At 41.2% G+C, this 144,179-nt stretch overlaps 3 protein-coding genes and 1 long non-coding RNA gene across 7 annotated transcripts; 2 read left to right on the forward strand and 2 right to left on the reverse strand.

The window, feature by feature from the left end:
- Positions 1-6,011: 6,011 nt before the first annotated feature.
- Positions 6,012-71,523, reverse strand: LOC104912220 (uncharacterized). 4 transcript variants are annotated; one of them, XR_014884978.1, is made up of 7 exons: positions 71,115-71,523; positions 27,532-27,639; positions 26,188-26,880; positions 24,685-24,837; positions 24,165-24,364; positions 10,907-11,486; positions 6,015-9,120 (listed from the first exon to the last, which is right to left on the reverse strand). It is a non-coding gene; the product is annotated as an uncharacterized LOC104912220 (long non-coding RNA). The 4 variants fall into 4 exon arrangements; XR_014884980.1 differs by lacking the exon at positions 10,907-11,486 and having other exon boundaries at positions 6,012-9,120; XR_014884977.1 differs by having other exon boundaries at positions 6,014-11,486.
- Positions 71,524-71,611: 88 nt separating this feature from the next.
- Positions 71,612-74,366, forward strand: LOC100548247 (protein EOLA1-like). The gene is made up of 2 exons (XM_003208490.5): positions 71,612-72,028; positions 73,920-74,366. The coding sequence occupies exons 1-2, from the start codon at positions 71,764-71,766 to the stop codon at positions 74,135-74,137; spliced, it is 483 nt and encodes a 160-aa protein (XP_003208538.2). The 5' UTR covers positions 71,612-71,763; the 3' UTR covers positions 74,138-74,366.
- A 2,994-nt stretch (positions 74,367-77,360) lies between these two features.
- On the reverse strand, positions 77,361-87,244 carry TMEM185A (transmembrane protein 185A). The gene is made up of 7 exons (XM_085230601.1): positions 87,045-87,244; positions 85,368-85,544; positions 83,776-83,983; positions 80,890-80,973; positions 79,760-79,936; positions 79,293-79,416; positions 77,361-78,295 (listed from the first exon to the last, which is right to left on the reverse strand). The coding sequence occupies exons 1-7, from the start codon at positions 87,080-87,082 to the stop codon at positions 78,051-78,053; spliced, it is 1,053 nt and encodes a 350-aa protein (XP_085086727.1). The 5' UTR covers positions 87,083-87,244; the 3' UTR covers positions 77,361-78,050.
- Positions 87,245-105,050: 17,806 nt separating this feature from the next.
- IDS (iduronate 2-sulfatase) lies at positions 105,051-113,558 on the forward strand. The gene is made up of 9 exons (XM_085230662.1): positions 105,051-105,210; positions 106,518-106,654; positions 107,070-107,247; positions 108,027-108,115; positions 109,359-109,559; positions 110,163-110,333; positions 110,473-110,599; positions 112,053-112,226; positions 112,894-113,558. Exons 1-9 carry the CDS (start codon positions 105,093-105,095, stop codon positions 113,394-113,396), a joined length of 1,698 nt encoding a protein of 565 aa, XP_085086788.1. The 5' UTR covers positions 105,051-105,092; the 3' UTR covers positions 113,397-113,558.
- The last annotated feature ends 30,621 nt before the right edge of the window (positions 113,559-144,179 follow it).

Below are 144,179 nucleotides of genomic sequence, written 5' to 3' on the forward strand. Positions count from 1 at the left end.
GCTTATATTAAGAAGAAAATGAAAAACTAAAAATAGAGATAACACTGTTAACTAAAGGATTTGATAAAACACAGCGATCTCCCTAAAAGAACCTCATGATACACTGATTCTTTAATTCACTTTGAGAAAAATAAAACTCACAGTTGACAAAAATTAGATAACATGATACAGCTCATCTACAAGTGATTTACCCTTTGAATTCTGCCCTTCTGGCAGTTTTACTTGTGGTTTTAGAATCAAATGCTTTCTTAGGTCACTGAACTGGTTTTGGAAAAGGACTGTACTTTTATTCCTCATTTACATGTCTTACACACCTACTTATTTACCTGGTAAAGAACAGGAAGGTTTCACATAGTTTGGGAAATCCGATAACATTCTGATTAGGAACTTCACCTGAAGTTGAGAAGAGACCAAAAGAAACACTGTGAAGGCTTCCCAAGAGGAGAAAAAAGTATTTTTTAATCTGTAAACCTCCAGAAACAGGAAACCATAGGCTGAGAAGGTCAGAGAGGCATGGTGTGGTGGGCAGACAGGGTTGGGGAGGAGAGGGACTTGGCACACCTGCGCCTACAAGCACCTGTAAGCACTGAGCTGAGCACATCCACTTCTCCTGCTAAACCAAACAGGGGTTGTGCTTAAATCCCCTCCTCAAAGTGTGTTGATTTTATTGCTTATGTTTGTGACTGTACAGCTAAAACAAGTTCATCAGCTGAAGGATGGGAAAAAGAGACAATGGATCTCTTTAAGTGTCCTGCCACACTAATACCAGTCCTGGAAATGAAGGGAAGGTGTTCTGAAAGGCCCCACTGTAAAAATGGAGTCAGATAGGAAACCTGTGCCAGAAGCATGGCAGACTGGTGACTGGAGCCTACCCAGGGATGCTGGGGAGGTTCACAGGCGTGCAGTCAGTGTATCTGCAGATCCAGTTACAAGCTCATAAATGTTGAACTTTAGGAATGTTACCAGAGCTGTGAAACAGACCTTACCAGTAGTGCTGCGTGGGTACACACACACCAAACAGCTGCCCAGACGTGGGCTATTAGCAGCACTTCCAAAGAGCTGCTTGGTGTCGCCAGGATGAACTGATTAATTCGAGCACCTCCACACTCCTCTGGTTATAAATCTTTCATGAAGTTCAAATCCCACAGCAAAGTATGGATCTGAGCAAACCCAGATTGTCAGGCAGTTCTAGAATGTTTGAACTATGATCTAAATTAATTGGTTTTACACTGCAAGTTGCACAATTACTTCATAATATGTAATCATCTGGCATCCATACGATTTGCTTGACAGAACTGATAATTTTCCAGCAGAAAGAAAACCAAGAAAAAGAAGAAAACATCAATTTTGGAAATGAATATCAAGGAGCCACTGCAGCACTCAGTCTGCCTGCACGGCATCCTACCTGCACAGCTCCCAACCTGCACAGCTCTATACCTATATCACTCCATACGTGCACAGCACTATGCCTGCACAGCTCCCCCACCTTCACAGACCCCTTTACCTGCTCAGCTCCTTACCTGCACAGCACCACACACGTTTTCTGTGTGGTTTTCACACACGGAGCTTTGTAGCCAAATCTACAGCTGTCCGGATGCAGGCTCAGCCAAATTCAGCCCCAAACAACTTCATGAAAAGAGTCATAGGTAATGCTTGTGCACAGCACGGATGGTTTCGAGATGTTTGATACTGAAATTTCACATATGCCCTTCATTCTGAAATAATTAGTGATTATAATTTTGTCCCAGGCTGTGCACTCTTTACTCAGACCCCACACAGAACCCATGACTACACCATCTGCAAATGCATTTGAACAAGGAAGTTTTGGGCATCTGCCAGAAAGAGGAAATTCAGCAGGAAAAAAAAAAAAAAAAAGACATTTACTCAAAGAGGATGAAAATTTGCCTGGTAGCAAAAATAAGCCTAACCTGACCATCACACTGTGAAAAGGTGTTGTAATGCATGTGGGTTGTTTGTCAGCTCTGACACCAAGTGAGCATCCTGCTGTTTGTGTGAGCAGGACAGCATCTCTGCCAAAAAACAAAAGGACCTTCGAAAATACCAAACCAAGTTGCCCAGAAGTGCATTTTTATTTTTTTGGTGAGAAGAATAAATGATTTAGATAATTAGAAAAATAGTGTTAAGAGGCTCTGTCCTGGAAGTTGCGGAGAGAAAGCTAAATTTCATTTCTTTTATTGCTATCTCTGATTGTTTCACCTGCCTTTAATTGCTCCTATGTATCTGCAGCAGTACTGACTGGTGAGTGTCTCATACATAGGCTTTATATATTTTTTCCAGAGAAGGGAAACAGAGGCCTAAAGCTATGATTTTGTCTTCATGTCTGTGTGCAACATATCTCAAGGACAGAGCACTGGACTGTAAACAAAAGGGACAGCTGTAAGGTCATGAACATTCCTGGAAGCCTGCTATTCACAGATACAATGCGGAAAGAATATGGAAATCAGAGAGAGTTTTAGCAATATTCATTCTGTGCTGTTTTACATGTTTCTAAGAACTCAAGCTATTTCAGATTCTATTAGATCTTTTGTGTTGTATCATTTAATGTATTACAAAGCAGCTTTAGCTAACAGGGAAGAGGTGGGGGAGAAGCACAAATCTCATGGCACCGCATAATGCAACCTTCTTGAGTCAAAATGTTTTTGTCGTTATTGGAACAAAACAAAATAGCCCTATCTAAAAGAGGAGTTTCAAGGCTAACGATAAAGCACCACATGGAGACTACTGAGAAGTTATGAACGGGAAAGAGAGAAGAAACATCATCTGTTTGTTTTCTAGGATTTTAGCCATACAGTCTTTTGTTCTGCTTCTGGACTGCCTTTACACTGACCCACTCATTCTCTAAATAAATAAATATGAATCAGTCTGCACAGCCTAGTATTAACAAAGTTCCATGATTTTGGAAAAGAGCAGAAGCTCTGTGCATTTTTTTTCCTACAGGATAATATTTTCAAGACATGTTTTTCCCTGTGCATTGTGCTTACACAGACTTTCTGGTGGTGCTCCACTAGAAAAATGTCTGCATGTGCAGTTCTAAAAAGTCTTCCAGAGATGTAAATCATTAAAGACACGGGGACTCAAAACCATGTAGACACAGTGAAAAGCAAAATCCCTGTTGGCTGCTGTTCATGACTGAGTTGTGTTGCTTTCTCCTTACCCTCATTAAAGGCTGCACAGGAAAATCATTCTCTGTGGTCCCTTTTCTGTATCAGGTGTTCAGCATTCTTCTCCATCCCTTTTGGAACTCTGCTAATCTACCAAAGCACAGAGGCAATGCAAATGGATCTACTTGCAAAACAGCTCCTGTTTTATTTGCTTACTTTGCTAAGCACCATTGCCACAGAGGACTTGGATTTGCCATGGAGAGCTGCCTTCATGTCCTGCCCAGCACAGTGCTGTGATGGAGCAGAGGTATCCTTCTCTCAAACTCACTCCTAAAACAGTGCCTCAGAATGGCACTAAGAGCACTGCTGTGGCATGGGAAAGCTGTCAGTATTTATTCTGATCATAATCCTGGCAGTGGTTAATGTGGTTAATAAATTCACCTGAATTCTTCACTAGAATTCTTCATTTCCCATGTTTGGTTTTGAAGTGCTCCCATCCACTTTGCAGAAGTTGCTGTCTGTGGAAGAGAATGATCCCAGTAGATCCCAGGAATCCTGTGCTGTACCTATTGACTGGCATTTGGAAATATCCTTACGATCATTAGATGAAAACAATTAAAAAGTTATAAATGTCTAAAAAGAACTGGGATGTATTGGCAAGCAATGGCTCTTAGAATTCACACGTTTTCTTGTTGAGTCAATAGAAAAGGATTTTCTCTGCTGATACAACACTGCTGCTGAAATTGATGCAAAATCTGGAATGCATTATGCCTACGTTTGCTTACATTTTTTTTATCACAAAGATAGTTAAATAGACTGCGTGGTTTATTTATTTATAATTGCATGGCTTTGATGCTTCTGATGCCTAGGAGATCCTAAATCCAGCTAGTTTCTTTCCACTGAACAGCCCCAGCACCTGCATGCCGATGCATGTACCTGAGCAGTATGGAGCTGGGGCTGCCACCACTCACCCTGCTGCCTGCACGGAGTTGAGCAGTCTTCTCGGCATGTACTCCTGGTCAGAATGTATACTACAAGCACTCGTTGAAACTCCCTTATGCTAAAATTCTCTCACGCTACAGCTGTGGCATTTCCACTTGCTGCAGCAGAGCAATTCCAGTTTGCAACTACAGAAGAACCGGACCCTTTTGAGGACTAGTGGGATGAGAGGGAATGGCCTCAAGTTGTGCCAGTGGAACTTCAGGTTGGATATTAGGAAAAATGTATTCTCGGAAAGAGTGGTCAGGTGCTGGAGCAGTCTGCCCAGGGAGAGGGGAAGTCACAGTCACTGGAGGTGCCCAAGAAACGTGTAGATGTTGTACTGAGGGACAATGGTTTAGTGGGAAATATTGATGGGAGGTGGACGTTTGGACTGGATGATGTTGGAGGTCTTTTCCAAGTGATTCTATGAGTGTAAAATTTCTAATGAAATTCACATCAAACTGGAATCATGAAGTGCCGTATCACTGTGTGGGCTGCCGGAGGAACAAAAGGGGTTTCTGTAACACATGCTGAAAACTGAAACTATCATTAGCAGTGATGTTCTGATTGTGAGGCGTTTCTCAGTGACAACTTTCACAGAGACCAGGAGCAGTGCTGAATGTGGGGCTTCTGTAAGCACTGTGCTGAGCTCTGGAGACTGTTCCTCAGGGCTCTGCTCACACCTCAGAGGAACGCAGAGCAGAGGGATGTGATCTCGTGCTTTCCTATTGCAGCATCTATCCTGAAAAAAGAGCTGAGGGACACAAGTCCGTGTATATGTGTATATGTGTTTGCATTTCTTTCCCATGTAAAGGTACGTATGCATCCGGATCACTCAAAACAAAAGCAAAGTCATGTCTAGAACTAAAAAAACCAAGTGTTAAATATTTCAGAGTAAAATCTCGCTGGGGTTTTAGGAACGAAGGAGTACTGCAGGTAATTTAAATTGCAGCTTGAAAGGAATTATCCTCCAGGAGATTCTTGCCATCGAAGCAGTTTCTTTCTTAAAAATCATTTTGTCTTTAATAATCTCTAAAAATCATGTACCTGCAAACATGAAAAAGACTGCTTTAGTGAAGAACTCCACGCACACTGCTCTGCTTCTTAATACTGCAAATGGGAAAAAGTGTGTTGTTTTGAATTAGAACAGAAATAATGCAAACGTGTAAGGCCTGTTGTCAATCTGAACAACAGACGGCTGCCTTAAAATCATCGAGCAACTCTTATTAATAAGGTCTTCCATAAAACAAATTCCTCCACTTGTATTAAGTCTTTATCAATTTGAGTACACTCCACTTCCCATATGTATAGGTCTTTCCAATTGCCAAGTGGAAGAGAAAATATTATTAAAAATGGGTGTAAAACCATAGAAAGACCGGCAAATTTCACAGCAGCTGCAAAATAACTTAATCTTGAGCTCTTATTAAAGTAAACCACAAGCAGCTTCGGACACCCTTGGGCTGAGAACCTCCAGTACCACATGTGCTCCATGAGAGCAGTGCTGTGGCACAGGCTGTGGCACTCCTTTATCTGTTTCTATGTATTTGCTACAGGCGCACATCAGAACAACATCTGATGAATAGAAATCTGCATTCCCTCCAGCAGTGCCAGGTTGGTGCCCCGCAGCTGGGACACGGAGCTTTCCCACCCAGAAGTGAAGTTCCATGCAAAAGCACCTGCACAGACCACCAGCTGCACCTCTCTGTTAATCAGGTGCAGAGCTGTTGTCTCATACAAACAAACTGATTTTAGCTCCAGGACGGCATATTGGTTAATTTGGAATCTCAATGCAGGTTTTTTCAGCAAATCTTCTCTATCTATCAGCAGGAAAAAAATGCACGCATGCTCCACATGTGACTTTCCACTCACATTTTCAGTTTAATAAAAATAGAATCCCTAAGTGTTTGAATGTACAGTTCCCACTTTGTTTCTAAATTTGGGACTTTACTTTAAATTATTGCTGGAAGCATCCCTCACTAAAGGAGACTGGAAGGAAAAGGACAATGTCTGACTGCAAAGTCGTGATTGTGGAGGAGTTTCCTTTTACTTGATGCTCTGCAGAAAGCTGCTTTGTGGCATTGCAGAATGCCGTGATTTGTTGCCTGCTACTGCAAGGTGAAAGAAAACCTCATCATCTGATCACCACTGTATCTTTACAAGCCCTGAAGATAAAGTATGGAAAATCTATAACCTCAATGTTATGTCTGTTGCTGCTGCACTCTTTATTAATCAATCAATGCCTCTCCACAGAGCTGTTTCAGCCTCCTCCTACGGCAGTAAGACCTGTAATCAGCTCGACAAAAACAGTTCAGAGATGCATCCTTTGTGCTTCTGTGTAATTTACATATACTAAAAAAACACCCAGCACGCTATTCATAACATGTTGCGGAGTACAGAACGCACCATATTAGAGTGCTATAATCACAGCCATTATTCAAATAGGTTAAAATGCTTTTTACATTCTAGAGTAAATTTCACTGTGAAGACCGAATGGATTAGATCGTTGTTTCCCCATTTCCTTCATAAGTAAGGCACAATTGTTAAACAGCCCCTTGCCCTTCCTGCATGTGTACGTGGGACGAGTGCGCTGTAGTGCAAATGACTGCCCCAGCACTCTGTGAACACGTGTACCTGCTACACAGAAACCTTCCAGCTGACTTTTAATAACGAAAAAGAACTTGCCGTATTTTCTGAAATTGAACAGCAGACATCAGTGGAGCAAAAAGCATTTCCTGCTGCATCGATAGGAGCTTTCGCTGCTGCCATTATCACACCGTTTCAGGCACTGCATTATCCCATGGCACGTATTGATTTGCTCGGCTTTCCCTCAGCACAGTTCTCCAGTGGCCTGGCTCACCTGCGTTTAGTCCAATCATTTTCACCCCCTACTGTTTTAATTCAGATTTAAGTGTTAGAATTGCAGCTATTGACTATAAATAGGATTTGGCTTTGGTCTTTTGTAGGTAAATCATCCGGAGGGAAGGGGCAAGGAGCCTTCATTTTGCCAGCTCATCTGTCCCTCAAGAAGGCCAGCCCCACGCTGCAGCGCCTGCAGCTCCCAGCTCACCAGCACTTTGGGGCAGGCTCTCAAAGAAAGTCATCTGTTAAGTACTCAAGCGAAGATTTATTTATAAAACCGTCGATGGGAGGTCAGTGAGGTGGATACAAAGGGTAAGGGCACCAGTGAGGAGGTCATGTCCCAGGCACTCTACTTGCATTCAGTGCAGGGCCGCGGCTCACGGTGGGCTGGGCTGCACAGTGCTCTGGAAACAGCAGCAGCAGCAGCTAGCTTGGTTGCAGGTGTGTTGTCTGATCCTTATAGAATCATCATGAACCAACAAAATGTTACTCTTAGTAACGCGTTTTATGCTTACATAAGCTCTTCTGAAAACGTCAGCATGGTAAGAAATTATTTCTGTCCCATAAACAACTCAGTCCAGCTCTGTTAAAGAATGTGATAGTACCTCAGTTACTGAGGGATCATGTTAACATATTATAGAAGAGGTACATTTTATGCAAAAACTATAATATGAAAATATGTTATGGTCATGCACGATGATCTCTGTAGACGGCCTTTGGTTAGGCTTTTTGATAATGGTAAAACCCAGGATTTCTCCAAAGAGAGGTCTCAGTTTTATACAGATACCTGGTTCCTGTCAGTTTCTACTTTCAGCTCATTAGAACACACCTTGATTAAGAAAAAAGCAAAAAAAATCTAGAACAGTACCAAAGTGACTGCAAGAGTAGAGAGAGGTTCTCTGTCTGTCATCTATCACACCTATCATGATAGTATCTAAGAAGATGTTAAATGAATTTGGATGGTTAGAGGATGATTCTCAATGACTGATTTTTCCTTTGAGAAATTCACAACAGAGCACATTCTTATCTTGAATATGAATTCTTAGGAACCATCATTGGCTACATCATTGGTACTTCCATTTCCATTTCTCCATCTTGAGAATGATGCTGTTAACTAGGTTAGTTCAAATCAAGAATAAAGGCATGAGTCACAAAGCTAGAGTTTAGTCCTCCAGAAACTTCACTTGCCTGCATCACTTATTAGCCAGAAAACAGTGTTGTTGCAGATTTTTTAAACTTCTTTCTTATTCCAAATGCTACCTGTCAGTGTTATGATCTTTTTGATTTTGGGGATGCAGACTATTTGAAGGCACACTGTAGACAGAACTCTTCCACCCAAGAAGGGTCAGAAATTCATAAAGTGAGCAAACAGGGAGAACATCGTCTCTACATCAGTGCTGAACATCCCTTTGTTATTTTAAGGTCTTAATCTCAGTCCTGACCTGAATAGAGCAGAATTTTGTGAAATCCAGCTCTCTGTTTTGCAGTCTGAGTTCATATTTACTGATGCAAATCAGTATCCAAGCTCTGATTCAACTTCATTTCAACTTCATCTATATCCCTGTTATCTTGACAATACATCTTGGGCTGTATAAGGGGAAGTGTGGCAATAAGACTTTCCCTGAGGGTGAGCTATATTGGATGTAACATGCTCCATATATTTGCATTCAGCAGCATGGCATGAAACACACGACTGTATTAGCAAATCTCATTGGACAAGTCTGGAAACCACAACAGATGCTGGCAATCACAGAGACAGTGTTGAAGCTCAGCTCACAAATTATCCTCACCCTCTGTGCTGTTATGTTGCATTCTGACAGGGGACTGACCTTTAACGTGCTTCTTTGGACAGACACAGTCAAAAGATCTTTTCTGTTTGTCTGCTGTCAAATAAATGGTTTTTAATGTTTGTGCAAGATTTTAACAAAGATATCTTTAACTACGTAGTCCCAATTTTATTGGAATCCTGGTTAATTTTGAACAAATACTTTGATAGCAGATTAAAATAGTCAGTTCTGCAAGAGGGAAGTGTTCAGGCGGGTGGTGTGGAGTACATCGATGTCCCTTCTGTCTCCTGCCAGGCAGAACTAGGACTTCCTCTGCTTGGATAAAGGTTCTCAAACACTCACAAGATCAGTTCTCCGTAGGTGCAAAACATCTGCCAGAAGGAATGGAGAGAATGAGAAAATCGTCTTGATGCTGTGTGAAGGACAGCTAACTGCTTCCACAGCAAACACTGATGACAGAAGGCAAACATGCATCAGAAATATGAACAGTGGGTGATTTAGGAATTAAATACACATTGCCTCTCTCAGTTACGTGACTAACAAAGCAGCCTATACTGCAGAAAATAGAGCATGCTGCAGACTGCGCTCAGTCCCCAGGAAGTTAGCTGGGAATTTTATATTTAAAATCTATTATTATGTTCTTCTGCAAAGTATCAGTATGTTTGTGCAGCCAGTCTCGGGTCAATGTGACTACATACTGGGACATGGCACCACAGGTGTGCCTCCTCCCTGCTTTTACTTATTAATTTGAAATGGTAGTACACGTCTGCAGGGTTATATGACATCTACAGCCGGAGTGCTGACTGGTCAGCTAGCACCTGCTGCCAGCCGCTGTTGGTGCTCACTTTTTGTCTTGCTCATTTTTCCATTCTTCTCTCTCTGCCTCCTTGAACTCTCCCTTTCTTCCTCACTCCCTCCCTAGCCCTCACCTCTTCTCTTTCTCTCTCTATCAGGAGCAAATGCTAAGAGAATTTATATACAGCAGCTTGTCACATGGCAGACATCTATTTTTCACTTGTCAAATTGGCCAAAACTGAAGCAAAAGCACGTTAGTATGGTGATCAGAACACACATACACTCTGGGTCAAACCTTCTCCAAAAGATGGGTGCAACAGACATGCATGGAAGTTATTTATTTAAAAACAAATATTCAGCTGTGGATGCATGCTCGTTAAGGATTAAGCAAAACCAAACAAACCAATTAGAACAAGCCAAATGATGGGTGGTTTCCAAGCATGTTGGAAAATCAATAACCACATAACAATGTCTCTCCTTTTTAACAAATCTGTCTGTAAAAAGAAAACTGAAAGCTGCTAATCCTTTATCCTTCACTAAGAAGCTAAAAATTTACACGTGCTGCCTGTTTGAACAGGACCTACCATGCTTAATATATTCTGGGTTATATATTTAATGGGCAGCCATTCCCCAAGGTGAAAATTTACATTAAGAGGCAGACACTAAGCCAAACAAACTTTCACTCCTGTGGTTAAGTAGTAATAGTAGTAGTGATCTTTCCTTGCATACAATACATGTAGGTGTATTTTATCTCCAGTGAAACATCAGTATGCAATGCAATAGTGCCAAAGAAGCCAAATGACACTCCTCTCCATCTGATGCACAATGCTTCCTCTTCCATTATTGATTCTTCCACATAAGTGGTCTGTATAGAGCATAACATGCTGTTTAGATTTTGCTCTACAATGCTGGAGGCAGAGTGAAACCTGTAAGCACGAGGTTCCCAGCTGCATAAGCAATCATACCCCTCTTACTGCCCGATACAAGAATGAAACAGCTGTATTAGCCTTGGCAGAAAATTATTTCAGACACAACTGCATTTGATTTATGTAGGGGAACCACAGACATTGAGGTAGACAAGAATTTCTAGAAGCCAGGATGGTCAGACACACTTATCTTTGGCTGCTGTTATGAGCAGCCGGAGTAATGGATGATGAAGCAGCAGCAGCATGGGACTGGATGCACTCCCCCATTGTCACACAGCACAGTAACTTCATTTAAGGGAAGGCAGTTATTTTTTCCCTCTTCTACCAAAGGCGCAGAGATCAGTTAAGGCATTTTCTCAGTGATGAAGAAATCAAGAGAGATTTTTGTATTTTGAGATACACAAATAAGAAACATAATGACTTCAGCTTCACTGACCGAGGTCTGGATGGCTGAGACAGTCTGGAGCTTTTCAAGGACCCCACGCTCTCTGTGTTTTGCTGTCCCCTTTCCTTGGAACCCCTCTGCAGCTGCTCTGCTGTCTGTCCCCACTGTTGTACAACCAGCTCTGAGAGACACAGCACACTCATTGCAGAGGAGGCTAATAAATCCACGAAGCCAAACTTTCTAGTGCGTCTCGCCATCTCTTCACGTTTTATGAATGCTTTCAGCCTACAGTTCTCTTTGATATTACCAACGGCTCCAGGAACACAGGGAAACAAAGGATTAAACTTGAAGAACTTTCCTTATATAAAAAAGCATTTAAGACTGATCATCTAACGATGAAAGTGATGGTATTTACTCTCTTATATGACTGTAGACAGAAGCTAAAATGATACAGTGCCATTTTTAGGCTACAATTTTGTGAACTCTGTAAAGGCTATAAAATCAACAGACATAGAAATCTTTGAAAACGAAACATGCTGAAAAGAGATATGTTCAAAGCTCAAATATTCTATCAGTGCAGAGGCTCCACTTCCATTGCATGCCGCTTCCATCCACTGAAACTCTTCTATATCTGAAAACAAAATTGAGTTATAATAGTTAGTATTTGGGGGGGGTGGGGGGTGTGGGGGAGGGAAGGAGGGAGGAAGGAAGAGAAAAAGAAAACAAAGCAAATTTCAAAAGAGATTTTAATTCTTCTTTTTGGAGGACTAAAGTAAATCAGAGATAAATCCCAGAAATTAATCAACCATAATAAACCACCACTGAGTGGGCAAAAGCACTTGGGAGCCTCAGCTGCACTCAGAGCATATATGGGACTCGATGGATGAGTAAGCCTGTCCCACAAGACAACTCCTTTGTTCCCTCACACAAAGCACACTATGCAGGATTCAGGACTGGGTTCCAGTATTTTAAAAGTGGTAAACTGTGTGAAATGCCTGGAATGCCATGCTGGGATAGGGGGTCCTGCTGTGCCTGGCCCTGCAGTCTGCAGTGTGGCTGTAACAGCATTCATTTGCAGGAACAAGGCATTTTAAGGCTGAACAAGTGCAGTATGGTTTGAGAGTCTCAAGTAGAAAGCATTACATAACTGCACTGGATTTGATGATGAGGAAGACAAAGCTTGAAGAATTCTTTCAGTTGTTTAAACTATTGGCAAGAACTATTTTTAAAAACCATGTTGTTGAATTTAAACATACACTGGGAGGGGGGAAACTTTGGGGCTAAAGTTTCTAATTCCTTTTTGATTATTTGTTTTTATCAATTCACTTGCAAGAATGAGAGAGCAATAGAATCGTGTGCCAAGAGCAGTCATGCCATATTGTAGAGGTGTGTGAACCCCACCAGTTTACAAGCTGCAAAAGCTTCCATTCAGAGAGGAAGGCAACCTGCCACACGTTGCAAAAGCAATCCATTTTGATAAAATGCATGCCTTTGTGAATCGTAAGCAGACTTTCTACAAAACTGTCTCTCTTTTCTCCAGATTCCCTGCAGACGTGTGCAATTTTCACTGCCTGTCAGTTTATCAAAAAGACCAGAGCATCAAATTTCAGCTCTGGATTGTCAGGTCTGATCCCTATTTCCTTTCAAATTCCAAAATACTGACACATTGATTGGAGTTCATAGTGTCAGACAACAGCACTTAAGAGACATTTTTGCTAAAATATAGCTTCTGATCTATCTTTTATGTTGGTTTTTTGTGTGTGTGTGTGTTTTTTTTCCCCCCCCTCCTGCAGCCTCAAGAGCATTGATCTGGGACAGATTTCTATATGATTTTCACAAAGTAGCAGGCAATTCACTCAAACAAAACAGTTCTTTTGTGTAACCTTTTAAAAGGGGGCCCATCAAAGGGGACTGACCCAGCTTGTTTGGTTTGCCCAGCCATCCCCCTCACCCTGCCATGAATTGCCCATCCCTTCAAGTTCCCAGATGCCAGCAAGGAAATCTAAAATGAGATCGCGGCTACAGAGCACTCAATGCATTGCAAAGTTGTGGCATATTAGCATCATGCAAAAGTTGGGACTTTGGGGCAGGAAACATTTGTGTACATACACATACTGTGATAATGCTGGGCGTTATCTGCTAAATCTCTTTAGTGAATACATCATCACAGTGGATCTACACTTTCAGCTGTTATCTCAGATTATTTTGAATCACAGACTCCTCTTTAACTTACTCATCTCTGAGCTCCTGCCTCATCAACAACTCATCCTGCCTCCTCAACAACTGTCCTCTTTCCTTGCAGACTGTCAGATTGTGTTGGAAGCTGCACATGCCTGTATTTCAGAGGTAGCAACAGTGTTAGGGGGGGAATGCAGAAGTTGTATTAATTGTGTAACGGTAGATTTTGAAGCACTCCAATTCATAAGCATGTACATTGTGATGTAGTATAAATGGTTAATTTGATTCTCTCTCAAGTGTGGAAGTCAGAGAATGCTGTAATATTTCTGCAGTTGCACACTGTGCTCACTTCTCCTTTTGGAAAAGTGTAATGTACTTATTTTTTAAACATTCTCACTCTCTCCCTCAGCAGACTGAGCCATGTGTGTAGCATCCAGCTGTGACCCAGAGTGGAAGACTTGCTGCTACCTTGCCCTTCAGGAGACACACTCTGAATCCTGCATACTTAAGGCAAGCATCCCTTAAGGGGAGCTTCTTTACAAACAGCATACAACTGTGTTTTTTAAAAGTGTGTGTGTATGTGTTTATATGCACATACAACAATATTGGTAGAATAAGCACTTGTTCATCAGATGGCCACTGAGGGAGCAGAAGGGGGAACTGTCGCCAAATCTCTGCTCACAGCTTGGCTCTTCATTGCAAAGACAAAAACTCAAGGCTACTTTTGAGCAGTTGCACAGAGGAAGAGATGAAGAAAGGAGAAACACTGCCTGCACTGACTGAATGAACACCTAATGGACTTTTAAAAAAAAAATAATTAAAGGGACGAGGAGTAAGAGTAAATGGGAAATTTTGCAGTGATGGGAAGTCAACCAGGTGCTTCAAAAGAAGAAGTAATAGCTAGTATAATACAACATATATCAGCTAAATTCCTGATAGTAAAGCAAAAACAGATATACCAATTTATGTACATGCTAGCCACCTCCTTCAAGAAAGTAGCATGAAAGTTCTATGAATTTTCTTATGTTTACTCCTAAAGCTTCTCATATCTGAGCAGTGAAAAGTCCTCACTCTTTCTTGCCTCTACATGTTCTGCACCATCCTTGTAGTTCATTCTCTATTTGCATTAACCTCAGAGAGCTTCAAAACATAAAAGTAATTTTTAAACTGGTACTATGAGAACAGTCTATGGGAAAAAAAAAGAAATAAGAACAAACAAGCAAACACATCCTTTGTAACCGGTAAAATTGCAAGTCTCCAAAGCAGAAACACCTTTGTCAGCCATCTGAATGAAGAAAAATATTCCACGTGCAGTTCTAATGCACCATGCAGTTATGGGAGCAGATAAGCAATAAACTGAAGAGGAGGCTAAGAAATCACTGCTCCAGCAACTTGCAGAGACTGTGGGACCCAGGGCTGTGCACAAGGGCACCACATTCTGAAGCACAAACTGACCTATATTTCCAGCAGGAGCTGAGGCTGCCATTTGCTCATCTTACTGAAGGAGATGTCTGTCTTCAGGCTTCTATATGATACTGGCTATAGAACAGTCAAATAACAATGAAATCACAAGAAGTTAATATCTAACTATGTGCATATACGAAGCCTTTCTTTTTAATAAACCGTATATTGTATATCACAGAGTCAAAGAATGGTTTGGGTTGGAAGGAACCTCAAGGATCATTGTTTATACGGCATAAACACACATACAGCTACAGCCACGTTAACTAGCTGAAAAAAAAGCTCTGTTTTTCACTTTCAGGCATGAGGGAAGTTGTGAAAGCTATCACAGACAGAACAAGGAACAAATCCCTTGCACTTTTTTCCATGCTCTTTGTTGTAAAGCTTCTAAAATACCGTGATTGTGTTTGAATATGGAATGGGAAAACAGATGACAATACAGGATGTGTGATCTCTGTCACTCTGTTCTCGCTTTATTTCTGAGCACTGTTTTTACTTCAGTAAATCAGCTGGTAAGCACTTTCCCCAAAAGGTAAAATACATTTGGCTAAATGAAGGATTTCCTATGAAGTCTGCAAACCATTACTTTTAATCCATTAGCAACTGAATTCCACAGCAAGATCAGGGTAGAAGCCTTGCTTCCGAATCAGAATTAATTAGTTACTTAATACCAAAAGTAAATCAAGACACAGAGAAGTTGAGTGACTTGGTAAGGGTCATTAAATAGCACAACAGCAGAGGCAATAAAGGAGACAGCCTGGCCTTTGGCTCACTCCTGTTCCCACTGCAACACACGGGGCCCAGTCTTCACTTCGTGTGGTCCTGTCCTGTACAAATGGAATCTGGTAGCTGATACTTAGAAGACTTCTTACTGCAATTAACTGGCACTGGTATTTCAGCCGTGAGAGGATTTCACCATTTATCTTTCACAGAACAAATTAGCATTTGTAATTATCCACACTCTAGAAATTCCAAATAAAAATTCATTTCTGAAAATCTGAAACATTCCTAACAGGAGGCAGGCAGCATGAGGTGAACCTTCACAGTTTCTTAACTCCCAGTATCAGGTCTCTAGAACCAGAAACTTGCTTGGAGTTCAAAATCTCTCAGGCTACAAGTTCAGTTTTATTTCTGCCAGCCGCAGAAAAATCTTGTATATGGAGGTGTATGAGTACACATCCATGAGTTGGGATGTGAGCCCTTTAAAAAGCATAAACCAGCTGGGCATGAGGTGGCTGAGGAGTTAGGTGCCTTTACTTTTGGGGAGAAAGAGCACCGTGGACTGCGCAGAAAAGAAAGCATGGAGTAAAACTACATCCTGAACTTTGCTGCCCTCACCACAGTGAGACCGAGCTCTTCCTTGCTTCACCAGCTGTCCTGAAGTGCTCTGTACATCCAGGCCTCCTCTGTCACCCATAAAGCACTTACATGGCAAAGTGCTGGACTCGGTGCCAGCTGGCAGATCCATTTGTTCTCCTGCAACTCTCCTCCAGTGCAGAGAAATCATATTTCAATTGCTTTCCAATCATATTGTTGGTAAAGGCTACCACAGTTTCAATTGGATTAAGATTTTGCTTATGCAACATTGAAAGTAGAGCAGGATCAAACAAACCCGTAACACAGGCTTCTGTTTACTAGAAAAGTAAGACTTGCTAGCAGAAGAGCAGCAGTAATGCTATGTCAGCTGTCCATCTGAACCAACCGCTATTTGGCAGCAGTGCCTTACAGAAAATGGCCAGTGAGCAGGGAACTGGGCACAATGCCATCCAAACAGATGGGCGGGGGTCTCAGGCAGCCAAGAGACTGTGTATGTGTGTCAAGTGAAGGTACTTAGGGCAGGACTCCCAGCTGGCAATACCCACATGGCCATCCATTCTAAGCTCGCACTTCAACAAAGAAACACGCCATTGTTAATCCAGCTCAGGGCTGGATTAACTCAGAAGGAAAAAGAGCATCTTCCAGAACCACTGAGGATGCAGGAGGGCAGGGTGCCAGGGCCAGGGAAAGGTTTCTCCTCCTCTGCCTTTCACTGCAATGCCATCATGGACAACTGATCCATCAGCAAGTGAATCCCACAGCAGCAGGGTAAAACCTCATTCTGAGGACCAGAGAGCATAGAAAATACAGAATTATTGTCTTCAAATGATGAAAACGTTACTTTTTTTTAGCTTGCATACACAATTAAGGTTACTCTTACCATCTCCCGTAGTTAAGTAGTAAATATCTGAAGCACCAGTTATTGCCCCTTTTTCTGGCATAACTTTGGTTATACAATACTGTGAATAACTGCTAAGCATAATGTGCTACAGGCATTCCTCATAAAACGTTCAGTTTTCTGGGTCCCTGTATGGAATTCCTATGAGATATTCCAAGTCAGAGGTGTGGAACAAAATTTAAATTCATGTGAAAACCCAAATTACAATAAAAATGAACGTTTTTGGACCAATTTTAACCTAATTCAAGCTCCAAGTAAATCATGAAACAGTCAACGGCACTGCACAGGGGTAAGTGAGGACAGAATGTCTATCTTTAGTAACTAAAGTACCGAAGTGATTAATTACCTTTAATTTGGTGTTAGCATGTTTGTTAGCCCACTGAAAAGAATACCACAGATAACCAGATATTTGTCTTTCCACGCACAGAACAAACTCATAGCCAGGAATAGTCATACTTAGATAATAACATTTAATACTTCTAGGTCACTTGAGATTTTAAGCAATTTTTATCACACTTCTCAAAGGCGAAAGGTATTATCATCACATCACATATAACCACCACCACAAACAGCTTTAAGGGCTTGCTTACTTTGGATGAAAGAAGTGGCAATGGTTTCGGAATGACAAGGAAGTTTCTGGCTCCTAATTTTGTAGCCAAACCACTATACCTTAGCAAAGCTTTCAGGGGCAAAAGGATTAATTTTGTGATTGCTAGAATTGTAGCTCATGTAATTTGTGCTATAGAAGAAACAACCTGAAAGTTTAGAAACTGGAAGATTTGATTCACAGGGGCATTTGTAGGGTTTGGAACAATGGGCTTCGGGGTCAGAGAGACTGGATGCTATAGAGGATGGAAAGGAAGCAGAGCAGAAGAGGTGAGTGCACGGCCTCTTCAGGTCTTCGTAGGCTTTCGGGTATGTGAAACATACACAGCTTTGCAACAAAGGTTGTCGGGAGTGGGTTTGAGATTGAGTGCAAGTATATTGAATGTCTTTAATATCAATTGTCTTCATGGGATTATGCTGTATTTTGTATTATTCTCTTCCATATGGGATTATGCAAATCATGATGTTCATGTTCTCACTAGTACTAGTAATCATCACTTTCACACAGAGTTCCCCAACGTTTCTCTGAGGTTTTGTTGCATGCTCTCAGGAAAGAAGAACACGCTTCAAAAATAAATGATATTCCACTCTTCCATCTAATCACCAAAAATCATCCTAAATTTGATATGTTGGCTTTTCACTGACGCATTTTTTGTGAACAACAGTTCCAGTCCAGCACAGTGGGAGCTAGACTTCTGTGCTTTGCTTGTGTATTTCAGTAGCTATATCTACATACCGATGATTAGTTAACATTTTCAACAGTATGCCACAGGAATATCTCTAGCACATCTGCATTGTTTCACCAATGCCAGTCATGCTGCAGAAGCAGTCTTCAGACAAAACAGTAAGCCAGAAGGAGCGGAATGCCTTTATGCAAGGACCATCCCACCCTCTTAAAATGTGGATTGATGAGCTGGGGAATACAGGCTGCTTTTGGATTTGCCTGTCTATAAGTGGCTCTGTGTGTAGAACATAACATAAGGTTTGTGAAGCTCTCAAAAATTAGAAAAGCATGTTGCTCTGTATCTAATTTCTATGTAAAATTAATGAAAATAAAGCAATGCACTTCCCATGCATAATGAATAATCATGCCAAACCATATCAACTTTTTCAGACTTTTCCTCTAGAGGGCTTTTAAATGAGGTCAACAGCAACCGTATCTTTTCATTTGATCTAAGAGTGAGCAGCACAGAGTAACAGAGCTTGTCCATGCAAAGCACAGTAACAAGCTCTTCTTGATTTTCATGATGAAAAGTAGAATACTAAATGCCACTCTTGTATTAGTACCAGATATGGATTTTGCAGGCTCTCTTTTAGACATAAGACAGGAATGTAAGTAGAGACACACAGTAATCATTAACAATGCTGAAAAGATCAATGCTAGCTAAGCACGAGAATGACAACCCCATATGTCAGGTGCAGCAGGACCAGCAGCACGTGCCTCCAGAGGAGACTCTCATTGTACAGAGCAGTTTCAAAGAATTGGGTAAATGCTCCCATTTTACATTAGCAGCTGATAATTAGCATGCTGCTGTAACAGAGTGCAGCACTAGCTCAGCCACAGTATGAGGACAGCCGCTCATGTTTTGGACAGCTGGGAAGTCAGGGTGCCCTCCCACAGCTGAACGGAGCCCCGCTCTGCACTTGGGGAGCTGCTGTGCCCGGACACTTCTGTGGGTTCATTGTAGGTGCTTTATTAGCAGATGTAACCTTAGTAAGAATCAATCTCCTACACCACTGAGGCTAGAATTGAAAGACATCTTCACTTACAAATGTTCTCAATAATGACTTATCATATATTATTATTACTATTTGTATTATTAATATTTAAATTATGATTAAATAATTTTTCAGTAAAACTCACAACATCTAATTTTTATCAAAAGAATAGTGCACCGGACCTTGCCAGACACATTTAAACTCCTTTCTAATGGAGCACTTGCAATATAGCTAGATGAAATGGGTGGCATAGGAAAGGAAGCACCATTGTCATTTTTCCTCCCTCCCTCCCTCCCTCCCTCCCTCCTTCCCTCCCTTCCTTCCTTTCTTCCTTCCTTCCTTCCTTCTTCCTTCCTTCCTTCCTTCCTTCCTTCCTTCCTTCCTTCCTTCCTTCCTTCCTCCCTCTTCCTTTTCTCCTTCCTTTCTCTTTCTCTTTCTCTTTCTCTTTCTCTTTCTCTTTCTCTTTCTCTTTCTCTTTCTCTTTCTCTTTCTCTTTCTCTTTCTCTTTCTCTTTCTCTTTCTCTTTCTCTTTCTCTTTCTCTTTCTCTTTCTCTTTCTCTTTCTCTCTGGGAACGGCTTTTGTTCATTTTTTATTATCATTATCAGCAGTTAAAATGCTTCCCTTTTCAAGATCATTACTACTTTACAAGGACGTTCTAGTTCTGTAGTCAGGAAGCTTTTCAATTTAAACTGGCAACTAACATGACTTTTCATCAACCAGTACATTACAGCCAAATTAAAAATAAAATGCCTACATTTCTCAACTTCCTTTTTGTGTTCTATGAAGAGACATCTTTGGGATATTTCTCCAAAGCATCCCCTTGCAAACAGAGAGACATGATCCTACATCCAGGCCATCAAAAGTTGCAAACACTGATACAGCTGCTTGCCCCTGAACATAAAGTACCCATAAATCATAAATCACTTCACAGTTACCTCTTATCAAAGATTAATCTCCATTTTAAATGGTATTAAAAAGAAAGAAGCAGCATTTCTCCCCCTGCAATGCTGGGCCATGGCCCCACAGACCTTGTTAGACTTCATTTTTCACATTTGCTCACATAATTCAAAACTTGCTAAAAAGAAACGTTTACTGCGGTTGAAACTCGAGCACTTGTTCAAATTAGAAGAAAAACTAATAAATACAAGCAGGAAATAAAACTACCTCAGCCCATGACACATTGGGCTTTTCCAGGCAGAAGACACACAGCCATGATGGCAGATCCCAACACTGCCATGGTGCTCCTCAAATGATTATTCCACAGTTCTAATACTTGATTCCATCGTTTACTTTATGTATGTTTTTAAGACAGAAGTTAGTAACTAGTGATCCATCTGTAGCAACAGTGACACTAAACAGGCAGAAAAGAATTTGGAAGGAGAAAAAAGAGAATCTGAAATTCCTGGAGAAAAAGCTGCAACTGTGCAAACTGTTCACAAGCTCAGTATGTCTGGATGGAATTTGGGAAATTCGGATTAAGCTCTCAAAGTGAGCAGAACCCACTGGGAAGGTGGAATGGCCAGGCTAAGTGATCACTAATTTGGACTCTCCAAGGTAATTTACGTTATAGCAATTAAAGTTGAGATTCCCTTGCTATTCTATTTATGAACACTATTAACCTATGACCTTTCTCTTAAGTTTACATCCAACTGTTTTCAATTTTTTTTCCTGAGCAAAAGGAAAGCAGTTGCTGAGGAAGTTATTTCTCATAATAATTAATTGTATTTGGAGCCTGAGAGGTGAATACGTACTTTAAGACTATCTGGCTGTCGTGTTGTGCTGTGTAATTATATTAGAGATATGTCTTTGGGATCCTTCAGCTGAGCTGTTGCTAATACCCTTGGTTTTATTTGTATTGATTTTGCTTTAAGTGCAAAGGTGCCAGATGTTCTTCATTTAGTTGAATATAAAAAGATGAGCAAAATCCTGCTGCAAACTTTAGTGGTGCCAACAGAGAACATGCTTTGACCCTACATTAATATTTGGCTTTTGTTAAGTCAATTTTAATGACATTTCAATATGCAAATGCAATAATAACTCTTATGCTATGGATAAGCACACTCTAAAGGCAAGCAGGAAAAGCGGAGCAGTGTGGCATCTGCCTCTCTGAACACATCTCCTCTTGTGTCTTATTCAACCAGTCGTTAACAAGTTCATTCTGATCCACAGCTGAATGACTGGAAGAAAGGCTGTTGTTTCTTATACCTAGTCTGGAAAATCAGGTTTTAACAACTATATTGCACACTGTTATTCAGAGGGTGCTGGTTTCAGGGAACAGAGAGTTAATGCTGGCAGCAATTATCCATTTCCAGGATGCTCATCATGTGTAATATGATGGCTTAAGAACACAAAGTAGCATAAGTAGCACAGTGAATAGTGCAGGGAAAAAATATTCCCAAAGAAAGGAGTTAAACTGGGAATCCTCTGCTTCGGGGAGCTGAAAGTGTGCAACACAGATGCTAATTTCTGGAAGAAGAGGCAGGTGCTAGGCTCAATGAAGAGCACAATCCTTTCACAACTGGGGGAAACACTGCGCCAAGAATTAATGAGTGTGCTGGCCACCAGGGAATAAAATAACACTGTAAACTTCAGTAAACAACAAAGCTCCATGATTGGACTTAATAAACTGGGCTGTCGAAATATACTGCCCCTTTGTGGGACCAGCCATGGAGAACACACATGCTTTGCAGCAGGTATCAATATAGTTGTGTCTGTGGATGAATACAGAAATACATGCAACTTGTAAGAATAGCAGAGAGAGATGAGCACACTGCTGGAGCCATTGCCTTGCTGTTGTGAGATGTACGACAGAATGTCTTATCTTTGGCTCCTGAATGATATTCATGCAGATATCTCATGGATTATTTTCAGAAATAACTTACTATGAGATTTCTACATAAAACAAAGATCTAGTACAAGAAGCCAACCCTCCTTCAAGTTTATATTTTCCCCCGAGCACCTGGATTTGCTTTTCCAAATTTACATCACTAAAAATAAACCGCATGATCATTTGTACCGTTGTTACAAAGACATGACCATCTGCCACCTCAAGATACCTACGTGAGATTGGCAGTTTTCTGGGACAACAATATACTCCTATCACTTTTGGTGTCACATGGGATAGACAACAGCAGCTTAGCCACCAGCATTTCTGAGACAAAAAGTATTGTGCACCTATTGCTTTAATGCGCCCTATATGTTTGGCTCCTCCAAATTGCAAGTAAGTTCATAGTCAGTGCATTAGGTATTTTAAAAAAAGTGTAAAACTTTGTTTAATGAAACTTATCTACAGTTTCAAATTATGATTAAAGCACTTTCATTTGATTAGTGTGCATAGATCATATGTCATATATGTGGTCATCTATCTGTTGCTCTCTCCTAACAAAGGGTTTATTTTCACAGAGGATAAATTTCTTAAGAGTGAATGATGCTCAGGAGAAGATATAGAGAAGATTTGTGTCCTGAAGCAAAACTGAGGTATGAAGTCAAAGTGTTCTTATGTAAGATCTGAAGCGGCAGCCTCTGAAGAGGAACGCTTAGGGTATGTGCTCAGAGACCTGAGACACTGCACTTCTGATGCACTCAGCAACAAGCTACTTCCTAGGCTAATCTTTTCCCTCCACTGAAGCACGAAGCGTTGCTGTTAGCAGAAGAACAGCTACCATCTCCAGGGCATGACTTGAAACGCAGATCTTCAGATTTCAAATAATTCTTGCTCTTTCTCTCACGCAAATTCATTACAGAATGTATTGAACTAAAAACTACGTAACTGTTTAAGTTTTGTACTTGTGTATTAGTTTGAGATATATTCAAGCAAAACCCAGAATGGTATAAAACATGACTTCTAACTTTTCAGGGTTTTATTAATTCTAACAAACTAATTCAGTGTTCTCATGAAATTTATGTAAAATATATAGAAAACAAATCCAAAGTGCAAGTTATTACACTTTATAATGTTGTATAAACAATGAACTCTTGATTATAAAATAGATATAAATGTGTAAAGGCACTGGGTAAAAGCACCGATCTGTAAATTACCAACTGGCTTAGTTGCCAGTTTGCCAAAGAGTGGTAGCAGTGGTAATTATGACATTCCACTTGACAGAAAACTGTGGCTTGTTTTGTTCACCTCTGGCCAGAGGAGTAGTCCCAGAAGTTCTTTTCCAGCCACAGGAGATTCCACTGGTCTCCAGCAGAGACAAATCTCAGCTCTCGCTGTCCCACCTCTGACAGTGTTGGCAGAGCTCAAGCTCACTTCTTCCTCTCCTTCTCTCCTTCTTCCTTCTTGACTAGGAGAAGTAGTACATAGAATATGCGTGTAGGCATAGCATATCCTATCAATGTACAGCAAATGTATAGTATATATATACTATCTAGTATATAGTATCAAAGTATAGCATGTAGTGCATATGCATAACATGCGTAATCAACAAATAAAATATCCTTTCATGGCCTGCTATGACATTGTAACCATGTCAGTGAATGAGGGGAGAGCGAGAGCCACTGATGCCACTTATCAGGACTTCAGTGAGGTGTTTGATATTGTCCCCCACAACATCCTTCTCTCCAAGCTGGAAAGATATGGATTTGATGGGTGGACTGTTCAGTGGATGAGGAACAAGGTTGTGGGATCGTACCCAGAGAGTGGCGGTCCATGGCTCAATGTCCAGATGGAGATTGGTGACCGTGGTGTCTCTCAAGGGTCCCTTTAAAACTTTCATCAGTGACATCGACAGTGCAATCAAGTGTGCCTTCAGCAAGTTTGCAGGTGACAAACACCAGGATGTACAGCACCATCAACATGCTTGAGGGACAAGATGTCTTCCAGAGAGACCCAGACAGGCTGAGCCGTGAGCCCAGGAGAACCTTATAAGGTTCAACAAAGCCAGGTGCAAGGTTTGGCACCTGGGTCATGGCAACCCTCACTACCAGGGCAAGCTGGGGGATGTAAGGATGGAGCACAGCCCTGCTGAAAAGGACCTGGGGTGCCGGTGGATGGCTGCTGGAATGAGGCAGCACTGTGCCCTCGCAGCCCAGAAAGCCAACCGGATCCTGGGAGCATCCAAAGCAGCACAGCCAGCAGGGCGAGGAGGGGATCTGCCCTTCTGCTCTGTGCTGTGAGACCTCACCTGGAGCGCTGCGTCCAGATGGGGAGTGCTCAGCACAGGAGAGACACGGAGCTGCTGGAGCGCATCCAGAGGAGGGCCACCAAAATGATCTGAGGGATGGAACACCTCCCTGCGAGGACAGGCTGAGAGCTGGGCTGTGCAGCACGGAGAAGGGAAGGCTGTGGGGAGAGCTGAGAGCGGCCCGTCCGTATCTAGAGGGACTGTAAGAAAGAAGAGGAAAGAGAGGTGGTGGGTGCCACATTCCTGGAGACCCCCAAGGTCAGGCTGGATGGGGCTCTGAGCACCTGATGGAGCTGTAGAGGTCCCGGTTTGTTGCATGGGAGTTGGACTAGGTGGTCTTTAAGGGTCCCTTCCAACTGAAACAATTATATGATTTTATGAAATAGCTAAACTGCTAAGGTTATTCTTAAAAGCATTTCTGTTAAAATGTGTCTCCTTCACAGATTATGTCACAATTTATTTTTATTCATTATATTGGAACCATCAAACAGCCAGACTTGCCATTTGCAAGTAGCCTTACCTTGAACAAGAACAGCACCATTTAGATCTCAACAACAGCACTGGCTGAGAGTATGGAAACATTTTACTCTGTAGGTTCTTCTTTCCAAAACCATTCCAGGATTTGAATCCATTCTAAAAGATGCTTCAGAAATGCACATAAACCCCATCTGTCCTGTTGGGCAGAAAGAAACCTATCTTTTTTCTCTGCTAGATTTCAGACTGTGCATACCGCATAGTATCATTATTAGGTATCAAGAACAAGTGTGATTTTCTTCCTTGGTGTGAAAAGAACGTGCAATCACTTAAGTTTCCAAACTAGAATACAGGCTAGAACCTATCTGTTAGGTAATTTCTCATCTGTAATTTCCACTCATTCCCTGCTGGCATTATTTCTGATCTCCTCTCTATCCCCTCAGTAACATATGAGGGAGCATTAAGCTAACCAAATTAAAATAAATAAAGAGAGAAAGAGAGAAGGAGAGGAAGGAAGAGAGGAAGAGAGGAAGGAAGAGAGGAAGAGAGGAAGGAAGGAAGGAAGGAAGGAAGGAAGGAAGGAAGGAAGGAAGGAAGGAAGGAAGGAAGGAAGGTAGCAAGCAAGCAGGCAAGCAGGGAAGGAAGGAAGGAAGGAAGGAAGAAAGGAAGGAAGGAAAACAAAGAAAGAAAGAAGAAAGGATAGACGGAAGAAGGAAAGAAAGAAAGGCAGAAACAAAGGAAGGAAGGATGGGTTGAGGAGCATTCTTCATTTCAAAAATGTTAACAAAAACCCAAACCTCAATCTTCCTGCCCCCAGCCTTTCATTAATCACTCACTAACATTCAATACAAAATATTTTTTAGCACATGAGGAATGAGAAGTAATTTTATTAACTACGTTTTGTTTCCTACCAGTGTTCTACAGATGACCATCTTGTCATAAGCACTATAGAGAGGGCATTAAATTCACTGTTTTCTGTTTCTTCATCTGTAGTCTTGTTAAACACGAGAAAAAGAATTATCTAAAACCACAGCCTAAGTTTATCTCTAGATTTTGCATCATTTTTTAGCAGAGCTAGAGCTCAATTTGGAATACTTGAAGGACAAATTTTATCTGAAATGCCACGTACAAAAACTTTTCCCTCATCTCCCTGTTCTCCTGAGAAAGCAGCTCTGATGTTCTTGCATTCAAAATGAAAACTTCCGACTGTATCAACAGAAACGATTGTTGATATCAAAACTACTGGTGAATAAGTTAGCTTTTCTGATTTCACAACTGAAAACAGACACATTAAAATTTGAACTGCTACCCAAATCCAAAGCACACTATTAACCACCTCAGTTCCAGGGTGCTCCCTCTGGACGGAACCCACATGTACAGCTTTCCCCAGCACCTTCTGGGAACTGCGTGTGGCATCCCAGCTTATCCACTTCAGAGAAATGCAGAGCAAAGGATAATGGAACAACATAACTAGAAAATGTCTCATTTTGCATTCAAATGAAAGTCTGAGAGATGAGCCAGCACAATCTCTTTCTCTAATTTTACTTACCAGCCTGCCCTTGAAAGTGCCTCAGAATCACTTAGTGCAGAAAGATCTTGAAATCTGAAGACCGAGTGCCCCATTTAGCGATAGCTAATTAGTCTACACATTGTGCAATGCAAAAATATAATTGACTCTGTGTGTAAAACTATCTGAGGGGAGCCAGGGCATTTGCATGCTAATACAAGGCACTATTTGTAAAGATAGACCCTGCCATTATAAACGGGATATCAAAAAGGTGCCAATTACGAAGAAGGGGTGTGCTGCATTATAAACCAATCGCCTTGTGCAACTAACTGATGGCTCTACGCGCCATACAATCCAAAAATATAATTGACCCTGTCTGTAAAGCTATTTTTGGGACCAAGAAATCATTAGCATGCAAAAACCAAGAGCTGGTTACAAAGCAGGGAGTCTGACCACTGCGACCATCTGCCTCCTGTGTGAGTCAGCTACGCTTTCTGGAGAAAGAAACAAAAATCCCTCTTTTTTTCTACTGCTGTCCAAAATAAAACCAGGGCTCATGAGGTTTTATGTATAGGGCATTTGCAGTACTCTGTAGAAGTGAAATATCTTTCAAAGGATTCTTCTGTTCAGATGGGAACCCTGCTGGCAAGGATCTCTGCCACTGGGAGCTCTGTGTCTTTGTACGCTGCTTTGAGTTGACAGTGATTCTTTTCTAGGGGTGTTCCTCATTTCCACCTGGAGAAAGAGTTCCACACATACACATGCAGAAAGTCCTTTAGTCAGGCAACACACTAACTTTTTCCATTAACAAACAATAAACATTAGCGAGTTAAAGATGTAATCAATGCAGTCCCTGTCCCCAAGAACAGCAACGACGTGACTGTGAATTATCAGCTACACCACACAAGTACCAGAGCTTTCTGTCTTCAGCATGCAAAAAAGCGTTCAAAAACACCTGCACTACTGATGTCAGTAGCACTTAGGTATTTCCACCACCCAAAACATCTCATGTCTACAGTCATCTCTTCTGTCAAAATTTCTTCTGAATTGAGACATTACTAAGAAAAATCTCACTCTTCACAACTTTGTTACCCTTGGGGTAAACTGCTGAGAAATTGTGCTGGGGCTGCAGCATTTTCAACATTCCTGGCAAATGCTTCTGTTTACTTTCCTCATACCTTATATTCTGGTGGTAAAACAACCCAAATGTGTTTTGATACATGAATGCTGTGAATAGCTACTGAAAGACGACGAAAGCATAAATGGAAGTGAATCAGCACTTTTTGCAGAGATCCACAGTGTCTCATCCTATGAGTCCTTTCCCGTGCATTTTGCCATAGAGCAGATCAGTGGCAGAAAGTTTATGACATGTGCATCATTTATTACCTGGCTTCAGGGATTTCCCAAAGCGCACTGCTCATGTGAAATGGATTCTGCCATCTGCACAAGGGAACCGCGGCTCTTGGGCTTTGATCCACAGGCATCAGGAAAATCCTTGGTGAAAAAAACAATGAATAAACTTCTTGTAAAAGAGCTTATATGTGTATACAGAGGTAAGTTCCTATCGGTAAATATTATTTCACTAAACCCAAACATCCGTCTACTATGGAGTGTAAGTAATTTTCTTCCATCACATTCTGCCTGCTCATTTTTCTTTGCTCTTTGTAAGAAATTTTTGTGTAGATGTACCCTAGCTTTAATACATATTAACTATCTTCTCCCTTCCCTTCCCTTCCCCTTCCTTCTCTCCTACTCTACTCTATGCCATCCCACCTCACCCCACCTCACCCCACCCCACCCCACCCCACCCCATCCCATCCCCATCCCATCCCATCCCATCCATCCCATCCCATCCCATCCCATCCCATCCCATCCCATCCCATCCCATCCATTCTGTTCTTCTTTTCAGTTCACTAGGTCTCCACTTTAACCATACACTGAATTAACTTGATTTCATATTTCAGAACAAGCATGTATCTGTGGGCTCTCCTTGGAATGTTTTTTTACTTTTCTGTCTAGCTAAATGGAGACTGAGTTGGCAGGAAAGAAAATTAAAAACAAACAAACAAACAAATCAGAAAATAATTAAAAAAAAAAGTCATCAGTGAGGATTTTCTTCAGAGAATATTCGCTAACTAGGTGTCTTTTCTGACACTGTTTGCTAATGATAGATTTTTTTAAATATTTTTTTAGATTATAAAAAGTCTGAAGAAGCTTTCTTTATTCATTATCCATCCTCTCTCCAACATGCCCATATTTCGATTCCTTGCGTCAGGAGAAAGAGAAGATGCAGAAGTTTGCCTTAAATTGCAGTAGTGTATTAATCAACGTTATTCACCAGAGCAACTGTCCAGCTTTCCCCCCCCATGCAGGAGTCACCAAATAAAGCAAGATTTTACAGCTGACAAACATGTGGCTGTCCCCAGAGCTTCATGGTAAGTGGCTTTTGTTTTTTTTCCTTTCTTTATTTCACTTTCCTTCTAGTCTACTGAGATGCACTGGAACATACTTTCCTGCTCTGTGGTTTTGGGCGGATTTTTTTTTGCAGTCGCACTCTGTGTTAGCCCCAGCCATTTCTATTCATAACTTTATCAAGTAAGTAAACAACTGCAGCAATAAAGATAGCTTCACTTGCACTGCCATACCTGACACACAAGCTGAGAGCAGTGGATGTCACCTTCTCACCCAAAGGACTATGCGGATGGAGGGACAGCACAACACTCATCTCTTTTGTGGCTGTTAAGACACACTGCTGCTTTCCCTTCCTTCTGGTTTCTGCTGCTTTCTGGTACCAGTAGACAGAACAAAAAGCACATCCAGGAAAGTCCAGGATTGGATGTTGCAGAATAAGTGTGAGGTTCCTGATGGTGTAACCAGCATTTTTCTGAAAACCAGCCATGTGGGTTCTTAGCAGCCACTACATTTATTCTGGGAGATCATTGAAAAGAGGAAGTGGTTGGGAGCGGAATACAGGGAGCTGGTCACTTCTGCTTTCCTCACATACTTTTGTCTCCTCCTGTTGTACCAGTACCTGAAGGTGGTGCATCTTCACCATCCGTACCTGGTGTCGGAGTAAGTTGCAGCTTCAGGAGTTTATAAATATTATTAGAGTTCATATCTCACACAGACATCACATTTACAAGAATTATTAGCTCTGCTACAAAACTTGCTTTAGAATTCAGTCTCCTTCCCAACCTACGTTACAGCCAGCTTTAAAATTCTGGTTACTGTGTTCTGAACTTCAACTACTATTTTACAGTGCCATTTAATAAGTAAGCGAATAAATAAATAAATCAGCAGGACCGTGACATCTTTAATAACAACAAATTTAAGAAAAGGAAATACTTTTAGTGAGCAGGAGCCCGTTCTGAGAAGCTGGTAGGCCCTCCCTCTCAGAGTACCCATGAGCATTACAGTGCATTCCCAGATCACCTTAAATAATGCCAAACAAACCAGCACAGTGAGCAATAAATAAAACACTTGTGCAATCTAAAAAGTACGAGTAGAATGACAACTGGCAAAGAATTAGTTTTCTTCCTGCCTTAAACCCACCACCCTGTTGAGACGAATGCTATTGGGCTTTTAACATAATGGAAAGCAAGGTAAAAATTCTCATCAGATTCTCTACAGCATCTGCTTCACTGGTTCAGCTAAGGTAAAATGTTAGTCTTTGTTTTTTTAGGGTTTTGCAGGGACTCAAAGATGCTCAGCTACTGTCTCAGAGTCAATACCATCAATGATATTACTTCTACTTTGTGAAAGCAAAGAGCCAGGCCTGCTACCATTCCCTGCATAGCCATGATAGAAGCAGTCCCACTGAAACACTGCTGCCCCCAGCACAACTACTCTTGGGTATCTCTTAGTTCACTAGCACTTAATCCATTTGAGGTAGGCTTTACCAGTAGTGTAGAGAGTTAATTTTTTTTATCAGACTGTCACACAGTAGTAAGTCAAATGCTGTACAAAAGCCTAAGTGCATTGCATTTATATACACAATAAACCCCATCATTTTATCACCACAGTTTTACAATCTGGACTTCCAAAGCTGCTGAATACTCTTCTATTTTTTAACATTCCATGCCTAAGTTTTCAACCTTGAGCAGTAACTGAAAAAAATGGAAATTAAATAATTTACCAGTTTCAGATTCTAACCAGTAAATTGCTGTGAATTTGTAACCATACTATCATTTTCATTGTACTACATTGGCCATTTAGGTGAATGATAACCCAGGAGACAACACCATGCAGGGCTAGCAAACAAATAAATCATTTAGATTGCGCACTGCTTTCAACTGAAAAAGGGGCAGTAAATCTGTCCTGCCATTGCCTTCTCTTTTGTTGAATTTTCAGGATGGTGCAGTCTTTTCATTGAAACAAATAAAAAAAAAAATTTCTACAGATTTAATTTATTGTCTGGGTTTTGAGCATAATGGCTGAGGCTGACCAATACAAGTCAATGTGCTAGAAGAATAGGTTTAGTCATTTAAGATCATGCCAGATAAAACATACGTCTAGTTTTAAGTGTACAAAGAGAAAATTCTGGTTACAGCATGGCACCATCTAATGGCTTCGGCTTTAACTGCAAGATTCCTAAAAAGCTCCAACTTACGAAGGTGCAAACTGCCCTAATATCAGTATTCTGCTCACCCTCCCCTCCATGTATCATAAGCAGATAGGAAAAGAAAAAAAGAAAAAATATAAATTTAAAATATTAATCTGGACTGACAACTTAGATGACCTCGGTTGAATATTTTAGTTCCAAGATAAATATTTAAACACAGACAATATTTATGTATAAAAACAATTTAGTGTTTGTATATAAATGCAGACACATAAATATCAGAAGTCCACGTTTGCAGAGATTATCACTTTTTTCTTTCCAATTAAAAATATCTGGCACATCATAACATTACATTTCTTTGAAAAGTTTGATTGGAAAGACAAGACTTTATACAATTCATCATCAACTTGTGTTTTGATTTTGTTTATTTGGAGTGAGATAGAGGTAGGTAGGAGATCACCAAGACTCTTTGCATGGTAAGACTAATTTCCTTGCATGCTCTCATTGCAAGTGTGGAAACACTAATATGTAAATTCCTTGTAAGAATGCCAAAGATTTATTAATCTTTTAAATATATTCAGAAATGAAACAGTGAGAGATGCACTGAATAAATACGACAGGCAGAAATCTTTATCTGAATATGAAGTGTAGTTTAAGAACACGACCCTTCTTGGAGGTGTTCAAGAAACATTTAGATGTTGTACTGAATGACATGATTGAGTGGGAAATAATGGTGATAAGTGGGCATTTGGACTGGATGATCTTGGAGGTCTTTTCCAACCTTTGTGATTCTGTGATTCTTTTCTACAATTCTGACTGCCATTCAGATGTTAACAGAAAAACAAGTCGTATGTAAGACACTTAAAAGTGAAAGGGTCCATTAACTTTACCATTCCATCAATTCAAGGCACTTAAATCCCATTTAAAACTAAGAGCATACTTCTTTCCCAGGAACAGGCAGCCCAGAGCAGGGCTGGCCATCCTCCCACCCACCGCAGCCATCCTTTGGCTCTGGGATTCCCTACATCTTTTATTGCTGCTTTTGAAACGAAACTCAAAACCTCAGCACAGAATTGCACTGAGTTCATCTGTAAGTCTTCTCCTTATTCTCCAAATTTCCTGAGAATCAGCAAAGCTCCCTCTCTGGTAAATATTTAGTCATCTGAGGCTAGCCAGGGAGTGCACAACTGGAAAGACTTGCTGCTGAGTCTGATGTGAACTCCATGGCATCAAAGACAAGTTAAACATAATGAAAATGTTTCAAGTGACTGTGGTGGAATTTGGTCACAGTTGGTGTAATCCATATTATACAGATCTTTTCATCTGCAAAAATAGCCCCGTGAAAAGAACAGCAAACGTTTAAAGGCAGATCCATAAAGTAATTCAACAGTTCTCACGTACTGAAAATATACTTAGAAGTGCCAGGAAACAAGAAAATAATTTTTGTAGAGAGTGAATAAAAGTACCAAATGAGCTGATGTACTAGAAATAGATCTGATTAATCCTTTTCTTTCTCCTTTGGAGAAAGACAATCACAAGCTCTACTCCCTGCTTTTTCCTCCACACAAACTTTCACATGTTCCACTCATGCACAGATAATCAGTTATTTTTATGATTACTGCTGGATTAAATCCTATTCATATCAGTAATGCAAAAGCATTTCCTGACTCAGCTATAATTTTGCTGTCCCCCCTTATGAGCATAGCATGAATCTGTTCGGAAGTGCAGACGGTTCTGAATCATGTTTTAAGAAACAAGATGTTCATGACTATGCGTGCTTTGGCAAAGCCTCAACACAACATGACGATGCATTTCTTTTAGATCTCTGTTGACGACAGCATTGTAAAAGTGGATCCCAAGGCCTGTGCTTCAGGGCTGCAATAATGCATTTGTCCAACTAGCAAAAGTCCTATGCACGGACAGGGAGCCTCTATTCACTGCTGAGAACATCACTACTGTGTCAGACACCGAGTAGTTATGATCACAGTCAGTCACTTGGACAGCATAGTATGTAAATACCACAGCCTCCATAGAAAAGATCTAAGCTTCAAATGTTGTTACTTGTAAGTTTATTGTACTAGAAGTGCCAGTAGGAGGAGAAAAAAAGAATAAATCACACAATCACATATTATAACTTTGCATTTATACATATGCTTTATTTAGAAGTCCGTTCTGGCAGTCAGAATGCAAAAGCCCTCTCGCACAACGTAGATCTAAATGCAGACATAGTTCTTGTTTACAAGGATAGTTACAAAAGCAAGAAACAGAAAGAACAGCCTGAGGCAGTGGCAGGTTATTTCCAGCTGGAAAGCCCATGCACATCAGCTAGATTACTTTACTAGGAAAGCAGAGTGGTGCATTTGCCATGGTTGTGCCAGGACACAACCAAAGGCTGCGGTGGGATTTGAGCTGGGGAAACAACTGAGCGCTGAAGCAGCATAAATTGATGGTTCAGACTGAAGGACATCACAAAGAGTAAAGGGCAGCAATTTAAACATCACTTAACGGAAGGACAGAAGAGGAAGAGTAGAGCAAAGTAAGATTGTCAGAGAAGTGAATTATGCTACTTTTGTATAGAAATACGGTCCAGTTAAAGTACTGAAAATGACTACAGTCTACTGAGGAAGTTCGCGACTGAGTAGTTTATGCTTATGGCCTAATATATCCCAAAATATACATCTAGCCATATCTTTTAAAATGCATCATTTTTTCCAATCATTGCCATTGATCACTTTATCATGTGTTTTCTGTTGAAAAAAAAGGGGATTAAATAGCAACTAATTCTACTAACTATATATTTTCAAGCTGCAACTTCCACACATAGATATTCTGGCTAGTTTCACAGTGATTCCAAAACCTGGATGATTCTGCATTGCTCAAACCACATCATAGTCACACATAAGGGGAGATGGAGCCAGAGAGAAAGCACTGCCTTCCTGCACTCTTGCTTCACTCTACTGTGCCCTACAGCTTTGTTTGGCAAAGGTAAATTGCAGTGAGAAAATTCTTATTCCTCTTCACACTGACCTCCCGTAGCTCAGATTATTATTCTTTTTCCTCTGTGAAAGCAGCATTGCTGTATTCTGCTTTTTGTTCCTCCTTTGCACAGGGCAGTGCAGAGCTGCAGGTAGAGCACAGCTTCCTGCTGGTTTGTGATGGGTAGTTCATTGCTTCTGTAGCACAAAGTTGCTATAGGTCACTGCCTACACTGCTTGAAAAAGCACACTGGGCTTGCCATCCAAAAGCTGGCTTTCAATCCTTCCAAGATTAGGAACATTGAAATCCACAAGAAAAAGATGATTGAGCTCCCTTTTCCTCTGTCCCTCCTTCAAATGGTAAGCACATGGTCCTCGGTTCTTCTCAAGTCTGCAAGAGACTTTCCCTCTCCTCTTATCTATCAGTACAACTCATCTTTACTTGCCTTTCTCTTCCCAAACCAGAGTCATAACGTGGTCAAAAATGGAGCTATTAAAGAACTTTGCTAGTTAAAGAAAATGAAGCTGAGAAGTTGAAGGTGCAGCTGCATTCTAGTGATACCCTGAAACTACAAAAAGGTGTTATGACAGAGATATGGAATAAAACCTGGGAGATTAGCAATAGATCCTTAGTTTGCATTCCTCAAAATCTGAATCTCTTCCTCTGTACCACATTTCTCAAATAGTCGATCCCTGCCAGCTTTTATTTCTGTGACCCTGTATGGCTGAGAAAGAGGGGGATGGAATGCCGAATCCAAAAATAGGGCAGAAGAAGAAGAGGCATAAAAGCAGAAGTGGGAGATAGGCAGTAATCGCGACAGAAATTCAGCTATCTTTGTTCATTTTGGAGGAAGATAGCAGTAAATCATCTGCCAGTCTCTAGCAAAAATACTCGAGTAGTGGTTCTCAAATGGAAGGAAAACAACTCTACCAAAGTCATACAAGGGAAAAAAGACTGATAAATAAACTTGCTTACAGAACCTTGAGGCCTAATGTATGCAGTAGTGAGAGTAACTGCACTATTGGATAAGTGCATCTTTTTGTATGAGAGGAAATAACAGTGTTTGGCAATGGCTAGATATCAGGCTAGCATTAAAATAAGGGGAAAAGATTCACTGTTTTGTACACATAGAAGAAAACAACTCAAATCCAGATTTAGTGGCATTATAGATTGCTTAGTGTTGAGTGGAAATATCCGTAAGGACGCTTCCTTATGCTGACTTTGAAATTTGCCTCTAATGAAATTCTTCCTTTCCCTTGAATCCACCCATGAAGCTTGATAGCAAGGAGCAGGCCTTTTAGCAAATAGCACGTTTCCCTTTCTGCATAAATTGGGATCATCTACCTGGACAATCTGTGGCCAAAGGCTGAATAACCCAGTTTTGCAAATATTATCCACTCTGCACTTTAAATCATAATCTCTGCCCTCTCCTGATCTTTAGAAACATGTCACATCCTACTGAAGCATTAAGGAGAGAGACAGAAATTTGCAAATCGCTGTTCACATTGAGAGGAAATCACAGTTTAGTGGGATATGTGGAGCACACACTTCTGAGAACCTATGTGCTGCTCCCAGCTCCCAAGATGGCCTTATGAAACCTGACTCAGTTTGCCCAGTGCCTCAGTCTGCCAGCCCAGCAGTGACCCAACAGTACGATCCTCACACTGACAGCTGCACAGCTCACAGCCACCAGCACATCTCCTGAGTGCACAGCCCTCCTGGACTTGTCAGGCACTTGTCCCACTACTTTTCTGCTAACGTATTGCTTGCTATTTTGAAGTATTCTATGATATTCTGTGACACTATAAATTGATCATTTCACCATTTAAACAAGAAAAAAATCTTTTTTTTCTTGATATGAGATGTCATTTGAATGCATGTACGTGCAAGTTTGATACCCCTCCTAGAACTGAACACACATTATATCTAACCAGCCAGGACAACAGCAGCTTAGCAGCAGCTGCTACCTGCTGCTTCTCCTCTCTGCATTTCGCACAGAGGTCTTACCTCAGCCAACCCTGTGACTTTCTCCGAGGTGGGCTACCTTGATAGACCTCCCTTTTCCTCAGCACTTGCTCCACACAAAGCTCTCCAGGTCGCCTTCTTCCTCTGGCTCTCCTGATACTGATGTAACAGAACTAATTCCTCGGTCTGGGCTAGTTAAAGTGACTTTAACATGGATTGATGCCACAGTGAAGACAGGAGAGCTGAAAAAATTGCAGAAATGGTCACAACTCAACTGCCTCTGAATGAAATAGCAAGCAAGGCACTGAGTGTACTCAGTGCTTACAAACGTTATGTTCCTAAGACTCATTTCTGATGGCATAATTTTCAGACAGTCAATACATTTGACGAAATTATTGCACTCAAAGTTTTAGATTCATTTTACACTACTTTAGAAGAGTATACAAAGTTATGCCTTAATGAAAATCTTGGGAGAAAAGCTGACATATGTATTTAATAAATAAACCATTTGTGACTGTTAGCTGAAAGTAAAAAAGAAAAGCATTTTATAGGAGGAAAGAACTGTACAAATACTGAGAAAATTGTTTCTAGACTCTAGACTGGCTCAGTAGTGTCCCATGGCATATGAGATATTCTGAATAAAACGGAGTGTACTAAGAAAGGGTAATCTTCTATGTAATATATATACAAAGCTAGCTTGTGCATGTTACAGTGGTGTCTGCTTCAGATTACTCTGTGCTTCCTCACCTCTAATTTCCCCACTGTCTCTACACCAGCATTATGAGGAAAGATAAAGGAGGCAGACAGCGAAGGGGAAAGGGGCATAAAGAAGGCCATACCATCAACTCAGCATGAAGAGTCACTCGTGGTACTTTAAATAGATCTTAAAATCCACGAAAACTTAAGTTTCACTTTTTCACAATCTTTGAATGATAGGTCAGCTCCAGCACTAAGAGGGTTCTGCTCTACTTGTGCTGTGACAGTTGTGCAGATGCCCAGCAGACTGCGTGTGGATGGCTGTAGGTGTGTAATACTGGGAAAAGGGGGGAGATTATTAATTATTTTCCATAACCTTTTTGTCATTTGCTCCCAATGGGACGATTTTGCCACAACACAATGCAGGGTTTGTACTCCCCATTATGAGAGCCTGGAAGAAGCTAATGTGCCTTTGGGTACCTAATCAGCCTCTCCCAGAGGCAAGCGGCAGACTTCAAAGGAGGAACAAAAAGGAAGAGCTCTGCTTAATTAGTGCTTGGCTCCGAAGGGGAGCAGGCCTGTGGAAGACACAAGGATAACTGCTCTCTGTCAGAGTCCCTTGGAGAAGCAGGCCTGCCAAAAGACGTTTGCTTTTCTGGCTGCCAAAATCCAACTTCAGCTTGCCCAAGTACCGTCTGTGTGGAAATTTTTCTGTATTCACGGAAAGGGACAAAGGTCTGCTGTCAACACATCCCAGAAGCAAAATGAAATGGAACCGTTCTGCACACAGAGGTCAAATCTTACATACAGCATAGGATAGAGGTTGAATATCTTGAATTTATATGTTGGATATATGTTGAATAGCAGGCTCTGCCCTCCAATATCTCCAGATGCCACAAGGCCACAGCAGTTCTTTCTGTCTAAATGCTTTATGTGTATATGCACACATACATTTAAATAAAACTGCATCCTCTTTCTGTTACAACAAGTTTTAATTGTTCTCTCCATTTCATTTTTCTCTCCCCAGCTGCATCTCTGATCAAGAGCAGTGTAACTGCGTGCACCAGTATCAACAGAATAGAGATCTCCAAGACCAACACTTTCTCTTAGAAACCTTTTATTTTCTTGCTTGTCTTGTTGTGGCGGAAACAAAGTAGATTGATTTGTTGTAGCACCCAGGAGAATACAAGGCATGAACAGCTGAGGGGGGACAGAAGCTTTGGAGACACGGCAATAACAGAAACAAGAGCTTAAGAAGCACATCTTTACAGATGGCTTCACATCCTGTGTTATGAAACCTACTCACGTCGAGAGGACACCACTTCGTTTTCAAAGACCAAATGAAGCGCACAGTCAGATTTATTATATGCTTCAAAAAGAAGAGATACACTCTCTGAATAAAGAATCCATGCTCAAATGCACAGCAAAATGAATGTACGATTTTCCTGTTTCGCATTCTTCATCCTGAGCATGAAGTATACACACAAGCCTTTCTATGCAGGTTAATTCATAGACAGAAAAATAAAACTCGTGTTAATAACAGAACATGAGGAAAGCTCAAGCCCTTCAAGACTTTAAAAGCAAACAGTTCAAATTTGCTGTTCACCACAGGGTAACTAAGAAGAGAAAAACGAAGGATGGAAAAATTGAGACAGAGTCTGTTTCTTCTTTATCTTAAGACTAAGCAAGTAGGGCATCATCAAAGTATTATAAATAAAAAAAGAATAAAATAGACAAATGATTCTAAATGAGTATGAAGTAATATTTGCTATAAGCTTCTGGCAGTCAAGGGCCTTATGTAGAAACAGTCAGCTTCTGGGTTTTAAAACCCAATGAATCAGTCTAATTTACAACCATCTGGTCTTTGTGTTAAGACAGAAAGGAAGGAAAAAAAGTATCATGGCGTGAAGAGGGCTAGGGGAAAGACAGAGCTAGGGGAGCACTGTTCAAACTGAACACATTATTCAGTTTTCATTTAGTACAGATAAAAGTTCAGCATGAAGACTGTCATTAAAATATAGCCTGAAAGTAAACCGAAAAGGCAATCTCTTTTTCGGTATGAGCTTCAGCTGTTTCAAAAGGATATCCTTATCATTAAAATATTCACTAGTGTCTATTATGAATTAACTTTTAGCTTTATTCATTGCTTACACAGAATAAGTAGCAGGAAAAAAAATAGAGTGAGAATGTAGGAAATTAAGATGGGCATTTATCATCTTTTCCTGGAAGTCTTCTGAAGAGCTACACGAAACATAAAGCTAAAACCTCTGAATTCAAGAACGCATGCTGCTAATTAAACAAAATTAATATATTTTCCATAGTTGTATGACATGAGATTTCATTAAAAACTAGTGCTTTTCTCTCCTAGTTCTGTGTTAGGAGGAAATCCACTTTATTTAACAGATGGGAATCTTTCAGAACTTGACACAGGGCAAACAAGTTAAAGATCTCTGGTTTACTGAAAGAGTCCTTCAGGGTCACCTGAAAAGTTCTGTAAAACCTGGAACACTAAATGTGTTCAAACACCCAGCAGAGCTGTGGCTCCAGTCATTAGAATGCATCTACAGCCTCAACACACTTTCAGTTGTTACAGCACAGGCTCCAAAACTCCTGTTGAACGACCAGCTGCCAGCACAGACTATTTGCTGAAGGCCATGTGCACACTGCACACGAACATTTCCATTGGAAGAAGATGAGCACAGGGCTGCTCCTGGTAGCATCTCTGGAAGTATTGCCTACGTGCATCCCGTTCCCTGCTCTGTAGGATTTCTTAGCATCAGAGCAAAGGAAATCGTAAACAATTTGAAAATTCAGCCCTTCTAATCAACTGCAAGCATTGTTAACAGCAAAACTTGTAATTGCCTTCCTAGGGAAGTCTTGCTGGCATTTCACCTCCGTGTTCTTTGAAAAAGACAAACACACACAATAAAAAGCAGAAAGATCAAAAATAGGCACAAGACACCAGTATCAGCAAACACCAGTGAGAAAACCTGAAACACTTATTTGGTTAAAAAATTCAGACGAATGTGAATTGGATGGGGCTCTGAGCACCTGATGGAGCTGTAGGAGTATGTGTTCACTGCAGGGGAGTTGGACCAGCTGGTCTTTAAGAGTCCCTTCCAACTCAAACAATTCTGTGATTCCAAGAGCTTCCTGCTAATGGCCTTACAGATGCCTACTGCTTCGGATGTTACAGAATTGTTTAAGTATTTCTTGTCATTCAAATATATATTTAAATGCATTTAGAACACCTATTCAGACACCAGACATAGAATATCTGTATTCTCCCTAAATATAATGAATAACTATTACAGTACAACAGTAAGATAAAACTCTCTATTGCAAAGAATCCTTTTGCAGTTTATTTGATGCCATGGCCCACTTCCAATAAACAAGGTTAACAAAATTCTAAAAAGACTCAACAGAAATGCTGCTGTTTCACAGCCTTCAATCCCAAATCCTGCCTTCGAAAATCTGGGATAGCAATCATTGCAGTGTGTTCTTATAAAGAACAAACCCAGTCTCCAATTACAGAGGTGGGTCATCTCACAGCTCAAGTGTCCCATCTTGCACAAATCACTGCTGTCCTATGTAAGCAAAACCTTTAGATATCAAGCTCAAAAAACTTGCAATATTTAATCCAAGACACAGCTATCTTACATTGAAGTCTGAGAGCACACATGGGAAAAAAGACACCACTGACCTACAATTGCTGCATGAGTATGACCTCACACAGCTAAATGCAGTAAGTAGCAAGCTGGCAGCCTCAACCTTTTTTTCAGGAGAAATTATTATTCAGGTGCTTCTCTACATATTGAGTATTTCTTCAGGCTTCTTTGTCAAATCTTCAGCCAATTAGCTCTGCAAATCTCATTATAATTCACAGAACTGTTCATCTCAGTTGGTCAGATTGGCTAACATGAAGACATAAACCTGAGCATCAACATCTTACTGAGGATATCACAACACTTCTGCCTTGATTCCTCCTGTTACTAACCTATGCATCCAGAAGGGGCGGAGGGGTAGAGGTGGGCTTACGTTACTCATACTGCAGGTGTTGAGAACCAGTTCATAACTGCGTAGGAGAGCTGTGCCATTTCTCAGAAGCCTCGTTACCAGCAAGGAAGGGAGAAGCCCGAGGGGTTGTGCAGGCACCATCACAGCTCCTGTCCACAGCTGAACACACCTTCCACATTTATTCCATCCCATCTCAAATCTTATTGCCAGTTCTCCAACAGAATCCTCAGATTCTAGCAACCATTCTCCATCTGCTTTACAGTATTTAATGGCCTTTCATGCCCTTACTTCCCTACTACATTCCCTACAAAGTCAAGACAATGAACTGAAATACAACTTTACAAGTGATAAAAATGAGGAAGGTTATTAAGAAACTCCTTCTGAGTTACTGTAATTACAGTAGAGCTGGGTAAAAGTAAATAAAATGAAAATGGGCTGTTAAGGGACATCATGTATAATACAATACCTTAAACAGGGACATCATATATCATATAATACCTTAAATAATGGTCCAAACGGCAAAAGGCAACAACTACCATCAGTTTGCTACTGTAAAAAGTCTGGTTCTGTCATCTTGGTGAAGTTAACATAAGGCACAGAAGGTCAGTATGTCAGGATATATTCCTATAATACCTCCTTATTATATCCCAAAAGCTATCTCCCCTCTCCATTCAAAATAATCCATGTTTTCCACAAATAATCATAATTCTTAATTGTAAAATGATGACTTAGTCAGTGAACCTGTATCTCATGTTAAAAATACTTCCTTTAATAAAGAATGTGTCTCCATTGTGATCTCAAGGAAACCAAGTGTAGAAGAGTATGAACATTAACAGTCAGCAAAACACCGAGTTTTCTGATGATGAATTACACCTGTGAAGTGGGCTACTCCAATATTGTTATTTCTGGAATTTCAAGTATGAACTCTGCAAACAGCCAGACTACAAATTTCTATTCACTGGCAATAAATGTCTGCTACTTTGGTACCAAGTACAACAGGATATTATTGTTTACATATAGTCTTTACTTCCTAATTAGGAGAAAATCTGCCAAGTTACGTCCTTTCTAAAGGGAATTTTAGAAATGGATGGAGGCACAGTGTGCAGTGGATTTTTTCACTTTGAAGGAAAAATGTCATCCTTGGAAAATATACTTCAGTGCAGAATAGATTTATTAGCCTTTTTCATTTGATCTTAATTTGATGACAAAACATTAAATGATGTTGTGTTACATTGAATGCAGTCTTGACAATGGATTCATTCACCCATTGTAGTTGCTAAGAAAACGTCTTTGCATCCTTGTGTTAAAATGGCTTACAATTTCAAAGAATCATCTCAAGAGGTGATTAATTTATATGTTAGCTTAAATAAATCTTTTCATACTCATTTGAAGTTTTTTTTCCTTAAAATTAATCAAAACACATTTGTGCACTGCAACACTACTGGGCGCCTCTGCAAAATCACAGTGCATGAATCACAAAGCAAGTCCTTTCGCATAAGCACAGGGCTGAGCACAAATCATAATAATATCCTCTTAATCCCCAAAGCAGAGCAGAGCTAAATGCATCTTCAAAATGTTCAAGAACTGTTACCTTTTTATTTTGCTTTGTTTTAACTATACTGCAGCAAGCTTAAATTTCTATCATCGCATTGCTCCAGGCAGAGCGACTCTGAGCGTACAGGCTTTCATCTTTTCTATTTATGTGAGAGGAGTTCTTCATGGCATGTGTGGTTTGGTTTTAACTGTAGTTACACTGCATTGTTCCATGCTGCAACTGCTCTCACTTGAGGTCCAACAGCAACTTTCTTGTTATAGCAGCCTCAGGTAATACTATGATGCTTTGTATGTTTACTGAGTCTCATTACTTATTTGTCATGACTATATTAATGTTAATTTCTGAAACTTTTAGGCATGGAGCATTTGGCCCCATAATGAGTGTCTGAACACTAGTGCTACAGAACGGTAGGCTCTACTGTATTACAAAAGAATAAAGTAATCAAAGTGACTTTGGTTATAAATCTTGATCTAAATGATCTGTCATTGCCGGTCAGTTTAATATGTTCATTACATTACTTTAGTAAAAAGATTCCTAGAAATATCCAGTTGCTTAGTCATACTTAAACTGGCACCCAGTAGTACTCCCTTTTTATGCTGTACCACCCCATGACATAGCAAATTCACAACGCTTTTTTGTTATTAATCTATGCATTTTGTATCTTTAACACTGCCCTTTTCCCAGCAACATAGGAAATTATTTGATCAAAAAGATTAAAGAGCAAAATACGACCTGGGAATAAATATCCTAATATGATCAGCATATCACAGGTCTGCCTGACTCTTCATTCACGAAAACCAAATTCATCACTGATGAGGGATCATTAATGAGTTCAGAACTTGCAATGCCAGCCCCTGAAGTAAGATAAGACTTGGTTCACACTCTGGCCAAAGCACAAGCCAAAGGTAAGGCTGTGCCAAGGCATCAGACACTGCCTGAGTGTCTCCTGCGACTCCACCACTCTTGGCCCTATGGCAGGTTACAGAAATGCAGGAATAGCAGTAATGCTGTCTTGGACTCGAGGAGGAAGTTTTTCACACTGAGGGTGGTGAGGCACTGGAACAGGTTGCCCAGGGAGGCTGTGGATGCCCCATCCTGGAGGCATTCAAGGCCAGGCTGGATGTGGCTCTGGGCAGCCTGGGCTGCTGGTTGGTGACCTGCACACAGCAGGGGGTTGGAACTGGATGAGCTTTGTGGTCCTTTTCAGCCCAGGGCATTCTATGATTCTATGAGTCTATGATCTGTTAGACCAGTAGCTCGCCTCTTGCAGAAAGCATTAACACCCTTTGTACCCACTGTACATGGTCTATTTACGTGGTAGTCAGCTCCAGATGGATGGAACCATTAAGATCAAACCAGTTATTCATAATAATATGAAAAGAGAAGGGAATTTTCTTATCTGCAGATACTCTACTTAAAGGCTGCTCCAGGAGATGTATATCTCAATCAAAAAACATCACCTTTTTTCCTCCCACAAAGGTTGAAATCCCTGTATGCGATTTTTATGGTGCTTGGAAAATGGATGAAAAATCACAAACATTGCCAAATATGTAACTAGAAAAAGTGCTTTGGAGTGGGAGGGGGAGCTTAGAAATAAGCAGCTGCTGTGTAATCAAAAGCTTTTACAAAAATTAATTAAGTCTCGTTACTGAGACTGACTGATTCTGGGAGTTATTTTCCTGCAGACACTATAAGATGTTCAGCTTAACTTTCTAAAGTGCACCTCGTGTCCACTGAACAGGAACCATCAACAAGAGCACAAGACACCTGAAGCTGCACAGAGTGCATGCTTTTGAAAGCATGACATGTAGCAGGAGACTGAAACTCCAACTATTTGTGGGTTCTGTTTTCTGATTGCTTTGAATCCAAGTCCTGCTAACCAAAGAATGTTGTCTGAATGTTCAACTTCCGTAAGTGTCATTGACATGCAGTGCATTTTCACTGATGGCAATGGCAAAATATAATGGCACCGAATTGAATCTGAATGTAATCTTCATTTAACTGGTCAGCTGCATTTGAATGAAGAGATTGCTGATGACTTAGGAGAAAAGAAGGCAAAAAAACTCCCTAGATATAAAACCAAGATTAGGTACATCTTGTGAGACGTCAGAACACATGACCAGCAATGCCCCAAAAGGCTCCTCTAAGGCTTCACATGCCACTGCTTGCTTCACAGATGTCACTAGGGAGAGAAAGTTGAACTTGCACCCCAAATCCTGTCTCTCAAAACATCCTTCCTCACTCTTGGCCATCTAAACGCCAGGATGGTGTCAGGCAATATGATAAGGAGAAGTTGCTTCTTCAGATATACCGGCATCCCACTGTGTTGGAAAAAGCCCCAGCACTCCTATTAGATTTAGTACATGCTTACAGCAAGAGTGAGGCTTCATTGGTAGAATGGGATTTTGAAATCCTCTGTTTTGACCCCTGGTTTAATGGAACTACGGAATGTAGAAGCCATCTGCATCTGGGCAGTAAGGCAGAAAACTTGTACCCACAGTCTGCAAAGCACTGTGCATATTCAAGCTTCTTGTTTCTGCTTTGGGATTGAAGTCAAATAGCAAATGCAAGTAACTTAAGCATAATCCAGAGTAGTGATTTTTAAAAATAGAAAATGATTCCTCTCCCAAATAATAGATTATAATTTTGTATTTATGAATCACAAACTTAATTTTCAGGTGTTTCCTGTGGTATGTATTGAGTAAGATACCATCAAGCATTCACAATAAGTTTTAAAAATACCTTTTTTAAAAAAAAGAAAGTAATATGAAAGCACAGTAACTCACCAGGCAAATTCCAACAATATAACTGGAACACCTACGTAACTCTTTTTTTCCATGTAAACAGAGACCTATGATTAAAGTCTGAGCTTCCATAGTTTTGATGCATAGAAGTATGCATTACCCACACCATCTCAGCAGGCACTCATTATGCAGTCACACAGAGAAAAAGTAAATGCTTCACTGAACAAGGAGGAAAGGGGAGATTTTTCACTAGTTCTCTTGAAAGGTAGCAACAATGTAGAGAAAAGAGAAATTATTGCATACTTCTTTTTTATCCACAATTTGTAATAAAATTATTCATTGATAATAAATGGCTAAAACAGTACTTCAGCTAAAAATTGTTACTGGAATCCATAAGCTTCAAGAATTTCTTGCCATTTGAAGAGTAGCTACATGAATATATGAAACTAACTAGGTAATGTACAACCTGAGAAAATTATTAATTCATGTTAAACCAGAAATAACAATCTGCCCTTTAAGGTTTGGGGGTAAATGATAAATGTTCAATGACTCCAGTTGCTAAAAGCTAGAGTTAACCCAGGAGATACGATTTTGTTCTTTAATTTTTCTTCTACAGAAGAGGTAAATTAACCCATTGGCTTCAGCTACCATAAATAACACTTAAAAGAAAGCTACTCTTAGGTGACATCATCCATTCTTTCTCCAAAGCACACAGCATGCATTACCTTCAGGAAGTTTCTCCAGTTGTGTATAAAAATACAGGTTTCATGCACTACATATCCTGCTGCGCTCAACTTTAAAGTATTTGCTTCATTCACCTAATTGCAAGAGGAATGCACACTCAGTATGTCAACAGCTACCAAGACACCCAAATTAAACACATCTCCGTGCAGCTGCAAGTATCCCAGAAGCTCTGGCTTGCATTGTGCCATACCTGAGCATCAGTCTGGGGAAGACAGAAAGAAGTGTGGCTGGCTTCCACTGCACTTTCATTCACTTGGTTCTCCCCCTGCATCAAAACCATAAAACTGTGAACTGAAGAATTCCATTGCCTGTTGTGCAGGAAGGGCTAGATCCGAATGAGAAACAGCTGTTGCTGTCCCATGGAAATCAAGATTTAATTGATTTTGCCACCTTGCACTGCAATGAATTTCTTCCCCCTTCCAAAAGTACAGATGAAACTAAGCTAAACTCCTAATGGGATATTCCACAATGCATTGATTAGGACATGGTTTTCTTGAGAAAAATGAATAAATAAATCAAAGCACTAATTTGATTAATACATTAGCCATTTATTTATATTAAAAAAATAAAATAAAATCCATCCATAGGAATTTTAGGAACTTCCTGCCTACAGACATTAACCCCAGCACCCACCTAAGCCACATCACAGGCTCTTGCAGCTACCAGCACTCCTCTTCTGAAGCACTTCCTCCAGTAAATATACAAGTACTGGCATGATTTTACTGAAACTTTTCAGAAAGCAACGCTCTCTCTTACAGTGCCACGTGGTTCAACACTTCAATGTATTGAATTATTTTGAGGTGTATTTTCAAAGAGTTGCACCTCTCTCATGCAAACCAGAAAACCTGTTCCTGACAAAACTGGCTCTTACAGCCTTCTGCCGGCTCTGGAGTTCAGAAATCTGGCTGTTGCACACCAGTTGCACAACTCCTGAGCACCACAACTAGAACTACTTGGCAGTTTGAGGGCTTCCATCATCTGAAAGACCATTACTAAGAATGTAAAAAACAGTTTTATTCTTCAGCATGGAACTGAGGTGGGAGCAAACCAACATTGGACATCTCCAAGGAAGCAGTTTAAAAATACAAGATAGCGACTTCCTACACATCATAAGAGTGCGATCTGCTGTCCCTACTGATATAAATGAACATTGTTTATATCTGAGGAAATAATTCATTTTTAAGAATGCAAACAAACACAGATTATCTGTTTAAATTAATGAAGCATGTAATGTATGCCAAGGACAAATCATACAGACTTTTTCACTGGCTTTAATCTGCAGCAGTTTTCACACGTTCTTAAATTAGTCTGGACCTTTTGAAGGTTAAAATGCAATGAACTCTGAGAATATTAACATGAAGTTCAATGTGATGAATGTCAGTCATACACTGGCAGTACGGCATTTCATTTTTGCCAGGGGCAAGGCGAAAAGCATAAAGAAAACTTGTTACAGTAAAAGATAAGAAGGAATTAGTAAGCACTAAAGCTGAAACAGAAGATTACACAATTTTCTGTAGCATTTCCCCAATTCAAGCTTTACAACCAAAGAAGTCAAAGACAGTGCAGTGACTGTAAGACTGAGAAGCATTTAGTAATAAGAGCAGCTAAGACCTAAACTTTGGAGGAGTGCTTTCAAAGTCTGCTTCTGGAAGAGCAATGCTGCCCAGTGCACCAGGAGTGGCCTCTACATTCATTGCTACACACTGATTACCCCATAAATTCTTCCACTTATATCTTGCCACTACAGGTTCACAGATGAGATGAAGTCAAATAATCCCTGAGAAAAATAGCAGCTGGTATTGCATTACTGAGTCACTGGGTCAAATTCTGTTATGAAAGTCCAACTGGTAAGTTTTAGACTGCTATATGCCGAGCTTCAGCCTAGCCATCTGAAGGAGGCCCTACATTCAGTGTACAGCCAGCCTGGGATCATCGATGCCAAAAAATACATGAAGTATGTAACCATGGGCAGTGAATCAAGCATTTAAATACCCTACTATCCATTTAAGGATAACATTTTTAACAGATGCAGTTGGTTACTAACTACACAGCAAGTCCCATTCCCCTCCAGCCTCCTCTGCCTTGAAGTTGATGAAATTTTGCCACTCTGTTGGCAATGTTATTTTCATAGCAGTTGTTGAACATGAGATCTAAGGTGAAAAAAACCCCATGGTGTCTGTTGTTGATGGATTTAACTTTCTGCTGAACAGCAAACCATTCTGCTGAATGGTTCCTACTGATCCCTCTTCCTACATGCACTGCTTTCTGCATCTTCACCTTTCTTAGTGCTTCGGTTTGGAAAGAACCACTGGAGGTCATTTAGTCCAAACATTCCACTCCAAATAGGACCAGCGTTGGCTGGTTTGCTCACAGACTGGCCAGGCAAGTTTTGAGAAACTTCAACAGCTGAGAACCCGCAGCCTGCCTGGACAATCTCTTCCAGGTCTGGAGTTTCCTGCTATGAAGTGTTTTCCCCAAGTCTATTCAGAACCTTTCTCACTGCAACCTGTGACCTTCAGTTCTTGCTTCTTCCCATCCTTAGCAATCAGTACTACGTTCTACCTTCTTTGATTCTTCTGTGTGTTAGAGGTCAATGAGGAGTTCACAATTTATAGCTTGTCCTGGTTTTGGCTGGGATAGAGCCTCTTGCAGATAAATTCCATCCACTCTCCTGAAAACATACACGAGCAGTTGTGTCTTGTGCAAGAATACTTCTATAAAGCACAGATGAAAAGTCCATTTGTTTAAATTGCTATAAGACAATAATGTTGATTGTTGAAATGTACTTCAGGTTAAAGCTGTAGCATGTTTCCATCAAGCAGTTGCAGAAAATTCTATCACAGTCTGCAAAGTATTACAGCACGAATCTAGTCTTAAGCACTTAAGTAGTCCCATTGATCTTCAAAGGGATTATTCACATACTTAAGTTAAGCACATTATTAAATATTTAGATGGATCACAGTCTAGATCACTGTTTCAATGTAAACTTGGCCCAGGTCTATATAATAACATCAGATTTTTTTTTCCTAGACTGTACAATACTTAGAGTTGAGTGTTAGTGACTACATATGTACAGACAAGGCATATTCTTCAAAGAAGAGATTTGTTCTATTAGTTCTTTCACATTAGGGATTTGTAAGATGCATAGTTGTATCAGATCAGAGCTGTAATTATTTGATTATAACATGCATACAGACAGATATGCAAAATACTGTTGGCTAGCATTGAACAAAACACTACAGAGCTTGCTTATTGATACTTGCAAGAGTAACTCAAGACTTAGCTGACTATCTGTATATATTCAATACAGACTGTAGACAAAGAGCAGAAATACTGAACAGTCTAAAGCAAATACATGCCAACTCTGTAATGACGTCTTAAACTTGAAAGCAGCCAAGCACTGTCAAGTAGACAGAACATAATAAAATCATTAGTGTGTTGCAAGGTGGTTAAAATTACATGATGACTGTGGCTTTGATTAAATGCTAGGGAGGGGCAGGGAGGAAAACCCCATAAAATACAAGATCCCCAAGTCTCACTTCTAACTTCATCATTCTTTGTGCTTAGGTTTAGTTCTAGTAGTGATAAAGTCTGTTTTCATTACTAAAGACACAAGATCACTGTAAAGCAAAGATTTCCGTATTCTCACTATGTACATCAATTTTAATCTTGAAAAACAAAATTCAGGAGAAAATGTAAGCAGGAATAGTAGTGTTACAAGTGTATATTCTTTTCTACGTGGCTTGCTCAAATGATACCATCAACATCAATACTATCGACTGAAAAAATTCAGGAACTGAAAGATTTCTTCCATGGTCCAGATTAAAATGGTTTAAGCTTTCTTATTAAATATATATACCAAGAATTTCAGTTTGCAAACTACAGTAGGGCTCTAAAGTCCTGAATTTATTTGAGTAAAATGAAAAGATGGAACACATTATAAGAAAAATACAGCAATAATATGTGGAACACATAATTCAGCAGATCCATTCTTAAAGTACTAAACAAGTCTTTCTTTGAGCAAGCATGCAGTTTACCTACAATAAGGTTCTCTTATTTCATGAAGCAGTTTGCATGCAAGAAGTCATGTTGGAAATAAAAAGCAATGCAATTTGAATTAAAAAATTTGCATGGTTATAGAAATATCACAACTAAAATCATTATTATCAAAAGAAGGAATCCAGAAATCTCATTTTGATTAAACATAACAAAAACTTCTCAATTATTTCTTTCAAGTAAGAAGAAAATGCTTGGAAGAATTTAGGTGCTTTAAAAAGGACTAATTAAACCCATTCTTACCACTTTGAAGAGAAACTGGAAGAGAAGGAAGCGTCAGCATATTATCCACCAAGCCTGGGTTACTTTGTTCACTATGAGAGCAGAAGTTTCCCCGCCTTATTTCAAGAAGAGTGCTTTATTGTATATATTTTTACAAGCATGCAGCCTAAGTACCATCAAGTACTTTGCATGGATTCCCACCAAGATCTGAGCTCTGTTGATGTTTGGCAGGTTTTGCAAGGTAACATCACATCCATTCATCTTCCCTAAGACATCCTGCCGGTCAGTTCCAACATACATAACTTACTGTCAGTCATTTACAGAGATCAAAGGTAGATGTGTCACGCCAAGAGCACTGTATTTGCACAGTAAGTAAAGCATTGTGCTTGGTATAGAATTGCTCTAATAGAAGCACCTTTTGTGTCAGTTATAAGCAGTTCTCTACTTGCAATTCAGTAACTACTTTGGATTATTAAGACAATACAGAATAGATTCTAAAATTCCTTCTAATGTTGATTTTAAATGTTGAAATTTACCAAATGGTGATTTGGGAATCACAAGGAAAGAGGTGCTCTGACATAATTTTGTTGGAGTAAGTTTTACAAGACAACCTTGACTGGGAAACAGCAAATCTAGGAAGTGTGCATTTTTTGTTGTTTGGGTGTTTTGTTTGCTTGGTTGGCTTTTGTTTCAAAAAATGAAATCTTAATTCATTCTTTGGTGTTGTCCCTCTCCCCACACTAAGGAGAAAATGCCACTGGTAAAGAAAATGCCAGCAAAATCCTGCAATTAAACAACTATGAGCAAGTAAATCTCAACAGTGACATGCAAATCACCAGTGTTGCCTTGCTGCCATAGTTACAACTTCTAGCAAGGCCACAGTCCACCAGGTCTCTCAAACAGCAATCTCAACCAGAGTCTGTAAAAACACAGTACCCTATTACTGTGGAGGATAAGGAGAGCAGTACCAGTCACTTTTTCCTCATTCCTTACAGATGCAAACAATGCTGGAAGCACCAGTCAGTCAGACCGCATGTTGGTTCCACAACTGCCACCAATAAAAACTTGCAGCTAAATCCCCTGATATTAACTTGCTGATATGAGCAGCTCCAGATATTCGACTAGGGCCATATGTGCAGGATGTGTTAATAACCCCCCCAAAAAACCATAGTATGTTGAACCAGCAAGTTTTGATTGCTATTACAGCTGGACTTTTATGTGCTAATTAGTTTTGCAAATTCAACGTTTGCACATTTTGTCAGACTCCTACACAGGGCAAACAACCAAAGTCACACTAACAGAACAGTCACTTTTGGTTTTCTTGGCTTTCTACCACCCAGTTCCTCACAGAGACAGACTTGTTTTCAGAGCAGCTCGTTGTCTTGGAATCGATGATTCTTTAAATCATCTGATAAATAATTTTAAATATAGATATATTTTAATAATGTGATAAGGCATTCCATGTTACAAATGCAATGCACAGCCATGTAGATAGCTGGCTGCAGGCAGTTCTGCTCTCGGAGCTGTGCGTAGCCGCAGTGGCAGCTCAGGGGTGCTCCCTTCAAGGCAGCCAAAGCAGATTCCCTGTGCCTGGCGAGGGGCAGCTCACACCTCAGGCCCTGCACTGGCACTGCCAGCTGTGCACTCCCACTGCCTCCAAGGATGGGCTTGGGCTCAGGAAGGAGCATTCTAGCTTCTATAGGAAATAGCTTTGCTTGGTTGGAAGCACTCTTCAGTAGCAACCTCACTATCAAGTGATGTGAAATACAACCTTCCTTTCCTAAGCCCCATGCATTCATACCTCCTCTGGGATAAAAGGCAGGTACAGGTCAACAGCACTTCTGATCAGAAGACATTTCTCGCCTTCCAGCCCCTCTGTTTTCTATCTACATTAGGATAAGAGATCTCAGATAAGCAGGAGTGCTGAAAATGTGTTCTGTTCATTAATGCTTGTAGGACAGTTTCATAATTAGGTGTTGGAGGATAAGTAAGGACTGTGAAAGATACTGTTATCATTTTTTTGTTAGATCTAATTTATGTTATTCTCTTTCTTGTGGTTAGATACCAGGTTCCAGTCCCAGAACTGTTGTGCTGAGCTCTGCTATCTACTATTTTTGCTCTGTTTTAAATTAATCTACTTTAGTTCTGGTCTAGATTGCCACCATCAGCACTGCTACATATCCCATTAGGCAGCTACAGCAATGATTTATTATTTAATGACAGCAGTGTGGCAGAAGTGCTCGTGTTATGTTTCTTAATATCTATAAAGAGTTCAATAAAACAATCTGCTGAAGGTCTTTTTGTTTCTCTGATGGACAAAGATATTTTCTACTGACAATACAGGAGAGCACACAGTTGTAAGTACGAATCTCAGTAGGAAACCTCTGTGCTTTATTCAAGTCAGTCAACATTTGTCAGGCATTTCCTAAGATATTAATTACTTCCCCAGATCATCCAGATTGAATACAGTTAATACATTCCAAAGACTTACCTTCAGCACAGATGCACAGTTTGCAGGAGCTTAAACCAGCTGATCAGGTGCAGCAGGCATCCTACTGCATCCTCAAAGCCACAGAACTAGCCACAAGGCAATGCACTGCTGGCATCTAGGCATATAAACTTCATATAAACACACACAACACTGCATGCAGAGCATTTTCACATTTTATCTTCAGTCTCGGTGCTGAGTATGTTAAAAGTGCCATAAGGATGTAGATCTTACACTTCCTTTTAAATATCAAGATCCGAGTTTCCAAAGCTGGAGAGCTAATTCACAAAGTCTAGCTTTAAGACACAATTCACTATAAGCAGAAAATAAAATGGTGTGCAGAAAGCTTTTCTTTAACCATTTTATAGTCTGGTTGTTTCCACTGAATTAAAAAAAAAAAAAAAAGGAAAAATGAGGGGCTGGGAAGCAACTGAACTCCTTACAGTTGACAAGAGTAATAAAATCACTGCTTTCAGCAATGTGAAAAGGTGCTGAAGCATTGAAAACATCTATTATCACAGTATGATTACAAGGCATTTGGACAGTTCCCTTTCCACTGAAATCAGCTGGGAACACAGATTACCTGTGAAGGTAATCTGAACCTGCAGAAGGTAGTCTATGAATCTAGGACAAGAGGTCTAAACAAAGCGGGTAATAAGAATGGAAAAAAACTCTAGATTCAGATCTATAAACTATTTATTTTTTTAAGTTATGTACTCAGCTTTGGCAATATTCTTGGAGTGGGACACATTCCTGAGGAAGCTTGGAGAGATCTCTCATGCACTCTAAGTAGACTTAGAGTCTACTGCACTTTCTCTAAGAAATCTACTTAAGAATCAGCTATATCTAATGATGGCTTAATTTTGTAGCCATAAAACCTGCTTGTCTATTGGCAATTCTAAAACATTTCTTATTCACCAACTTAATTTCCCTGGTATATACCAGTGGGACTCATCCATACGAAATGAGAGCAAATTCAACAATTTATGGTCTGGGATTTTGCTTGTTATTCCCATACAAATCTTAGACTATACAGAATGTGGTTAATCTCAAATGCATGTACAGAAGTGTTGAGCTGACTCAGACAGCTTAGGCATACTGAGCACTGCATTTTACAAACAGATTCATGGAATGACACAAACACATGGAGACATACACTAGATGTGATTTTAGAAGGTTCTGTTGACAGCCTTCTTTTAATAGCTATCAGGTCGCTCATTCTTTCCATTTTTCATTACCAGTACTTTAACCATCCAAGGCCAATAACGTTGTTCAAAATGTATTTATCCAGATGAGTACAAAAGCAAAACAGCAACAGAAGCTATAACACAGAAACTGTAATCACAAGCATTTAAACGGCTGAGAATTATGGCTTCTAACTTAACTTTATTAAGACAGATATTTACAAAATGCACAGGGAATTTTTTAAGATTTCCTAAGATTTTTTGTTGCTGTTGTTGTTTTTTGTTAATTAAAAAAAAATAAATTTTCAGGCCTTATTCTTTATAAATTGATCAAAATATATTAAGATTCCATCAGAGTATTCATAAATGCAAAGCTGATTGGCGCACAGGCTGATCACTGGGTATGGGACTGATCACTTCCATCTTCAGACTACAAATCAAGTTCTGTTCAGGGCAGCTTCACATGCTTGATTCCATTAAAAATAGCAAAATGCATTTTAAAACCCCAAGCTTTGCATACACATTACTTTTCTTGCTTGCTCTGTTTCCTGATGGTTAATAATGCATATAAAAGGAATGTGATTCCTGTGATAGGAAAGAAATAGCTGGGATTTCCCAAAACTGCGTGGACAATTATCAAGATGGATATCTCCATGACAGTATTTTAGAAAGGTCACCTCAACAAGGCATCAGTGGAAACACTGAGCTGAAGAACAAATCCTATTCATGTTGATGACTTTGATGAATAGTGTTGTGCAGAATAAGCACAATCTAAAGACAAATATGTCAATAGCATTAAAGTGGTGAAAAAGTGGTACATTTCAAGAGGCAGATAAAATTACATTTAAAAAGAAATTGTATTTAGGAATGTCATATCAGGGGAAAAGAAAACTGCAAGAAAAAAAAATGATGCCTAAAAAGACTTGATAGTGCCCTTTAAGCAGTGTGGTAAGGTAAGCTGGTTCTTGGAATGCAATCTGTACTTTTCAGTTACAGCCCTCTGCAAAAAATGGCAATAAACCTTTGCTGGAGTCATCTGTGATATGTTCATAAGATATATAGCAACTCTGAATTTGACTGGGAGACAGTTCATTGTACTGACTCAATTTTTAAATGTAGTATCAGCAGAAATTGTCTAAAAAGGTACACAATTTTTATCACTACAAAAAGCCTTGACTGCGGTTGTCAAGGATCTTAGCAGACTGAAAAAGAGGCAAATATCATTAAGGTTCCCATGTTATGGCAACAGAATTAAAGGGAAACACAGTAGGTACTGCTAGGTGCAGTGCATTTGAACAGGAACTTTGACAGACTCCTTCCTTTTGCTTGCTTTCCTGGTTGCATGAGGCATTAACTCCTCGAGAGCAAGCTAGTGATATCAACAAGAGAGAATCAAGCTCTATAACCCTGCTACAGTTTTTCTGAATTTATAACCACATAGAGAAATCTATGCAAACCTTGGTTCTTATTTTGAACATTCTGGGAGAAAAAAATAAAATAAAATAAATCCCACTTTCTGGCTGGTATTATTGGATAATTGTGGAAACTACTAGTTGCATTACAGAGATTTCAGATTATAAAAAACACTTTTTTTTTTTTTTAACATACCTCCATTTTTTAATGTAAGATACTATTCCAGCTGACTATTTTTTATATATGTATACATAGATATAAATAAGTAGACACAGTATACCTCCTTAAAAGCAGCAGGACATGCGTGTACGCACACTGTGCCAAAGTACAACCCTGGCTCTTTGTTCTGCTGACTGGAACTGGACTCATCGTGAGCACTGCCAGGCACAGCAGGGCATCACAGGTACCTTAGAATTGACCCTCTTGAGGCAAGGGAACACATTTTATGTTTCCAGGCAATATCCTTATATAGAACTCATTTTTTCAGGAGTACAGGAGAACTGGGGTAGGAACACCATTACCAGCACAGAAGACAGTGGTGACCAAGACTCATTCAGGATGCCTGCACAGCTTGTGGAGACCACAAACACGGTGTGCTCTTTTTATCTCATTTGCTGTGAAGCAGAACAACCAAACAGTATCCACTAAATGAACACTCACAGAAATGGGACTGTGCATGCCAAACGAATATGCTATGATGCATTAGTTAGTTTACTCCTTCAAAAATCACTCAGTCATAGATACTTTTCCTTCAGCACAACAGGCCACCGAAGGCTGGAACTCTACACTGGCATTCAATAATATTTTGAATGCAATGATCTAAAAGCTCTTTGTGAAGTAGGATGACTGTAATGATCTCTTCTTACCTCCATGGTGCAGAAAAGTAAATGTTACGCTTGGTGTCAGTCGATTTCCTCGATTTTGCTCTCCAGTAACAGCACAGCGTCATGCCCACGGGTCAGTAAAAAAGCTGCTGCTGTCCATATTTGGAATTCAGTTGTTTCTTACTGCTCCTTTCTAGCTGCACACTTCTAATATATATCTATTTCTGGTGTCTCATTTGTGCAACCTGAGCTAACTACATCATTAAGAAAGTGAAAATAATTTTCAGCTTTTTATAGAGTAATAATGAAGTTTTTAAATTATGTGAATTATAGAAGATGTTTGTGATGCATATCCTCTTCAATGACATCAATTAGTGCTTCTGATCATGTTAATCTTCTAGCAATGCAATTGCATTTACTCAGCACAAGCACATACAGAGCAAACCTAAGTTTTAATAATGCTTTGCATCCTACAGCAGTGAACAGATGTAAGAAATTTCATCACTGAATTTAAAAATATGTTAAAAAAGGGGAAAAAAAAGAAAAATAAAAGGGCTCACATTAACAATCACCTGGAGATTACTTAACTTACCATGCAAACACACTTATATTAAAACACACAGCTATGCTCCTAAGTAGTACAACTACAAAGAATACCAATGAATCAATCACTGTTGCTCTTATAACTTGGCTGACAACTGTGCTGTTGCAGAATTACTGTTTGGAGAGGAGAATCATGCACGTCAAACACAGTGGCACTTAGAAGCTCTTTTTTAATCCTTTTCTTCCTTAAACTGCATAGGGAATTATTACCCGACTGAGGTAACTGGCAGTTAGAAGAAATATATATATATGTATATAAATAGAGTAGAGGTTACATTTCTAATGCAAGTAGGCATTTACCAACCAAATAGAATAGCTGCACCGTGTGAGTTAGTAAGGACGTTTGGTTTCCATAAGCAGAACGTGGTACAGGTGACAACTGATGCTTCTGGCAGCTTGCAGTGCATGCTACATGCATTTTAAACAGCAAGAAGATATGTAAAAAGTATTCAGGTAAATACTGTAAATACTGCAGTGGTTTCCAAGTCCGGAGGCTTTCACAGCAATGTGACACCGTACCTCAGGAGAAGGCTACAAACAATCGTGGCTTTAGATTTTAAGTAGCAGGTGAAGAAACACTTTCCTTGTGGAATCCTAAAGCTGCAAAACTTTGACACGTTGCATTCGCCCCATGCCATTTTCACAGGCACTAACAGCACGCTGGGTTCTGCTGTCTTCAGCTCTGCCAAAACCAATAGATCAGATTTCAAGTGGGTTTAAATACTTATCTCTGGATCTGCTATTTTCAGGCTCTGCATTCAAGCCTAGCGATTTCTGCACACGCTCTCAACCCAAGCATGCCAGGTGCTCACGTGGTACAGAGGATGACGATAGCCGTGGTGGTGCTGCAGCTCCCCTCCCAGCAGGCAGACTCCTGGCAGAAGGCAGGGCACAGCCACCCCCAGCCTGGCTGGGGCAGGACTCCATCACTGACTCATTGCACAAACTCACAGCGTTCTCAGCAGTGAGATCATGAATTAAAAATGTTCCCATTTTCTCAGGCGAAACATATGTAGCCGTGTTTCAAAAGTTTTGCCTTCCTCATAACTGATGTTTGCAAGAGGAATCAAAATATTTAAGGGAACCATGCTGTGAAATGACACTTGCTATATAAGTGTAAAAATACAGAATTCTTAGCCAAAAAATACCAAGGAAACAGGGCTGAAGTTATGATTTAAGATCAGATTTTTAAACACTACTTCCCTACTAGAAAGATGCCCTTCCAAGGACATCTAACCACACAACCCCCCAGGGGTCAGTGCTGGGACTGAAATTCTTTAATATCTTCATCAATGACATTGATAGTGGGATTGAGTGCGACCTCAGCAGTTTGCAGATGACACCAAGCTGTGGGGTGCAGTCAAAACACCCCCAAAAATGGGATGCCATCCAGAGAGACCCAGACAGGCTGAGCCATGAGCCCAGGAGAACCTCATGAGGTTCAACAAAGCCAAGTGCAAGGTTTGGCACTGGGTCATGGCAACCCTCACCACCAATACAAGCTTGGGGGTATAACAGCAGAGCACAGCCCTGCCAAAAGGGACTGGGGGTGCTGGTGGATGGCAGCTGGAATGAGCCAGCACTGTGCCCTCACAGCCCAGCAAGCCAACCAGATCCTGGGAGCATCCAAAGCAGCACAGCCAGCAGGGCGAGGAGGGGATCTGTGCATGTCCCTGTTTACTGCAGGGGAGTTGGACTAGAGACTTTTAGAAGTCCCTTCTAACTCTAAGAATTCCACAATTCTATGATTCTAAATATACCACCCTTCACATTCAAACCTTTTTTACTGATACCTGACTTCTCTATTGGAAAACAAACACCCTGACTAGCCTGCCTGTAGTCACCTCCAGTGCCACACAGCCCCAACTGCTTCTTTCTTTTCCAACGAGCGCACTCCTGACCTTGCATGCTGGTACTTCCACCGTCACTGTTGGAAAACCACCCAAACAGAGCAGTGGGCATCACACCGGGAATCACATATTGGGAATTACTCCACACAAGCATATATTCACACAGAATACTTGTACCAAGACTGGTCACCCAAAAAGTCAATGCCTTGGTCTTAGAGCTTCCTCCAAATGCAAGAACAGAAACCACAACAAAAATTCAGATAGAACTGATGGCCTGTACACAGGCATTTCTGATCCACTGCCCCAACTGACAATATTTAGCTGCAGAAGAACACTGTTTTTCCAAATATGAATTTCAATGGTGATTAATATTTTATTAAAACAAAAGGAAACAACTCAGTAAGACTTTGCTTTGCTAAGCAATCATATGAATAAGATCTGTTGGAGAAAGCCCGTTAGATGAGCAGTAATAAGTTGTCAGAAAAGGAATGAGAATTTACAATTACTACTAAACAAGCACTCTATCCTTCTGTGCCAAACAGAGCATAGGTACAACAGACACCACACAGGACATCTCAGCTGAGAGGCTGCACCGGTGCGTTAGATGAAGTGTAACCAGACACTGAGGGCCTATTAAAAATTCCAAAAGAGTCTGTGCTCTCAGATGCAGCAATACAGGTTGCATCTATACTGGTATTTTAGCTCAGATCACAAACTTCTGAAGCAAAGGATGTGAAATGGACGGATGGGGTCAGACCAGAGCCAGTCTCATCCCCTGAAACACACACCCTGTGTGCTGCAGGTTCTCAGCACCAGCTCTGCACCCTGCTAGCTTCTGGTACAGGCAGCCACAAGGAACCACTCTAACAGACGAAGACAAGCAGGAAAGAGATATGTGGGTTTTGTGACTAGAACTTTGACTGACAGCAAATAGAGACAGTCACAACCAAGCAGATATTAAAGACAAGGACAAATTTTTCACCAAGAATTACAGACTTGGGATAATTACTATTAATAGTAATTTCATTATTTGTTGCTTACTGCAAACTCCATTCTTCGTATTTTTACGTGGCAAAAAACAATCTCCTGCCTGATGATACTTAATGGTCAGGTAAGCTGTGGTTTGCAAGATAAGCATTCTAGGACACAGCTCCGAACTCCCTACGATAGCCAAATTAACTCACATTTTTTATGTGTTCTAGTAGTTCTAAAATAATTTTTAAAATCAACAACAAAACCCAGAATCATGCTCCAAGAAGACCACAAAAATGTCTCATAATACCAATTCTTTGCGAGACACCACTGCATCCATTCCATCTCCCTTTATTATTATGTGAAAATTCTCAAACAACCTGCAGAGCTGGGCACTGGATATCATGTTGCCTTTCAAATTCAGCTCTGTCATCCACACAGCTCCAGCTGCAAAAGATTCCTATTTCCTCTTTGTCCAAAGTATCTAGTGTCATATCTCAGAAGATCCATGTGAAGTAAACTTGCGCATGGTCTGCTTGGGAAGCATGAAAACACGGCAGCTGCTGCAGACAAACATCATTTCCTCTGCCAGTACACCAAAAATACCATGCCACTTTTGATCCTGTAGTAGTTGTGGAATCATTGCTAGTGGTGACTTAGAAATTAAATTGATATTAAAGATCCAGTGTTGTTCACAAATTAAGGAAAAGTGCAAAAGCAGAGTGCAGCTGGTATGCAAGGAATCCTTTCTACAGAAGCTCCCTAGGAAAACTTAGGTGTCAGCGTGAGATGTGCTGGCTCTAAGAGAAACAGCACGGAGGTGAAGCAGTGAAGACACCACGGCCAGGTCTGTGATACCAGGATGGGAACCTGACGGTACTGCAGAAATGATAAGCTGCATGGTTGTTACCCAGAGCCAATGCTCTGTCATTTTTTGAGAAAATACCATCCTCTGGGTGAACTTTGCTCATTACAATAATAAAACACACATCCAACACAAAAGCTACCTGCCTCGAAGATGTGACCACCCCTCACTGAGCATGCACCCTGAGTTCTTCTAGTCAGTACCTTTAAAAGTGAAGAGGATTGTACACCAATCCTAACAAAGGTATGATGTCAGGGACAGACCGCCTCTGACTTCTGGGAGCAGTTGGCAGGCTGAGCTTCTCCTTCCACCCATAGGGGAACCTCTGGGTAAGATTTGAACACTTGATAATATTCAGCATTTCCTCAGGAAACTCAGACATCTCTATAGAGTTGGTTTTATAACTTGATGTGCTTGTGGACAGGCTTCTTCCTTTGTGTGTGCTTCGCAGACAGTAAATTCATCACCAGGAATCCCAAGAATTGGTGCATCTACTGCTTCAATATAGTACACTACTCATGAATCTAGCCATAAGAGTTCTCACTGAATGCAACCAGATTCCTTAAGTACGACCACAGGAGTGCACTGAATGCAACTAGATTGAAGGTGTATCATGTTGTTAGTACATCTGTAATTTCACAGTTCAATATATTGTATGCTGCTGGGCTATTATTACTGAATTAGGGCATCACTTAGAATCTAAACCCAGCCATCCCCTCTGGTATCTGGGGACAGTCTGGAACACAAGGGTTTTATTTTCTGCCAAATTATGTTGCACTTTAATGAAACAGTGGTGGAAACACTGGCTCTAGAACAGCTCACAACATACCTGTTATTGTGATAAGAAATACAGACACCAACATTAGTAACTTACTAAAGCAACTTACTGATTATCTGATACTCTTATCCAGATATGAATAACTGTAACAAAACACGCTACTAAGAACAGCTTTTTTTGTTTTGTTTTGTTTTGTTTTGTTGTTTTTTATTTAAATAATTTATCATTATTAAATCTCTGTTGCCAAAGAGGAATTGTTCCAGTGAGGAAGCAGTACACTTTCCTCTTGAGAACAAAAACAAAACATGAATCTAATGATGTCACAGTATAGTCATCCTAGAAAAGTGAATTATGTTGTTTTTTGTTTTTTTTTCAGAAGAGCTGATTAAATGCTTCATACTCAGTGTTTGAAAATCAGAACTTTCATGTGTCCCACATGCCCTTGCACTTAACAGCCACAGAAGCGATGGATGCAGAAGTGGTAACACTGCCAGCACAGAGGGGCCAGGATTGGAGCTGTGCTAGGAGCACTCACACAAACAGTTCCTCACCACACGGAGCACAAGCCTGTCACAGCCTATTGCACTGCACGCTGTCCTTCCTTGCTTTACTGCAAAGGAATTAAAAGTTATCTACACCAGACACTTACAAGTTAATTTTGCATTTCCTACAACTAAGTTGTAGGATCATTAGTTGATCGAGTTCTAATCACTAGCATTTGTGACTTAGTAGGACAACAACGCTGCCTCTGGAGGAATGGTAGAAGTAATTAAAGGATGGGCAACAACCGAGCTCTCAACAAAGTGTTTCTCTGTGCAGTGCCATCAGCAGCTCCGGGGCCTTTTCCAAAGCCAGTGGGCTGTTCTGTGGTCCTGGTGCCACCTAGGGGACAGCTGCAAAAGACCAAGGAACACGTCACAGGCAGGACGGCATCGTTTAACTAACGTAACTCTCAACATTTGGTCCAGTTGACCTAACTTTGAGAAATTAAGAGCACATACTAAATTATTTAGTTTGTTTAATTAAAAACGTGACTTGGCACGCATGGGCTTACTAGAAAGAGTAAGCTATTTGAAAATCCTAAGAATGCTAGAAAAAGAATTTTACCACTAGACAGCAAACCAATCCATTCCAGATATGGCATTTATCCGTTTTTCTAATCACCATAAACATATGCAAGTGCATCAAGTCTTCTATACACACATCTGTTTTACAAGCTTCCATTTTATCTCAAATCCCTTAGACAACATGTAACTATCCTGTTTGGCTAGAAGCAATACCCTTCCTAAACTGTTTGATAACATCCCCGCCAGTAATATAATAGATCATTTCTTACTTCCTTCTCTAACAGTGTTGACACCAATGAATGCCATTAACAGACGAACACCATCACCACCAGCAGGAAAAGAAACCAACAAAAACTGTGCTGACCCCCGAAGTGGGGGCACTTCTCTCAGTGGAGGTGGTGGTGCGAGTTCTTCACTTAATCCGGAGACAAAAACTGCCTTTTCTATTTTTATTAGTGCTTTAATAAGAGTAAAAAAGTAAGGTTTTATTTGCAAAAGAGCTTTACAGGAACAGTGTGAAAATGCATTTACTTCTGCATATGAATTCTTTTTCTCATAGTTCTTCTCAGAAATATCTTTTGTTATTAATTCACAGGGATGAGACAAGTCCTTTTCTTCTCCTTCTTTATGAGTCTTCTGATGAGACGGAACAAAAAGGCACTTACCTAAACACAGTAACAACTGAGGATGATTTCCTAACCTTTGTAAGTGTCATGGAAGATATAAAGATACTAAAGAAACAAAGGAAAGCTGCCCATATTTTAGAACAAGTTGCATCTGAAAACAAAAGAAAAACTGAGATAATTGTGAAGCTGGAAGGAAAGCATCAATCAGGTGGACTAAGAACGCACTCTTTAAAGAGGGTCTGGAGAGATGTATTATCAAAAAAAGCTTTCAGCTTTTCAGAGGAGATGAAACATGGGCAGGGATCCATGCACACACAGAGGTGCTGCTCAGTTTTATCTTTAAAAATCTTTTATGCAGTTGTACTGCACCCAGAGTAGCCTGTGGAATAGGGTATCATCATCAGCGTGGAAAGGCAATGAGCTCTCCTTCCCCTGCAGCTTACCTCAGCGTGAAGCCATACATCTCAATAACAACAACAAAAATCAATTGCTACTGAGAGCTTCCCAAGGTGTTTCTAAATCAGCTAGCTTGGTGCTCACCCTGAAGTCATCACCTTCTTTTAACCTTCAGAAAAGCAGAAGGTCCAGCACACTCTCTGAATATTGTCAGCCTTCCAGTTTAGGATCACTAAGTGGGCGATGCTCAGCAGCACACCAGGCCTGCCCCACGCTCATGTAACTGGGTCTGCTTTTAAACAGGTGGAACATTCAGCAGCAAGACCTGGTGTAAAAGGGACAAGGTGGAATACTCAGTATTTGGGGAAGGTGGTGCAGAGGGTGTCCATTACATGGTAGAACAATGAGAAAAACCTTATATTGGCCTGTCAAAAATCTACAGACTCGCACCTACAGAAGAAGTCCAAATTGTAACAATCAGTGTCTGGACAACTTTTTAATCAGAAAGTGCAGTTCTGGAAAGAAATAATTTCTTTGCAAACAAGTAGGAAAATTAGGGATCTGTGGCAATCTAAGTACTAAAGATGCCATAAGATTGGTATGCAACATGAAGATTGCCAAAATGATGAAAAAAGAAGAGAAACACCCAGGTAATACATATTTCTTATCTTTTCCCAAAATAAATGATGTATAATTCTGTCACAAATCCCAGCCAAAAAAAAAAAAACAAAACAACAAAACTCATTGTCTACAATGGAATTTTAGAAGTTTAACTCCTGTGTTAATAGGATGTCAGTCACTACTTGGCACTACATCTAATCTATCTCAGTGCATGGAATTGCTGGCTCCTCTTCCCACTGCAAAGCTATATAAACAACGCGTGCAGCTTCAGCCTGCATTCTCAGTAGGAACGTGTCTGAGCTTAGGTCCCTTTGCCAAAATGTGACACATATGTATACATTCTGTATGCATATCTTCCCCACAGCCAAAGGAAGACTTGAACAGCGGTTTAATGCATTAAATGTTTAAATGTTAATTTAAATGTCAGATCAAAGAGTGTGAATCTTCTATCTCATTTGCAGCTCACCTTTGTCCAGCCTACATGCTTCTGTACCAACCAAAGCATTCCTGCTCTTCATAAAGATGTACATACAGGCATTTTCTGAAGATGTTTGTTCTGTTCTTACAAAAGTCTTTGAAATTAAAAGCCACTCAACTGCTTGAACAACAGATGAAAGCAAACAGAAGTGAGCACAACCAAAACACATTGCATTCATTTTTAATTTTTGGCAATGTGCCCGAAAGTTTCCTTGCACTCTTTTTCACAGAATCGTAGACTGGCTTAGGTTGGAAGGGACCTTAAAGATCATCAACTCCAACCCCTGCCATGGGCTGGCTGCTCCCCCAGCTCAGGGTGCCCAGGGCCCACCCAGCCCGGCTTTGGGCACCTCCAGGATGGGCACCCACAGCTCTGGGCAGCAGTGCCAGGGCCTCACCGCCCTTTGTGTAAAGAGTTTCCTCCTAACATATAACCCCCCTTAACTTCTTCCCTCTTTTGTTCAAAGTCATTCCCCTTTGTCTTATCACTATCAGACCATGGATAAGTTGGTTCCCCTCCTGCTTATAAACTCCCTTCAAGTACTTGAAGGCTGCAGCGAGATCTCCCCGGATCCTTCTCCTTTCTAGGTAGAACAAATCCAGCTCCCTCAGCCTTCTTCTTCACACAAGGGGTGCTCCAGCCCTATGAGCATCTTCCTCCTCTGGACCCGCTCCAACAGCCCCACATCCATCTTGTGCTGGGGGCTCCACACCTGGATGCTGTGCTGCAGATGGGGTCTCACAAGAGCAAAGCAGAGGGGGACAATCACCTCCCTGCCCACTGCCAGCCCTCTGTTGATGCAGCCCAGGAAACTGTTGATCTGGGCTGTGAGCACACACTGCTGGCTCATGTCTGGGTTTTCATCCACCAGGAACCCCCAGGTCTTTCTCTGCAGGGCTGCTCTCAAGGAATTCTCCCATTCTGTACACATATCTGGGATTGCCCCAATCCACGAGCAACACCCGGCACTTGGCCTTGTTCAACCTCATTCTGTTCACATGTGCCCACTTTTCAAGCCTGTCCATGTCCCTCTAGATAGCATCCCTTTCTTACATCATATCAACTGCACCACGCAGCTTGGTGCCATCATTTACCAGAGGGTTACACTCTCCTTGGCCTGTCTCTTCTGACAAATGTACCTGCAGAATCCCTTCTTGATATTTTTCATATTCCTTGCCAAGTTCAGTAGATGTTTTCCAGTAAATGTATTTGTTCTGAACAACAACAAACAAAACACCTATTTATGACAATGCTTTCCATTTGGTTTATGGAACTAATTCTAAATGAAGAAAGCGAGGCTTTCTTAGAACACCATAGCAGGCTTGATAATCTTCAATGACATTTTTTTTTTGTTTTCTGTGCAGAAAGGAAGTTACATTCAATAAATCAGGAAAAACTACTAGTACTTAGCTACTACCTACCACCATATGATTGGTGTCACAAACCATTACAAAAGGCAGTATGTTTGACTGCAAACATGCAGAAGAGTAATGCTTTGAATTCAACAGTCTATATGTTCTTATGTAAGATTTGTCATATGCATATAATCTGTTAAGAAAACATACTGAAATCTGCATCAGAAAATTCAGTGTGCATCCATTTTATTCTTCTGCAGCACTTAAATACAAACAAATTTTCAACACCAAGTTATCTACACTGAGAAACCTCACTGAAACACTCCTCAGACATGAGAAAATTCTGCTATAAGTAACCAACCATTCATTCAGCAGTCATTACTGCTCACAATACATACAAAGAAACAGAGATCAGCATGGTAAAATGTAAGTATTTAAGTTCATTCACAATTAAAGGCTCTTTATTTGGCTTGAATAATAACATGAAGCTGGAGCTGGTTTTTCAACACATACTTGGTCCATATAAATGATAGTGTTTTATAGTTTGGGGCTGCTGGACGGTTAGGCTTTTTTAATAGTTACAGTAAATTTTATTCACTTTTATGAGCAGATTACTTCTATTTGGAATCCAGTATAGTTACTACCATGTCCTTCAGCAATCATTTGAAGGTTTCACTGTGAGAAGTTATAGGCTCTTTAAACTAATGTAATTTATTCTACTGCCCGAAATTTCCTGAAAACTTTTGGCATCTCTTACTGATTAAATCAAAATCAGCAGCAAGTTGAATACCTCAGACCAAATTTGTTTTGATTATGGAGTTTTTATTAATGTGATTGTTTTATATATAATGAACATGCAAGATATAAAAGAGGTTTACAAGTCCTTGACTGCAGTAGCTTGAATAATAATAAAAAAGTAATGGCAGACACTTATGTTAGCTGCATAAAACAGCAGGTCTTCTCCCTCTGAACGCACTGAAGGGAATATGTAATTTACAGAATACACTTTCTTTCTGAAACAGACTACATCATGCAAATGTTGTAATAAAGAATCTTTTCTGAAGCTACTGTTAAACACATGGACAAAAACTAAACCAAATGAGTAACAGCAACAACAGATTGATCAGACCATATGATCCACTGAGCTGGGCACAGCACAAAACCTACACATCTCCAAGACAAAAAATGCTTCTGCATTACTACTACTAGACCAAAACTTCCACAATCACACAAAACAAAGCACTTCTGAGGAAAAATATTTTGACCACTTGAAGCATTTGACATTCAGCATACAATATTAATATTAATTAACAGTGAATCATCAGCACACACTGCACATTATGTCTTGTGTTTATTTGCCAGAAGTGTAGCCTCATGGTATATATGATGATGATCAATCAACCATATCTTGGGTTGTGCCAACTGTACCCTGGGCTGCATCAAGAGAAGAGTGACCAGTCGCTCCATCTACAAGAAGGGCCGTAAGGAGGATCCGGGGAACTACAGGCCTGTCAGCCTGACCTCGGTACCGGGGAAAATAATGGAGCAAATCATCTTGGGTGAGATCGCACACAGCACGTGCATGGTGTCCAGGGGATCAGGCCCAGCCAGCACGGGTTCATGAAAGGCAGATCATGCTTGACCAACCCCGTCTCCTTCTACGAGTGGGTGACCAGACGGGTAGATGAGGGAAAGGCTGTTGATGTAGTCTACCTAGGCATCAGCAAAGCCTTTGACACGGTCTCTCACAGGCTTCTTCTGGGGAAACTGGCTGCCCGTGGCCTGGACAGGTATACCTTCTTTGGGTAAGGCTAGAGGGCCGTGCCCAGCGGGTAGTGGTTAATGGAGCTAAGTCCAACTGGCGACCCATTTCAAGTGGTGTCCCCCAAGAGTTGGTACTGGGACCCATCTTGTTTAATATCTTCATTGATGACCTAGATGAAGGCATTGAGTGCACCCTCAGTAAGTTTGCAGATGACACCAAGTTGGGAGGTGGTGTGCATCTTTCTGAGGGTAGGGAGGCCCGTCAGAGGACCTAGATAAGCTGGATTGCTGGGCTGAGATAAATGGGATGAGGTTCAACAAGGTCAAGTGTCGGGTCCTGCACTTTGGCCACAACACTCCATGCAGCATTATAGGCTTGGGGACGAGTGGCTGGATGACTGTGAAGAGGAAAGGGACCTGGGGGTGCTGGTTGATGCTTGGCTGAACATGAACTGACAGGGTGCCCAGGTGGCCAAGAGGGCCAACGGCATCCTGGCCTGCATTAGAAATGGTGTGGCCAGCAGGAGCAGGGAGGTATCATCCCCTGTACTCAGCTCTGGTGAGGCTGCACTTGAGTATTGTGTTCAGTTTTGGGCCCCTCACTACAAAAAAAGATATTGAGGCCCTGGAGCATGTCCAGAGAAGGCAATAAAACTGGTGAGGGGTCTGGAGCACAAGTCTTGTGAGGAGCGGCTGAGGGAGCTGGGATTGTTCAGTCTGGAGAAGAGGAGGCTCAGGGGAGACCTCACTGCACTCTGCAACTTCCTGAAGGGAGGTTGTGATGAGGAGGGGTTTGGTCTCTTCTCCCAGGCAACAAACAGGACCCAAGGAAATGGCCACAAGTTGTATCAGAGGAGGTTTAGGTTGGACACGAGGAAAAACTTTTTCTCTCAGTGGTCAGGCACTGGAATGGCTGCCCAGCGAGGTGGTGGGGTCACCGTCCCTGGCAGTGTTCAAGAGGCATCTGGATGAGGAGCTGCGAGATGTGGTTTAGTGCTTGTGGTAGCAGTGGTAATGGGAGAATCGTTGGACTAGATGATCTTATAGGTCGTTTCCAACCTCGTGATTCTATGATTCTATGAGTAGTTTGAGAGAGGTGATTCTGTCCATCTACTCTGCTCCCATGAGACCCCACCTGCAGTACTACATCCACTTCTGGGATCCCCAGGACAAGAAGGACACGGAGCTGTTGGAGCGGGTCCAGAGGAGGGCCATGAAGATGATCAGAGGGTTGGAGTACCTCTACTATGAAGATAGGCTGAGAAAGGTTGGGGCTGTTCAGACCAGAGAAGAGAAGGCCCTGGGGTGACCTTATAGTGGTCTTCCAGTACCTAAAGTGGGCCTACAGAAAAGATGGGCAGGGACTTTTTATAAGGGCATGTAGTGACTGGACAAGGGGAAATGGTTTTAAACTGGTAGAGGGTAGATTTAGACTGGATATTAAGATGAAATTCTTTACTGTGAGGGAGGTGAGACACTGGAACAGGTTGCCCAGTGAGGTTGTGGATGCCCCATCCCTGGAAGCATTCAAGGCCAAGCTGGATGGATTGGGAGCAACCCGGTCTAGAGAGAGGTGTCCCTGCCTATAGCAGGGAAGTTGGAACTAGGTGATCTTAAAGGTCCCTTCCAACCCAAACCATTCTATGATACTATGATTTTATGTTCTGCTACAAGATCCTGTACAGTTTTTCTAGCATTAATTACACTGGAGCCTGTGTTCAAAAAATATTTTCAATCACCAAGATTCTGAACACCACTTCGTCTTGAAATAATGGACCTTAAGCAAATTCTTAATCATTAATTCTGCAGTTGAAAGACCAAAATGGTAGGTGAAATGTGGAAAATGTTGGAAATGAATTTAAAGCTCTTGTTCCGTTTACTCTCCCCCTGACAGCAAAGCCACAGCATGACTTCCATGCCCCAGTTTCACCTTCATGTTTTCACTCAATTTTTAGGGGCTGTTGCATCAGTGAAATATTGCTAAAAACATCCCTGGCATGTGGAACCAAGCCCTCTTGCCCCAGTTCTGTATACAGTTTCAGTAAATGACAGTGAGAAAGAAAGGCAGAGCAGAATTAAGGGAAAAAAGAGACAATGCAAAAGGTTGGTAGAATGCCTTGAGATGGAATCACTGTCAAAAACTACTGAATCACATTTCACATCAATGTCCTAAAAGGTGGGAAATAGCAATGAGTGTTCATACGTCAGCATGCCCTATATCTTTTTGTGAATGATGATTATTGACAAGTGACCACTCAGTACAAATAATTGTAGTGTACAGTATGTAATGTGTTTCATGGTTAGCTAACACCTGAAATTTCGTTTCTGTCCTCCAGTATCATGGAACATATAGTGTAGAATCTTTTCCAGCTTCTGAAATGATCTGTAACTGATCACCAAGTATCTTGCCCCGATTTTGACCCAAGATATTCCAGCACATACCACTTTGCACTGAATCATGTAAAATCAGTTATTGAACAAATTTGACAGGAAACACAGCAATGCTTGCTTATCTAGATGAGATCAAGCCTGAGTCCTTGTAAATGATGTACTAGGCATTGCTTTAGCTCCACAGAAAGCAGTAATTCTGCAATGAGAATTATGCAGTCTTTATTGGACCATAAAATTAGAGTAAGGAATACCCTAGGGAAAACAAATTTAGAGATACTGAAGTGAGATACACTTTCCTGAAAAATAGACCAAACTTGTAGAATTTTCTGTAGTTGAGATTATCGTGTTAAACACTGTTATGCAAATAAATTGGTATTAGAATCTGAAGGAGGCAAAGTTGTCAAAATTACGTGGATCTAAGATCTTCAAAATAAGCTGATCAGCTGCCAAGATCAGAATGTTTGCTTTGCTGTCTCACATCCCACTAAATCCATTAAAGTCAGCTTACCACTCACCACACCAAGTGCTGAATGCACACACACACACAGAATGTGACCATTTCATGGCCTTATTTACGTGCTGCTGTTAATTGCTTTTCAGTCTTCTAGTGAACGTCACAGTGTACTGGACAAGGTTTCTACAAACGGTGAAAGGCAGTTCTCTGACATGAGATTTTCAGCAGACATAACATTTAATCGCCCTTAGTAACAGCATGAGTCTTTTGCTATTCACATTTTACTTAAAATTGTTAAAATTGAGAGCTTAATTAACAGGGAGATTTTTGCTTCAATCGGGAAAAGAATTATTTTATTTGTACAATCAAACATCATACACATCCTGCTAAAATTTCTATGTGAGTAAAACAAACCAAGCATACAACACAGAAGACTTCCCCCGAGCCCTCATATAAACTAATAATGCAGTGGAAAAATACTGAAATACAAGAAAAAGCACGAAAGCTTATTACATACTTGCAATGCTAATCAACAGGTTCCTCAACTAATGCACATCTAGTAAGATGGAAACAGCTTAAAGCTAAGGGACATTTAAAATAATAACCCTGTAAAAACTACAATGACCTTAAATTCACGTCATCCATTACTCTCTCTTGTTATGACATTATATAAAGGGCTGAAATGACTCCATCCGGCACATCTGGAACACTTCATTAGCTACAGGAAAGAAGGGGACAGGCTCTTCTCTTCAGCACGGTCTGTTGTGACACAACAAGGGGAGATGGTTTCAAGCTTAAAGAGGGTAGATTTAGGTTGGATGTAAGGAAAAAGTCTTTTACAGAGTGGGTGGTGAGGGACTGGCACAGGTTGCCCAGGGAGGTGCTGGTGCCCCATTCCTGGAGATGCACAAGGTCAGGCTGGACAGGCTCTGAGTACCTGATGGAGCTGTGGGTGTCATTCGCTGCAGGGGAGTTGGACCAGATGGGCTTTAAGGGCCCCTTCCAACTCTAAGGATTCTATGATTCCATGAAGTGTCCAAGGAAAAAAAAAGGACATTCAGACAACAGTAATATGACCAACGAGTTCTCAGCATTTAAATGCTATCAGCCATTAAATAATTCAGAATACAAAATAATCACCGAGGGTGTACTGGAAGTGCTCACCAGAAGCAGCTATCAGCAAAGCTCCCTAAAGCGCTGCTCATCAACCACCGCCCGCACTGCGCAGGGCAGCGGCACCCCGGCGCGGAGCCTGGCTGGAGCACAGCGCTTACAAACAACCACACAGAACAAAAGCATCTTACCCTTTGCCGCATGAACTTCCTCTGCCTTTCTCAGCTAAAAGAGCGGCCCATCTCCGATTCTACCAGATCATCCTTCTCTTCCTGCCTTTGAGATCCCGCAATTTTGAGACTTCTCGTGGTTTAGAACGCGTTTTCACAGAGCGCTAAAAGCCACTGCAACCAGGATTTGCCGTTGGCGAGCTCGGTCACTTTCCCGCGCGCAAACGTTACTATTTCTCCCCTCCAGCTCTCGCAGCCCCCTCAGCGCTCAGCCATCCAGCAGGCGGCAGCGCCTCGGCTCGGCAGCGCCTCGGCTCGGCAGCGCCTCGGCTCGGCAGCGCCTCGGCTCGGCAGCGCCTCGGCTCGGCAGCGCCTCGGCTCGGCAGCGCCTCGGCTCGGCAGCGCCTCGGCTCGGCAGCGCCTCGGCTCGGCAGCGCCTCGGCTCGGCAGCGCCTCGGCTCGGCAGCGCCTCGGCTCGGCAGCGCCTCGGCTCGGCAGCGCCTCGGCCGCCGCTCCGCCCCGCTCCTTCCGCCGGCAGCCCTGAGCGCGGTGCGGAGCGGGAGCGCGACTGGCCGCGCGACTGGCCGCTAGGGGATGAGGGCCGGGTAAGGGCCGGCGATAGCGGGGTGCTGCTGGCTGTGTTTGCGTATCGGAAGCCCGGCGGGTTCCGATGAAAGCAGAGATGAAGGTCGGATGCCTTTCCTTCCGCCAACCCTACGCTGGGCTGGTTTTAAACCGGATCAAGACCATAGAGACTCGCTGGCGGCCGGTGCTCGCCAAGTACCGGAACCGCACCGTGGCTGTTCATATCGCCCTTAAGGACTGGGAGGATGAGTCGTGGAGGGCGATTCTTTTGGATAGGTTGGGAATGACGCTGCAGGAGGTGCAAGAGCTGCTGGAAAAAGGGGAGCAGTTCGGCAGAGGAGTTATTGCAGGTAGGCAGCTTTGGGCCGTGCATTTCCGAGCAAGCTTTTCATGTCTAAGCGTGTTTTCCTCAGACGGGTACGTCCTGCTTTGCACGGCCGGGCATCGCCATCCAGCCGTGCTGGGCAGTGCTGCTGCTCCCCGAGCTGAGCATCTCTGGGCAGGGGGCAGTTCCACTTTTTTTTTTTTAATATCTTTGAGCTTATGAAATCTTGCAGCGTTTTACAGTACAGTACAGTCAAGAGAACTTACGATACAGCATTGCTTTTCATGTCATGTTAGATCAGTTCTGTTTCAGTTCTACAGCTGCTCTATCAGTCTTACTACTTGGGCAGTGAATGATTTTATTTCTGTAGTACAAAGTTAAGATAGAGTGATGCTTCTTAAATTATTTTGTGCAGAATGTAGGAATGGAATGTTGTTTCTGCATTAGATGTTAGAAAGGGGAATTGATCTGAAGAAGTAGAGAACAATGCGTTTCTATTTTGTAACTGGTCCTTAGAAATAGCTGATGTGAAAAAGTAGAAATATCATATGTTAGTAACATACTTTAGAAATACAGTTGCTGAATTGTGTGATTTATTCTTGCTTGCAAAACTGCAATAATTTTTAAATGTTCCAAATAGTATAGGTGTAGTATTATGGGCTAGAAAGCATATTGTAGGGCTATTCTGTTTGGATAAGAGACCCTTGGCAAAAGAAAAACAGAATTAACAAACACCAAAGAAGCCAGAGCCTCTACACAAGGCTGGCTTGCCTTGCTCTGTGGGTAGGTTGGGATGCAACAGGCAGGCATTGGGGTACTGCCCCTATCCTCCTTGCACGCTTATCTCTATGCAAGGACGAGCAGATGCCCAGAAACGATGACCGAGTGTTGAATGAGCAAGAGTGAGAACTAATTAGTGACATATGCTTAGCTAGCAAAAATTGATGTTTAGCCAGTATCTGTATGTTTAGTTGAGTGTCGGGAAGATTGGCTGAGTACTTCAGGTTCACAATGAGGAACCAGGGGAGAAAGAGATAAGCGTCAAGTAATGGGGCATAAAAGATATAAAGCTGTTTTCTGCGTGCTCTCCTGCTTGCAGGAGGCCCAACATCGCAATTGCGAATAAAATCTGCTTTATCAGAGATACCGTCTTGATAAATTATTTGGATATTTCCAACAAGAAGAATAATGTGCGTTATTGCTCTGAATACTCACAAAGTTTGTGTCGAACATTCCCTCTTATTGTAGGTGTCAATAAAGTTTTCACACCCTGTATCTCACATTCTCATTTGCATATTTTTAGCAATTCCTTCTATCGCATGTTCCAGAAGATTGTTCTGGTTCTTTGGTGCTGAAAATTGTTAGGTACTAAGGAATGTGTGGATTGATAACCTTCATGTAAAGTGCATGCTAAACTGAGTAGTTGTAAAAGCTTCCTTGGTAATTTAGTATTTTTAATCTTTAAACAACATTGAAATTCCCTCTTGCAACATGTGATAAAGTAAGTAAATTTTACAAGAGTAAAAAGGGTTCCAGAGAGCAGGAATTTCCATATGACTTAATGATTTTAAGGTGTTAGTGGAGTCCTGATGGGAGGTGACAAATCAATGAACCAGTTTCAAGGACAAATGTAGGTGAGAAATTTTTGCTAGTTTTCTATCTGATTAGTTGCAGGCTTCTTCTAACAATTATCTATCACTGAGCTGTATTACTGCGTGCTTCTGCTGTTCTTCAGCTTACAAAGTCAGTCACACCAGCTGTCTTCTGCAACAGCCGACACTTGTTTAAGGTGTGCAGTCTTGTTTTGTAGTCTTCTTCTGGCAGCATAAATTAGCAGTTTTGTATGGGCTCTGAGAGGATTTACTTTTGGAAAACTTTTTTCTAGTTTCTCAAACTGTTTTCTTTTTCTGATACAGGATTAATTGACATTGGAGAGACATCCCTGTATCCAGAAGATTTGCCCCCTGAAAAGATTTTGGAGCTGGAAAACAAAGCTGTTCTCAGTCATCTAGAACAGAAATACTTGACTGTTGTTTCAAATCCAAGATGGCTTCTGGAACCAATCCCTGCAAAAGGGAGCAGAGGAGTGTGGCAGGTCAACATCCCTGATGAACTGATCCCATCAGAATCATAGGAGTTGCCTCACACTGTGTTTTCTTCTGCCTGAATGCAAACTTCTTGACAGATCACCTTCTTAAATACCAGTGAATTGAACAGAACTCCTTCCAAAAGTAATTGCATGAAGAATTACTATTTTGAAGAGAGATAATCAAGATCCCATTTTTCATGACTGAAAATGAGTGATGTTCTACTAGATGTTTTATGTACATGTAAGTGTAAATAAATCATCATTTTATAATGCATGGTTGAGGTAATGTGTTCTGATTTAAAATGACTCCAGCCTAATGTTATATGATGCACGTGTATCTGGCTATATATATATATATATATATATAAATATATATAAAAGTATTCAGAGAAAAAAAAAAAAAACTAACACTAGCAACCTCTCAGTCAGCTGCTATATCTGAAGCAATTTCTTCAAATTTGAGATTAGAGACCACCACTGGGAAACAGTTGCTTAAAGAATTGCATGAATCTCATACACTGATCTTGAACTCATTTCTCACATGAAACAGAGGCATTACCATACTATTCTTCATTTCTAAATGAAACTATTCCCTGGTAGCAAGCCCACACATTCTCTTCAATGAAAGGCAGTGACGCTCACCCCTCTTTGTTTTGGTCTGAAGCTGTTCCCTTTTAGGAGCTAAGCAGTTAAAAAAGAAAACAAACAAACAAACAAAAACAGGATAGGAGAGCTGGAGAAGACTTTTTATTAAGACAGATTATTTGAACATTTGCACGTCTTGCCCGGAGATGCTGAGAATGGAGCAGCTCCCCATGCAGGCAGAACACCCCTGCTTCTCCTTGGGTGGCACTTGTTCTATTATGGACACAGGGCAAATGCAGGGAATATGCTCTTTTTTTTTTATCCAAAGCTTAACTTGCACTTTGGCAGCAATTAAGGACAATCTTTATTTGGGCTGCACTAGAAACATCACTGAGAAATGCACAGAATCACAGAATTGTAGGGGTTGGAAGGGACCTCCAGAGATCATCGAGACCAACCCCGCTGCCAAAGCAGGTTCCCTACACCAGGTCGCACGGGTAGGCGTCCAGGCGAGACTTGAATATCTCCAGAGAAGGAGACTCCACAACCTCCCTGGGCAGCCTGTTCCAGTGCTCCGTCACCTCACCGTGAAGAAGTTCTTACGCACATTCGTGCGAAACTTCCTGTGCTGCAGCTGATGTCCGTTTCCCCTCGTCCTGTCTCCACGTACCACTGAAAAGAGACTGGCCTCACTGCTATGGCCGCCACACCTCAGATATTTATAAACCTGGATCAGGTCCCCTCTCAGTCTTCTTTTCTCAAGGCTGAACAGACCCAGTTCACTTAGCCTTTCTTCATAGGGGAGATGCTCCAGGCCCTTCACCATCTTTGTGGCCCTCCGCTGGACTCTTTCCAAGAGATCCCTGTCTTTTTTGTACTGGGGAGCCCAGAACTGGACACAGTACTCCAGATGAGGCCTTACCAGGGCAGAGTAGAGGGGGAGGATCACCTCCCTCGACCTGCTGGACACGCTCTTCTTAATGCACCCCAGAATGCCATTGGCCTTTTTGGCCACGAGGGCACACTGCTGGCTCATGGCCAACCTGTCGTCCACCAGGACACCCAGGTCCCTCTCTGCAGAGCTCCTCTCCAGCAGCTCATCCCCCAGCCTGTATTGGTGCATGCAATTATTCCTCCCTAGGTGTAAGACCCTACACTTGCTTTTGTTGAACCTCATCTGGTTTCTTACTGCCCAGCTCTCCAGCCTGTCCAGGTCTCGCTGAATGGCAGCGCAGCCTTCAGGCGTGTCAGCCAATCCTCCCAACTTCGTATCATCAGCAAACTTGCTAAGGGTGGGTGCAAACTTGCACAGGAGATAGCTCTCACCATTTCAAGATTGAAAAACAGAGATGATAACTAAAAATTTTAATCTCATTAAAAAACTTTCAGAAGCATTTTCTCCTATTCATAGGTTCAGAGCAGCCGGAAATAACCAACCTGCGTTTGAGCAGCATAGAAAGACTTTCTGAATTCTAACCTCAAAAATTCTGATAAGCAAAAGGCACATATTATCATTCTCAGCTCCTACACTGAAAAAGCTTGTTTGAACATAAATGTGACACACAACAGTGTTCTGAGAAATTAGCTCACATGAAGAGGATCTGACATATGTCCCCCAGCTGCTGCTTCATCTAGAGAGCTTTTGAACACACCAAAGCTTGGAAGTATTTTCTGCTGAATCGCAATAGATGAAGGTCATGAGATGTTTCATGTTTCCAATTTCAAAACTTTCCAGTGGCCCTCTCCTTACTTGCACTTCCTCTTTAAGCTGTTCTGGATAAAATCACCACACACTGTCCATTATCATCTCACTGAAGTTTGAAATGGAGTGTTTTCAGAAAGGTTCCAGAGCTGCTTAAAATATATATATATATATATTTTAAAAATATAAATATATAAAATATATATAAATATATAAAAATAAATAAAGATGGACAGCTACCAGCTCCCGTAGAGCTCTCCTTAGAATTAAGCACATTCTTTTTACCTGGGGTTGATGGAAAAGCCTCTTCAACTGGAGTTCCTGAGATTGTACCAGAAGCTTCTCTTTTGTCATGTACTAGGACAGAAGTTGAGTCTGCAAGTTAACTAGCTTGTTCAGAAGACCAGCAAACCTTCTGGTGAAGAAAGCTCTATTTTTTTCTCAACTTAGCTGAGTTCTTCAGCAGAAGGTAGTTACAGCACCAGCTGGGCTGCATCCTGCTAGCCAGGCCACTAGGAACAAATGGCACCAGCTGAGAAGTTGGTCCACAGGGAGGAACAAGGCGGGCTGCAACGCTAGAAATTAAGTGGAAGATCTTTGCAGCTTTTCAGATGAATACCTTTCATACACACAGAAGTGTCCATACACTCTTATACCACTGCCATACTAAAAGATAGGAAAGAGGAAGTACAAGGTACAGACAGCTGATGGTAGGTGGTAGAACTTAATGGAATATAGGTTTCAAAGACTAATTTCTCAAAAGCAGCTGGATGCCAAGTATACCAGTGAAAGCAGGTCTCTCCTAAAGTGACAAAGACTATACCAACATGGACCGATTCCTATTTTGAACAGTTTAATCATCTGTACTAAAGACATCATACAAAAAAGTTGGTAGTGAAGACTGAGTTAAGATATAAATATCAGCTAACCAACAGCTGTAAAACCTGCAACTAATCTTTCTGGCATAGATTACGCACACAATGCAAGAGGCAACAGTTTATTAAGCAGCCAAACTAATGACAGAGTGGCATACATGTTGCTCAGGAGGAGTTAGAAAGTGAACCTGGAAAAGCAACTTCACTCCCAAGCCACTGCAAAAATTGAAATTTGTAACAATCTACATAGCTAACTCAGAAACATCACGTAAGCTGCTATACATTCGATTTCCTCCCAAAAGTCTTTCCAGTCCTTCCTTAGAACTACAACACACCGGTGCTTTCACAATTAAACTAATGATTGTGGCTGAACAGCAAAGAAAAGAGTAAAGAGGTACTATATATCAAGACATCCACAAAGTACTCAGCACAGACATGGAAAATGAGAGTATATTTATAACCCGAAAGACACTTGGAATAGAACAGGCATTTCATACAGGCTTTTTAAAAAAATACTTTTAGATAATACTTATACTGTACAGGACGAGACTTTTAAACAATATATTACACTGCTAAAATGTTCATATAAATACTATACAGGCATGTGTGCCAAGTGAACCATGAGGAAGGTTCACAAAATCTCTGTGGAAAAACTCTCAATCTTCAAGATCTCCAATTTCTGTGATCCAAGCTGCTGAATCAAGCAAAAGCTATTTTAAATTAATTGGGACAAGGCATGAGATGAACTGCATTTGTCTGTTGATTCCCAGTTCCAGTTTTAACAGGTTGTTGTCATTTAATCTGGCATATCGATATTTAGTTTGGGAGGTGGAATCACGTACTTCCCAGGACTCTGTGTAATGACCACGCCAGTCTTTTTTCGAAACATCGGTGCAATTTTTGGTGGCTCAGGAACTGGGGTTTCTTCTGCTTCCTCATTATCTTCGTGATGAAGATCATAGGAAATATTTCCATATTCACGTAGGAATGGGAAAATTTCAAGCAGGAACTGGCAGAAGTCTTTGCGAATTCCAAACCACCCTAAAAAAACAAACAAACAAACCACCACCTTTCACATGACTGCCAAGCAGAGTTAGAAGTTAACTGAAGAAACCAAGACTGCTTCATCTGCCTTCTTAGGTTCTCTTGACTGTTTTCATTAGCAATCTAAAATGTATGTTAGTGCTGTTTCTCAGCGTCACTGACAGCAACCATAGCATTACAGGTCAGATGATACATGCACAAGTGTGCGTGCATATGTACATATGACAGCTATATACTGTAGCAAGATGCCAGTACAAGTCAATTTAAGCAGCACATCAGTAAATAAACAGATCAAGAAAGGCCTTGCATCACCCCAGCAATCAAAAATTGCCACCTGAGAAGACATTCATGCCAATTTTCATTTGATATGCATAGGTTACAGTACCAGAGATGCTGCAATGACATAGATTTACTAATATGTCAGGCTATGTGTCCAGTATTCCCCAAATACTTCTGTTGTTAGCTAGACAGTAGTATCTCATCCTCAGTATTATCTATTCTAGATTAAAACAACAGTACATCTTCTGTTTATCATGTACTTTCTACATAAACATTTGAAAGAGAGCATTTAATGAAGTGCCACTTGTGATTCAGTAGATGGCACTCTTTTGTCAATGAATACCAAGGTCAGTGTTGAGCAGCCTGCCCCCACCAAGTCAGACCTTTCAGTGAACCAAGTTAAGGTTATTAAAGATTTGCCTGAGAAGGTCCTATAAAACCCATACCCATCTTTTTGCAGAGATATACTTGTACTCTGTATACTTATACTTGATGACCAACTGCTCTATTTCATATATCATACAACCCTAACAAAAGACAAAATGGATGTCTGCCTTTCCAAACTAATTTGGCTGCAAATTATCAACAACATGAAAATTCACCCAAAACAATGTTCTATGCAGCTTCCTTTCAACTCTGAAAAATCCTATTAAGTTACACTGCCTTGTGGAAAAAACCCCTAACTGCAACATCCGTAGCATCAATTCATACTTACAGTGATTTCCTCCTTTTTGCCCAAATGTTGTTGCCATTAAAGTTATCAGTGAAAGCCACAGAGGAACAAATATGGGTATAAAAGAAAAAGAATTGTGCCCATCTAGTCTGTGTACTAGCAAAATCTAAACAAACAAACAAACAAAAAAACAATGTCAGTTTGTAATATCCATCTCCAAGCTTCTCTAAAACATACAGTTATCTTGGACGTTTAGCTTCAGAAATTTAAGGAAAATGGCCTCTATAGAAATATGAATTCACAGGTTCGTTGTGAAACAGATTTTACACACAAACATTCAAAAATATGATTCTTGGCTTTCCTTCATATTTGCAGCTAATATTTATTCCCAAACAAAACAGGGCATCTTAATTTCAAGTTGAGAGAGAGAGAGGGAGAGAGCACACACAATATTCATCACTCACTGAACAAAGAACAAGATACAAAAGACTCCTTACACTTCATCCTACCTCAAAGGTGAGCAGTGGAACTACAATTGTCATCCAGCTGACAGCCATTGTGATGTGTGTCCTTCTTTGTTCAGCAATCACATCCATTGAACGCAAGAACAGAACAGACCAAACAATGTAATAGAGCACTACTAGACATAGAAAGGACATCAAGATCCACAACGGAACGCAAACAACCTGAAAGAAAAAAAAGAAGTTTACTGCTTTCTGCCCTACCCAGTGATGCATTTTCATTAGTCTTTATTTATTTATATAAGGAATTAACAGTAAGTTACAGTAAGTATCCACATATTAAGATTAAAAAAGAAGAATAAAATTGAGGGTAATCCTCCGACCCATTTCATCTCTTAACAAAAAAGCTTCACAAGTCATATGGATGGATATGGCTCATAACAAGTCTCTGGGATTCCTCAGTAAGGTCTGTGAACTCCATCAAGCCAAAACAATCAAAAATGAAGATAGTTCTGCTTGAATAAAACTTCTGTGATTTTGAGTGGGCTCAAACAGTACTTGAAATTGACTTCAACATTTTCTACATAGGACAACTTACTCAAGGAGCTTTCTAAAGGAGATCCTTCACCGTGTTTTTTGGAAAATAGTAAGAACAATCATAATCAGGACAGGTTACTAGCTTTATGGCAGTTTATCTGGCAGAAATCCAGATATAGAACTTCTGTATTCTAAAACCACGTGCTTAAATCTTCTGTTTCATATTTTGATAGTGACCACAGTAAATGGATTTAGACACACGGTAGCATAACAAAAGTTATTTATCACACAATATTTACCTACACATTTCTTAAGTCAACAGTCATTTTCCTGGCTAGTTTACTGTTCCAACTGGGAACTTTTGTTGAGGTTTTTATTTTTTCCAGCAGCTGGCCAGGGATTAATTACCGTTGATGGCATGCCTCTCTTCCCCTGAAGGAAGGAATGCTATGCCCTTATCCAAAGAACAGCCTGTCTCCTATGACTACTAAATGAGGTGTCAGACTTTCAGCAGAGGACTGTTAAATAAGCAAAATAGAGATCACAGACTCTGACCATACACATTAACTGTTCTCTGCAGCAAATACTTATATAAAGTTTAGTATTTGAACAAGTTTAAGAAAAAAAAACACTTTACATACAAGCCATGGCCACCTGATGATCTCATCGAGTCTGAGGGCAATAAATATGAATTGTAGAATATTAACTGAACACAAGATCTCCAGCTAGAAAGAGAAGATACACTGGTTAACACTTAGCATTACAAGGTTATCTGCAAGACAACTTAGGAATCTGTCAAAGGAAACAGCCAAGTTATTCAGGCTGGAAAAACAAAGAAGAAATTAGGAAGTAACTTTAACTATTTTCTTTAGATAATAAATATCGATAGATTTTTTTTGAAGTCCTTAAATTCAAAGTTATGAAGTCTGTCTTAAAAAAAAAAAAAGTATTTTAATTGCTGCACTAATACATTAAATCTATGTAATTTTCATCTTTAATTAAGAGCAATCCAGTCGAAGCTCTGAGGAAAAAGAAATATACATAATAAAAGACCACATGCAAATTCAGTAATTAATTATAATTCAAATTCTCAAGATACCTAGTTTGTGAAGCAATATAGAAAAACAATAGTTTTCATTACAAATATTAAATGAAAGCCTGTCATGCACCCCAATTGCTGCACGTAGATTGCTCTGAAAGAAACATCTCATAACTATTTCCATGGAAAATACATCAGATACAAAGAGCACAGTGACAGCATTTGATAAAGTAAAATTCTCAGCTACAAAACACTGCTTTTCAACTTCATCACTATTAGCTATGCATTTTTGCCAGAGACGAACAAGAGCCTGCATGGCATACTTGTCAAAATCTGCACCAGTGAAGGTGATCCACTGTTTCAAAGTTGCTATGATTACATCATTGCTAGGAAAACATTGCCCACATAGTCCATCTTTCATCAGCCCAAAGAGAAGTTAGTCAGAAGGCACCAAATTTGCATGGACTATCTGGTGGGTGTGTTAGGACAGTCCAGCCAAGATTGGTGATGAGCTCCACAATCTACAGACAATTATGGGGCCTGGTGTTATCATGTTGCAAGACTAAGGTTGTCTTCTCTGGCCTGCCTCTGCAAAGTCAAGCCTTCAGCTCAGTCAGCATCATGATGTGGTGGTCAGAAATGATGGCCATACAGGTTCCAGGAAATCCAGAAAGACAACATCTGTCCTATCACAAAAGACAGTGCACACTGCTTTATCTATTGAGGGGCTGCATCATGGACTTTCTCTCTGATGGGGAACTCACATGTTGCTACTCCGCAGACTGCTGCTTTGACTGTAGCTCACAGTAATGCCATCATGTCTTGTTACCAGTAATCATACGATCCAGGGAACTCGCATTGGTTCAGTAGGTCCTAACAAATTCGCATAGGGTGTTCTTTCTGTTCTTGTGTCAGCATTCATGGGATCATCCTGGCATAAACTGTGACTTTCCAACACTGTGACCATTGTTTCCAACACACTGCAGTCAATATTCAACTCTGTACACAATCTGCTGGTCAGGATCCACTGATTCATGCAGATGAGCTGACTGAGATGCTGTTCACTTTGTGGTGTGACAGCTGTGCATGGCTGTCTGGAACACAACTTCAGTGACTTTCAGGTCACTGTCGCTACTGCTGAGATGCAGCACTGCGCTCGCATCCACTATTTGGTCTCCATACATGTTCAGAAAGTGCCAGTGAATGTCAATGCGTGCCATTTTTTCCCCACATGGAAGAATTCAATTCTGCCCCTCATACACACATTTTGATGTCAGATAGCATTTTCTAAGACTGCTCTTCTGCTACCATCCATCACACAGCAACAAAGTGGAACAGAATACTGGTTGGTGGTGTGACAGTAGAGGCTGAACCTTCCCACAGCTGCCTCTGATATCACGGGCAAACATAATGAAACACTAGACTCAATAAGATGCTACTCCTGAAGTTTAAGGGCCAATCCTAGGTGGGTAGGCATTTCAAAGATCAAACAGAAACATTAACTGAAAACAAAACAAAACAAAACCAAACCTCAAGAATATCTGTAGTTAAGTTAAAACATTTTCTGTTTTACTTAACGTGCGAATACATAAGCCATCTTTGAAATGAAGTATTTCTCAGAGGCAAGCAACGTGTACTACTGCTCAGTAACATACATGTATACTGTGTTCTCCTGAATAAATGCCTTTGGAATTCATAACGTTGGGAGGGAAAAAACTACATTCTAACAGGTGTCAAGCACTTCCATACTTCAGAAGTCTGCACTGTTTAAGTAGGCGTTGCTTTAACAAAACTAAAAAAAGAAAAAAGGATTTAAAGTAATTTTCTAACACTGACCTTCTGAAAAGTATAAACAAGTAAAAACACGCACACAACTCACGCTTCAGCATAAGACCAACCAACTAGAAGAATGCAAAGGCAAACAGGGAAAAGAATAACTAATGAATATCACATACAAAAACAAGCTTTTTCTGAGCTCAATGATGTTCATATATGCTACTACAATTGCCATAACCATGGGAAGTTCTTAAAAGTCTCTGCTGGGTTTAAGAAGCATTTCCTGAAACTAGCTAGAGAAGAAAGGAGCTAGAGGCAGAAAATATGAAATTATCATTTTATACCTGCTGCCTGCATCCCCAAATTACAAATTAATCACACTGATTAAGAAGGTAAGAAACTTTCAACTGCCTAACAGTGCAGGTATTTTTCAGTAACTTCAGTTTCCAAGTTTGAATTATTTTATAGTCAGAGTTTGTGGCATGTTCTTACAGCATACAATAATAAAAAGACAGGCTTAAGATGTACTGCTATTTGGTAGTTGGAAAAAAATAATAAATGGAAGAGATGATTCAAGGTATTATTCCCAATCCTAACTTTTCATTTTAGTAGGTCAGGACAAAAACAGTAAGGCAGCCTATGTTTTTCTAAGAGGAACTCTTAAGAAACTCTATCTTGCATCGTCCCAGTTTTTATACACCACAACAATTACCTCCAGGGACCTGTCATGTCGGAATCCCCATACGCAGGCTGCAACTGACACAGGAGATACAAAGAATAACGGCATGAAGACCAGAAGCCAAAAATGAGTTCCTCTTTCGATTCTGTCACACACCAGAACTTCGAACATCAGCAGTAGCAGGTGGATGCCTACTGCAATTAACATCGCTTTGAACTCCACACATGTTTCTCCTTCTGCTCTAAAAAGAGGTAAAGAAGGTATTCAGTTCACTTGCCAAAGAGAAAGCTCTGCAAACAGCCCAAAACATTTTGTTTACGGTGATTAGTTTTGAGATGGGAACTCCATTGTTTAACTAAATATGTCTTACTCCCAGTCACCACTGGGAAAATACAGCACTGATGAAGAAACAGGACTTTCTCCCCATAAAGCTGTACAATAAGGTTATTTCCACTCAGACAATCAGATAGAGCAAATGGAATTTTCATAATTTGAAAATTTTCTAAGGATTCAATATCTATGCAGATAAAAAAAAACAGGATTTCTGTGTTACAAACTAAACACCCAAGTTATTTCCTAGCAATGTGCATGATAACCAAGTCTAAAATTACCTGTTTGGTTCCTGCCCCAGCTCTCACTGACTCTACACCTTTCCCCACAAAATGTCTTTAGTCACCTAAATCTGCATATTCCAGCAGAATATTACATATTTTTATTTTTTAAAAGTCTTTATAATAACAGCACAGACAAACTATGTTTTTTTCCTATACAAAGGCAAATCAGACAGTCCTGAACCACACAATAGAATGCATCAGAACAAGATCTGTGCATAAGACTTTCCATTTTATATCCATCATAGAAAGAAAAGTGGTATGAATTTGTAACATTTGATTTAAGGTAATTTCCTTTCCTTAGCATGTTCAAATTCACATCCCACTGAGATTGTCAGAAAAGTCAGCACTTGTGCATTTAAAAGCCTGAAAGCTATTTTAGTCTACACTGATAATTAAAATATCACAGTTATGCACCTTTGGCAAAGAACAAACAGGAATTTATAATAGCACCTCACTTTGGAAATGTTACATGCCTGTGTATGTCAGTGGTTACTACGTGGTTATTTCCTATCAAAATGTAATTCTAGCCTAAAGAGAATCCATCTTCACTGCATATTCAAGAATAACTAAATACTCATTCATCTGTACGCTGAGATTACATATCAAGGTGAAGAAAAATCCAACATTCTTCAAAATGATCTGTATAGTTAAGAAGCTGATTTAAGAAAATAATCCAATTAAGTATAGCAGATTTCTAGGGCTATAAAGACACATTTTTATATGGATTACATTAAAGAGAAGAATTCTCAAATGTTTAAACAGAAAGATGAGTTCCCCCATGACAGGTTTTAGCTTCCCACAGACAATATTCTGGAGCTTGTGAGAAACTGTTGCAACTACGATGAAGACAGCCACATAACACTGCACTCACTTTAAATGATTACCACAAGCTACATGTTAAAAACAAACCTTCCGGATGTTACATCTTACAGGTTTTAAAAACCTATTTATGGGTTCATTTCAGTAGTCCTACCTTCCCTCTGTTCTGCAAAACAAACACCCACAACTTACCGATACTGCGGGTTTCGGGCCCACACTCCTGTTCCCACTGAGGCACCAACAATCACCATCAGCTTCCACAGCCATATCGGAGCAAATACAGCCCAGTAACTCCACTGAATTTTGTCATCCAGACGTAGGGATAGCAACACAGAGAAAAGCAGCAGGCAGGCATAAATAAGAAATTTGCTAGAAAACAAGCAAAAAGAAATTTAGGCAGGCACCTCAATTTGGTAAAGAACAAGTAAATCGATCCTAGCTAAAACTGGACAGGACAATTCCTATCAGGAAACGTCTTTCCAAGCCCTTCACAAAGAATCAGATCAGGTCTGAAGAGTCAAAGATTGTACCATAAACATAACATGTAATCTTTCACACGTAAAATCCCTGCTTCAAGAGAACACATCTAAAGCATTCCTTCATGACAAACATAACGAATGGACTCCTATAAATAGCTCCCTCCCACAAGGACCCAGTCCAGAGCTGTGTATTACAGGCGTAGAAACATGCCAGCCGTGTGTCTTGTGGGGAAATGCATTCTTTCATAGAAATCAAATAATGTAAGCTAAAAATAGGTTGGACAAAGCTACAAAAACGATGTAATTTTGTTCTGAATGTCAAAGAATGATTAAAGATAAAAGATTCTTACATGCTGTGATACAGCAGGCTACAGATTGCTTTTACAGTCCATTAAATGAAAGCAGTGTTATAGAAAAAAAAAGTTAAGCTTTTGACAAAGTTAGTGACTACCAAGTCAACCCTGTCACTGCAATGCTGACGGCCTCCATGTGAGTTTAAAATAGTTACAATGGCACACTCCACAAGCAAGTCAATCTAAGAAGGAATAAATGTGCACAGAACATTGGGAAAGGCACAGGAGCTGTCTGCACCCGCAGGAATCACACGAATAACTGCGCAGGACACAACCTGTTCACACTGCGGGAAGGAAAAAAAAAAGTCATCCACGCTTACGCTGCCATTCACCAGAGGATCTGCTTTATAAAGCACATCGTCACGCTGCAGCAACGCTCCAGTAATTACATGTATCCCAAGCGTGGATAGCACAGCACGGCACGCTCACAAAGAGCTGAGCAAGAGCACTGCCTTCATCCCAGCGGCGCAACTCACACTCCTGCTTTCACCCTCCTCACATAGTCATAAAGCACCCCGCAAGCCAGGCTGCCTTGCTTCTACCCAGAACAAGGACCGCAGATGTTCCTCAAAAACAAGGAGCAGCACTCAGCAACAACAAAACCCCACGCAGTTCCGGAACGCATTTCCCCGCTTTTCCATTACTTTCGAGTGGGTGTCGAACATCGCCGCAACAACGCATTTCCTGAAACGTCCGTCGCTCTTCCTCTGGTGCACAGAGCGACCGAGCACCGCCCTTCGGCACCGCTCCGCGACCCCGCGGCCCGGCCAGCCTGCCCGCCCCGTGCGCACCTTACGGGCTTCCTCGTTTACCAATCCTTCGTGACGTTAGCGCCGGTGAGACCGGGCTCATCCTCGCAGCCAGGCCGGCAAGGCAGCGGAAGCCCCGCGTTCAGAGGACCAAAACAAAGGAACGCCGCCCACAATCTCCGCGCCCGGACGGCGCACCGCGCGCAGCCCCGCACCGCTCCGCAGCCGCACGGACTCTCCCCGCCCCCCCGCAGCCACCAGTGCCGGGCCGGGCCGGGCCGCCCTCACCTGGGGTTGAAGTCCTGGAACAGGCCCCGCAGATTCATGGCAGCGCAACGCCGCTAAGCCCGCGCTCTACCAGCCGCGCATGGCGTACCGCCGCCGCCGCTCGGCTTGGCCCGACCCGGCCTCGCGCCGCTCCGCCCCGCCGGAACCGGGCGGGCAGCCGGCCCGGCGCACGCGCATCGCGTTCCCTCCGCCGGGAAGGCGGCCTCGGGCGAGCTGCTGCGCATGCGCCAAACGGAAGCGCTGCGCCGTAGGCGGGCCGGCCCTGTATCCGGAGCCTGAGCTGAGAGCGGGTGTTGTGGTTAGGGCTGTTCGGTGAAATTGCTTCCAGCTCGTGGGTTAAATTCATCTCCGGCGTCATCACTGGGATGAGCGATGTCAAAGTGTTATTTCAAGGAGGAAAATAAGCTGATCGTTTCACCCGGCATCGCCCAGCCGGCTGCATTGTGGTTAACGGGCTTTGCAGTGATGAGGAGGAGGCAGGATTTTTGCCAGCGTTCTTCCTAACTACGCTGTTCTCAGTAGCACCTCAGCTGTGGGCAGGATTCCAGGCGTTTTCTCTGGCTTATTGCTGTGGAAGTTGTACAACGCATTTCCTCGTTGCTGTAGGTGTATGGCAGCATGCACAGATGGGAAAAGCAAATGCAGCGTCGAAAGGGAAAGGCTCCTCTCAAAAGTTCTTAACGGAGGTGTGATAGCTGTGAATGGCTATGCACTATGTTCCAGCACTGTGAGGTGTGGAACAGCTGCCCAGACAGGCTGTGGATCCCCGTCCATCCCTGGAGGTGTTCAGGGCCAGGCTGGATGGGGGCCCTAGACAGCCCGGGCTGGTGTTAAATGGGGAGGTTGATGGCCCTGCATGTGGCAGGGGGATGGAGATTCATGATCCTGGAGGTCTCTTCCAAGCCTGGCCATTCTGTGTTTCTGTGAAAAGGTTGGCAGCTTTCATTTCTGTTCTGGATGTGATCACATCTGCTGTTTAAATGTCCCTGAATCGGGTTGAAATTCACAATTGCACAGATAAGAGCTGCAAGAGTAATTAAATGCTGAGGGAATAACATGTCCTAATGAACTGAGTATTTCAGTGACACTGAGATTGCTTACGTTGTGTAAGTACTGAGAAAACAGTAGGTACTGAAGAACTTCAACAAAAATGAAGGCTGAGAACTTAAGCTAAATACATTCAGATTAAAAATGAGAGCTTTTTTTTCCCCTTCTTCCATTCCATAAATGCACCTTATTAGCTACTGGAACAAATTGCTCTGAGAAATAGATTTTTTATTTGTAATGAAATTCAGGTGCTGTCTGGAAGGTACATGCTAATTAAACTCAAGTCAATGGGTTTAACAGTAACAAGGGTTATGAAATCAAATAGCAGGTCAGGACGATATTGTTGGTAGGTGGACTAGATGATCTTAGAGGTCTTTGCCAACCTTGGTGATTCTATGATTCTATGATGATTTGCACTGTGAGTCTATCTTGTGATAGGTTATCTGATGATTCTTTCTGAACTTAAGATTTCCATACCTCCTCAATAATCAGGATTGCATTGTAACTGAAATGTTAACAAAAGAAAAAACAATTGTATCTTGACCTCTAGAATTTTCTAGCTCCATCATAAAAGAATATTAAAAAGAAAAAATTAAAAAAAAAAAAACAGGAAAAGGAAATGAGCTAAGTCTTCATCAATCAAAAAATGCTAACAAGGCTGCTAATTTATATCAGCTAAGGAACTTATGTGCAGTGTGATGACTTCTTAAAAGCCATAGCTGGTTGTAGCCTCTGACAACATTCATCAGATAATGTGGTTCAAATAAAAAATGTGATTAATCCATGGCAAAGTATAGGTGCAATTTTAACCCTGTTGGCAACAGCACAAATACCTGACATATTTCCACACCAGGAGCTTTCTGCATAATATTTTCAATTCCAAGAAGGCAAGCGTATGTCAGGGCACATGAGAAAGCAAAGACAAGTTGACACAAGTAATAGTAGCAGGGAGGGTGTGTGAGGAGACTGGCAAGCAATCAGGTTGAGAGAGATGTGTGAAAACGTAATGGAAGAAAGGAGAGGGAAAGGAAAGGATGAAGGCTAGGCAGTCTTCAGATACCGATGAGATAAAAAGGTCCCATGTAATAGGACCTGTGGCAGTACACTACACAAACTTCTGAAAAAAAACAAGTTACAAAGCTTAAAGAAATGAAAATGAGAACTTTGTTTTTCATTCTGCTCTTTCAAATGTTGAGCTATACTAGTTTGAAAAAGAGAACACATGCATAATGTATTTATTCAAGACAAAATAAATCTTTCACAACATATAAACTACTAAACAAGGCAGTACCTGTGGTCATTATCCACAGACAGATGCAATTATAAAGTCAAAATAATATTAACAAGAAATTAACTCAGAATAGTTTAGAAGCTTAGTAAAGCAGCATGTGTATTTTAATAATATTCATTAAGGTCCATAGGAGTAAATTAAGAAAGATTTCTTCTGCAGTTGCAGTGTTGGCTGACTGCCCAGCAAAATCATTCCTGTAAGTGACAAAGCATCACAGAATTGTAGAACTAGAAAATAAATCCCAAGTTCCAGAAAATAGAGACAGAAGCTAAAAAATATATATAAATAAATAAAAGGGAGGGGGGGAGATAACTGGGTAAAAGGAAAACAGCTCTTTGCTGTTGGACCCAACCTGCAGGGCCACAGCTGAGAAAATGTTCACTTTATTTGCTTTTATTTATTTATTTTGCTTCCTGAAGAAATGCATAACATTCAGATCGCTGTAGGGTTGTGGACTTTCCCCAAGAAGAAGGGTTAAGTTCTGTCTGCTAAGCAGATGCTGCCAGGTCTGACACATTCTGTGTGTTGTTTCTGTCTGTGAAATAGTTGTTCTTGCTGCGAGTGATGAAGGTGGGCTGTAAAGAGGTGGGCATAGAAAAGACAATGCACACAGGGCTGTTTCGTGGCGCTGCTGGCGTGCTCCCTGGGATGCAACATGCATACATCACAGACAAATCTACACATGCACCAGTGCCTCCCTGCTGCACTCCAGCTTCCACGCTCACCTGGGGACATACAACCTGTGGTGTCAAAGCTGTTTTCCCTGCATTCTTCCTTTTCACCATCCTGCTCATCCTTTGTGCAATCTTCTGGTACATTAGTACGAGTGGGAACAATGAAGATGCCTGAGTGCAAGCAGGCTGCACTGGGAAGCTGGACTCAGCACCAAGCCCAGGGCTCACAAGTACTGTGGTGTCCACGCTGAGTGCATTCGTGTGCATGTCTGTGTAGGTACCCCGGGAAATCACTGCCTGGCCTTGCAGCTGGCAAATGTCAGTGTGTTACCACTCAGGACCAAATTAAATGCTTTTCTTCTCTCCTCCTGACTGCTAAGTTTCTTTAGTTTGCTTTTAGCCTGTTCAGATAGCCTTTTATTTTGGATATTTTGTATCTGGGAAGTTCATAAGTATCTGCAAGGTTGCTGTAGGGTTTCAGAGCCAAGAGAAAGAGAGCAGAGCAGTTGAGAAGCGGCTACGGAAGGATATATTTTCATTTTTGTCAAGCCCACTAAAACAAAAAACAAAATGACACGGGGAGCAGACAGCAGGCTATGGTATCAGTCACCTCCATTCAACCCCTTTCAGCTAAATCTAATAGCTTAGAAATGAAAATCATTTATTTTCCTGATGCGAGCAATTAGTCAAAATGCTTCTTCACAATGCCATCCAAATGTTTATGATGCTGTGAGGAAGCAGCTAATAGCTCATAATACGTAGAGCAGAGCCGTTAGAGAGAAAACAACAGCAATACTTTCTACTGTAGATTTGACAGTCCATCTTTCCATCCAAACTTGATTCATTTGAGATTTATGATGATCTGTTTGCCTTTTTTTTTTCCTGGCTCATAGGTAATAGGGTATTAAAGAGACATTATTAATTGTAATATCCTACTTTCCTTCCATTAAATTGTCTGTTGAAGTTGTTACTTTCAAATAACCCGAAACTGACATTATTAGCCATAATTAAATTCCTATTAAATTCTTGCCTAAAATGAGGTGAAATACTTTTGAATTTAAAATAGTAATTAATCTAACTGTAAATTGTGTGCCTGAATACAATTTTCTTTCTGTGCTCCAGTGGATTTCTGTATAAAGGTGGAAATATTATCCATTAATAGTTAATTTTGCAAAGCCACTGGTCTAGACTAGCAGCCTTTCCCTACAACAAGTGTAAATTTATTAAAATTTATCACATGTAAGAAGTGCATGTAAATATCAGCTGAGTTATTCATGTACATATGCATCCTCTTATTTGTCCATTTTCTGCCAGTGTTCAATGTCTGGCATGATCAAGCCCAAAATTAGAGGGCTTTGTGGTTTAGAGGTTCAGTTAAACCCATCTGCCAGAAGACTACAGAGAAAGACTTGTCCCACAAGGATTTGTGACTTCAGAACAACTCCTCTAAGTCTACTTGGAAGTACTGAGAAGGGGGATACCTATATTTTTAGGTGAGAGAAGGCATTAGAGTGTTTTCCAAGACAATGAAGCAGCAATTTTCCATGTTAGTTGTGGTTGTAGAAGAATGTAATAGTGTAATGACAAAAGGACCACAAAAGGGCAGAAGTGATATTTTTGTTGTTGTTCAAAGATCTTTTAAGTTTTTCATGAAAATGAAGAAGTAAGGGCTAGATATTTCTTATTAAGAAGATAGGGAAAAAACTGAAAATATCTTCATTTACACAAAAGGGAAACATCAAATGCATTTGCTCTTTACATGATAATAATTTTTCTTTTAAGGAAAGCTAGTTGCAAAGAGTATGTGTATACATTTAGTTAGGGTTGTTTACTTAAGTGGTGGGACTTGCTTTGCTTGCCCGTGGGAGCCTCCAGAACACTCAGCAAAGAATAATGCTTGCAGGCTGAGTATGCTGGGTAGATAAAACACAGCATTTGGAATATTTGTGCTGCTAGTTATGTATATTTGTATATTTATGTTTGGTATATTATCTGCAAAAATTACTTAAACTAAAAATTGTTGCAAAGTATGGATTTCCAGCTCTTGGGATAGAAGGCCCTGATTGCTCCATTCTTGTGTATTTGAATGGAGATTATAAGAGAAGTCTCTCAAAAGCTCATTTTGTGGCCTCTATCATTGAGCAGGTATTATGACTGAAGAAATTTTGTGCAGAGAACTATATGTACCTGGAGCTGAGAAAATGGCAGCTGAAATGTGACAGAGCAATGTAAGTAAAACTTGTCCCTTCCAGATCTCTCTTTCACTCCGAAGGAACTTGCAGTCTAGTCCTTGTCTTTTTGTATCTTTTGGCTAAAAACAAACATCTGATGATCTTTTTGAACCTACCTATTCAGTTGCATGTATCAAAGAGAACTGTGTGTAAGGAAGTGCATTCTATCGAATTACTGTGCATCTGAAATTAATTCCTGTAAAGGTGATTGAAAGATGTTCAGGAGGGTGAAAGTTGTGCAAAATATAAATGTTCAGAGTGTGCACTGACAATTAATCATGTCTTTTTTGACTTTTTTACTCCTAAGAAAAAGCTTTACAAAAATTGTCCTTCATCAAGCTTTGACCTACCTGGCACCTCTTGGTGCAGCTACTCATAACTTTCTTCCCATTGATGTACTTCAGCTTTTCTGCTACAACAGTTTGTTCCTGAAGGTGGGTGAGGCCCTGAGCGCTTCTGCAGAAGGAGGAATAATTCTTCATGTTGGATCCTTCTGCTTAACGTAACTGTGCAGAAAACACAAATATTTTGGTAATATTGAACTGTTCAGAAATAAGTTGTTCTTAAATTCTTCAGTGTCTCAACATTTCTAAAGAACTCTACAAGCTCATATTCATTTATGCTCACAGTAAAGCTCTAATACTGATCAATACAATGGGCTGTGTTTTACAGATTAAAATGATGCAGAGAAACTAATGGTTGTGACAGGCTCCTTTGTCAGCAAGTTTAAATTAAATGTAAGGCAGAAAGCTGTGATGGCTAAGAAAACATGCAATTGCACTGCAATTGCAATGGAAAAGTGATATATACATGCTAAGTATTTGTAAACATATATTTTTGTCAGTATACATTCACTAGGCACTGCAATGTAACAGTAATAATGCCAGTGCTGTGTCATCCATGCAACAATTCTGCTGTGAGTTAATAAGACCTCTCAGCCATTCAAGATGCTGTTTTGCAAAAGGAACTTAAGTAGCCCCATATCCACCAATATATAGATGTTTTATACCCAATTTTCCTTTTGGGTAGTTTTGCTGTTGTTAATGGGAAGTGGTCAAATAGTTTGTTTCAATATCATAAAAAATGAAATGGGTATCATGGAGCCTGGTGCTACTGATCTGCATACAAACACCAGCTCTGCTGCTTATCTGCTTCCAGAAACCCCAGGGCAAAAGTGTTACCTAGCCATAAAAATCAGTAAAATGAAGGAAATATTAGAGCCAACCTCCACAGACAGTATTACATCAGGAAAGCTCAAGCTAAATTTTTGGTCAGATAATGTGGCAATGGGGATTTTAGTGCCTTTCTTAGATGTCTTGGTAGTCTCAGCTTTCTTGATTGCCATGGCCAGATACTATAGTTGTGAGGGTGATGTGGAGAAGGGCTAGGCAGCAAAGAACAGCCAAGGTGCCTGAACTTCAAGAATTGCATTTCTCTTGAATTTACATTTTATTTTAAGGAGTGTGTGTTGGGGGTAGGGGGCAGTAAGTAGAGGGAGGGGATAAACAAAGCACCTTAGCCAATTCCTGTCTGCTGCTGACTGTGACTTGAGCACTAGAAATTGAATCCCCTGAGATGGTTTATGTTGGGGACCAGACATTTCATTCTCATTCCATATTCCCAGTACCTCACAGTAGCTCGAGAAAACATCATATAATGTCTGCTTTATAATCAGTGTCGTTACTTCTTCCACAAGCCATATACTTGTGGTTGTGTTCTGTATAGAAACCGTAACTCAGAACATTCCCTGTGCTTGGCTGAACAAAGTGAGGTGATGGAAAATAAACTGAATCAGACTTCTAATTTGTCAAGCCTGCTTTTCTGCTGGTAACAGCCTTGACTCCTTTCTAACATACCTGATGATTCATGTGTCCTGTTTGCTTTTCAAATGTCTCCAAGTCACACTGTTAGATTACTGGAATACAGTAGCATTTAAAGTGAGGGTAGTAGCTCAGCAATAATTCAGTTATGTGGACGACAGCATAGCTATGACCTATTTCCAGGATCATTATTCCTGTTCTGTGACAGACCAGTAAGTTTTTTACAAAAAGACGTATCTCCGGGCTTGAAAACCCCAATTTGAAATTCTGTGGATTTTACTATATGCCTCAGTGTTAACATTTGTTCACAGAGTGGAGATTGACTGGTAATTGGCAAAGAACATCTCTCTCAATCTGTTAGAAAATCTTTAGGCCAGCCTGCAATTTTGCACTGTTACAAACAGCAATGATCTAATATTTACCTACAAAGACGCAATTGGTGTTGGCATTAAATGCAGCTGCTTAGTTGTGGAATTAAGGCCTTCTGAAACTGAACTTTGAAATCATTTCTGTGACAATATTGTTACTGTTTTATTTGGCAAATTAGTTTAAGGGCAAAGGCTTTTTTTTTTTTTTTTTTATTTTTGTATATTGAATGTGCCCCTAAATCATTGCCCTGCAGCCCAAACTATTATTGACTTGTAAAGTATTACTTCAGCAAGTTGCTGTTCACATTAATGCCAATTGGGATTGTAATGTGAGGAAATCCAAAAGCCTATGGATTTCATAAACTATTCTGCCAGTATGATGCTAGAAAATGTGCAGCTGTTTGGCCAAAACAGGATTTGATGCAGTGTTTTGAAATCATCTGCAAACGCTGTATCTACTTTAATTATAGATACTCTACTTTTTCATCTTAATCTGTTTTGCTCATTCATTACTTGCCTTCCTGTTAAGAGGAAGAAAATTTAGGCAATCTGTGCGCCATCCCGCTTTGCTCATTTTTGCAGTCTTCATCCTACCTCGCCAGTGGCTTACAAGTTACTCATGTCTGGTGCTACTCTGTGTCACTCCTTTCCCTCCCGGAGTGTTCAGGAGTTTTTGAAGCAAAGATGGAAGAGCAGGTGTTGGATCCTTCTTCTCAAATAGGAACTATCAATTTCATAGTAATGGTGATTTATTCAGAGTCAATGTTTCCTTCAAGGCCTTCTTAACTTTATTAGGCTTTGATGGTGGATCAGATCACCCACTGTCCTCACAATATTCTTAAAATCCATGCATAGTATCCAGCACTTGATATCAGGCTGCTTGGACCAGCCAAACTCATAATATTCCAGAAATTTCTCAGTGGACATATTCTGAAACAGGAAAGGAGTGACCTTTCCAGGAAGAGGCCAACTGGGAGATATTTAGCTCTAAAATGTAAAGGCTGATTCAGAAAGCTCCAGCAAAACAGAAAACTGAATTATCTCTATTTTTGCTATCATCTGCAAAGGAAGACAATAGCAATGCTACTGACTTAAAAAGAGTAAGAACAACGTGAGAGCTTATACCAAATCAGTGCTGTGGGTACCGTGGGTAATCCCTGCTATCATGTAATGGGTGACTGGAATTGTGGATACTTTCAGAGACATCTCAGTTGTCATAGAAGCTAAGTGGTTTTCTCCACTTGCATTTCTAATTTTTGGCAGAACTACTGTACCAAATAATTTGTCAGGTCTCTGCAGCATTGGAGATTTACATACACAGTACTTGATAAAGTACTCCTGAAGCTGCTTTATGGGCATTGAAATGGCAGCCCAATATGGCTCTGGCAAAAATCAGTGGTGATGGCATCGTTATTGACTCTAACAGAACCAAGGTGAGGTCTGTTTTGTATTAACTGGAGAACACAGGTCAATCTGACCTGGGTTTAGATTTCTTTAGTTTGAGTGCTGTGTATTTAGATAAGATTTTCTACATTAACTTAAATTAGATAAATCTAGAAACTAGTCAGAATTGATTTTTGCTTATTTTAACAGCTTTTTGAACAGTGCCACTACCTTTGATTTGCTCATTGATATTCCTGTCACATGCCTTGCAGAGTTTTGTTTTTTTTTAATCAGAATTGAGCTTTGTCTGCTCAAGATAGCATATGTTAGCCCTCAGATTTTTATATTTTTCTTCAAACTCACACTTTGTTCTCTTTACTTGCCAAAAGTAGCAGTCACCCAAATTCTAAACACAGATAACTTTAGTGCAGATTAGTAACCCTGCAGAACTTTATTTTATGACTAGAATTAAGGAAAGTTTTGTTTTTGTTTTTGTTTTTAATAGCAAAGGATCACGTGTCTTTGGTAATTATAGAGTGAGGTTTTTTTTTTTTCATGTTTATCATTACAAAAATGCATTTGAAGCAGAAATGTTATTATATAAATAGAAAAGAGAATTATTTTGCAGTATGTTTGAACAAAAATTTGTATAAGTTTACCTTTAGGAAGAAATAGAATCACAGAATCATAGACTGGCCTAAGTTGGAATGGACCTTAAAGATCACCACCCCCTGCCCCTGCCATAGGCTGGCTGCCCCCCAGCTCAGGCTGCCCAGGGCCCACCCAGTCCAGCCATGGGCACCTCCAGGGATGGGCACCCACAGCTCTGGGCAGCATTGCCAGGGCCTCACCATCCTCTGAGCAAGGAATTTTTTCTTAGTATCTATTCTAAATCTTCTCTCTTTTAGTTTAAAACCATTCCCCCTTGTCCTATCACTATCTACGTAAAACGTTGCTCTCCTCCTGTTTATAAGATCCCCTCAAGTAACTGGAAGGCTGCAATGAGGTCTCCCCAGAGCCACTTCTTCTCTGGGCTGAATAAGCCCGGCTGCCTCATCCTTTCTTCACTAGAGAGGTGCTCCAGCCCTATAAGCATGCTTGTGGCCTTCTTCTGGACCTGCTCCAACAGCTCCACTTCCCTCTTGTGCGGAGGGCCCCAGGCCTGGTTGCAGTACGGCAGATGGGGTCTCATGAGGGCAGAGCAGATGCGTAACAATCCCCTCCCTCCCTGCTGCCACCCCTCTGTTTAATGCAGCTCAGGACACAGTTGGCCTTCCAGGCTGCGAGCACACATTTCTGCTTCGTATCCAGTTTTTTGTCCACCAGGAATCCCCAGGTCCTTCTCTGCAGGGCTGCTCTTCAGGAGTTCTTCCACTCTGTACACTATTTGGAATTGCCCCAACCTGAGTGCAACACCCTTCACTTGGCCATTCTGAATCTCATTAAGCTCACATGTGCCTGCTTTTCAAGCTTGTCCAGGTCTCTCTGGATTACATCCCTTCCTTCTGTGATGTCAACTGCACCACTCAGCTTGGTGTCATCAGGAAACTTGCTGAGGGTGCACTTGATCCTACTGTCTGTGTCATTGAGAAAGTTGCTGAAGAACACCAGCCCCAAGACAGATTCCCATTACCTTCTCCCAGCAAATCTGTTTCCCAAATCTTATTCCTGCTAGAATATTTCAGAGTAAGGGTTGATTGTGGCTTTGTTTGTTTGTTTTTTTTTCTTTCTGTATTGTTTTGTTCAACATTTTTTCACTTAACATGATCCATATGAAAGTTCTTGAAGTAAACAGTGATAAAATATATTATTTCACAAACATGCCCTTGAACACATTTATTGTTTTCACCTGAGCCTTCATAGAATAGCACTGCCAAATTACAGGACAAAGGGCCTACTCATTGAACAGCTCTTGCAAACACCTTCTATTGACTAAAAGAGGACTGTTTATATCCAGAGTGATACAGAAAAGACTAGTTATCTTAAGTATCATGTTTAGGAGAACAGAGTACACTCAACATAGGGCGTTTGGGATCCAGCATTTCTGATAGCAGTGCTGTTGTGGTAAGGGAGTGGATGCAGGTTAGACAAAGAAATAGTCTTGGAATTTTGTCTCCACTCATACTAACAACAGAAATGCTGACTCTTTTAGGAACCAGACGCAAGCTATTCAATTCTGCAGATGTACTAAGGATAGCACCAACTTTGGAATACTCTGTTGATTGTATCTTTATCTGTTAGTTATTAAATTGGTGAGTGACTGTTAGAGAAACAACATTTGCAAGAACTTTTCTTCTGGTGGATCAGAAAACCTGCTGCAGGGCTTGTTGTGTACTGGCTCTTTGGCAGGATGCTTCTGGAGGTGTACACCTCTTTTAGCATATGAAATAGTATTACTCATGGGTAGCTGGAGATCAGGCCTTATGACTCAAAATTTGGAAATCGCTGGGGTAGCAACTGACCCAGTCTGCTATTGTATAGGCAGTGAACTTGGAATACTGTGTGAAATGTTTACAGCAACAGTAAGCAAAAAATAATTCTTTGTAGTTCTGAATTTTCTGCCTCACAGATCTTTTCCTCTGATGAGCTGTGAAGAAAGGAGATAATAGAAAAAGAAAGAATTTGATTTTGTCAAAATACATTATTATCTGTTACAATTTCTGTATCTTTGTTGTTTACTACTGTAGTGTATTATCAAGCATAATAACAAGTGTCGTTAAAAAAAATTGTACAGCAATAAGTCCTTGCTCATTTCCAAAGGGCCTTATCCTAACTTTAAGCAATTCTTAGTGTTACCTTATTACAGAATCCCACTGACCCCCTCCTGCTTTCCCCCTTGTAACGCTATGCATAGATAGAAGGCAGGGTCGTTATCTTTACAGCTCTCTTATGCTTTGTAAGCAGAATGACACTGTACAAAACATCAGTCTAAGTGAAGTAGTCCTGTACTTCTCATAATTTACTAATTGTAAGATTATAATGTTTGAAGCAGAGTTGCTTAACAGAGCTGGAGATCCTTGTTAGCAGTACCTGAATACTGATGAGCTTATTCCCTCCCTTTGCAGCAGCTGTTAAGGGTTGGTTTGATTTCACCGTTAGCAACAGAGGTCAGATTTTTGTAACAACTGTATTTTGTAGTTGCACTGAAAATATCATCCAAACAGCCAAGATTTGCAAGTGAACAAGTTTGTAAATGTTTAAATCACAGATCAGTCCCTCATTAAAGAATTCTGTAGCATTACATGACATTTATATGCAGGCTTCTCTCTCTTTATTGCACTCACTGTGTAACTTGAGCAACTGCCCTTATCAGTGCCTGTGGACACAGAGGTTATTTCTCAGTGGCTATGCTGCAGTGTACGTGCCCACAATCCTATTTGATCATTTGTTATAAGAGTTGTAACAAGGTCTATGCAGATGTGTTTGATGCAGTGTTTTTGGCTTACCCTTGGGTGCTAAGGCTCAGAAAAGACTTAAAGGAGATTTGATTTGGTTCTGGAAGTACACCTATGACATCTTTCAGAAATAAAAACGTTATTTAGAGACATTAACTTTATGTCTCAGTGGTTCTGGCAGCTCCATGTCTGCTGTTGGATTTCACTTCCTCACCATATATGCTAGAGAAGACTGCAGAAATCAATGCATGCATTAGTATTTTTACCAGGCTTCTTTCTCATTTGCTATGTATCAACTTTTACAGAAATAAAGTTGATTGGTACATAAAACAAAAAGGAAAACAGTGCTTTTTAAAAATCACTGTAGAGATAAGTGACTTTTGCCACTTAGAAGCTTCTTGATTAGTCAAATGCTTTCTCTAATGCATGAGAGATGAATAATAATCAATATGTATGTTAGTTGGGTTGACTCAATGAAAATAGTGTAGAGTTTGAGTGAAGCGGTCATTGTGCCCAACCATTTGTTTATGGAAACCTGCTTTCTTACAGTGACTTCCTGAGCAATACAGAAACAAATCCCTTAGACTTGCTAATGAATTTAACATGGATTTGGAGATAGTGTTTAAGACAAATGCAACTTGTTCTGAATTCAGTGAGGACCATGTGCAAGAACAGGATACAGATGTGCAGAGCCAAGACATCCTTCCAAAGCTGAGCTCCACACCTGGGATATATTATTTTTCCTGACTATATTGACTTTGTCATAAAAGCACCTTCCTCTTCAGAGGAAAGGAAGAACATGAAAACCTGTAAGTTTTAAAGTATTTTTTTATTCTTGTTTTGGTAGTTAACCCTTGGCATGTTGCTGCCCTCCATCCAGCAAGAGGATCAAAGTCATTTTACTGCGCAGGTAAACAGCAGAGGAAACAAAAGTGATCACATACTTTGTATGGCAAAGCAATGTTATTCCTGTAATACTTGTGTGTACTTCTTTACAAGTCTATTCCTGAGATGCTGAATCATCAGCATTAGTTATCTTGTTGGATTTTGGCTCAAGATCTTTGAACACTAAAGAAAAATAATTTCCAAACAAAACTGAGGAAATTCTCTTTCGAACAAGAACTGTGCATGTGGAATTTTTTCCTGGAAGGTATCCCCAGACATGAAAACAGTACCTTATAAGATCTGCTATGGGTCTGATAGTACAGCCATTCCTTATGGAGTTGCATTAATGGGATTTTTTGCTACTAAAATATTGCTGTGCTATTTTTTTACTGTATCTTAAATTGAGTCTATCATAGAAGCTGGTTGATTTTAAGATAACCAGCTGTTGTGATGGTGGCCCATCTATGTTGTTGATATTTGTGCAAGCACTATTGCAGACCCCCAGGTCCTCAGTATGTGTCAGCATACTGTTAGGCTGTGCCAGATTTGATACTCAGCGGCAGTGGCAGTAGGTAGAAGATCTTGGCTGATTTAGGAGGAATTTCTAGTAGAATGGCTGAGGAGGAGTGTTGTCTCTAGCTCAGGCAACATCTAGATTTAACCTTTCTTTACTGTCCTGACTCATCCCAGCCAACACAGTGGTGTTAGTTGAGGAACTGAATCACAGGCAGCTTGGATGACCTTATATCCAGGGTGAAGTGAACATCTGAGCCATGGGAACAGTTTGTCAAAGACATACTATTAGGGCTCTGATTTCAGTGCCTGCAATAATTCCAGCTCACTTTTTAGCATCAAGCTTGCATTGGATCTTTGAAAAAAATTTCTGTGCAGTTTGTTCTCTAGTGGACTGAACTTGAGATGATTGCTAAATATGTGTATCAGGCAAACCTTATCAAGTGCCACTTAACATATTTGCATTTGAGAGAGGTAAGTTTTATGGTAATTAAATCCATGTACAACAGCAGAAAAATTACTCTGCTTTTTCCATGAAAAGTCTCCAAATGAAGAAGTATCACTTAGGGATGCACTGTTCAATATTTCTAGCGGCTCATCTTTGCTAGGAGAGATGCTGATACCTGTGAGATATGCTTACATACAAAATTAATTCCAAAATATGTATCAAATTAACTGAATGAGCTGGTTACTCACTACATGCTTTGCAGTAACTGAATTTGTAGTAACAGGATTCCTCATGTACTCTAGGCATTTTTAATGTCTCTAGAAAGGAATAAAAATACACATTACTGTAATTATTTTAGAGAAAGATCATGTGATCACTTGTACATGTAAAGAAAACTTGCATATTGGTGTTAATTTTGCTGTGTCTTGCATGTACTGGAGGTGTTGTGCAAGCCGTCTGTACCACAAGTGTGGCAAGACACAGACTCTGTAAGGGTGTTATACAATTGACATGTACATGAACAGTATGTTCAATACCTTGAGAAGGCATTGAGGGTTTTTTGAGTGCTTTTTGCTGCTTGGACCTGCTGTGAACAAATTACACCTGATAAATCTACTGGCCTGGCTCTGGTAGGCTGGAGGGTACAAGACTACTTAACTACCCAATGGAGTGGGGTTGGTTATATTTGAACTTCTGCTCAGCTACTGATTTTGTTTCGAAATGCTTGTTCTCAGTACACAGAAAAAAAAAGCAATGGATTAGGTCATTTTTCTCTTAAAGATCACATTGGCAACATTTTAATTTTCATAAAAAAGAGCCACCCACTCTTGAGGCACATAAAGATTAAAATTATAGATTAACAGAATCACAGAATGGCCTGGGTTGAAAAGGACCACAATGGTCATCTCATTTCAACCCCCCTGCTACATGCAGGGTTGCCAACCACCACACCAGGCCTCATCCTGTCACCTGTCACCAGTGAGAAGAGACCAACCCCGCTCTCGCTGTAAGCACCTTTCAGATATTGGCAGAGAGCAGCAAGGTCTCCCCTCAGCCTTCTTTTCCCCACACTGAACAGCCCCGGTTCCTTCAGTCTCTCCTTGTAGGCCATATTCTCCAAGCCCTTTACCAGCCTTGCTGCCCTTCTTTGGCCCTGCTCCAGCACCTCCACGTCCTTTCTGTACTGAGGTGCCCAAAACTGAACACGGCACTGGAGGTGAGGCCTCACCAGTGCTGAGTACAGGGGCAAATCACTATCAAATCACTATCAACCCATGTAAACAGTAATTCCCTGCCCTGTTTATCCGCACCCTGAAAGTATTGGAAGGCCACAATGAGGTCTTCCTGGAGCCTTCTCCAAGCTAAACAAGCCCAGTTCCCTCAACTTTTCCTCATAGGAGAGGTACTCCAGCTCTCTGATCATCTTAGTGGCCCTCCAAGTGACCCATTCCAAGGGCTCTGCATCTTTCTTCCATTGGAGATTACATTATTTGAATCATAGAATCATAGCTTCTCAGAGTTGGAAGGGACTTTTAAAGGCCATCTGGTACAACTCCCCTGCACTGATCAGGGACATCTACAGCTCCATCAGGTGCTCAGAGCCTGCCCAGCCTGACCTTGGGTGTTTCCAGGGATGGAGCACTACTACCTTTCTGGGCAACCTGTGCCAGTGCCTCACCACCCTTAGTGTAAAAGGCTTTTTCCTTATATCCATTTGTTTTGCATTCTTCTGTAAAAAAATTTGCATGTTTTCTGTAGTAGAGGGTTTTCCTCTAGTTTTATTTTTGATATTCTGATCACAGAGGCATAGATGTTTGCCAGTCTGTTTCACTGCTGATCTGCCGTTTGTAGTCAAAGGAGCACCTGACACTTGTGAAAAAAGAAAGAAAAACAACATGTGCCATCTTGGTTAGCATCACCAGACAGCAGTATTCGCATGCCACTGAGTGAAAACTTGGTGTATGCTTTTTGTACTTGTATTTTTTATATTTAGTCACTTTACCTGCTTGTTAAGTGTTTAAGAACATATAACTACGGTCTTTTAACTCTTTTGTAATTCTTTTGGTTGGCTGGACGCAGCCAAAGGGCTGTGAGCAATGATTCTGTGTCAGGGTGGAGGCCGGTCACAAGCGGTGTCCCTGAGGGGTCGGTCTTGGGACCGGTGCTCTTCAACATCTTCATCAGCGACACAAATGATGGCATTGAGTGCACCCTCAGCAAGTTTGCAAACGACACCGAGCTGAGTGGTGCAGTTGATACATTGGAAGGAAGGGAAGCATCCAGAGGGACCTGGACAGGCTGGAGAAGAGGGCCCATGAAAACCTAACGAGGTTCAACAAGACCAAGTGCAGGGTGCTGCACTTCCACCCAGTTTATACAAACTGGGGGAAGATCTCCTTGAGAGCAGCCCTGTGGAGAAGGACGTGGGGGTCCTGGTGGACAAGAAGCTGGACATGAGCCAGCAGTGTGCATTTGCAGCCCCGCAGGCCAACTTTGTTATGGGCTGCATTAAAAAAGGCGTGGCCAGCAGGGAGAGGGAGGTGATTGTCCCCCTCTGCTCGGCTCTTGTGAGGCCCCATCTGCAGCACTGCGTCCAGGCTTGGGGCCCCCAGCACAGGAAGGACGTGGAGCTCTGGGAGCGGGTCCAGAGGAGGCACTGAGATGGTCAGAGGGCTGGAGCACCTCTTCTATGGGAATGGGAATGAGGGCTTGTTTAGCTTTGTTGAGGGAATGGGGCTTGTTTAGCTTGGAGAAGAGAAGGCTGCGGGGAGATCTGATTGTGGCCTTCCAGAATCTGAGGGGAGCATATAAGCAGGAGGGGGAACATCTATTTACAAAGGTGGATAGTGATAGAACAAGGGGGAATGGTTTTAAACTGACACAGGGGAAGTTTAGGTTAGATATTAGGAGGAATTTTTTCACACTGAGGGTGGTGAGGCACTGGAACAGGTTGCCCAAGGAGGCTGTGGATGCCCCATCCCTGGAGTCATTCAAGGCCAAGCTGGATGTGGCTCTGGGCAGCCTGGTCTGGTGAGTGGTGACCTCGCCTATGGCAGGGGTGTTGAAATGAGATGATCTTTGAGGTCCTGTTCAACCCAGGCAATTCTATGTTTCTATGATTCTTTTCTGAGTTGCTATATTGCTCTTTGATAACCTTACAGTTGCAAATGGGAAGCATTTGTACGGTTAACCACAAGTTCATGTCATTCAGGAATACCAGCAATAAATCCCTTCCCTCTTCCACTATTCAAAACATAAACCATGCAGAGTTTCAGAGCTTTTTATGGAGTACGTTCTTCCGAGATGTTTTAATACTGCAGAGAGGAAACATGTCTCTTTCCTGTCCACCAAGGCCAGCAATGGGCACATCTCAGCCCGGCACTGCCAGCACCCAGCGCATGCTGCCTGCTGTATGGAGCATCCCCAACAGGCTGCATCAACTCAGCCCTTGGATCTCGTAGTGGTTCTGGACACACAGTACGTGTTTAAAGAAAATGAGTATTAACTAGCAGATCTCATTAACAAATGGGATGAGAGCTAAACTCACTCAGAGAGAACTTCTCTAAATATGAAGTGTAACGCACCTGATTTCCTCATTCCTCAACGCTGTGATCTGCACGGGGAAGACATAATTACCCGGGTACCATTCCCTTAATGAGGAGTAATGTTGCAGTAAATGCCAAGAGACTCCCGGTAGGACTAAATGGTGCTAAGAACACAAACCCGCGCCCTCACTCTGCAGCGTTGCCCTTGACAGACCGTAACACCGCCTCAGCGTACCGGTGAGCCGACCTGCCGCTTTCACCGCAGTCCCTCCCGGCCGCCCGCTGCCCCGAAGCTCCCGCGGCGAACCGCAGCCGGACCGCGCCCGACGCAGCGCAGCTCTGCGCGGGGCTATGGCGCCACCATGCGGGAGAACGGCGCGGCGACTGACCCAGGGCTTAGAGCCCCGCCGGCTCCGCCCGCTCCGTCCCCGCCCCGCGGTACTGCGACATGGCGGCCGCCGCCCGACTCTTCTGTTTGGTGGCGGCTCCGTGCGCGGTCTTCGCTCTCTCCTCCGTGGCAGCGGCGGTCCCCAGGCTCCGCACTCGCAGGACGGCGGGGCCCGGAGGTGCGGCGGGGCCCGGGTGGGTCTCGCCCTTCCCTGCGGCAAAAAGGGAAGGCCGAATCGGGCCGGTCTTCCTGGGGCCAGGGTTAAGTGCGAGGGCACGGCTCCCGCCGGGCCGCTGCGTGAAGAGCCGAGCTTTGGGCGCGGGCGACGTGCTGCAGGCGGGGCTCCCTCCCTTCCGGGCTCCTGCGGGGCTCTGAGGGCTGCTGGCTGCCCTGTTGGAGCTGTAATATAGCGTGCTGCCTTCAGAGAGTGTTTAATAACACACACATCGTGTTAGATAGCTGGTCGCTTTATTTTACTCTGCTTGGAACAGGATTATGTGGCTTAACAATCCTTTGGCCCTAGCTTGTAAGGTTCAAAAGGAGGTAGAACTAAAAGACTGCAGCTTCTTCTTCTTCTTTTTTTTTTTTTTTTCTGTACAGAATTGGAGGTAGCTGAAGAAAATGCTGTGGAGGGAAACCAGGAGGCCAAGAAAGCCAGTTGTGGCATCCTGGCTTCTGTCAGCAGTAGTGCAGGCAGCAGCAGCAGGAGGTGATCATCCTTTTGTGCACTGGTGAGGTCACAGCTCAGTGCTGTGTTGGGCCTCCACAGCAATACAGACATGGAGGCTCTGGAGAGTGTCCCAAGGATGGACTGTGGAGCTGTGAGGGCTCTGGAGCACAAGTGTGATGGCAGCAGCTGAGGGAACTGGGATGGGTCAGTCTGGAGCAGAGGAGGCTCAGGGGAGATGTTAAAGCACAGCTCCCTGAAAGGAGGTTGTGGTGAGGTGGGGGTTGGCCTCTGCTCCCAGGTAACAGCGATAGGACTAGAGGCGATGGCTTCAAGTTGCACTGGGAGAGGTTCAGGTTGGATGTTAGGAAAGGTTTTTTGTTAGAAAGAGTAGAGAGGCTGCTCGGGGAGTTGGTGGAGTCACTGTCCTTCAAGGTGTTAAAGAACTGTGGAGATGTGGCTCTGAGGGACATGGTGGGGATGGGTTGATGATTGGACAAAATGATCTTACTGGTCTTTTCCAACTTCACTTGTTCTATGATTCTGTGAAAAAGGGAAGTGAAAGGGAAGGGAAGTTGTTCTGCCTATGCCAAATAAAAAGAGAACCTTTGAATTTGTCTGTGTTGGTTGAGGGATTGAAACCCAGTATTTACATTTACTTATAAAGATATTAGATGTTCTTGCTGACTTATTTTATTTCTCTTAAGTATTCTTCCAGGTTAAATTTTCCAGAAAATTTCTGGGATGTATTAAGTCTGCAAAATAGCCTTTACTTGCTGAACCTCAAGTTAGTGTATCCTTATTCTGTTTCCTCTTAGATGGCATGAATGTCCTGTTCATAGTTGTGGATGACCTGCGTCCTGTTTTGGGTTGTTATGGAGATAACCTTGTGAAATCTCCAAACATTGATCAACTTGCTTCTCATAGTATTGTGTTCAGCAATGCATATGCACAGGTGAGATAAAAATGAAAATGTTTTCTCTCTGCAAAATACATACTGATATTATAACAATAGGTTTTAAGCAGATCTTTGGAAAAAAAAGGTATTTAATTACTTAACTACTTAAATAATTGTATTAGAAAAGAATGGTTAAGCTGAAATGTAATGTATGAACTTTAGCGTGGAGGAATTGGTTGTCAAAGGATGATGATAAGTAGGTAAATGTATATCTTGATAAAATTTTCCAGTTGGGAATTTGTGTTCCCAATAAAGATGCTGTTCAGCCCAGCTTGAAGTATATCACTTTCACTGCCGTTCTGAGCCCCTGGATGTTTTGTCCAGCCATGCTGAAGTTGGTAGGTTGCAGTTGCTAGGTGTGCTTTCTTCTATGTTCAGAACTGATTTTCCTTTTGCCTGGCTCTCTCCTCAGCAAGCTGTGTGTGCACCAAGTAGAGTGTCATTCCTTACTGGACGCAGACCTGATACTACCCGGCTGTATGACTTCTACTCCTACTGGAGAGTGCATTCAGGAAACTATTCCACAATGCCCCAGTATTTCAAACAGAATGGCTACATGACCATGTCTGTGGGGAAAGTTTTTCATCCTGGTAAGGTTTGAATTGTCATCTGCATAACATACTCTGTGTATGAGGTCTGTTTTTGAGAATGTGTGTGTATGAACGACATGATCTTTATCTATATGGACAACTTAAATCGTTAATGTGGGGCAGATTGTACAATGGTTATAGATTATCATTTAAAGGCAATCTTATGTTCATCTCTGATGCCTCAAGATTTATTAGATGACTACTATCTAATAAATATTTTCATGTACTGTCCAGGGGTTATGGGAACAAATGTTTGCCATTTTCAAAACATGTCTTGAAATTAGGTGTCTACTAAATGTGAGCAGCCTCATTGTCCTAGTTTTGCATACACACATGTCATGTTACACAGTAGGCTGTCTGGATCAGGAGATATAGACCATATGGCTGATGTTACTGGTTAAATAGGAAATTGGTTCTTTAGTTAAAAACTAATAACACCAGTGAGGTGAAAAGTAGTGTAATACTTAGATGATTCTCTTTCTGGTAAATCTTTACTGCAGAGCTTAACTTACGTGGGCATACAGATGTTCAGTTGACGAAAAATCTGATTAGGAATGTATATATTATTAGTTCTCTTTCTTCTGCTCCTAAAGTAAGCTTAAGTGTCTTTCCTCAACAACAGGTGTATTTCAGGGAAAATGGCCTACGTTTATTACATGGAATTACAAATATATGTGTGTGTATGTATATATGTATGTATATTGAAAACAACTCTTGTTTGCATTGGAGCTTCCTGATTTAGTGAATTACTAGAACACTTATATCTTTACTTTTGTCAGGAGTTTCATCCAATTACAGCGATGATTATCCATACAGCTGGTCCATTCCACCCTTTCATCCTTCCACTGAAAAATATGAAAATGATAAGGTAAAAGGTGATTTGTGGGATGCTAACAAAGGATGGTTTTCAGGTATAACAAAGTTCTTTGTGTCTAACATAAGCCTGTGGTCTGGCTTTTGAGACTGTAACATTGGACAAAGAAATAACTACTCCAGATTGATACTGCTGCTAAAACTTCCAAGGGAAGTCTGTACTCCATGGTAAGTTGTATCATGTTAATTCAGGAGCCCATTCTGAATTGAAGCATTTAGAAATTAGAATTTGGTAATTTTACTGAGATATAAAGATGAATTCAAGATAAAGTGATCTTAACCATGCGTCTAGGTCATGAAATTCTTTATCTGAAAAGTGCAGTTGTCAGCTTTCATGCTAGTCTTACTCTATTCAGTTACAAAACATTGTCATGGGATTGGTGAATTTATATCACAGATACAGAGCTGAGCCAGGGAGAGGAACTCATAATTGAAATAAACTTTAAATAATCTGAAACTTTGATTTTTTTAGAGTGTTTGTTGCTCTTAAACATGGCCTTAAAGAATCCATTTTACACGTGTGCACATACTGGAATAGCACTGTGTGCTGGGTCTGTAACTGTCAGAGCTGGGAGATCCAGCCATGAGGGTACAGGCAGCCTTGGTGATACTTTGTTCTTGCATTTGCTGCTGAAAAATACTGATTTTAACACCAGCATTTGTATCCACGACTTACTTCTCTTTATGTTCATTTAACAGCTCTCCCAAGCCACCTGCTGAGGGCGCCTTTTCTTGGCAGCCATTTGTGAGAATTTATCTTTCCTCACTGACCATAAATGGCTGGCACTTGCTCAGAAGTTAATGACTCAGCAATGGCTTTCAAGCAGCTTTCTATGGGATCAGAGGAATCAAAAAATGCATGTGTATAGTGTAACCAAGTTGTACCTGCTTATTAATAGCTCAGAGTCTCTATTCATTATAGAGGCTGTGTATTTTTCTGTGTAACTACTTTTCATCTTTTGGCCAGCTTTAGAAAAGATTCTGCTTTTCTTTAGATATGAGAATTGTTGTATGTTTTGTGCATTCATCAGCCCCTGAAACTTTCTGCCTCAGTCATCAAGCTTGTTGGTGCTTTCAGTGTTCATAGAAGTTGTGAAATTCATTTTTGCGTATGACCTGCAGAACTATTTATTGGTGAAAGGGTTGAGAAATGAATTTATTTGATAATTACGGAATTGAAAGTTATTTCTTTGCTTGTACAGAAGTTACATTACATAACTTTTTTTTTTTTTTTTAAGACCTGCAGGGGAAAAGATGGAAGACTTTATGCTAACTTGGTGTGCCCAGTAGATGTGGCAGAAATGCCTGGTGGTACTCTGCCTGATATTCAAACCACTGAAGAGGCCATACGCTTACTGAATGTTATGAAAACCAAGAAGCAAAAATTCTTCCTGGCTGTTGGTTACCATAAGCCACATATCCCTTTGAGATACCCACAGGTGAGAAACCTAAGGCCTGTGGTGAAAGGAACTTAGAAAAGTGTTTTTCTTATTAAAACTGTTTCACAGATGCTTTGTTGTTATTGTTTCTGAAAAGAAAACTGGAAAACAGCCTTTATTCAGTGTAATTTTAGCAGCTGTGTTGAATTTCAGGATGTTTAATGAGAGAGTTGTGACCAGTCAGCTAAAATTTGGACATCTACCACCTTAATAGTGTGATAGTTATTGCATGGAGTTACTGTTTGTCGTGATGGTGTGTGACATAGTAAGGCCTTCTCGCTTCTCCATATGAGCCGGTAGCAGAAGTCCTACTCATATCAGAAGTGGCAATGTTGGGCCTTATATTTCAGTGTGACTTTGAGATTTGGGAGACTGTACTAAAAGGTCTGACACCAGTTACTAACTCAGAATTTTTCAGGAATTTGTTGGAATTAACTAACAGCAATATTACCTTTTTATACTTGGAGATGGGTGAAGTCTTATAAACTAACTGTAAGAATATTAAGGAAGGGTCATGCAAGGAGAAATGGTTAATGGTTTGCAGTGCAATTTTACAGTAGACCTTAGAGGTGAGGACAGTCTTTGTGTGCTTGCATTGCAAAGGAATTTCTGAAGCTGTACCCCCTAGAAAACATCACGTTAGCCCCAGATCCCTGGGTGCCTGAGAAACTGCCTCCTGTGGCGTACAACCCCTGGATGGATATCAGACAGAGGGATGATGTGAAAGCATTAAATGTTACTTTCCCGTATGGACCACTTCCAGATGACTTCCAGGTAAGCTGTCAATACAGTGAAGTCAAACTTCCATAACTTATTCAAATGCAAGGGAGCAATAGGCTGCTTTTAGATGTTCTGGAGTATCCAGCTTTTTTTTTTTTTTTTTTTCCCCCTTCTCCTGTTTCTTAATTTTCAGAGGCTGATTCGTCAGAGCTACTATGCAGCAGTTTCTTACCTGGATATGCAGGTCGGCCTGCTCTTGAATGCTTTAGATGATGTAGGACTCTCAAATAGCACAATAGTAGTTTTTACTGCTGATCATGGTAAGTGTCTAAATCTTCCTCCAGCTCACTGCTAGTAAATTGTTAATTGTGCAACTCAGTGCTCGCATATTAATTAGGTGTATGTTTTTATAATGCATAGCAGAGCTGCTGTACCTTGTATATCTGGCTAGTCTGTCCCTGCTTAATGGACCGACATGGAGTTCTGTGACTGTGGCTCTGTTCCTCTGCAGGCACCTCTGTCTTTGATCAGGTTGAGGGTTGGCTATTAGTAATAAAGATGAGTGGGCGCTGAAGCTGTCTGCCAGAACACTGGGCTGAGCTTACTACATTCCTGCCTCCTACACCAAGGAGTGACTTCTGCTGGGAAGATTGCTGCTAAAGGATTGCCACCACGTTGCCCTCTTTGCAATTTCTAAAGGGTATCTGCTATAGTGGGCAGCAAGCTTTCTCGTTAACCACTAAAATGTTGGGTTTTTTCTTTTTTTTTGTACGTCATTGCTGCTAGCAGTGTCTACACTGATAACAATTTGTTTTCTCCCCTCATATTTGGGGTCTTTGAATTATGGGAAAAATAACTCAAGCTTGTAATTGCTTCAGTATTCTAATATTCGTTAAGATAATCTTCCTGTGGTCCTCTTAATTGCCAATTTAATTTATTTAAAGTCACGTGTTTGGTTAATTTGGTTAATTTGTGTTTGTGAGTATGTCTGTGTAAAAAGCCCTTGTGAATCGCAGGGTAATAGAATTAACACTTCTTGTACTAAAGAAGCTCTGGATGTACCTCCAGACTTGCAGCCTTTCCTTCTTTCATTTTTCTTTTTTCTCTCTTTTTTTTTCTTTTCTGCTTTTCTTGCTGTGGTTAACTGTAAACAAGTGGTGTTTCCAGTACCATGGCAGCAAAGTGAGACAAAAAATGTTGCAAATAGTGAAGTTAGCAATCAGTCTGCCATGAAAGGAAGTTGTGTTGGTATCTTTTCCAAGAGGATGAGGAAAGCTAAAGAGATTTTGCCTCTATTGCTTCCTTCAGGGTAGCATCCTGGCATGGCAGTCTGGTTAGATAGCAGTATTGGCTCCAAGGGATATTAAGTTACAGTGTAACTTAATATTGGAGAGCTGACAGCTGCACAAAACTTAAACTAGTGCTTTGTGGATTCAATGTGGAGATTCTTGCAGGTGCAATGACTAACCCCAGTTCCTCTTTCATGCTGTTTTAATACTGATATCCTAATTTTAATCTAAGGTAATGGAAATAGAGACAGTTTAATTGTTTCCTTGATACGAGAATATCAAGTTGCAAGATTTACATGGCTGTTGAAATAGTTTTCGTATTAGAAAAATCTTGTTATGTTTAAACATAGATAGGTTATTTGCATTTTAATATAACCTTGATAAGACTAATGGCCTCAACTGCCAAAGTCACTTTACAGTGAAAAAGAAATGACTTCTAAATTACAAGTTCTGTATCTGCTCTGAATTACACTCTATCATCTAGGATGGTCCCTGGGAGAGCATGGTGAATGGGCAAAATACAGCAATTTTGATGTTGCTACCCAAGTGCCGCTGATGTTTTATGTACCAGGAATGACGACTTCCTCTGCTAGTCAAGGAGAGAGAGTCTTCCCCTACCTTGATCCCTTCAGCCATATTTTAGGCTTGGTACCTCCAGGTAAATTTTTGGCTTGGTTTGTTTGCATTGAATATATTTAAAAAACAAGGGGTGATGCAATGATGCTTCAAATATGAGCAGCTTCTTGGTGTTACTGAGTGTGCTTCTGTACTAATAGGGAACAAAATGATGAAAGGAATGTTCTGTGTTTGGACACAGACTTTTACTATGGTTAGCTACACCTTAGCATTAGATGCCTGCATTAATACAGCAGGTAATGTAGGCATCTGTACTACACAAGAATTCTGTACAAACAGTACTCAACCTCCCTTTTGTAGTGGCAGCTGCTTTGAAGCAGTAGTAAGTAAGAGTTCTCTAAGTAGCACTGTGACATTAGGAACTGTTTTGATAAAAGCAGTCATGTTAAACACTTGACACTGGAATTTGCTTTGTGTTTCTGAATTTTTTTCCTCAAAGTAATGAATATCATTGTCTTGAAGAGTTTGCACATTTGAGAACTGTAAGTGCAAAAATTTCTTCTTGTTAAAATATATATAGCCTAGCATCCTCAGAGCAGACTGCCACACCTTGATTATGTTACTCCGTAAATCTAGTACAGAGCACTTGCAATAAAATACCAATTTAATTATGTGAGTAAGTTCCAAATATGTACCAATGTCTGTCAAACCATCATGTTCAGTAATATGTGTTTTGGTGTTTCTTCCAGGGCGAAGCAAAAAAATGGTAGAGCTTGTCTCTCTCTTTTCAACGCTGTCTGAACTTGCTGGCCTGCAGGTTCCTCCTGCATGTCCAGAGACTTCATTTCGTGTCGCACTGTGCACTGAGGGGGCAAGCATTGTCCGGTATTTTAAGTCCTCTGAACAGAAAGTACAGAAGAAGGAGGATGGTTGTAGTGACACTAAGAAGTGTTACAGTGAAGAACCTGTTGCTTTCAGCCAATATCCCCGGCCTGCAGACACTCCACAGTGGGACTCTGACAAGCCGAAGCTAAAAGACATCAGAGTCATGGGCTATTCCATGCGTACTGTTGACTACAGATACACTGTATGGGTTCGGTTCAATCCTGAGAACTTTAGTGCTGACTTTGAGGATGTCCATGGAGGAGAGTTGTATATGATGGCGACTGATCCAAACCAGGATAATAACATCTATAACAATACCTTGCATGGTCATCTTTTCAAAAAAATTGTTGACTTCCTGAAGCATTAGGCATCAGGAACTTGTGTGGAGCACTTGCTTTTTTTGCTATGACACCTTTCTGTTGTGCAGAAAGCACATGGACTGAATTAAAATCCTGTTTGTAAAAAAACCACCAGCTAATGCTTTTCTCATGTTACAACTCTTACTAAACTATACAAGTCAGTGAAATTACTTCTGCAGTTGTGTTGTATGCTTGTTTTAAAATACTTTTGAAAAGATCACATGCAGACCCATACTGTGAAACAAATTTGTGATCTTCAGTGTAGTACTGACTGAAGAAACATTCGTCTCCTGTGCTGCAGCTGCTGTGGAATGTGAAAAAAGAGGAACTTTTCTACTTGAAAGGCTATGCAGAAAACGTGCACTAGTAAACAGGTCTTATCCACTTCACCCTGAGGCTTGGAGCTAGAGTAATCAAGGGGATAGCTGGTAGCAGTGAGGAGCTGAGGTGTCTGCCATCATCAGGCTGGAGTACAACTGACTGGAACTTCAAGGGAATTCTTGCGTGTTTCATTCAAAAATGTTAAACTTTTATTTTGAGGAGATTACTCCTCCTTAACCTAGGGGAGAGGGTCTGAATTTTCATAGTGTATGTGAATGATTTCATTCCTAAAATGCTAAACAACACTGAGGGGTTAATGTAACACCACTGTACTCTCCTGTGGTTTTTAGTGAGGATCAGTCCAATGAGGTCCCACGGGTGAGAGCAGATGGAAACCTTTAGCTGTTGTAGCTTGCTGGCGTGTATTTGTTGAACTGCTTGGCACACTTGTGAGTTGTCATGTCCTGTCACTTCTTATCTTCAGTGATAGATACTTGGATATTTGTTTCCTAAAATGCTAAGTGGGGTTTGGCAGTTTATTTAGAATCATAGAATCACTCAGGTTGGAAAAGACCTTAAAGATCATCGAGTCCAACCATGACCTAACCATACTACCCAACTCTAACAACCCTCTGCTAAATCATGTCCCTGTGTACCACATCCAAACGCATTTTAAACACATTCAGGGAGGGTGACTCAACCACCTCCATGGCAGCCCATTCCAGTGCTTAACAGCCCTTTCTGTAAAGAAGTTTGTCCTGATATCCAACCCAAACTTACCCTGGCACAACTTGAGGCCATTTCCCCTCGTCCTGTCACCAGTGAGAAGAGACCAACCCTGCTCTCACTATAAGCACCTGTCAGGTACTGGAAGAGAGCAATAAGGTCTCCCCTCAGCCTCCTTTTCCCAGACTGAACAGCCCCAGTTCCTTCTGTTTCCTCGTAGGCCATATTCTCCAAGCCCTTCACCGGCCTTGCTGCCCTTCAGCCGCCTGTCCATCAGCACACCAAGGTCCCTTTCCATCAGGCAGCTTTCCAGTCACTCCTCCCCAGGCCTGTAGGGTTGCCTGGGGTTGTTGTGACCAAAATGCAGGGCCCGACACTTGGCCCTATTGAAACTCATACAGTTTGCCTTGGCCCATCCATCCAGTGTATCCAGGTCCCTCTGTAGTGCCTTTCTCTCCTCCGGCAGATCAACTCTCCCTCCCAACATGGTGTTGTACTGGACTAAGACAGCTAAAAACCTTTATTTAGATTTAAGTTCTCTTTGTGTTTAGCAACACAAGACGTGAAGCAGTAGTTGTCTGATACTATGTTGGCAAGGTGTATTTCTGTGTGGCCAAATGATTTGTGGTCAGCATGACTGGGAGCTTGTAGCTGAAAAATGTTTTGGCTGCGTTCTGTATCTAAGTCCTGACTGTGCATCGTGCTCACTGCCATGAGCACTGCTCTAGCATGATGGCAGTATAATCTGTTGTTCTATCAGCCTGCTGGATTTCTATAATTCCATCTTGGTGATTGAGGCTTTCAGAATATCAAAATCTGTGCCTTCGCAGATAAGACCTTGTTCTGAATGCTAACTCCTGCTTACCTTCCTCAATGAACTGTTCTTCCAATTCCTACAAAAAGAAAAAGCCAGCTGTTATGTGTCTTCCTCAGATAAATTGAGTTTAATATCCTAGATAAGCCACAGACATAACTTTATTTCATTAAAATCCATGTGACAGTCTTGCTCCTAATTAATGTAGAGATACCCTCCATGAATCTGATTCTCTGTTAGAAGACAGCAGTTATTTAGTGCCCTAAACTCAATTAGAAGAATATATTTCTTATGAACTTGTCATTTGTTTTACTCAGCTCGAGATGCTGTGTTCTGTAGCATTATTAATCCAGATGAAAACATATGCTTCCTTCACTTATACATGTATACTTCGATCCTCAGTTGGTGTGAAATACTGCAGCTGCATGTAGCAGATCCAGTGTAGCTATACCAATTTCACACTGGCTGAGGATGTGTTTTATTGACAGTGGTGCCAGGCGAAGATTTGGAGTCTGCAGCTAGAGCTAATTATGTCTCTTGACATTCTTACCTTAAAAGGCAAATCAAATACTGGGAAAGGGATTGGTTTTTTGTTTGTTTGTTTGTTTGTTGAATGTATTGAAGCATTAAGGATTAATTTAAGTCACCAATATGCTAGGTCAGTAACAATACACATTTAAAATTGCTCTGCCAAATCGATATTGTCTTAGAATTGGCTGCCTGAGCATCGCTTTGTTCTTCTGTAAAAATACTTCTTAGGGGACTTAATCTACATGCTATAGTTTTAGGAACCTATTTGCATGGCAACATTCTTGTACATACTGCTATCTATGGCTTCCGTCATTTCAGGCTATTTGATTTTTCAAGCGGAGATAAAAGGTGATGAGTACCTTTTTTTTTCTTTTTTTTCTTTTTTTTTTTTTTCCCCTCAAGTCTCAATATTGGAAGGGAAGAGCCATCCTTGACCTTCCTTAATCAAAATCTAGTAATGTTTTTAGGGGACATGAAACAGAATTGTCTCTGACAGCTAGTGAATCAAGACACATATCCACATGCTCAGAGCAAGGACGTTCTTGAATAATTGCACAAGTCAATGAGCAGGACTGCAGTCCACCTAGCAAGCAATTTCCTTCTGCCTGCTGCTGTTTGAGGCTTAACATTTTTTTAGGACCTGAATGAGTCACAGCAGTGAAAGATCTCTGCTCTTAGAAGCGTTGTGTGAGTTACATTTGTTGTGGAATTTTTTGTGAGAAGTACAAATGCAGCAGAAGCAAAGGCAGGAGTCGTTTCTCAAACCAAAATACTGCTTCCGCTGGAGAGCTTGCACTCTGGAATTTGCTAAGCTGAGCAGCCTCTGCTGAAGAGCAAAAGAGTTTAACAGGAGCAATAAAAATAAAGTGCTTTTGTGAACAATGCTCTCTCTAGAGAGGAGGAGGATGCAAGTCAAGCATCAGGAAACAAATAAGATACCAATGCTGACCCTATTTCTCTGGCTGGCACCAGAACAGCTGGAAGAACAGCATGATGCTGCATCAGCAGGAACTGTTACCTGCGGTATGTTTATGGAGAGATTCCACTGGGGACCCTAGAGTAGCTGCTGTAAGCACTTGGCACAAAGCAGAGTCAATAAACAGGGCTCTGTTAATAAGTTAATGTACAGGGAGCAATTAAGCGATGCATTTGAAAACACTCCTTAACCAGCCAGACCTCAGTCAGTCATAACTCTGAAGTTTCTAGTGTATAGCTGTACAGTGTTCTGAAGATGAAGTCAAGACATACAAACTAACAGGAATCATTTAAAAATTAAGATGACTGTGTATTCGGGTGTATTTTGTAATATTTGAGTAGAATGTTTATGACTTGCTGTTTGCAGAGGTAGGGCTTGGGTCTAATTTCCAGCATGCTGTGCATGCTGGGGTGTATGGAAATGTTGCTTCATATTGCACTGTGCAACAGATTGGAATGCTTCCTTTGGCCTGTGTTCTGCACTTGCTGGGGGAAGTAGGGTATATTTGAATTAATAGCTGTCTGTGGGAGTTGCAAATGTTTCTGTGTTGTGAGGCAGGCAAAAGCAGCTGAATGTCATGGTTATTGGTCAGATGCTGACTAATTAATTGTTGTTGCATGTTAATTATATATTAACGACTTGCTACTACCTTCTGCTGGTCAAGTGGAGTCCCCTGCTGGAATGAGCGTTCCACAGCATGGCAGAAGGGATGAAGACATGATGCCTCTAATCAGGATATTTCTTAATTTCTAATGTTAATATGCATTTTCCCTGATGGGGAGCAAGGTCACTATTGGCAAAATGGCTGTAGTATCATGATCAAGATCCAGCTTTTATAGGACACTGCAGTCAGCTTATGTTTCATCTCTTTAGCTTAAAGTCAGTTTCAGACTAAATTTGGGAAGTGCCTAGTGGTGGCAACTGAGATCCTTAGGTGAATATGGATATTTCTCTCTAGTGGGCATTGAGCGTTTAAATGTGAAACACTTTGTAAAGAATGAAATGGCCCTCTTGGTAACTAGGCTTTCTGACAGTTACAGTTTTCTAGGCTGCAGACCACTTTGCTTGTTCACGTTGAAAATTCCCAATCAGGTTGAATTGTCTGTGTCAACTTTTTAAATGTCTGTTTGACTGACTTCCTAGGTAATTAAAATTATCTTTAGATCTGCATGGGTAGATCTTGAGTCCAGTATTCTTCTCTGCCCACATATGCAGATCTCCTTTTTGAAGCCTGTGGCAGATCTGCTTCTGAAAGGAGTTCTACTATCAGCATCGATATCCACCGTATGAAGCAGCAAAGAGCTGTTTGCCCTTTCATTAACACCCGATGGGGCCCATCTTGTTTAATGTATTTATTGATGGCCTAGATGAGGGGATTGAGTGCACCCTCAGTAAGTTTGCAGATGACTCCAAGTTGGGAGGTGGTGTGCATCTGCCTGAGGGTGGGGAGGCCCGTCAGAGGGATCTAGATAAGCTGGATTGCTGGGCTGAGGTGAATAGGATGAGGTGAATAGGCCTGCACTTTGGCCACAACGCCCCATGCAGTGTTATAGGCTTGGGGATGAGTGGCTGGATGATTGTGAAGAGGAAAGGGACCTGTGGGTGCTGGTTGATGCTTGGCTGAACACGAGCCAGCAGTGTGCCTGGGTGGCCGTTAGGGCCAACGGTATCCTGGCCTGCATTAGAAATGGTGTGGCCAGCAGGAGCAGGGAGGTATCATCCCCTGTACTCAGCTCTGGTGAGGCTGCACTTGAGTATTGTGTTCAGTTTTGGGCCCCTCACTACAAAAAAAGATATTGAGGCCCTGGAGCATGTCCAGAGAAGGCAATAAAACTGGTGAGGGGTCTGGAGCACAAGTCTTGTGAGGAGCGGCTGAGGGAGCTGGGATTGTTCAGTCTGGAGAAGAGGAGGCTCAGGGGAGACCTCACTGCACTCTGCAACTTCCTGAAGGGAGGTTGTGATGAGGAGGGGTTTGGTCTCTTCTCCCAGGCAACAAACAGGACCCAAGGAAATGGCCACAAGTTGTATCAGAGGAGGTTTAGGTTGGACACGAGGAAAAACTTTTTCTCTCAGTGGTCAGGCACTGGAATGGCTGCCCAGCGAGGTGGTGGGGTCACCGTCCCTGGCAGTGTTCAAGAGGCATCTGGATGAGGAGCTGCGAGATGTGGTTTAGTGCTTGTGGTAGCAGTGGCAATGGGAGGATGGTTGGACTAGATGATCTTATAGGTCGTTTCCAACCTTGTGATTCTATGATTCTGTGATTCAACGCTGAGCAGCAGAGTGCGAAAGTCCCGGTATGTGCTGTAATGGAGCTTTGAGTAAGCAAGAGGAACTGAAAGAGCTTGATATTTCTGTATGTGCATTTGGACATGGAGTGGGGATAACAGCCGAACTGAAGCAGCAGAGAGGAAAAAAACAGTAAGATATAATAAATAGTGAAATTAAATATGAAGTAATGTTTGAAGGAATGCAATCCAGCAAGAAAATAGAACAGAAATCTAGAAAGAGCAGGATACAAAAGGGAAATGTTGTATCTGTCTGGTTTTAGGCATAGCAGAATTAATTAGGTACTGTTAGGTACTCAGATCTTCTTGTTTCTGATGTAATTTATTTTTGCATCTTAAGTATAATATCGGTCAGATTTGTAAAAGTTGTGATTAACTATGCAAATTCAAAACTGCTTCAGAGAAGCTCAAAGAAGACCTACCCCTGAACAGTGTTTTCTGATTTTTGTTCTGAGCGTAGTCCATTGGTATTCTGATCTCTTGCTTTTTTTTTTTTTTTTTTTGTTCTGGTATAGCCCTAGCAGAATCTGTCTGCAATTTCTAGTACGTTGTACATTCTGCTGAAGTTGCCCTGCTTACTCCTTATAGCGTCACTGACGAGCAGCTTCCAGTAGACAATGTATTCCTATTAGTTTCAGTGTGCTCCATGGCCAGCTTGTGTTCAACACTGAGCAGAATTCTGGAGTGGGTTCCTCTTCCGAGGGACCGGAGCCTGGTCATGCCTAAGGGTTGCACTGGACTGCAAAGCACTGTTGAAATTTAGCTACAAGTCTTCTGAACAAAGTCTTGCCTATGCATCATCTGAAGAAATTATAGAGCTCTCTGAGTATCATCAGACTGCATGTTTTCTGTCAGGAAAACATTGTTTTGGTTAAATCAGACTTCAATGTAGAAAAACTATTTTTCTGGCAGTTGTATTGAAACATGTTTTGGTAAGATGAGGGGCCTTCAGTTTCATTATTTTGAGTTTTCTCACAGTATAATTTTGACACACTAAAGAATTAGAATAAATGAGAATGCAATTAGTTTGTCAAAATAATGAAACCAAAGCAAAAGATCTTGACCAGAAGTGTTCAATTCTGTCAAAATGAAATGACTCAATATTGCTAATGTTAGTTCTAGTTTCTAAAACAGATTTTTTTTTTTTTTTTTTTTTTAAATAAAAGCCTTGTCTTCCAAGGAAATATCAAACTATTGTAACTAAGAAAGTAATAGGAAATCCCAATAAGTGCAGCTTCTTATCTGGCACCATTAAAAATTAACATTAGTTGTGTTGAAGATTTATGCCTGTTCTGTTTTCAGTGCTCAAGAACAGTGATAAGCCCAGCTCTCAGCCCAAATAAGCAGAGAGGGGCAGTCAGAGATTATTCCTATTTTATAGACCGAGGACTCCAGCCTGCAAAGCTAAAACTTTTTCACTATAGGTCAGATGAACTGCAATGAAAGGACATTGAATTCCATATCCCAGTGCTTTTAACCCAAGGCTGTTTGTGCTTTTCCAAAGCTTTCTGAAGGTGCTTTACAAATAACATGAGGTAGTCCTAATAGAGGACACACTACTATAAAGAACAGGTGCCCAACTGAAAAACCCAATAATAATTTTTCTCCAAAAAATAGCTGTGTTTTTTTCTTACATTTTCCATCCAGCACAACACTCCCCAGCTCTGCTCTGTTCTTGCCTGATCCTGCTGCCAGGAGGCACTCCTACCACCCTCCCTCCTGAGAAGCCAGGCTGCACAATCCCTGCAGAGTCAAAGAAAAGGCTCTCTTGACCCAAGAGCTGCAGTGAATGTTAAGCAGTGCTTGCCCCTTCAACAAATTGCCTAATGCAATGGCAAGCATTAATCACACAGCTGGGAAAAGTTTATTTTGATTTCTGTGTCAGCTTTCAAGAACAGAGGCTTTTCTGAAATAGTTTCCTAGCAAAAGAATTAGGATATAATTCCTAGAAGACAAACCTTGGCAGGTATGAAGTGTATAATATCTATCCTTGAATGAACCTGCAGCCTATTCTAATACTCCCCACGTTTTCCTGTTTTCAAAGTGAGCTTGATCTTGTGCTGGAGGAAATGGTTCTTTTTACTGGAGCCCTCTTGAATCTCTCACAGCAAGAAGGATGTGATTCGTTACTCAGGGAGCCCTTGTAACATGCAGCTGTGGAATACTCATCTTTTTCCTTTATCTACTTCACTGGAGAATTCAGGTAGCTTGTTTTGCCAAACAAAATCAAGGTCAGAGGTGTTAAAAACAAATAGATTGGCTTATTGAACTTGATTAATCTTTTTCCTGTTGCCAGCTTTACCTTCTCTGTGCTGAAATAAGATTAGCACAGATTAAAGCTGTTTATTTTGGACGTATGGCATTGTGGACAGGAAACTGTGATAGGCTTACTTCAAATGGGTCTTCATATTTTAAGAATTTTCAAACCCTCCTCTCTTAAGGGTGATTAGTTTCAGGAAGTATTGCTCTTATCTGCATTTATTCTTTTCCAAGACAATACTCAGTGAAAATGCCTGGGTATGTTGTGTACTTGCTTTACATCAAGTGCAATGTCATGTGTATGTTCTGTAGTAAGTTTCGATGCACGTGTTGCTGGAATGCCAAGCTGTCGTGCCATTCTGCCATTTAGTTTGAAGTCCAGGTTTGAAGACTTCAGAAGTAAAATTTCTGAGTTTGAAATTTTGACAGCCTGAGTCTTACAAGATTTATTTTCTGATGGAAAAATGTAGTCTTGCTGTGTTTTTGGGTCAGTTGTTTACATGTGGATCTTTGTGATTTTAGGATCTTCAAAAGTAATAAAATGGTTGAGAGGGCAGTGAGGCATCTCTGGAGGCATTCAGGGCCAGGCTGGATGGGCCCTGGGCAGCCCGATCTGGTGGGTGGCAGCCATGCCCATCTGTGGCGAGGTGTGGAATGAGATGATCTTGGAGGTCCCCTCCAAGCTAAGCCATTCCGTGACTGTATGCTGCAGACCTAACAAAGCTCCCACTTCCTGCTCCCCTCCCTCTCTCTATTATTTATCAGTTTAAAATATTAGGTCTGGATTTCTCAACGTTTTTTCCTGTACATTGTTGCAGATCAATAATCCCTCACTTCACTTGAGAGGTTTAAATTAGTCAGGAGACATTAAAATTCAAAACTTGGAAGCAAAAATATGTTGTGTTCCTACACTAAATCTCTCCCACCAATCTATTACAAACTCTCCATCTGCTTGTCTACGCTTTGCATTGCGCCTTCAGGCTTTGTCTCATGACCACAGCTGAGAGGAGGCAAAAGTCCTTCAGCCTTCTGCTTCTTTGTTTGGATTTTGTATTAAAGCTTCAGATGTTTGCTTATGTGGGAGAGGCCAGAGCCTGTATTTCCAGATCTCCTCAACTAGAGGTCAGCAACACATCAGGTAACATGTGAGACAGAAAACTGTGAGCTGTGGGACATCAGCTACTGCAAGACATATTTTATTTTACACTTGGAATAAAGAATTCTGATATGGCTAATCATTGTCAGCCGTACATTGCTGAGATACGTGAGCCAGAGTAGTGGAATGCTTCTATCATCTTTTCATTTTATATTATTAGAAGTATTGAAAGTAGTGCTTCCAAGTTTTAAACAAGAAAAAATTGTTATCCTTTTGATATGGTTTGTTTTTATGTGATGATAAGTTTCCATAAAGCATGCACTTAAAAAAACACACAGTGATTTTCAGAGATGCTTTACTGCTGCCTCAGTGTCTATAATGCCTTAAGTTGCATTAGCGGCTTATTCGCACAGCGCTGAGCAATTTGCTTGGAAGACAAAATCTGTGTGAGGCAGAGGGGGTTAAAAGTTGTTTGGTTTTTAAACAGACACCAAGTTCTGATTCCCACATCCCTACAACTTCAGGGAGTATGGAGTAATCAAGTTTTAATATAAAAAAGGTTTAGGGATGCTCCGAGGCAAAATAGGTATCTATTTTTCAATTTATTTTTATAATAATTCTTACTGTTCCTGTATTTTTATTTTTTTCTTTTTCCTTCTGGACTGTTCCTGCTCAGTGATAGAGGAACTGATCGGCCAAACAATTAGAAAACAATTTATGGAATAGCTTTCTTTTCCAGACACATTCCTTGAACGCATATCTTGAATTGCCCTGTTATTTTAGGAGCAAGTTGTTCAAATATATACTCTGAATCATCCCTCCATAGAAGAAAGCACAAAAGATTCTGTTTGTATTCTTTGAGTGTATCCTATCCTGAAAATACTCAGTTCCTTTATCATGACTAATGCCATTACTGAGTGGTTTTGCTGAGACATTTAGTTCAGCTGTGTTCATGACCATGATTAGTGCATTTGTCTCCAGCTAAAATGCTGATTCTTACTTGAATGCTGAACTCTTAAGAGCTGCACAGTGATTCTTTATGGGGGAGAAACTGCTGTTTCCCAGCATTCTTGTCTCAGCTAAGTTGGTGTTTTTCTGTGTGGAGAAACCCAGAACAAGGCACATCAGTAGTCTTACACGAGGGCTGCTTCCTTTCCTCCCACTGGTTTTACATTTGAAAGCTGCTTTGGGAGTTATGCAACAAGAGTAAGAGTGGGACCAGATTTGATACTTTTGAAATGTGAAACATCAACAATTATAATGAATGGTGTAATTCTAATGAATAATATCGGACTGAGAGATTCCTATCCTATTGCAATCTGAAAACCTTTTTGAAGCAGAAGTAAAGGTGGTTGTAGTGTCCAGCACAGGTTTTGTGTGAGCCTGGCTCAGAACTGAGTAAAAGAGATAATTTCAGATCAGTTTTGCAGTTTGGCTGTGTTTTTTTTTTTCTTCCTTCTTCCCAATCCCAAGCAGAAGAAGCATAAGAAAGAATAAAACAAAATACAGAGGCTTATTTATGCTTTCTCAATGCAGGTTAGTTGCTGTCTGTCCAAGGCAAGTTCCTAGGAGGCAGTAATTGACTGCTTTTATAAGCCCACTGCAGGCAGCTCGTAGGTCTGGTATCTCTGTTTTTGAGCTTGCACATAAGGCAAACTGCCAGTTCCCAAAAGAAATGCTGACAGGCCGTCACCATCCACTATACCTTGTCATTCAGTCAACTTCAAAAAGGAAACTCAGGCCTGTGGGTTAAATAGGACTTTATTGCATTTGATCACTGAATGACTAGGGTAGAAGGAAATGTAATATTTTAACCTCTTTATTAAAGCAAATCAAGTCGTGTGCTGGTGTGACTCCATAAAGGCCAGTGGGATTAGCTTGGATTTGCTTCACTCAAAGGACAAAGATAATATCTGGTTTAAGTGGTGCCATGTGGATTCCTTACTACAAGTTCACTGTTTCAAATTTCCAATTCTCAGTTGGGTCTAGAGACCCTCGCTGGGTAAGGCTTAGTTGTGCAAGCCATTGTAAGGGGGAGGCTTTTTAATGGCTGATCTGACTGCCAGTAACTGGGATGGTCCCACCTTTCTGCTGCTGTTCAGCTGCCTGGCTCTGCCCTCACCCTTCTCATGAGAGCCATTTCAACCTGCAAAACTAACAAAAGTTTGTCTTTTCTTTCTACTGATCTCATTCACCAGGGAGTAAGAGGAGTGTCAGAGTAAACAGCATTTTTTGTACAGTGTAGATTTTAGCACCGTGGATCTGCATCCAGTGAGAAAACAATAAAGTCCAATGGGAAAACAATGAAGTTGTAAAATATAAGCTGGCAACTAATACAGTGTTTGTTTAGGGGAAGAGCTGATCCAGCTCCAGGTGAAATCCATGGGCATGTTAGAGTTGGCTTTGAAAGGCTGGAACTTTGCCAATTTCATGCCTCTTCCCCAAAATTCTAAATGGTTTATGCAGCCTACTGTCCCGGGTTAAGAAAGAAGGTCTTATAGGTACATGGTGGCATGGTTACACAGAAAGCCCAGCAGTAGTCCCATTATTGTCTTATCTCCATAGAGTTATTTTTGTTATTGTTTGTAGCTTGTGTAAATGGGCTTGCTGCCAATGAGAAAGTAAAGAGGAAAACTCTGGCTGTGACAATTCTCATACATCTCCTATATTTATAAATATTTTATGTTATTAATAATAAATACCAGCTTTATAGAAATAGTTTACTTTCATTGGCTATGGTAGGAAAGCTATCTGGTCTGTAATTTTATGATTTATCTTACAGGCATGTTGTGCTTATAGCATATTGACTTCAGTAGGGAGTTCTGCTAAAAACCTGGTGGCACAATAGGTAACTCCTGGGAAAGCAGGTGTAGGCATTTATATGCCCACTGCCTGTCTTTGAGCTTCAGAGAAGCTCTGGAGGAGGAAATTGATGGGCTTTCCAGGTGCGTTCTCACATGAAAATTGAACTTGCTAAGTACAATTACTGACCCACAGTGTCGAAATGTTGGAAAGTTACTTGTCCTTGCCTATAGAATTTCTTTCATCTCTCCAGAATCCCTTGGGGCTTTAAAACTAGGCACAGGATCATAACTTAAATGGACGCTGTGAAATTGCAGTGACTCATCAAAGCTTTACCAAAGAAGAAGGCCCACGGCTGTAACACTGTACAAGTACAAAGGTCTGTTCTTCTGTTTCCTAGTGAGTGCTGGAAAACATCTCTAACCCCACCAGTGGCCCTTGTATTTCAGTGGGACTTCTTTGAGAAGCAAGGGTTATTCACTTTATCTGAAGGATAATATGATAGATCTAAACAGTAGTTGCAATCCCAAAGAACAGCCAAGAGCACAGCAAGCAGTTGATTGTATTTAGCAGAGCTCTCCAGGTCTCTTGAGGAGAGCTAAGCTGCTCTCTAGCAGGTGAATCAGAATGCTAAGGAGTGGTAAGTATCTGGAACAGTTGTTACCTTCCCCTAACCAAACTCTGACTGGCAAGTTGGGTTTAATACTTCTAATATTAACAGCAAAAACGAGGCAACCTACTGATTAGCTCTTAGACACAAACCAGATACCAGAGATTGAGTATATGAAATCTTAACCCCTGAGGCTGTTGGCTCATTCTTTTTGCTCTTTCAAATAACCTTGCCTCTCATAAACCTGTTGCTCATTTAAACCAAACTTTCAGCTTGCGTCAGAAATTACTTCCAGCATTGGATATGAAACATTCTGCAATATGTTATAAAATGAGGGCTAGATTCACTGCTTAAATAAAGAAAGGCAGTTTGCTTCAAACAGATCATTTATTGCTACCTTCATGCTGTATATTTATTGTGAGGATATTGTCACATTTCCTTCAGTTTTGAAAATGTAAGTTGGATTTTCTCTTTCAGGTTGCCATCTGGTGTATTGCAAACAGTCTCGGAGAGTAAGAGGCCATCTGTTAATACTTTTTCAGGAAGCTTTTTATAGAGCAGTGAAGTGGCAAATCTCAAAAACACGTTGTAATGACTTACAAGATCTTGCGTATGTGTACAAGTAAAGGCTGATATTTTATTCTTATTAACAATATAGTTATCAAGCTGGGAAGAAAAGGAAGAGAAGAAAGAGAACTTGCACACAAATGCACATGCATTTTAATGGCTCTATTCCACGTATTATTTTTCCTATTTTTACATAAAATACGAAGTAAGCTTCTGAAGCTTGATTCAGTTTACACATGTACTTCAGTAAGACTGATTGCTCATTTGAGAAAGTTTCCTTCTTTAACTACTAATAAAAGTCAAGTGGTCCCAGGATTTTGCCTAAAAATGCTGAAAATGAATGTAGCTTGTGTTACTGTAGCGTGCAATTTTTACATCTCCTGTTGTTGCTATTTCATGGTTGGACCCCATGATCTTTTAAGTCTTTTCCAACCTGAGTGATTCTATGATTCTATTCTTCTTCGTAAGAGGCCATCCTGCAGGACATCTGACATGTGGAAGGCCTCTAGTTCAGACCTTCTGCTTTGAGTGCCAGCAACCTCAGGTTCGATATCTGGTGTATTCCTGCGGCAGAAGGTTAGTTCCTCATTCAGCTCCACAAGTACCACAAGTACAGAGATCTTCGACCCAAATTTGATGTTCTCACTGCACTGTGAATGGTAACAGTACAGAACACAGCTGACAAAAGTGTTGCCTCTTCAACCACTCAAGTACTTCGATTATTGTGGAATGAAACAAATCAGGAAGGAGCTAGATAAGAGTCACCAATTAAAGGAAAGAGTTGAAGCCGATGAGGAGCACTACAGTAGTTAGCAGTAGCATGCGCCTGCCTGGGGTTTTGCCAGTAGTGCCTTGGATTTTAATGCCCACAGCTGTGTTGGGCAAGGAACAAAACAAGTACATGCTTGTAAGAGGCTGTGCTTCTCGTGGAGGTTCAAAAACCAAATTGTGCTGTTGACCTGTGTTGTCATTCTATGGTAAGGTAAACAGAAGACCTTAGGTAGGGGAGAGGTGACCTTTTGGAGGTTATCCATGAGACCTCTTGTACCTATTGGAGTGGGTGCTGGGTTTCCCAACCAATCTGGTAGTCTTCTATGATGGAGTGATGGCATTGGTGGATAAAGTGAAGGTGACCGATGTCATTTACCTGGAGTTGAGCAAGGCCTTTGACATGGTCTCCCACCACATCCTTATCTCCAAATTGGAGGGATGTGGATTTGATAGGTGGATAAGGAATTGGTTGAAAGGTTGCAGACAGAGGGTGGTGATCAATGGCTCTATGTCCAGGTGGAGGCCATTAACGAGCGGCGTCCCCCAGGGCTCTGTCTTGGGACCGGTGCTCTTTAATATCTTTATCAGTGACATCGATGATGGAATCGAGTGCACCCTCAGCAAGTTTGCTGACAACACCAAGCTGAGTGGTGCAGTTGACACGGTAGAAGGAAGGGATGCCATCAGAGGGACCTCGAGAGGCTGGAAAGGTGGGCCCAGGTGAACCTAATGAGGTTCAACACAGCAAAGTGCAGAGTTTTGCACTTGGGCCACAGGAATCCCAGGCATCCATACAGACTGGAAGGAGCGGTCCTTGAGAGCAGCACAGCAGAGAAGGACCTGGGGGTCCTGATGGATGAAAACCTGAACATGAGCCAGCAGTGTGCTCTTGCAGCTCGGAAAGCAAATGGTATCCTGGGCTCCATCAGAAGAGGGGTGGGCAGCAGGGACAGGGAGGTGATTGTCCCCCTCTACTCTGCTCTTGTGAGGCCCCATCTGCAGCACTGTGTCCAGGTCTGGAGCCTCCAGTACAAGAAAGAAGGAAACTGATGGAGAGGGTCCAGAGTAGAGCCACAAAGATGATCAGGGGACTGGAGCACCTCCACTACAAAGACAGGCTGAGGGAGCTGGGCTTGTTCAGCCTGGAGAAGAGAAGGCTGCGGGGTGACCTCATTGCAGCCTTCAGTACCCAAAGGGAGCCTACAGACAGGAGGGGAATCAACTCTTTGGAAGGGGCGATAACAGCAGGACAAGGGGTGATAGTTTTTAGTTGAGGGAGGGCAGATTTAGGTTGGATGTCAGGGGAAATTCTTTGCAGAGAGAGTGGTGAGGTGCTGGAACAGCTGCCCAGAGAGGCTGTGGATGCCCCGTCCATCCCTGGAGGTGTTTAATGCCAGGTTGGATGGGGCCCTGGGCAGCCTGGGCTGGTATTAAATGTGGAGGTTGGTGGCCCTGCATGTGGCAGGGGGTTGGAGCTTCGTGATCCTTGAGGTCCCTTCCAACCCGGGCCATTCTGTGATTCCCAAGTGTCCCTCTGGCTTTTTACACTGAGCCGCTTTTCTTCCACTTGTGCTGACTGCCTTGTCGTTTTGTGGTACAGCAGAAGCACAGAGCACTAAGCTGTGTGCCTCTGCGTGCAGGGCTGAGGTTCGTCTCAAATCTCTTCTCACCTCTGTGAGAGGATACCAGGAGAACACTAGCCCATTCCAGCAGCAGGCCCTCCAAAACACTCAGAGAAGCAGTGTGTTATTGGTATCTCACTAAGCCTGACATGCTGAGAGAAAAAAGGCAAGTGCTGACTATCTGTGCTCCTGACTGCTGTAGGTTTGCTACTACAGAAAGATGTGACGAGGAGCATTTTCTTGAGTGCTAATACACATTCTGAATGGGTGCTGCTTTCCCCTTTGCAGTGTGTTATCTGAAATGGCTTAATCAGGCACATTTTTCTGTATTTTAATGCTGTATTAATTCTCTCTCCTATGTCTTCTGCAGCTACAAGATGTAATTGGTGATGTTTTGGAGCCTCCCTCTTTAGAACCAGTGCTGCTTCAGTGAAGACTAATAGCAAGTCGTTTTCTCTTCAGTAGTTCAGAATTTGATAGTGGGGCATCAAAAATACTGGTCAAGTATCACTGATAATAGCTGTCAGTGCTGTTACACATCAAGGTGATGGAAACCTGTTGGAAAGGCTCCTCAGATTGGCATTGTACTTTCAGATTAGTATCATTTAAACTATATGCCTGTAAAAGCAAAGGCAGCATGAATATAATCATAAAATTAAGCACACAAGCCAGTGAGAGAATCTGGAGCCTATCTGTTGAAAGTGTTTTAAAAGCAACACAGAACAGAGTGAACCCAGCTTTGTTTAGTATAATGGGATTCAGCTCTGCCTGGTGGTATCTAGCAGTGGTCAGAATATCTTCTAAAAGTCTTGCTTAAAACAAACAAACAAACAAAAAAACCATAAAGAAGAACACACAAAAAACCACTTTATTCACAATGATACTTAATGGTCTCTATATTCTTCATTTTTAATTGAAGGAAGTAAAAAAAATCTTCGTCTCATGCCTATATTTTTAATGGAAAAGGAATTAAAGAGGAATGATAATAATTGGAGGGGGATTATTTTCTTGTCCAAAAAAGAACAATGTCATCTACAGTTTTTGTTACGAGGTATAGGTTTTTCCCTCATCTAATACATGCGTGATGTTGTTATCATTAGTTACTAAGGCAATAGAAAAATAGTCATAATTGTATATCATGTTATTTGATAATGCCATTAGAAAGATCAAGGATTGATGAGTCTAATAAGAATAGGACAAAAAACAGTTTTATTTTCTCTATCCTTTCATATAAAACAAGCCTCTGTAGTCTAGGCTGACAGCTGCCCTGGGCTCCAGCATCTTTCTTCCTTTGTTAAGCTTGTGAAACTGATGAGACCTCCTGATCAGTAAGTTAAGTGCCAGTATGAAGATGCATGCTGTCCTTTGTTTGTCCTGTATCTTCTAAGCCAGATCAGCATATGAGCAAAAAAAACCTCATGAAAATGGGAATCATGAAAATGACTCTCCACAGAAGGAGGTGGGAGGCAAATCATTGAGGCCAAGCTCTTCTCAGTGTGTATAGCAATAGGACAAGGACTAATGTTCTAAAACTTGAACATAGGATGCTCTGCACTAACATTCAGAAGAACTTTTTTATGATAAGGGTGACGGAGCACTGGAACAGGCTGCCCAGGGAGGTGGTGAAGTCTCCTTCTCTGGAGATACTCAAGACCTGTCTGGATGTCTATCTGTGCAACCTGTTGTAGGGAACCTGCTTTAGCACAGAAATTGGACTTGATCTCTTGATGTCCCTTCTAACCCCTGTGATTCTGTGATGATCTGTCCCTCTGGCCTTTCAGAGTATCAGTCCTGGGTTGTGGTTTATCTTATGTTGCTACACTTTGGGTCTGCTAGCTGGCACTGCTGACTAACCCACGGACTGTAATGTCACTGTTGGCTTTTGAATCATCACCCAGCTCCTTGGGGATGTTCTGCTTGTACCTGAGCACTGACAGCAAGAGCCAGGTGAGGTCGGAGCTTGGGCACACAGCACGGACGCAGCCCGGCTTCACAGAAAGTCTTCAGATACTCTCAGCTATGCTTCCTTTTAAAAAACCATATAAATCACTAATTTATTTATTTGTACTCCCTTAGCAAAAAGGAAGTGCCGTCTATCTTACCTGAAGTGTGATTTCTGTTAGAGCCTTTAGCCTCACTGGCCTTTTGAGTATTTTAATTGCAGGTGTTAAGAGTCTGTAAATGTAATGTGCTTGCAGAGAGGAGAAATAATTTAAACACTGCTCACATTCCAGCCTCCACAGTAGGGATGGGTATTTTGTTTGGAGGATTTTTTTCCTTATCTCAACTGCTGTACCATTTGGCAATTCAGAGCTTTTGCATGCTTCACAAACACCATCTGTTACAACCCAAGACACAAATACTGCAAGTGATTAGTAATATAAGCCAGTGTTGCAGCTGTATGTGGTGTGGAAACTGATAGAAGTAGAACTTCCTTTGTGAGCCTGACATGCTGAATAGCGCATTTGTGGTTTGTCTAAGCTTTTGCATTCATCAATTAAAGATTAACTTTCTACTGCTATGGAGACATGTTAGACTTAAAATAAGAAAAAAACTCTGAAGAAAACAAGTGTTTTCTTGCAGGAAATGTTATTGGAGCAAGTAAACATCTAGGGCAGATGGAGCCCCTCGCAGAGAAATGTTTTCAATTCTGCATCCTAATGTATTGTTAGAGGAATCTTTGGGTTGAAATCCTCTACGCATTCTTATCTGTGTTCTTCCTGAAGTCATAAAACACTGAAAATATACATACAACAGAGACCATTCAGCTGTTATAGCAATGGACAAATTAAACTAGATACTATTATATTGCTTCTGTTATTCAATATGTGTTCACACTGAGCTCTCCTTGAGTTCCAGGGCTGTTTTTTCTGTCTGTGTTTTATCCTCCAGCATCAGTTTTGGTTGCAGTAATGCATGAAGAACTGGCGTTGGAAGATACCATGTTAGCAAGGAGCCCCACGTGTTCTCATAGGTTACTGTGAGAGGTGAACAGGAAAGGAGAGGAAAACTTGTGTTTGACTGCCTGCAGGATAGATCTGCACAATAACCAGGGTATGTTTCAGCCACAGAGATTGAAATTCTGAAACGGTGAGGATAACTGTCCTTCTTAATGCTGAATTAAAGGAATTGTTCTAATAAAGAACTGTGCCAGTACTACTGTTGCTTATCTTCTCCTCTGTCTCTAAACTATTTATGACCCATTGCTAACTTCAGACGTTTGGGTTTATTTAACATCACTGGTTAAGTGAATAGCAAGTATGAGGACAGAGTTTGAATCAACTTTTGGATTTCTCTTTTTCACAAAAATCTTCCTCAAATCACTCACTCAAAACTCAGATCCTTACATTCTTGTACAACATTCTCCCTGTTTTGAAAACAACAAAAGAATGAATTATAAAAAGTCCTCTGTTCATATTGTGTCAAATTTGGAAGGAGATATGTAAGTTATTTTTGCTAATGTAGAATGTTTACTCTAAATAAGTATGCTACTGTTCACAGATGTGTAGTTCTCTTACTCTTTTGTCTGTGGGCACACTGCATTGGTATCAGATCAGTGTATGCAAGTGAGCTCTGCTTATTGTGTGTCCTATGTTGTTGCATACTGAAATGACAGTAGGTGATAGAGGCTGATGCATTAAGCAGAATTTTCTCTCTCCTTCCCTTTTCATACAGTGGCTGAATAGCAGGAGGCTGGAGTGGGGACATCTGGATTTGTTAAGGTAATTGGCCTGTGAGTATGAATGAATATGAGTATGAATATGGCCTCAAATACTACATTACTGGGGTGTGTTGTAGCCCTTCTGGACAGTTGCAGAGAACTTCCCGGGACTCATAGGGCCAGAGGAAAGCAATGAGACCTTCCAGCCCTGAGAGCAGATTGTACCTTTGGAAGAAGAAAGGTGCTGTGATGCTCCTGGAACCACTGAGGTCTGACTGGTGCCTGCCTTTGTTATGGGCTCAATTGCAAAAGAGGGAGCTGGCATCTCATCGATATAACATTCCTTCTGGTGATTTGATAAGTCATATCTAAACAACTGCAGCACACTGCAGAGCACTAAGCAGGTGCGTGTTCGTGCCCTGCTAGTTGCCCTTTGCTGTATATGATGAAGTGTAAGACCGTAGGATTGTGAGTGGCTATGATTAAAATGACTGAATTTACTATAGATTAAATGGTTGCCCTTCATGTTTGATTTCTCATTTACAGAGAATTTACAAAGTTGAGTACACAGTCCTACTCTTGTAAACTTACAGATTTCTCTTTTAATGCCTAATAATAAGTTCTTCACTCTGGCTGTTTAACGTATCATTTGTGATTCTGTTTTGACAAATCTCTCAGCAGTTCAGAAAACTGTTACAATAAAGTAGATATCCTGCTGACTCAATGGGAAAGAAATGCTTTTTGTCCTTTGAAAAGTGTTGCAGCCCTGTAGATTGGTCAGTGCTACTTATCTGAATAGCACTATTATAGAGCAGAAAAGGGCACTTTATTGGGCCAAAGAGTATTGAAGGGTAGTGAAGTATGTAGGGTAAGGTTATCAAGGTTTTGCTTTTGTAGTATTGCTTTTTGCTTTGGAAGATCATCTTACTCATGGTATTCGTCTCTGTTAAATGCATTGCCTTTATTATTGCAATAGCTTTTTTAGTTACAAAATTCTGACAAGGTGTTTTGCAGTGACATATTGTAACTACATTAACCAGGTACATCAGGATCTGCGTATATGGCAATTGATTATTTCTTTTTGTCACTTGCATAATGAACCTTCTACCCATACAGAATAAAATATTTATCTGGAATGCAGGCTGAAGCAAGCGCTGGAGTCTGGAGGAAGAAAAAGCAGGCTGCCTGCAGTGAATAATTGCTGTAATCTCATTGTCCTTTGCAAAGTTGTTAATTAAAGCCTTTAACTAAGCAGACTACGCTTGCAGGGGTCCTGCAGAAGTCATGTTGCTGTGCTCTTGTGCATCTGTTGACTTGTGGTGCTTTTAGCATACGGAATACAAAATTCCCTGAGTTCTATCTTCAGAGAAATGATATATTACTGAGAATGTCTTGTAATGCCCTCCCCCTTCTCTCTCTGCACTTCTTCCTTTGAAATAGAGAACACCTGAAGAAGGTTGGTGCCTAAGCTGGTAAACTAGTAAAGAGAGATTGAGCAACTTCTATCATCAATATTGGCACATAAGCCTTCCATGTGCATAGGGCTGCTGGCTTATTTGTGGGTGTTCTCTAGAGCTTTCTCTGCAAAGAGCAAGTGGTGTGAATTTTGTGTACTTTGCCTACAAGTTCTATTTGTTATTTAGTACATACATTTCTGTAGCAACCTGGAGATCCATTTAGGGATTTTGACCATTCCTGGTAGACAGCAGTGTAAGTAATGTAAAGAAGTAGTATTTTGTGTGACAGGATCTGGAAAAAAATAGTCTTTGATGTCAGGCTATTTGTAGACATTATTAGAAAGGATAATTTTGAAAAACTGAATGAATGAGGTTTTAGGGTGTTTAGGGTGGTGTGGGGGGATAGAATGAGAAGAAGGAAATAAAGTCCTGATTTTTAAAAGTAGCAAATGAAGAAGTTTAGTGCCAAGGGCTGGTGGGAGACAAGAACTGACATCTTGGGAGCAGATGAGAGGAAATGGGATGTGTCAGTAAATCATGAACAGCCTTGAAACTCAAAGCAAACAACCCATAAATAATAGAAGAGGAGCCCAAAGAAAAAGGGGAAAACAGTAACACATGATCACAGGGGATGAGCTAGGAAAAAAGGTGTTTGTATCATCATTTAGCAGGGAATGGTACTGGGGAAAGATTGCATTAGAAAAGCCAGAGAGTTGAATGTTGATGTGACAGGAGGATGTGTGAAAAAGCAGAAGAAAAAATATTTTACAGACAAAATCAGTGAAATGGAGTTGTGGAGATTGAAAAGGAATGGATGAACAGGTGAAGAAGCGAGCAGAGTCAGTGTGGGAACCTTTTGAGCAGGGAGATGGAGTACACTAATACTGGGTGCACAGAGACAGAGGAAATGGGAGGAAAAAGAGAAGAGTTCCTGGGCAACTAAATTTGTTAGCAGAAGCAAAGTAGTTTCTATGTCTGATGGGAAAAGAAGAGGAAAAAGACACAAGGGAGGGTAAGGCACGGGAAATGTTATAAGTCTTGTGTCCACAAGGAAAGGCTTCCCTGGCTATCAGGCTTCCTATGTCTTTCATGTCCTTGAACCTCTAGATGGAGATTGGGGTAGCAATATCCCTCCCACTGTAAGAGAAGAGCAAGCCAGAGATCACCTCTTAAGACTTGAATGTGTACAAGTCTGTGGGGTTGAATGATGTGCATCTCAGGGTCCGGAAGGAACTGACCGATGTGCCATCCTGCTCCATCATATTTGAAAATTGATGGCTGTCAGGCAAAGTCTCTGGTAACTGGAAAAAAAGAAATATCACTCCTATTTTTAAGAAAGATAGAAAGGAAGACCTGGGGAACTACAGACTGATGAACATCACCTCTATGCCTGGGAATATCATGGAACAGATCCTTGTGGAAAGATGTTATGGCACTTGAGGGATGAGCAGGTGATCCAAGGCAGCCAGCATGGCTTCACCAAGGGAAGATCATGCCAATCTGATAGACTTTTGTGATGGAATGATGGGATTGGTGGGCAAAGGAGGGGCAAACAAATTCATCTAGCTGGGCTTCAAGGCCTTTGATGTGGTCCTGCATTAGAGAAAGATGGATTTGGATGTTGGACTATTCAGTGGATAAAGAATTGGTTGGATGGTCATATCCAGAGGGTTGTGGTCAATAGTTCTATCTCTAGGTGGAGGTAATTCATGAGTGAGGGTATGCCCTCCAGGGATCTGTCTTGGGAACAGTGCTCCTCAACATCTTTCTCAATGACACAGACAGTGGGATCAAGGATACTCTCAAAAAGTTTACTGATGACATGCTAGGCTAAGCAGTGCAGTTGATACAACAGAGGAAGGGATTCCATCCAAAGAGACCCATCCAAGAGACAGGCTTGAAAAGTGGGCACATGTGATTTTAATGAGATTCAGCATGGATTGGGGCAATCCCAGATATGTGTACAGACTGGGAGAAGAACTTCTTGATAGCAGCCCTGCAGAGAAGAACTTAGGGGTCCTGGTGGACGAAAAGCTGGACATGAGCCAGCAGTGTGCAATCACAGCCTGGAAGGCCAACAATGTCCTGAGTTGCATCAGCAGAGGGATGGCAGCGGGGAGGGAGGTGAATGTCCCCTTCTGCTCTGCTCTCATGAGGTCCCATCTGCAGTACTGCGACCAGGCCTGGGGCCCCCAGCACAAGGAGGATGTGGGGCTGTTGGAGCGGGTCCAAAGGAGGCAACAGAGGGCTGAAGCAGCTGTCCTATGAAGAAAGGATGAAGCAGCTGGGCTTGTTCAGCCTGGAGAAGGTTCTGGGTAGACCTCATTGTGGCCTTTGAATACTTGGGGTGAACTTCTAAACAAGAGGGAGAGCAACTTTTGAAGTGACTAGATAAGACAATGGGGAATAGTTTTAAACTAAAAGAGAGGAGGCGTAGGTTAGACATTGAGAGGAAATTCTTTACTCATAGAGTGGTGAGGCCCTGGCACTGCTGCCCAGAGCTGTGGGTGCCCATCCCTGGAGATGCCCATGGCTGGGCTGTGTTGGCCCTGGGCAGCCTGAGCTGGGGGGCAGCCAGCCCATGGCAGGGGTTGGGGCTGGGTGGGCTTTAAAAAGGTGACAGCCCTGAGTACAGGTGGCTTGCCAGCATAGATCTTGCCATCATTGAGAGTTACGGTGAAAGAGCCAACAGTCAGAGAGGAAGGCTGATGAGAAGCTGAATCCATGGTAGACAGAAGCAATATTGAGATGAGAAAGCAGGACTCACTGTTTTCTAGTATGGAATATAACTCTGCTGCCTGATTAACTTAATCAGGTCAGTTATTTTAAGTCATAACACACTCCATAGTTTTGGCAGCGCCTTAAAAACAGGAATTAAAAAAAACATCAAATATGTGTAACCAAAAATGATTTCCCAGCTACTGTCTTAGACAGCTGCTTTGTACTTATTTGATGAACATGCCAGAGTAAAGCATGAGTCGCAGTGCTGAGCTGAGTGATCATGGGGGGGCAAGGGCTCTCATAATGGTCCCCCCCAGCCAGCAACTGCCCTGGGTCCCTCTCAGCTCACACCCTGCTGCGTCCCAGCAGGGGACGCCTGGGAAGGCGATCAGCACTGGGCTAAAGTGCAATTTAATGCTTCCCAGGCGGTTGACCTGCCCCAAAGCAAAGTGTAGCTCCCAGATTTTCTGAGCCAGTCAGGTCACTTGATCCTCCTTTTCTCCCGTCTGTCTGAAGCAAAATCACTGCTCGGAGGGGAATCACAGAATCACAGAATGGCCAGGGTTGGAAGGGACCTCAAGGATCATAAATCTCCAACCCCCTGCCACATGCAGGGCCACCAACCTCCACATTTAATCCATGCTTCCACCAGCAGAGGTTGCTGCTGTACTCTTCACCTCTTCTTTTTGAGTGAGCTAACCTGTCATGTCAAACATTTAGCTGAAAGCAGTGGAAACTGTGAAGCTTTAACATTTCCCAGACTGTAGTCTGCCACATTAACAAATCTTTCGCTTTTCAGAAGATGATAGTGTCAATCACGGTGACAGGCTGAAAGACACCATTCATTGTTAATTAATTATTAGCTGTCAACTCAAAGACTTTGTTGAACTAAGAACATTCAAGCAGATTGTGGATTTCCTCCTTTTTAAACTTTGTTTAAAGGACACTAAATACCCTTAATTATCAAAGTCAGTTGAAATCCTTTCATACCTCCTTTATTCTGCAGGTGACTGCTTCAGGTACAATATTAATTATGAATAGAAAGAAGATTCTGTAACTCCTTATTGCTGGTTTATGTTTTCATAATGGATGAACTAAAAAGGAAGAAGTTCCCTTTCTTTGCTTTGCTAACAACCTGTGACTCCCAGGCAGCCTTTGAGATCTGCTTGTTTTAGGAAAAAAAACGGAAGAGTGCATCTTCTGTTTCTGGAGAACTGACGGCCGTACAGCCTGGAAAAGAGCCATGACTTTGCCCGACTCCACCAGGAAAATCCCTGCATTTGATGTGTTGGAATGGTTCAGTTTCACTCCTCATGTCTGTAAAGCTTTGACCACAGCAATGAGGGATAGCCATTCAACTGGGCTCCCTGCGTAGGAATGAACTCGTTCCTTAGAAGAAGGTGCAGTCTGATTTCCCAGCTTAGATGCTGTAAGCACACCTTGTCACCACTGTGGAGGTGTTACTGTTACTGTTACGAATCTTGCAGTTGGAAATGAGGTGCTCACATGGATGCTTTCTGGTTGTGGAGCAGTGAGAGCCCAGCTCAGCAAGGCATCTTGTACACATGAGCACTTGCAGAACACGTCTGCAAGCTTGAAAACACTGGCTGACACACCTTCCATTTGGGCCTGCTTAACACAAAGGGATACAAAAATACTTACCTACCTCATAGGAGCACTCTGACACTTAATTAATGCGTATGGGTAAAATGCTTTGAGATCCTCGGGTCATAGTGATACTTAGCACTTTATATCTTCAAAGCCCCATACCCAATGTGAAGGAACTAATCCCAAACTAATTAGGCAAAAGGCACTATAAAAGTGCCAAGTGTTGTTATTTGCCTTAAAGTATTATTATTTAATCACAAATTGCCTCAAAGTGAAGTGTGACTGCATGAGATTAGAGACATAGTAATTAAGGCCTTGATTTAATATTTTAAAATTATTCAGCTCACTTCAATGCAGCCCTTGAAATTTTTTTCATTCTTTCCCAAGTACCCAGCACACATTTTAATTTTTATAAACACTGCATCCTCATCACTTAATAGGCTTTCCCTCTTCTTTCAGTTGTGTGCCCTCAGGATGTTGCAGTGCTGAGGGAAGATAGAGTTTGGTGAACGAGGATTTGGCCAAGTTGGAACACAGCAGACTGTGCGTATGAATGTGTGAATTAAATATGACAAGAAGGAAATGTGTAAATAAAGTCTTTCTTGCATGTGTGGTAGATATATTTATGTATGTGCTGTGTAAGTTCTACAATGCAAAAACATCTATGAAAGCATCTGTCATCCCGCATCACTTATTCTGCCTTTGAGATACAAGCTGCTGCAGTCCTTAAAGATGACATTTCTCTGCATGTCAGGGAGCAGCTGTAGTTATATTGTTTTGGGAAGCTATGAATTCTGCTAAATAGACTGATAGAATTCACCCCTCTCTATAGAATCCCAGTTCAACAACTACTTCTCTCCTAGATAAACCTACTTTAAAGATTGAAGTGGATGTGAAGACCCGAACACGGGGTTAAATGTACTCCGCAAAGAATTGTGGCGGGTTTAGGAGCAGTCTACAGATGGTCATTGACTGTATTTGCTCTTCCTTCTGGAACAACGGAAGAAAATATTTTTCTGATACAACTGACTTGAAGTTCATAGAGTTCCATGAAGAATGGATGTAGCATGACCATACCAGCCCCTGTAACCTGACTGACCTCCGTGGAGATAATCTCCAATATTCTAGTGCAGTGAGAAGAGATTATAACTAATGGTGAGGTTGAGTTAACATGTTTATGGGGTAAGATGACTTCACTGGGACATGAAGACTTCGCTGGGCAGAAAGCAAAGTGCAACCACTTTAACGGGTGAGCCTTTGGTGGCACACAGCCAAAATGGACTGTGAAGGAGAGCCCTGAAAACCAGAGTGGCTCTGCTGAAAGGATATCAGCTATCACCAGCTCAGCACCTGCCCTGTATGTGTATGTGATCAGGAAACCTGCTGAGGATCAGAATCATGGTGTTGCCACACCAAAAAAATACTGAGGCAAGTGACATTAATGTCTTCTCTCTGCTCACGCACCTTGAGGAAAGATGAGGTGAAATGAAGTGCTGACCTGAAAGACAAGAGCCCCTGAGGATATAGGGTGCCATCAAAATGTCATCTAGATAAATAAGGACCCAAACTCCGGGTATCTTAAGTAGCTACACTATTGATTAAAGAATCATGATAAATTAGTATAGGGCTATGAATTAGATCAATACCATCAACCTTAAAAGTCAATCTCCTGCGCCAGCTTGAACAGACACACTAAAAAAACACACTCAGGAGAACCACAAATCCTAGGGCTGATGGTGGCTTTGAAACTTTACGTTTTTCTTTGCCATTTCTTATTTTCCCCCTTTGTTTACGTTAATAAACTTCAAAGAATTTGTAGAAGAGATGTTTATATCAGCAAATATTTAGTAGTTCAGAAATTAAGTAAGACGACCAGTCTCCAAAATCTGGGCTTTTCAATAGCTAAGGATAGCTCTATGAAATCACTGTGCCAATTTTAGAGAAACTTTCTCTGTGGCAGTCATTGAACTAAAAGCAAGGGGCCAAATCCTCAGCTATGGTGGGCAGATTTTGTCTGTCTTAGAGGTTAGTTTACACCTGCGAGAAGGAAACCCTAAAAGTTCTTTATTTCTTGAGAAGAGGAATTATGCATGAGAGATTTTTCTTATAATGCAAAAAAAGAAGTTTTTCTAGAGGGGATGAGAAATAAAGAGATAATTGGATTTTGGAAAATGTAGTATCTTTGTTGTAGATGAGAATCTTCAGGAAGGCTAGTTGGCCACTGTAGCATGCTGAGTGTTGGACCAGTCTGAAAGTGGTGATGCTATACTCAGTCAGAGCATCTGTCTGCATGGACAAGGAGGTTGCTAGAGGCCTATTTCTTGGTACCATTGTCCTTTTTGTAGAGGCTTTGGCAAAGATATATAACTTTTTTCTAGCTTTGTTTTTATGTATATAACAAATTGTTGTATATGCCTTAGTTGAGTTGATTCAAGATTTCCTATTTCTTATTTCTGTAAGTCTTGCTACAGAATTTCTTCAGGGCTTCTTAAAATACCTACTTTCCTTTCTACATCTCCATGAAACAAAGGTGTAGCTTTGGTGGTTTCTTGTTAAGACTCCTAAGGATGTTCATAAGGAACAGTGTCCTAGAATACTCAGGCCTTAATCCCAACATTCAGAATATGTTATTAATTAAAGACAGTTAATTTCTAAGGATATATGTATGTTACTTATATCTCATTATGAGGAAGAAACTTTCATCAGTGTTTCTGTACTGGAACAGGACTCAATTAGCACAGACGTCACTCACAATTTGTTAAAGGTCTCTTTTTATGAGACTGTTTTTGGACAGTTTCTTATAAAGAGCGAGTGAAGAGCCTGTCCATTTCTGACTGCATGTAGCCATAGCTGTGAGAGCTCATCTGGAGATGCCATTAAGATGCTTTTCCAGTACTAGTATACGAACTATAGCCACGCTGGTAAACTGTACATACATTGACTTCAGTAGAGTGCTCTCTGCCATTTAACATCTTGGGATGAAATTAACCCCCTGTGCAGATATCTGGCACTTGCACATCACTCGAATCTTCTTTTGAGCTATTAATTGTGATTGAAATGATACCTAGCTCTTCTGCTGGCTTTCTTTCACAGAATTGAATTTCTTGCAAAGTAGTAACTCTTCAAGCAGAAGCGTCCTCCTTCCCACCAGCATCCTCATCTTCACCTTGAGTGTGCTGATGCTCCCACCTGACATGAGGAGACAAGCTCTCAAACTGCTAGAAAGCTGTGGTCATAGGGATTGCTGGGAGCAGGCTGTCATTTACGACCATTTATAGAGGGCAATATACTCAGCAAGTGTCAGCGCGTAGAAAAGAGAGATTTAGTGTCTACTCAAGAGAGTTTCAGTTCCTTTTGCTCATAAGAGTGACAGTGGTTCAAAAAGATTAGTGTGCATCAGTACATCAATTCGCTTTTGATCTTTACAGGATTTTTTTCATGGTAGAAATTTATATCAGAAAAGGGAAAAGTTAAGGAAATATTTACAGTGTTGGAAAGATCCTAAGTCAGGATTGTAGTGATCTAAAAAATATATTTTTTTAAATGGACTCAATTAGAAGTGCTAAATGAGGATCATAATGAGATATCCAATGTCTTGCCAAATGAATTTAATCACTTTCTGATTCCAACACCCACACTATTCAACTCTTTCCTAGCATAATTAAACAAGTGACAATGAGGATGCTATTCTGAGACGTGGTAATGAGATGCTGTGGGGCCTGAATTTAGCTGAAGGGGATTTCTTATTAAATATTTATTGTATGTGCAGCTTCTTCAGTGGCTAGAAATACAGAAAAGGAAATTTAGCCAAATAGAACCTCTTTTCTGAAATGAATCTGTGAGAAACTGAAGCACTATGGTCACTTGGTTTTGGACTGACTATAATTTTTAGCCTGCAGGCTGTATTCAACAACAATAAAAATCATAGTAGTGGAGGGGGAAAATAAATTGGAGGAGGGAAGTTAGAATGTAGGAAAATAAAAATGGAAATGGAATAAAAAGGAAATAGGAATGTGACAAGCCAATTAGAGAGAGTACAAATGATAAAAGTCAACAGGAATTAACTAATGATTGGCTGTAAAATTGTGAAAGACTAGAAGGTTTTAGGGGGAAGGATATAATTGGATAACAGGGATGATGGTATCAGCCAGTGAACTAAAAGATGAGACTTAAGTGTAGTGAACAAGTAATTCTTGACCCAGGGAGAAATGAAGTATACTTACATCACATTACTTCAGACACTATGGGAGATTCGAAGGCATGGCTAAGCTACTTTGAGCCAAAGCTGTAGACAAAAAGTTCTGTGAAAGCCCCAGGGATTTGTAATACACTTGCATATACACGTCTACAAACTAAAGAGTCTTACTGTAGAAGAGTGTTATTTACGCTAAAAAGTGCCAAATTTTTGGCTGTCCTAGCAACTTCAATCCTGCAGCATGCTAGTCCTGGCCTGGTCTCCCGAGGAGACAGACATCTTATGGAAAGTTACCTCAAAAATTTTGGTAGAAATTCGCAAGAAAACTTAGTCTTACATCAACACCACAGCAGTAGAAGAGTGTCTTCAGATACACTCCAGCCACAGAAATGGGCAGCAGATGACACAGAATGTAGAATGCCTTGGTATGTATAGAATCCAGGCATATCATGTGGTTCCTCCCCAGGAAGCAGCTCTTCTCCTATCTGGTGACCCTAAAACACAAATTCCTGATTTAGACTTTGCAGACTGTTTTTTTTTTTTTCTGAGTTAGAGATCAATAGCTGAGAAGGGGTTTGAATACCAGATCTTCTAATCTTCTGGTCATATTCTGTAATGTCTTATGAGCACCCTTATGATAAAGGGAAAAGTAAAATTGGGACAGAGTTAATTCCTTCTTAGCCCGGCAGGATCAAAAATTTAGTTGGATAGTGTGCCGGAGGCTTCTTTTTAAACACATGTGGTGCATGAGGGGATGCATTAATAAATGTCTTCTTATTCCAGGCTGGAATGTGCAGGGGCAGCAGGTCCTAGGGCTTAACAGAGCAGCACAGGTGTAGGGGATCTTCAGGATGTCAAGGCAGATTCTTTGCAGAGTCCACCAAGCTGTAATGCTGGAGAAGCAGTCTCTTATCACTGTTCTCCTGCCCTGTTGGCCCTCAAGATTTGCCTCAAGTGCACTGGATGTTCCCTCCATCCTGAGTATATTTGACATGGTTTTGAAAAGCAGATGGGTGACTGAATAGTGAGTGGGAGCCAGGAGAATACTGGCTGCCATATACAAACTCTTACCTACCCCTCTTTCCTCCCTAACTTGTTGCTCCAGCTTGTTGGATCAGTGACTGTCCTTCCGCAGTGTTTGAATGATGTCTCTGAGGTACTTCGGAATCCCAAGGAGAAAGCACTGTGTAAATAATAATTCCTGTCATACCTGCTAAATGGCACTCGTAATTTTATAACTTTTTGGCAATAAGATCATATTAACTTGATGAGAAAGTTTTTTTTTTTTTTTAAATTTTATTTTTAATTCTCGGGTAAAGTAGTAGGAAAGCTGTGAGACAGGAGGTGCAATTAATTATCTCACTTGGATTAAAAGCTCCTCTATTTGATATTTGATCTCTTATTACTTGATTTCCCACAAAATTGCTTGTAACATGCAATCCCACTTAATAGCTCATTAGCACTCCAGTGTGGTATTTGTAAGGTGGTCAGGTTTGTGTATAATAAAGCAGTTGCTGGTGAGCAGTGAATGGCTTCAGCCATAATTAATTAATTAAATGTGCATAAAACATGGTTCATTAGCAAGGTGTGTGACAATTTCATATTGTCCAGTGCTGTCCCTCTAATTGTGTAATGGGAGTGATGCTACTGCAGCATTGGTTCGTTAGTTTCCAGCTTCTGGTAGCGTTGTTTAGGTAAAAGACATCTGATTTCCAGGGCTTGTTCTGCTGACCTGGTAGCACTAGAAGGAATAGTTTACGGCAACCAAT

The sequence above is a fragment of the Meleagris gallopavo genome, chromosome 9 (genome assembly GCF_905368555.1).
Source record: "Meleagris gallopavo chromosome 9, MGAL_WU_HG_1.1, whole genome shotgun sequence".
Lineage (NCBI taxonomy): Eukaryota > Metazoa > Chordata > Aves > Galliformes > Phasianidae > Meleagris > Meleagris gallopavo.

What these genes read in the sequence shown, in the direction of transcription:
- LOC100548247 (XM_003208490.5), top strand. Translation starts at nt 71,764, where the DNA reads ATGAAAGCAGAGATGAAGGTCGGATGCCTTTCCTTCCGCCAACCCTAC. An exon ending in CGGCAGAGGAGTTATTGCAG is followed by an intron (nt 72,029 to 73,919) that starts GTAGGCAGCTTT and finishes TTTCTGATACAG; the next exon opens with GATTAATTGACATTGGAGAG.
- TMEM185A (XM_085230601.1), bottom strand. Translation starts at nt 87,082, where the DNA reads ATGAATCTGCGGGGCCTGTTCCAGGACTTCAACCCCAG. An exon ending in GCCCGAAACCCGCAGTATCG is followed by an intron (nt 83,984 to 85,367) that starts GTAAGTTGTGGG and finishes ACCTCTTTTTAG; the next exon opens with AGCAGAAGGAGAAACATGTG. An exon ending in GACATGACAGGTCCCTGGAG is followed by an intron (nt 80,974 to 83,775) that starts GTAATTGTTGTG and finishes TTCTCTTTCTAG; the next exon opens with CTGGAGATCTTGTGTTCAGT.
- IDS (XM_085230662.1), top strand. Translation starts at nt 105,093, where the DNA reads ATGGCGGCCGCCGCCCGACTCTTCTGTTTGGTGGCGGCTCCGTGCGCG. An exon ending in CACTTCCAGATGACTTCCAG is followed by an intron (nt 110,334 to 110,472) that starts GTAAGCTGTCAA and finishes CTTAATTTTCAG; the next exon opens with AGGCTGATTCGTCAGAGCTA. An exon ending in TTTAGGCTTGGTACCTCCAG is followed by an intron (nt 112,227 to 112,893) that starts GTAAATTTTTGG and finishes TGTTTCTTCCAG; the next exon opens with GGCGAAGCAAAAAAATGGTA.